The sequence below is a fragment of the Tenrec ecaudatus genome, chromosome 1 (assembly GCF_050624435.1).
Source record: "Tenrec ecaudatus isolate mTenEca1 chromosome 1, mTenEca1.hap1, whole genome shotgun sequence".
In the NCBI taxonomy this organism is placed as follows: Eukaryota; Metazoa; Chordata; class Mammalia; order Afrosoricida; family Tenrecidae; genus Tenrec; species Tenrec ecaudatus.
In genome coordinates, this window is record NC_134530.1 from 164,873,823 (window position 1) to 165,006,142 (window position 132,320).

The 132,320-nt window shown below is 59.1% G+C and overlaps 11 protein-coding genes across 19 annotated transcripts in view; 7 read left to right on the forward strand and 4 right to left on the reverse strand.

Annotated features, from left to right (window-relative positions):
• Positions 1-5,614: 5,614 nt before the first annotated feature.
• Positions 5,615-16,858, reverse strand: PBXIP1 (PBX homeobox interacting protein 1). 3 transcript variants are annotated; one of them, XM_075562583.1, is made up of 12 exons: positions 16,770-16,825; positions 16,020-16,087; positions 14,100-14,188; positions 12,552-12,669; positions 12,212-12,282; positions 11,972-12,137; positions 9,908-10,141; positions 9,762-9,785; positions 8,789-8,883; positions 8,576-8,707; positions 6,867-8,035; positions 5,615-6,642 (listed from the first exon to the last, which is right to left on the reverse strand). In XM_075562583.1, the coding sequence occupies exons 2-12, from the start codon at positions 16,081-16,083 to the stop codon at positions 6,561-6,563; spliced, it is 2,244 nt and encodes a 747-aa protein (XP_075418698.1). In that variant the 5' UTR covers positions 16,084-16,087; positions 16,770-16,825; the 3' UTR covers positions 5,615-6,560. The 3 variants fall into 3 exon arrangements, with proteins under 3 accessions (XP_075418698.1, XP_075418703.1, XP_075418699.1); XM_075562588.1 differs by lacking the exon at positions 16,020-16,087 and having other exon boundaries at positions 16,770-16,858; XM_075562584.1 differs by lacking the exon at positions 9,762-9,785 and having other exon boundaries at positions 16,770-16,826.
• A 765-nt stretch (positions 16,859-17,623) lies between these two features.
• Positions 17,624-21,733, reverse strand: PYGO2 (pygopus family PHD finger 2). Its single transcript, XM_075562594.1, has 3 exons — positions 21,453-21,733; positions 21,026-21,075; positions 17,624-20,289 (listed from the first exon to the last, which is right to left on the reverse strand). Exons 1-3 carry the CDS (start codon positions 21,553-21,555, stop codon positions 19,225-19,227), a joined length of 1,218 nt encoding a protein of 405 aa, XP_075418709.1. The 5' UTR covers positions 21,556-21,733; the 3' UTR covers positions 17,624-19,224.
• Positions 21,734-22,192: 459 nt separating this feature from the next.
• Positions 22,193-32,080, reverse strand: SHC1 (SHC adaptor protein 1). Of its 4 annotated transcripts, XM_075562615.1 has the most exons (13): positions 31,926-32,080; positions 28,553-28,720; positions 27,883-27,953; positions 27,365-27,428; positions 27,091-27,210; positions 26,863-26,916; positions 26,653-26,704; positions 26,320-26,446; positions 25,399-25,597; positions 25,242-25,311; positions 25,018-25,164; positions 24,615-24,853; positions 22,193-23,907 (listed from the first exon to the last, which is right to left on the reverse strand). In XM_075562615.1, exons 2-13 carry the CDS (start codon positions 28,715-28,717, stop codon positions 23,779-23,781), a joined length of 1,437 nt encoding a protein of 478 aa, XP_075418730.1. In that variant the 5' UTR covers positions 28,718-28,720; positions 31,926-32,080; the 3' UTR covers positions 22,193-23,778. The 4 variants fall into 4 exon arrangements, with proteins under 4 accessions (XP_075418730.1, XP_075418715.1, XP_075418717.1 ...); XM_075562600.1 differs by lacking the exon at positions 31,926-32,080 and having other exon boundaries at positions 28,553-29,616; XM_075562602.1 differs by lacking the exon at positions 31,926-32,080 and having other exon boundaries at positions 25,018-25,146; positions 28,553-29,613.
• A 208-nt stretch (positions 32,081-32,288) lies between these two features.
• Positions 32,289-36,065, forward strand: CKS1B (CDC28 protein kinase regulatory subunit 1B). The gene is made up of 3 exons (XM_075562619.1): positions 32,289-32,478; positions 34,829-34,956; positions 35,521-36,065. Exons 1-3 carry the CDS (start codon positions 32,420-32,422, stop codon positions 35,571-35,573), a joined length of 240 nt encoding a protein of 79 aa, XP_075418734.1. The 5' UTR covers positions 32,289-32,419; the 3' UTR covers positions 35,574-36,065.
• Positions 36,066-41,358: 5,293 nt separating this feature from the next.
• On the forward strand, positions 41,359-51,221 carry FLAD1 (flavin adenine dinucleotide synthetase 1). Its single transcript, XM_075562626.1, has 8 exons — positions 41,359-41,459; positions 41,924-42,148; positions 45,994-46,738; positions 47,274-47,421; positions 47,837-47,935; positions 48,021-48,210; positions 49,794-49,867; positions 49,974-51,221. The coding sequence occupies exons 2-8, from the start codon at positions 42,068-42,070 to the stop codon at positions 50,107-50,109; spliced, it is 1,473 nt and encodes a 490-aa protein (XP_075418741.1). The 5' UTR covers positions 41,359-41,459; positions 41,924-42,067; the 3' UTR covers positions 50,110-51,221.
• Positions 51,222-58,244: 7,023 nt separating this feature from the next.
• Positions 58,245-74,124, forward strand: ZBTB7B (zinc finger and BTB domain containing 7B). 3 transcript variants are annotated; one of them, XM_075562629.1, is made up of 4 exons: positions 58,245-58,287; positions 58,444-58,544; positions 70,291-71,447; positions 71,851-74,124. In XM_075562629.1, exons 3-4 carry the CDS (start codon positions 70,297-70,299, stop codon positions 72,335-72,337), a joined length of 1,638 nt encoding a protein of 545 aa, XP_075418744.1. In that variant the 5' UTR covers positions 58,245-58,287; positions 58,444-58,544; positions 70,291-70,296; the 3' UTR covers positions 72,338-74,124. The 3 variants fall into 3 exon arrangements, with proteins under 3 accessions (XP_075418744.1, XP_075418743.1, XP_075418747.1); XM_075562628.1 differs by lacking the exon at positions 58,245-58,287 and having other exon boundaries at positions 58,361-58,544; XM_075562632.1 differs by lacking the exons at positions 58,245-58,287; positions 58,444-58,544 and adding an exon at positions 58,563-58,845.
• A 98-nt stretch (positions 74,125-74,222) lies between these two features.
• DCST2 (DC-STAMP domain containing 2) lies at positions 74,223-84,262 on the reverse strand. Its single transcript, XM_075540754.1, has 15 exons — positions 84,007-84,262; positions 83,735-83,905; positions 83,320-83,421; positions 82,834-83,031; positions 82,250-82,315; positions 81,571-81,784; positions 81,220-81,377; positions 80,206-80,370; positions 78,566-78,733; positions 78,331-78,431; positions 77,551-77,681; positions 77,078-77,205; positions 76,664-76,757; positions 76,413-76,562; positions 74,223-74,328 (listed from the first exon to the last, which is right to left on the reverse strand). The coding sequence occupies exons 1-15, from the start codon at positions 84,260-84,262 to the stop codon at positions 74,223-74,225; spliced, it is 2,208 nt and encodes a 735-aa protein (XP_075396869.1).
• A 353-nt stretch (positions 84,263-84,615) lies between these two features.
• On the forward strand, positions 84,616-98,424 carry DCST1 (DC-STAMP domain containing 1). The gene is made up of 16 exons (XM_075540755.1): positions 84,616-84,676; positions 84,964-85,089; positions 85,167-85,241; positions 88,904-89,032; positions 89,361-89,500; positions 90,155-90,356; positions 90,454-90,597; positions 91,070-91,191; positions 91,533-91,690; positions 93,744-93,843; positions 93,953-94,048; positions 94,136-94,262; positions 94,649-94,765; positions 95,673-95,815; positions 95,923-96,036; positions 98,173-98,424. The coding sequence occupies exons 1-16, from the start codon at positions 84,616-84,618 to the stop codon at positions 98,422-98,424; spliced, it is 2,106 nt and encodes a 701-aa protein (XP_075396870.1).
• A 320-nt stretch (positions 98,425-98,744) lies between these two features.
• On the forward strand, positions 98,745-109,313 carry ADAM15 (ADAM metallopeptidase domain 15). Of its 2 annotated transcripts, XM_075562639.1 has the most exons (23): positions 98,745-98,947; positions 100,039-100,145; positions 100,744-100,820; positions 101,225-101,303; positions 101,454-101,530; positions 101,631-101,829; positions 103,476-103,541; positions 103,623-103,691; positions 103,770-103,939; positions 104,084-104,168; positions 104,563-104,711; positions 104,795-104,969; positions 105,128-105,220; positions 105,321-105,625; positions 105,715-105,910; positions 106,136-106,213; positions 106,586-106,658; positions 106,884-107,022; positions 107,372-107,441; positions 107,984-108,058; positions 108,428-108,499; positions 108,766-108,890; positions 108,990-109,313. In XM_075562639.1, the coding sequence occupies exons 1-23, from the start codon at positions 98,869-98,871 to the stop codon at positions 109,030-109,032; spliced, it is 2,601 nt and encodes an 866-aa protein (XP_075418754.1). In that variant the 5' UTR covers positions 98,745-98,868; the 3' UTR covers positions 109,033-109,313. The 2 variants fall into 2 exon arrangements, with proteins under 2 accessions (XP_075418754.1, XP_075418750.1); XM_075562635.1 differs by lacking the exons at positions 107,984-108,058; positions 108,428-108,499.
• A 995-nt stretch (positions 109,314-110,308) lies between these two features.
• EFNA4 (ephrin A4) lies at positions 110,309-114,395 on the forward strand. The gene is made up of 4 exons (XM_075562647.1): positions 110,309-110,514; positions 112,544-112,839; positions 113,246-113,314; positions 113,720-114,395. Exons 1-4 carry the CDS (start codon positions 110,402-110,404, stop codon positions 113,854-113,856), a joined length of 615 nt encoding a protein of 204 aa, XP_075418762.1. The 5' UTR covers positions 110,309-110,401; the 3' UTR covers positions 113,857-114,395.
• Positions 114,396-123,371: 8,976 nt separating this feature from the next.
• EFNA3 (ephrin A3) overlaps positions 123,372-132,320 on the forward strand; it is an 8,982-nt gene continuing 33 nt past the window's right edge. Inside the window, exons 1-8 of the mRNA XM_075540756.1 lie at positions 123,372-123,499; positions 125,005-125,032; positions 126,357-126,443; positions 126,597-126,775; positions 129,804-130,117; positions 130,714-130,776; positions 130,967-131,044; positions 131,258-132,320. The exon at positions 131,258-132,320 is cut by the window's right edge and continues 33 nt beyond it. Coding sequence (XP_075396871.1) covers positions 123,372-123,499; positions 125,005-125,032; positions 126,357-126,443; positions 126,597-126,775; positions 129,804-130,117; positions 130,714-130,776; positions 130,967-131,044; positions 131,258-131,388 — 1,008 coding nt within the window. The 3' untranslated portion in view covers positions 131,389-132,320. The remainder of the gene's footprint in view (positions 123,500-125,004; positions 125,033-126,356; positions 126,444-126,596; positions 126,776-129,803; positions 130,118-130,713; positions 130,777-130,966; positions 131,045-131,257) is intronic.

Sequence of the window (132,320 nt, forward strand, 5' to 3'; positions counted from 1 at the left end):
AGCCAAGAAACACCTATGGACTGGCTCTGCTCAGGCAGACTCTCGGTGGAGTCACCATGCATCACAGCGAATGCCGCCCCCCCCCTCCCCGCCCCCACGGTGAGCAGGAGGACTGGCTGGTGGTTGGTTTGGTTAGGTTTGGTTAGGCTGGAAGGGCCGCTTAACCCGGGGAGAGGCTGAGACCTCAAGCCCTCATAACCCTTGCTCTGTTTCTAGAGGGAAGCCCACAGGCCAAGCCTCCTGCTCCTCCTGCTGCTGCACCCTGGAGACCACCATGAGAAAGGGCCCAAGGGGAGCGGGACCAGGAGCCGGCAGCTGCAGCAGAACTCACCTCAGGAGGAGGGCAGCAGAGAGCAGCAGGGGTGCCTGGGCTCAGCAGCCCTCGGCTGTCCCCCCTCTGTCCCTGGCAGCTCTGTGGGCTAGGACATGTCACTTCCCTAGGGGCCTGGTTCCGGCCCCACACAGCTAAGGCAGGTGCTCAAGCATGGCCCGCCCAAGACGGTGGCATCTTTTCACAAGAGGGTGCCAGAGAGATGACAACTGGTGACCAGAGAGGCCAGGCTTCTTCAGGCTCAGCGTTCAGTTAGTGCAGGTCTGGCCACAAAGCCTGGGGGAGCCGGAGACCAGTGGGAGCTCAGATGTTACTAGGAACCTCCCAGCCAGCCTGGGAAAAAGAGAAAGGGGGTGTGAGTTGGGGGAATAAGGGGGTGGAAATGAGCAAGGCCCAACCTGTCAAATGCTCTCTGGTGTCCCATGGCTTCTGCTGTCACTGTCCAGCTACGCGGTGGCCTTAGGCGAACTACCTGATGCATCTGCTTCTTCTTCAGTCTCTGACTCAAGCAGGATTGAAGGTAAAATATGCCACGGGTCTCCTTCCAGGTCTGTGTCGCTACTTCATCAAAGGCCCGGGGGCTTGCGCTGAAAGCAGTCTGCAGCTAGCTGAAAGCTGGGGTTTGGAGCAGCCTGGAAGGTGTGGCGCCGTTTCTGGATGACCGCAATGAAACCCACTGCCACCTTTACGGAAGCACACAGCCTGGCCTTTCTCCTTTCGGGGCGGTGGGGGGGGGGGTGTGAACTGCCGACCTTGTGGTCAGTCGTCCAGTGTTTATGTGACAGACTTGGGCCTCCTAGAGTGAGTATGCGTTGGAATGAACCTTCCTAAATCCATCTGGGCTTCCTTTGGGCCGCTGAGTATGCACCGCTCCCTCCTGCAGAGGGGCTCTCAGGTGGGCCAGTGGCCACATGCCAGTTGAGCACACCTTTAAGGCAGGTCAGTGTGACCCACTGGCCGTCCAGGGCTGCCTTCCCCAGGAGGGCTGTCTTCCTGTCCCTTTGATGGGGTGAAGAGTCACTGCTCTCAAGCCTGGTAAAGGTTGGTGTCTGGTGCCCCTGTCCTGGAGAGGAACGAAGGAATGAGGGTCTGCGAGTGGGAAGGGGTGGCAGAGAGGGGGTCGGGGTAAGGGGAAGTCAGGCAATGGGATCCACTGGAAGGCCCAGAAAAACAAGACCAGCAACACCACCCCAGTCCCCACCCCGACCCAGCTACCCTCCCAACTGCCCCCCTCTTGCCCCCCAGCTCTGGCCTTTCCTTTGCTCTGATACAAGTGCAGGGGTGCAGTCACCACTAAGTGGGCGGGAAAGCCTCTCCCATTCTATGCTGGTTGGGGGCCAGGCCTCCTCATTTCCTGTAGGAAGTGCCCCCCCCCCAACAGTCAGGCCATGGGAGAACCTCCTCCTACCCACGAGAGTAACCACTCACCAAAGGCAGCCCCATTCCCCCCATAGGCCTCCCTTCTCACCTGGCCCAGCCCCTCTCTGTAATCCCACCACCTTTCAGAGTCCAACCCAAAGCCCACCCTGCTTTCTCTTCACTCTCCTAGCAGAATGCTCCAGACACCACTGAGAGAGCTGGCTTATCTCAGGATCCCTGATGCCTGGCATCATGGGGCAGGTCGCCAGTTCAAAACCACCAGCCACTCCTCCGGCAGGTCCACCCTGTCCCAATGAGTCTGCATTGACAGGGACTTTGATTTTTGAGCTTTGTTTCTCTCTGCTTGGTGTTAAACTAACCCAGCTGGCCTCAGGGGGGCCAGGGTTGGAGACCCACAGCAGCCAGCACCCAGCACCCAGCACAGTGGAGGGCTTGGGTGCTCCACCCCTGATGCTGCTTCTGGATCCGAGAGCCAACACTGCCAGCCCTGGGCCCCATGGAGACCCGAGCTGAGAAGTCAAAATCACCCCACTGCTGAGGGCCCTGCATGTTTGCAAACCCTTGTCCTTTACAGCTCCCCACACCCCCAGAGGGAGTTCCTGCAGTGACAGGGGGTAGGGGGGCGGGCCTGTGGAACCAGGAGGGCCCAGCTTGTCCGAGGCCTGAAAGGGGCAGTGGTGCAGACCGCAGACTCCAAGTCCAGGCAGGTATGCAATCAGAGTGGTTCTAGGCTGGTCCCCACGGATGCGTGGGGATGAAGGGGGCTCTGCTTTTGTTCTATGCCCTCCTTTGAGGACAAGGGGAGACCCGACCCGCCTTGGGAACCAGAGGTGGGCAGCTACCTTGAGGGAGGGAATATGCTTCCAGACACCAAGAGCTCCAACTGGTGTGTGTGGCGGGGGAGGGTTTCCTGTGGCCCAGGGCCTGAGGTCAGACAGGGAGGGCGCCTGTCTGGTGACACTCTGGACACCCCTCCCCCCACCACAACAGGGTCCCCTCTGTGAGCACTTGACGGGATCAGGAGTGTCAGTGGCCCCAGAGGGTGTGTCCTCGTCGCCAGGCTGGCCCTGAGCTGTTCCTGTCTCTGGGTGGCTCTGGAGGTTCCCATGGCAACAGCCAGCCAGCCTGGCCTTCCCTTGGGAGGGTGCTGGGAACAGCTTCAACAGGAATGTGCCTCTGGTCCTGGAGGGGGCAGGGTGGCCCATTGCCACATGCTGGCCACCCCCACCCTCCTGCAGGTCACCTCAGGAAGCTGGGAGGGTGGGCAGCAAGGCAAGGATGGGGCCTGGGAGGACCTGGGGACACGGGGAGGTGGGCTGTCCCAGAGGGAACATGGCAACAGAAAGATGAGCAGAGAAGGGTAGGAGATCCCAGGAAGTGGGGTAAAGGCTGAAGAATGAGGTGTAGGCATTAGAAAGAGAAAAGGCCAATTGGGGGACCAAGCTAGGAAATTACTTTTGGGGGCTGGCCAAAGGAAGTTGAAGTTTTCCATTTGAGAGGGGAAGGGCCACCCCAGTGACTCCCCCTGAGGTCCCCGAGACTCTTCCTAGCCCAGAGGAAACATGGTAACTGGAAGAGACCTGGCCAGATGGGAGGGCACCCAGAAACATCCCCTACCACCCCCATTGCCCTCAGGCCAGGGGCAGCCCCTGAGCCCCTGGAAAAGGGAGTGGCAGGGCCGCTCCCCCAGCTCCGGCCTCACTCAGCAACCAGGCTGGCCCAATGGCAAGAAGAACGTCCCACAATCTGGGTCCTCGGGTCCTCTTTCTTCTCCCAGTGCTCCCAAGGGTGTGGGGTATGATGGGGAAGGGGGTGTGAGGCCCACCACCCAAAAGCACCCAGAGAAGGAAACCTGGGGCCAGTGCCCCCCGTTGCCTTGACTTTCCCTACACCTCCTCAGGTTCATGGCTGGTTCTACCTGATCAGCAGTTTCAGAAACATCCAGCTCAGCGTATCCTCTTCCTGGGTGGCTAAAGAAGTGGAGGGGGGCCTAGGGGAACCTCTCAGCCTCCCCCAGACTTCGTTATGCAAACTAAGACAAGGGCCCTGGAAATGAAACTGAGAAACCCCAAGCCGCTGAAATGGGAGTCAGCACCATCTCAGAATTGATTTTGCTGGTGAATGAATGCTTCCACCCCTAGTCCTGACTCTGGACCTCACCCTGGAGTTATGAGTCAATCTATGCAAAGCCTTAAACCGCCCCTGGCACTCTGCTCTTACCTACATGTGTTCTAATCAGAAATCAGTCACAGCCCCTCCTAGGACCTGCAGCCCCTGGGGGATTTCCAAAGGCCCAGAGTGCGGCCCACAGCACACTCCCAGGTGGAAGCTCAGGAAGGACTTCCTGAAGGGGAGCCACAGGTATCGGAGGCTTCCCACGAGAGTTCGCGGGGTGCACAGACCCAGGGGCGAGTGGGGTGGGCTCCAAGATTTCTGGAAATTGAGCAATGGGCAGAGGGGGAGGGGAGGTCTGGGGATAAAGTGGGGCTAGGGCGCCATCTAGTGACAAGATCACCCCCCCCAAGCAGGGAGAAGCCAGACCCCCTCAGCTCCTGGCCCGCCCCACCCACCAGAGGTACCACTGGGAAGGGGGTGGCGGGGTGGGGTGCTGGGGGTGCAGATTGCACAGGGTGATGCTATCAGAGAGGGTGACATGGAAATTTTAGCCTCCCATCCACATATTAGCCAGGCCCAAGCCTACTTAGTTTCCAAGCTCTGATGAGCAAGTCCAGGTGGTAGACCAGGATACAGTTTCTGCATAGGGTCCTAAAGAGGACAGCGCTACTATGTGTCACTAGCCACCAAGGCTCCTGTCATTTAGGGAAATAGTCCTGTAATTAGTTACAACAAAAACACTCTTAAGACCAGCTTGCACGAATCAATGTAGCGACAGGCTAAAACTTGACACCAATTTCCCTTCTGAAGCTAATGGGCTCTGGTCAGAGCTGCCATTACCACCGAATTACAAGGATTCTTCAAGCCCTGGGATTTCATCAGCGCACATTTAATTTTGCTGGGTGTTTATATCACTACTAATGCCATTACAGGGAGCCCTGGTGGCACAGTGGTTACTTGTTGGGCTGTGAACCATGAGCTCAGTCGTTCAAAACCACCAGCCACTCCTCAGAACAAAAATGAGGCTTTCTAGTTAGTCTCAGAAACCCACAGGGACAGTTCTACTGTCTTGATAGGAAAACTGACAACTCACTTGACAGTGAGCTCAAGTTTATTGGCATTGATATATGGGAGTTATGATTTAGGAGTAGCATCGGTACAGAAAGGAACATGAACAAGGAGTCCGTGTAGTCAAGAGATGAAGTCGCATCGCATTAGGTAAATCTGCTGGGATGTTACTTTAAGGACTAAGGTGTGCCTGACCCAAGCCATGGCGTTTGCCATTGCCTCACAGGCACATGAAAGTTGGACATTGAACAAGGAAGACAAGACGACTCGATTCATGTGAAATGTGCTGGAGAAGAGTACTGAAAGCACCGTGGACTGCTGAAAGGACACCCCATCGGTCTGGGAAGAAGTAAGGCCAGAGTGCTCCTCACAGGCAAGGATGGGGAGGCCTCTGCGGACATACTGCGGACATACTGGCAGGAGAGGAGAGGCCCCCCCGGAGGCCATCGGCTTGGCAATGCAGAGGAGAAACCCCCTAAGAGGATGGATGGACTCGGGGGCTGTAACGACGTGTGGACGGCACAGGGCTGGGCAGTGGTTCACTCTGTTGTACAAAGGGTCCCTAAGAGTCGGAACCACCTCAGTAGGCCCGAACAACATGGTCTGGTGCAGGAGGAGGTCCACGGGGGGGAGGGGGGGGGAGGCTGGGACCAACCCTAGTGACACTGCCCCTACCACCCGCTCTACTGAAGCAGCGACGCAAAACCTTAGAGTCAGACATGGGACAGACACGACTGACATCAGTTTAATCTCCCGCCAGCTCTCAACGCCCATTTCTGAGCACAAGAAACGTGAGGCTTCCACAGATTACCTTGCCCAAGACCACCACGCCCAAGGCTCCATTCCAGAACCCTCCCACGTGTTCGTACCTCTCCCAGGGGTGCAGCCAGGGCAGCTGGGAGCAAACTGGAGAAGCTCCACCCAGGGGACCTGGGGTGTGGTGGTGAGTGTATAGGGAGGAGCAAACAGAAGGGCCCAGTAGCCGTGCCTAAGGTGGCAGTGACTGTGGGGACCCCGCGCTGAGAAACCTGTGCAAGTGACAGACACCCCCCACCCCCCAATGTCAATGGCTCCAGCACCCCAGCAGCATTTTCCTACAGGGACCTGTGTCTACTGATCACAGAGGAAGGAGGCAGGGCTGAAAGGGGGGCTTCAGCCTGGGACAGCAGCTTCCAAATTTAAGGAGACCCAAGGGCATGCCTCATGCTGGACCCCCAGCCAGCAGCACTAGCTAGAGTCCATTCCTAGTGGGCACTGGGTCAGTGTGTGTACTGTGGGGGCACTCTAGGGTGGGACACACACAGGAGGGGAGGCAAGCTCCAGCTTCACAATCCCAGTTTCCCCCCCTCTCCTCCCACTCCTCCAAAACCCAAGGCAAACACAAAAGTAGGAGGCCCTCCTGCCGCCCCTCTGCACACAGACACAGCACATCCGCTGAAGGTCACCACCCAAGGGCCTGGGCATTTGCATACATTTGCATAGGCACAAGGCAGGTCTAGCTAAGGCCTTTTTCTAGCACAAATGGCATCAGTGCAGGTGCGGGTGAGCTGGCTCTCTCTGCTGGTCTGGACCCTGGCCAAGGGTGCCAGCGAGCCAGGGAGGGGCGGGGCTCAGCAGTCGGAGCCCCGCCCCGGGGCTGGGTACAAGTGAGCGGAAACAGGGGGCCTTAGCCCCTGTGCTGGTGGCTGTGTTCTTCTCTGGGCCCGAAGACTCTGGGGCCCCGGATGTGCTTGTCCTTCTTCCCTGACCTGTGGGAGACAATGGGGGGGGGGGGGTAAGGACGGTGAGGGGTGGGAGGGAGAAGGCCCTTGGGTGGAGGCAGGTCTAGGGAAGGCAGGAAACCCCCCAACCCAGGAGGGGAACCCCAGGAGCACTCTATGGGGCGGCCAGGCAGCTTCGGGCCCTCAGGAGACTTCTCTAGACCGCCCAACTCGGGGGGCCCAGCCCCGGCACCCGCGCCCCCCCCCTCCACCTCTTTTTGCGGGCTCTGTCTCCAAAGAAGTGGCTGAAGACGAAGTCCTCAAAGTCATCCACCTCGTCGTCATCGCCCGTCTGCCGCAAGGCCACCTCCTCCAAGCTGTCCTCCAGCGCGTCCACAAAATCCCGGAAGCGGAGGCGGTCGTGGCGGAAGATGCCATCCTCACCGAAGTAAGCCGGTGACAGGGGCAGCTGCTCGGTGAGCGGCCCCGCCCAGGGCAGCCGCGCCAGGTAGGTCCTCAGCAAATGGGCCAGCTCCTGCTGCCGCACTGGGGCCAGCTCCACGCCGAAGGCAGCCAGGCCCTCCTGCCGCGCGCACTCGGTCACCCCGGAGCAGCCCTGGGGTGCCCGGTACTCCTGCCGCAGGAGCTCTGCCCAGGGCGGGAGGGGGTCCTGCCGGCCTCTGGCCCCCTCCTTCCACTGAGGATGCTTCTGCCTTTCCCTGGGGGGCTGAGGGCGCCCCTCTTTCCTCGGGAGCTCCTTGGGGCCTTGCTGCTTGGCCTCCTTCCCCTTGCCCCCGTCCCAGCTCTTCTTCCGCTCCCGCTCGCGGCCCGGTTCCTCCTGCTTAGGCTTCCAATACTCAGCCTTCCCGTCCCCCTGGCCCTCGCGCCACTTTTCCTTCCCACCTCGTTCTCTGGGACTCTGGGAGGGGAGTTCCGGACCCCGGGTCCCTGAGGCATTGGCGGGCACCCTGGGGTCCTGGCCCTGACCCTGCAGCTTCTGGGCCAGTCTGTGGCCCAGCTTGGCCAGGCTAGACTGGGCTGGGTGCCCCCCGCCGGCCTCCCGCAAGCTGCGCGCCAGCTCCTGCTGCACGGAGCTCAGAAGCCGCCGCTGCTGCTCCAGCTCCTGCCTCAGTGCCTGGGCCTCAGCCTCCAGCTGCTCCTTCTGCTTCAGGAAGCCGGGATCTGGCTCCTGCCCCCCGGGGCCTTCCCCTGCCGGGGCCTTGCCGGCCTGCAGGCCTCTGCCCCAGTGGAGGCACACCCCATCTGGGCCCCGGACACAGCCGGCCTCCAGCCCCTGGAGCCGGGCCCGCAGCTGCTGCAGCTCTGCCTCCAGGGCCCGCTGGGCAGCCTCACCCTGCTGCAGGGCCCCGCGCAGGCGGGCGTTCTCCTCCTGTAGCCCTTTGGGCTGGCTCGCCAGGCTCAGGAGCTCTTCCTTCTGGGCCTGGAGTGGGAACAGGCAGGGGGTCACGGGCCGGGCAAGGCATCCTTGTCAGGTCAGGTCCAGTGCGCTTGCCTCCAATTCCATGCAATCCCAGCATGAGGCCGAAGCCCCTTTCAAGGGCTGAAAGGTGCAGAGGGTTTGCCTCTCAGCCTGCTCACCATCCCCATCCTACCCCGTGGAGTCCCACATTTCCCCCAGGACCACAGTTTCACCATCTTCATCAAATAAGCGTGTTTTTCAAATTTACCTAAGGATAGCCAATAGATGGCTCCCGGGCCCTAGACCCACCTCCCCTCCCCAGAACAGACATCATCAATTGAGCACAGCACTTCTTTCCCATCACGTCTTCAAATCCTTCTCCACACCCATCAGTTGGAGGTGGCATGCCATGTAAAACAGGCAGGCCAGCCTTGGCCTGGGTCTTAGCATGAGCAATGTGGACAGAGGGCTAGAGGAGTCAAAGCAGGGGAGCAGGGGACATTCTTTTGTGGCGATCAGAAAGACACAGGCTGGCCCAGCCCACCCCTCACCGATGCCCACCTGCAACTGAGCCTGCAGGAGCCGGATGTCCTGGTTCTCTTTAGCCAGCTTGTCCAACAGGAGGGCCATGCTCTGCAGGCTGGGGACACTGCCAGGGGGCGCTGAGGCCTGCATCGGCTCCCTCGGTGCATCCTGAGGTCAGAAGCCAATTACCCCACTGTCCAGGCAGCCCGGCTCTTCTCCCAGGGCTCCACACAACACGGAGACACTTACATGTGCCTGTCCACCCACCGCCACCGTCTCCTGCGACTCCGTGTCCCACCCAGTCTCTGGGAGGACCTGCAACTCCCCGCCTTCCTCCAGGGGCTCTGTGGGAGAGGGAGAGGGGTGCCGGGCTCAATGTAGCAAAGTCTGCTGTGGGGAGAGGAGGGGCGGGGCGGGGAGGGGGCCGTGAGAGCCGCAGAACAGCTATACAAAGTTACGTGCTTGGACAGGGGCAGGGAAGCGGAGGCCCCTGGGATTGGGGTCTGGTAAGGCTGTGAACTAGAACAAGACCCAAATCCTCTGCGTGGCTCAGATCCTAAATGGATCCCTAGAGGAGGGAAACCGGCTAGGGCGAGCTACAGGAGGTTTGATGAAGTTGTTTAGCTGAATACAAAAATTATCTAAAATGTAAACTCCAATCTAATTCACAATTTAAAAACAACACCACCACCAAACTCACTGCTATCGAGTCAATGACGATGCACAGCCACGCTACAAGATGGAACAGAACTAGCCCTGTGGGCCTGAGCCTGTAATTGCTGCTTACAGGAGGAGAAAGCCCTGTCTTTCTCCCTCGGAGGGGCTGGTGGTTTCGAACAGCTGACCTTGCAGATCACAGTTCAATGCATAACCACACCACCACCAGGGCAGAGCTCCTTAATTCACAATAGAAAGTTTAAAAAAAGAAAAAGGAGGGGGGTGAAGGGTGAATCATAGAGTCCATTCTGTCCCTAGACACACAAGATACACTAGTTCTCTCTCTCTCTCTCCCTCCCTCCCTCCTGCTCTATGGCTCAGAAATTCAAAGAAGTCCAGAGCCAGAGCTGACCCTTAGCACTGAAGAGGCCAATAACCGAACAGTAAGTAACTGCAGCCCCCAGCAGCGCCCCTCCATTCCTGACTCAGACAAGCACCCCTCAAACCCCCCATCACTGCCTCCGTGGGGCAGAGGGCAATCAGGCCCAGGACCCTCCACACTCACCGGGCTCCGAGTCTGAGAGGCCACCTGAGGATGAAGATAGAGGGGTGCGATAAGGCGGAGAGAGGAGGTGGGGGGCAGGGGGAGGAGAGGCTGAGGCAGGAGGGGCTGGGGAAGAGACCCAGGTCCCTTGGAGAGGCAGCACTCACCAGAGAACAGGAGGATGCCCAGGCCCAGCATGACTAATGCTCCGAGAAGGCACATGTTGAGGGAGATGCCCAGCTCCCCTACCACGCCCTCGCTGCCCGCCTGGTCCCCTGCACCTGGGGGCGTGGAGGGCTGGGCAGGGCTGGGGTCCCGGCCCCGCCGTCTCCGCAGGCCCTCGATGTCCACGTCTGTGTCGTCGTCACTACTGGAGCAGTGCAGCTCCTCCATGAGCCGAACTGGAGGGAAGGATGGGGCTCTTAGAGCCGAAATTGAAGGGGGACGTGGAGGAAGGCCAGTGGCGGGCTGCAGAGAGGCCACGGGGAGACCCTGGCCACTCGTGCAGTGACGATGGCTTCCAGCCCCTCTCGAGGCTTTTCCATCTGCAAACTACAAAAGCCCACTGCATCCTAAAGCAGAGTCCTCCTCCCAGCATGTGCCCCCTCCCCCCGCAGCCTGCCCCGCCCCGTGAGCACCTCACATCCTCCTGGTCACTCTGCGGCCTCCTGGCCCAGTTCTCTCCGATCCCCAGAGTGGTGGGCTCCCCACTGCCCTTTCCAGTTCTCTGTTCTTACTAGACCAGTGGTTCTCAACCTTCCTAATGCCGCAACGCAACCCTTCCATATAGTTCCTCATGGTGTGCTGGTCCCCAACCATAAAATTACTTTGTTGCTACTTCCTAGCTGTAATTTGGCTACTGTTAGGAATCTGGCAACCCTGTGAAAGGGTCGTTCAACCCCCAAAGGGGTCGCAACCCACAGGTTAAGAACCGCTGTTCTATACTATATGCACAGTCCCCACCTCTCCACCGGACCCACACCCCTGCTCGCCCCTCCCCTCCAGCCAGCGTACCTGGCCTCCTCGAGGTCCACAACTAGACGGCTGCATGTGGGTGGTCCTCAGGGACCGGGACCGTTTAACACAATGCCCTCTTTTCTGATGTTCCCCAACTCAGCAAAAGTTACAAGTGACATCACCAGCCTAACCCCAAGCCCCCTTTCATCACCCCAAGTCCAATAGCAAGTCTCCACAGTTCAACCCTTGACCATGTCATCAGCAGTCTACTCTTCTTCCCAGCGACTGCGACCACCTTACTTCTGCTCTCATCACTGTGGCTTCAAGGTCCCTGGTCTCTCCCTTCACAATGGATTCATGCACTCCTCGGCCACAGTCAAGGCCGCACAAGCGGCCCAACTCCTTCCCTCTCCGCCTGCAGAGCCCCTCCCCTGAGAGAACCCCTTGGATGGTGCCCCCAGGTCTTCCCTGAAGCTGCAGCCCTGCCTTGGATGTGCCAGTTCTCGGGACCCAACCTTCCACTGAGGAGCCCAGGTGGCGCAGTAGTTACAGTTGGGCTAACTACAAGGTCAGCAGTTCAAAGCCACCAGCTGTTTCTCAGGAGAATGATGAGGCTTCCTACTTCCTACTCCGTCATGAGTCACCATCTCGGAAACCCACCCGGGCACTTCTACCCTGTCCTGTGGTGTCGCTGTGAGTCGGCATTCACTCGATGACAGGGAGTCTGGCTTTGAGGTTTTGCACAAGGCTCTGTTCAAATACCACTTCCATTCGGAACCCTTCCCCAACAGTCTGTGTCTCTCCGATCCCTTCACTGTCCCAACTGAACCCCCCTCCTTCCTTTGGGACCCCTCCTGCTTGGCACACCTCTCGTTCTGACTGGCACCTCGGCGCCCTCCGTCGTGCTCTTTTACACTGGCCGAGAGCCACCGGCCCACCTCCCCTGGGACCAGAGCCAGCACATGGAAGGGGCTTTGAAGGAAGGGTCTGTTATACAAATGAGGGGAGGAGGGGGGCACTGGCGGAGAAGGAATAGTCAGTCAGCATCAGCTGTGCGTCAGGTCAAGGTCAAGTCACTTAACTTCTCTGAGTCCTCAGAGAGCAGTGGACTCAGAGCGAGGGCAAGGAGGGATCACCCCTCTGATTGAAGGAGGGGGCCACGCTGTGATGCCCAGGCCCGGCCCAGTGCTCTCGGGATGGCATTCTCACTGCCCCCCCCCCACCCATCTCCTTCTGGAAGGAAGATACACATGGGAGACCAGGAGAACACTCACCTGATTTTGGGGACGAGGGCAGGCTCTGTGGGGGACTCTGGTCATCCACGCCCTGTGTGTCCATTTCCAAGTCGGCCAGCAAGGAGGTCTCCTGCAAGTCGCTCTGGGCCACTGTGTCTCCTGGGCTCGGGGGCTCGGCATCACCACCATCGCCCCCCAGGGCCCCCTGGGGACGCAGACCCAGCTGTGAGCAGCTGCTCTCCCTCCCACTCCCAGTCCCCCACCGGAGAACACCCTCACCTTGGCCTCCAGCTCCTCGGGAGGAAAAGGAATGGCCCCAGACTGGGAGCCCTCACTCTTGAAGTGGGTCTCTGGGGTGGCGGGGGTGGGAGGGGGTAGAAAAAGCTCAGGAAAAACAGCAGCACCCCTGCCCCCCTGCTGAACACCCCTTTTCAGTTCTCTGGTTCCCGAAGCCCCTGCCAGGTCAGAAGGGGTGGGAAAAGTCCAGCAAATGGGATGGAACCAGGGAAGGTGTGGTTACACTGAGATCCATGAGGGCCCAAAGCCCCTCTTTCGGAGGGTAACTGGGAACAGACAGGAAGGGGAGCCACGCCCTCACCCGCAGCAAGACGCCCCTCACCTTCTGGCTCCACGGTTCCAGCTAACTCTTCACCACCGGCCTCTGAGGTGCTCTCGGGGGCCATGTCACTCTCTGGATCCGCCCTGGACTCTGGGCCCAAGGTCTCCACAGGCAGGCTCTGGGGGGAGGGGTCGAGTGGAAGGGCTGCTACAGAGGACAGGCAGTGGGCCAAAACCAACGGCTTGGAGCTGTCAGAGGGGCCCGCTCAGGGTCCCAGCCCCATCTCTCAAAGGTGCACCATGAGGGGGGATGAGTCCTACCAGACTGGCAGGGCTTGGTGAGCTGGCACCAGCTTCTCAGCTCAAAGGGGAAGCCTCCACTGCCTGATGGCACCTGCACTGTGGGAAGCTTTCAGAGACTGGCTTTCTCATGAACAGAGCAGCAAGCCTGCCCAGTCCACCACTACCCCCTTCCCGACAGATGAACCACCTTGGCATCTATTGGGTGGGGCGAGGGAACAGAATCCCTTGGGCACTCACGGTTACAGCTTTGTCCCTCCAGGCTTGCCCACATAACAGGCCAAACACTTACATCATCCTGGCATTTCCCACTAGCCCCCCACACTGCCTGCCCTCCCCTGACAGGTGCTCACAGAAGCCCCGCTCACCTGGCCACCGAGAGGCTGACCCGGTCTCCATGAGGCCCTCAGCCTCCCTCTCCCTGCATACTGCCCTGGGCAGGCCCACCACCCACCTCATCTTTGACTTAGTATGTCTGTCATTTTCAAAACGCTCAGAACAGAATTGTTCCATTCTGTTCTCATGCCCCCTCTACAAGGCCAGCGTCCAAACCCATCATGGCAAGGGGGGGGCGGGGGGGCAGAGGTGAGATGGTACCCAGGGCCCCCACCAGTCAGCAAGGTGCCTCTACAGGCAGCCAGGACACTGAACACAAGTCACCTGGTCCCCTCCTTCTCCACCCTGCTTCCTCCTCCCCTGCCAGGGAGCCCCAATCCATGTGTCCTGCTCTGGGGCCATCCTTGAGGCCCCCCACGCTCACCCAGTATGTCTACACTGAGCGCTCCCTGCTTCCCCTCCTGGTTATTCTAACAGACCCAGTCCCAGAGGCAGGAACACAGACACTCCCGTGTGACAAACTGTCTCCAGCCCCAGAATCCAACACCTCAAACCTGGAGCGCTCCCCTTGGGGAGCCTCCAAACATCCTCCCTGTTCCTCCCCAGCCATGCGGTGGGCCCCTCTTTCCAGTGAGGGTCCTAACACTGTCCAACGCACAGGCCTTCACGGGGTCCCCTTCAGGATGAGGCCAGATGCCTCCACCGGGCCTCTCAGCTCTGCTCGCACCTCATTCCATCACTGGCTTGGACACACATCCTCCTTGGCCCAGGGGTGCTCCTTCCCACCACTGTCCAAAGACCTTGGCACAAGCTGGTCTTCCCACTTTTCTCAGCATCAAGGCAGGTCCAAGTCCCAACACCTTCTCCATGAGTTCCTCCCCCCCTTAACCTCTGGGGCTTGAGCTCCTCCCCCTGCCTCTAGAGACAGGCCCAGGAAGCACCCCAGCCCCATTAGACGCCCCCAGCTTCCTACCTCTGTACCAGCAAGTACCCAACTATTATCCGAGTCTGGGCAGGAGGCCATCGCTGCTGCCGAGGTCCCCGGGCTGCTGTGACTGTGATCTGTAAATAAACTTCTTTCAAGGACCCCCCCAACTCCACATTCACACCCCACACCCGCAGCAGCAGCCTCAGAACCCAGCCTGGTTCTAGCCCTTCAGACCTCTACACCTGAAGTCACCTGCAGTATTTGCATTGTAAATCAACCCCTGCCCACAGCCAGGGGCAGAGTGGCTCTTCCAGGGCCAGCGGGTCCTTGGGAAACTGGACTGACCTTGAAAGGTCAGAGAAGCCTAGGGGTGGAAAGGCTTTGGGGAATATCCAGGCCAACTGCCCAGGGCTCCCCAAAGCCTGCCACTGCGTGGGGTCTGGCTCTGAGCTGTCTGTGCTTCAGACAGGGAAACACAAACCCCAGATGGCTGACTAACTCACCGTGCTAAAGACGACCGTGACTCAGAGGAGCAAGGAAAGTTAGCCAGTGCCAGGCCCCTCCACTGCCACCAATGCCCTCGGGCCAAGGTCTCTCACCAGAAGTCCCCGGCATGGTCTTGTTTGGGGGTTCTCAACACTGGTCCCTACCTGAGATTCTCATTCAGCTGGCTGGGGGTAGAGCCTTTCTTAAAGCCTCTCCAGATGTGTCAGGTGCAGCCAGGGTTGAGATCCGCTGAGATCACCTAGCTCCACCTGGATGTGCCTTTAGACTATCTCCTTGTCCCCCTCACTCTCCATCCAAAATCTTCTTCCCCTTCTTAGCGCATCCCCAGGGTGTTTCATCTCAGGGACAGTGATGGGGACTGACTGGGGAAAGTACCATGTGGCAACAATCGTGTAGAAAACACTTTCCAGTGTGCGACCCTCCCTGCTGCTTATCCGATCTGATCTGGCAGGAAGGGAGTCCTCCCACTTCCAAAGCCCTGGCACAGGGAAAGCTAGGAAGAGAGGGACTTATTCCTTCAGCCAAGACCAAGACTGCCCCCTCAGGCTGGGGCAGTTGCTGGTGGGGCCTGGCTAAGGAGGTGGAGGGGTAGGTGGGAGTCCTGGATTGTAATTCTTCAAGGACGGGTAAGTGACTGCTTAGTGAGGGACTAGAAGGAGCAGAATGTCTATATGTTGGGCTGCTAACCGCCAGGTCAGCAGTTCGAAACCACCTGCAGTTCTTCAGGATAAAGACCAAGCTTTCAACTCCTGTGAAGAGTTATAGTCTCGGACACCCACAGGAGCACTTCTACTCTGTCCTATGGGGTCGCTATGAGTGGAGACTGACTCAGAGGACAATAAGTGGGTGAAACCCTCAGAAGGAAAATAAGGGTGTCGCCTTCCATCTGAGCAGTTGTAAGCCCCACATAGTACCCTAATGATCTCCGTGGCCTTTGCCAGGGGACACCTAAGCTTGGGGCAGGGGAGGGATGTCTCCCAGACCCGTCCTCAGTGACACACCTTCCATCTCCCAGGGAGAAAGGATGGCTGCAGTGCCAGCCACTTGCCAAGTCCAACAGGACATGTTGGCAGGCCTTTACAGGCACTGCCGTCTGCTCTCGGGCCCTGCCGCCGCTGGTCTGTCATCATCTCCCGTCCCCAGTTGCTGCGTATGACTGTTAACAGGTGGTGGCAGGAAGGAAGTGGCAGCAGCTCGGGCTGAAGTCCCTGTTTATCCCGGGCTGTGTACAGCCTGCTCAGGTCCTCCGGAACTCCGCGGACACCATGGCAACCAGGATGATGTCAGACCCACTGTCTCCATGGAAACCAGCCATGGTATTTGGGTCAACAAGACAAACACTTCTGAGACCCTAACAGGAGGCATTCTGGAACCCTGGTCCACAGTGCCCCAAACTCGGATCCCTCTCTGCTGGGATCACCTAGGATTCCAAAAGTACTCTTCTTCTCCCAAACCAACCTCTGACTTCCTTATTAGGAAGTTCCTTCTGTCCTCTCTCCAAGCTTCTCTGCTGGGTTTTCATCAGCCTGTAAGAAAATCCACCTGGACCCACTCACTCAAGACCCCTCCCTTTTCTTTCTTAGTCTGCCCCAGGCAGGAGGCGGCAACAGCAACAGCAACAACAACAACAACATCAACATCAACATCAACATCCTGTGTGGATTGTCAAGAAACCCTGGTGGTATGGTGGTGAAGCTCCTGACTGCTAATCAAAAGGTGGGCATTTCAAGCCCCCAGACTGCTCTGTGGGAGCAAAGTCTGCTCCCTGAAAGATTTCCAGTCTTGGACACTCCGTGGGGCAGTTCTACTCTGTTCTAGAAGGCTGCTGTGCCTCAGAATTACCTGTAACAGGTTTGGGTTCTGAAAAAACAGGATGGTCAAACGTTGGCTATTTCTAAATGATAGCTAAAGGGGGAGCTCTCCCACTCTGCACAAGCTGGGAAACCTTGCCAATTTCAACCCCTCCAACAGTTGTGGCCCCGAACTCCCCGAAGCAAAGGACCTGAGGACACAAAATTGGCCCAGGAGTCCCACAGCCAAGTTCCTGTTTTGGAAATGTCTGCGTAGGGCCCTCCTTCCCCGGCCCAGAAGAGACCAGCGGGTCTGTGACCCTGGGGAAAGCCCAGTCCCTCGTGAGTCCCGCCCTCCCTGCCCTTGACCCTTCCTCTCTCAGGGTATCTCTGGTCCCCTTCCCGGCTGGGGCATTACCTGACCCAGCTTCGGTCTTCCGCTGAACTTGTTGCTGCCTCCCCTGGTTTCCAGCCCAAGAAAAAAGGGGGGGTCATGTGGCCAGTGGCTGACCAATGGCAAGTCAGCTTCCTCCAAGGGGCGGAAACTTTTGGCCAATACGCGCTGGAGTTGGAACCGGAGGGTGGGGCTACACAAGCCTTAAACCTGCGCTTTACCCTCCTGTGGTGGGAAACCCGGGACCCCGAAAACTGAATTTTACGCAACCTTCCCTCCTTTCCCAGTAACTACCGAGTTTTTTCAGGGAAGACCTGAAACAGGAAGGCTAAGGGTGGTGTCTCCTGGGACAAGCACCCAGGGGCCAAGTTGGCCCCAAAATAGGCCGTGACAGCTGCAGGCCGGGGGGAGGGGCCGGCAGGGGAGAGGCGGCCGACGGCTGGGCACTTCAATCCATTACACGGTTTAAGGAAGGGGTTGCCACACTATTTTAAAGCACGAGAGGCCTCCAGAGTCCCCCCCACCCAAACCTAATGTTAGGCCCAGGGCAGCTCCTCCCCAGCCCCTGGTGCTACCCTGGAAGGAACAACTGGCAAAGGGGGTGGTAAACCCAGAAGGGCTCCTCTCCCAGAAGCCTCGGAGCCAAAGCACTTTCTGGCTTGGGGCCTGACCCAGGAATGTGCTCAGAAAAACCCGGGCCCTTTCTCACAGCAGGGACACCACCCTTGTGGGCCCCTGCCCACCCACTCCAGTCAGTTCTGGGGCCTGACTCTTCCTCCCTTCCCACTCTGGGGGAATGCATGCCCACCCTAAGCCACCCTTCCCAGGGACGACTGTGGGTCTTTCCGACTGCTTTTGCACATAAATGCAAGGAGCCCTTATCTGGATTTTCAAGTCATTTTATTAATCCAACCGTACAAAACACTCCCCCACATCTCTGTCATCCTACTTTCTTCCAGGAAGTAGTGGAGGGAGAGAGCAAAGACACCCTGCAGCCCCAGGGCCTCCGTTTTTTTTACAAAAAAAGGGGGGGGTAGACAACACAAAAGTATCAAAAGATAAAAGGGGCAAACAGAAACACAAAGTTGGGTGGCAGGAGGTCTGTTCTAATGTGCCCAGGTCTGTTCTCCCAGCCTCAGAGGCTGCTGGCCCCTTGGCAGACCACTGGGTTCCTAGCCTAGGAGGGAGGGGGACATGGGAGGGGGGCTCTGCCACCTCACCCTGTGCTTCTAGACCACACTCCTGCCTGCCCTTCCCCCACCCCAGTGAAGAATGGAATGGGCAGAGCTGCAGGGATGAACAGCTGAGGATGTCAGCTCAGCCCCGGGCTCCTCCCTGGCAGCCAGTCCTTAAAAAAGAAAAAGCAAATTAAGTCCACAACTGGGCATGGCCTGAGAGGAAGAACTGCTGGATGATGAAGCCCAAGACGTGAAAAGCACAGCAAGGGCACGAGCACAGCCGGGTTCTTGGACCTTTTAGTACCATGAGTGGGGCTCCCGCCGTATCCAGTCCCCCACCCTCCCCATGGCCGAGGCAGGGCCTCCCTTGGGCCCCAGGACAAGGCTGGGAAATGAGGTATAGGGGCTCTGCCCCTCTTCAAGCTTTCCTTCACTCAGGCCAGGGAAGTACGGGCTGAAGAAAGGCGCAGGGGATAATGTGCAACAGACGGGCATGGTGAGGGACTGGGGGTGCGACCCCAGGGTCCAGACTTCTGGGATAGTCGACTTCAGCTATCCTGGCTGGTCAGACCACACATCCCACTTTTTTGGCAAAATAAACCCCAAAAAACAACAACCCAAGAACAAAAAACAAAACCACATGGTCATTAGAACTGCATGAGGGAGGGGCTGCTGAGGAGGAGCAGTGACTTTGGTATGAGGCAGGTAAGTCCTGTCAGCATCTCTTACCTACTGTCTTGAAGCCCCAAGTCACCAAGAACTCTCCAGCTCCTTAGAGCTATTTGGTTCTCTGCAGGGAGGTCGGGGACAAAGGGAGCAAAGGGGGGAGGTGGAAAAGGGTGGGGGGTAAGTCCCATTTTTGCCCTAGTGCCATCTCACAGAGCCCCCAAGGAGGACTACTGTGGGGAGGAAGAGACACCAGCTCTCCAGGCCAGAAACTTTGATGCCAAAATCTCAGGCTGGCGCCACGGCGTTTGATAGAGGCACAGTGTCAGCGGGTATCCACACCCAGCCCTCCAGGATCTCCTCTGGCCCCCACAGCCCTAGGCCTCCGGAGACAGCCATCCAGAGATGGCTCTGAGCTGCGAGACTTTGATTTCTGGGACCTCGGTAGATCTCAGCTGCCAAATTGCCAGAAAAGTCAGCGATCCGGGCCCTCTTCGACCTGCCCATCTCAGATCCTTTTCTGCCCCCATGGGAATGGGATCCCCCTGGAAACAGGCCGAGAGCCAGAGCGGGAAACAAGCACCCCACAAGGACAGGGAGGGATGTGCATACTTCCTTAGGCCACCCCCACAGCGTCACCCGTCATTGGCAGCCACCAGCTGCCCCATGCCCTCTCGGATGTAGACGGACTGAATCTCCTTGGTCTTGAGGCAGAGGTCGCAGGCCCAGACGGCAGAGGCCTCTGTGGTGAGCAGCCCGTAGGCGCTCTCAGTCATGCCCGTGCACTCCCGGTGGAACCACTTCTGGCACGAGGCCTCACATAGGATGGCGTCCTGGTCGTCGTTCACCTCACTCCGACAGGCACCACAGGGATACACCAGGCCTGGGGGCGGCTGGGGCCCGGAGCCCCCGCCTGCTTTGCCGGGGGGTGCCAAGCTGTTGGCATCCGGTGTGCCCCCTCCCCGCCCGCTGCTGTTTTGGGGGAAACTGGGTTGATTCCCATTCACTGCAGCAGCCGGGGAGCCCGAGTGGGGCTCCTGGGGAAAAGCGGTGGGGGCAGGTGGGTTTAAGGGCTTCCCCCCATCCTCACCACCAGGGCCAGGGAAGCTGGGGTCTGGCCCAGGAAAGGGGCTTGTGTTAGGGGGCAGGCTGGGGAGCCCCTGACCAGGTCTCTGGAGAGGAGAGGGGCCAAAAGGTGCTCCTGGCTGGGCAAAGCGCTGGGGGAGTGGCGGGCCCAGCTCCCCTCTGGGAGGCTGCCCCATGGTGGGGGAGATCATGGGGCCAAATCCTCCCACAGGGCCTGCCATCATCTGCCCACTCGGAGGGCTGAAGTTCTGGCCCAGAGGTTGGTTGAAGGGTTGGCTGGGAAAGTTCATGTTGCCTGGGGGTGGGTAGCCAGGGCCCTGGGGGGGCATGTTGAAAGCAGGGCCCATAGGATTGGGAGGGAAAGGAGGCGGCTGCCTGCGGAGAGGCTGGGGACCCCCTCCGCCCCCAGCTCCATAGCCTGGGGGGACCTGGCCAGCCATGCCCCCCTGTACTCGAAAGCCTCCAAAGGGCACAGGGCTGCCCAGGAAAGGAGGCGCTGCAGCCCCCACTTTTGGGGCTCCGAAGTCATCCTCAAAAGGGTTGGACGCAACCAGATGATCCACCATAGGAGTCGGGGGCGGCGCAAACTCCGTCAGATGTGAGTATGCAGGGCCCTGGGGGGAGAAGCGGGAAAGAGGGCAGTTGAAGACAGTGCTGGGTGAGGCCCGCAGAGCACCGGAAGGAAACGCCAGTCCGGGAGACGATGGGAGCTGGCTCAGAGCTGGAAGCAGGACGGGTCTGAGAATGCAACAAGGCAGGGAGAGCAAAGCCAGCGAGGGCAGCTGGCAGCGCTGAGCCAGCTGTGAGCTGGATGACCTTAGAGCGGGCACTTATTTTGTTCACCTTCAGATTTCTCCTTGGTAACATAGGGCTAAGGCCTCTCTCCCCAAAGCCTTAAAAGTAGCAGCCCGACCAAGGGCCCCTAGGCCAGCCCCAAGTTCCAATCAATGGCAACTGTTATCGTTGGGCACAGGAAGAGAAGCGGAAGGGAGAGGGGCTCTCACCCACCCCCTGCCTGGTGAGCTCGTCCATCAAAGCATCTCTTGAACAAAAACACAGTCCCGGGGTCCTGTCATCTAGCTGAATCCCACCCATGGCCACCCCCACCAGAACGGCTCTGGTGGGTCTCCAGGACTGTGTTCCCTCTTGAAGTGGCGGTGGTTTCCAACTGCTGACCTCACAGCGAGCAGCTCAAAGTGTCACTACTGTGCCTCGGGGCTGCTCCAGCTTCTCCTGGAGAGGCTTTCTCCGGGAATTTACAATGAAGTTGGAAACAGATACGGATGTGGCATGGTGCAGCGAGGCTGCCTCCCCCTACCCTCCCCCACCCCAATTCATTCATTCATTCACCTGAGTATTTGACTTCCTTCGCTTCTTTTCGGGGCTCTTCATTTGCAGACCTGGAAGAGCAGCACAGGGCAGTGGTGGACAAGGTTTCTCCAAACTCCTCCCCCAGGCCCTCCCGAGGAACTCCTGGAACTTTGATGGGATGCTCGTCCACCCAGCTCGGCAAGGCATGGGCTTTGAAACGGCATTGTGAGCGGGGCCACACGCGCAGCGACTTCCTGACACTGACTCCACGAGACTCCCGAATTCTGTGTACCCCCAAACTCGGGGACGCCCGCCCAGGGGGCCTTCACCCACCCACTCTCCATCCGAGCCGCCCTCCTTCAGTCTGAGACCCCCTCGTGCTCCCCACCGACTCCCCGCTTCGGGGTCCGCGAGTCCTCGGCCTGTCCAGCCCCCCAGCCCCACCGCGGCCCCTCGCAGCTCTCACCGGCCTTGCCCTGCTTCCTCCCGGTGCTGGGCGGCGCAGGGGGCGGTGCGGGGCCGCCACCTCCCTCCAGCTTGTCCGGTGGGGGCGGCGCCGAGGCGGCCATGGAGTGGGGGGCCCGGGCTAGCGAAGGCGGGGGGTGGGAGCGCCCTCGGGCGGCATCCTCGCCCGGAAGGGAAGTCAGGAGCCGCGCGGGCCCCCGGGCGGCAGCGACCCAGCGGCGCGGCGAGGGAGAGGCGCGGCGCTAAGGCACCAACTGCGCGCTCGCCCGGACGCGGCGCCCGCAGCAGCAGCAGCGGCAGCAGCGGCGGCGGCAGCAGCCACAGGAAGCGGAACTCGGCTGGGCCGCCACCACTGAGCCCGGCGCGGAGGGGGAGCGGGGGCCGCGCGCGGCTCTGCCCACCCCCGTGCCCGACCGCTCGGCCAGGGGGCGGCCGCAGCGCTGGGCGACGCGGGGGGGAGACCGGCTTCGCCGCTGGGCGGGGCGCTGCCAGCATCTCGGGCCGGCGGCAGCCCGCGCGGCCGGACTGTACCATTGCGGGCCGGGGGCCGCCGCAGGCGGGGTGCACTAGGGCGCGCGCCCGGGAAGCGCAGGCATCCCGGGGACCCGGCGCCAGCGGGGCCGCCAGCCGACACAGGCCCCACCCTGCGGGCCTTCCCGTAACTCGAGCCGTCGGCGGCCGGGTGGGTCGGCGCCCGCCCCGAACAAAGGCCCCAGAGAGGGGCAGAAGACGAGGCCGAGGTAGAAGAAATACGGACTTTAATAAGGATTGTTTCCCTTTGGTATGAGGTGAGACCCGTGAAACATCCAAACGAAACACGGACCGAGGTGCCCCCTTGATCCGCAAGGCCCGCGCCGGGCCGAGCCAGGGCTGGGCCGCAATCAATAGCTACTCAGCCCAACTCCTGTCCGCTGCCAGCAGGCCTCGGCCGCCAGGGACCCCGCTTCCTCCAGTCCCAGCTCCAAAGCCACTTTTCTCCGCCTTGGGTCTCCCTCCCGATGCCTCACAGAGCGGGGTGAGGAAATGCCAAGCGTTGTAAAAAGAGCTTTGCAGAGTTGGAGAGGGATTACATAAACGGAATCGATTATAATAACGCTGTGCTCCAGAGTAAGCCACGTAAAACAAAATCGGGAAATGTCCATCTACAGCCCTAAAAACCGATGCACATAAAATACAAAGTAAAAGCAGATCCAAGTCTTGAGATGGTCTTTGGGGATTGTCTACTGCTTTAGTCTTCATACCCGATCCCTCCTACAAAAATCCACTTGGGGAAATCTGTGCCCACCCACTGCTAGTACCACACAAAGCCTTAATGGTACCCACCCAAGTCTACCACCGTGCATGGCCATCCTAGACAGCTCGCTGGGGTGCAAATGTCTTAAGAGAGCAGACAGCTTCATCTTGCTCCTGTGGAGAGTGGCTGGTGGGTTTGAACTGCCTACTTGGGGATTAATAGCAACCCAACGCTTGCTCGTCCCCCCTCTCCCACCCTTCTGGCAGATGGAGGCCAGGCAGAAGCTGCTGGAAGAAGGGCTGCCCTTTGGCTGTAGAGTATTATGATTACTTGCATGCAACATGGGAGGGGGTGGAGGGGTTATGAAATGTATATACAGACCCCGTCTGTGAGGGGGCTCCCAGGCCAGGAGGCACTGAGCAAGGGAGGGATCCATCTCCCCTCTAGCGGGGAGAGGGACTCTGGGACCCTGACTTTATAGGGGCATATCCCCTGATGGGGACAGCTGCTCTTCCTGCCTGTTCTCCCAACTCACTATGAAGGAAATGCCTGGTAAGGCAAGGACGGTCCTGAAGTCAAGGTGTCCAGGACCCAAGTCCAGACCTCAGGGACCCAAGGAGAACTCTTTGCATAAAATATCTTCAGACCTAGGAGGTGGTCAAAGGCACAATGTTTAAACACTGGGGCGGGTGGGGGGGAGGGGAGGGACCCTGAGCCCGGGGGTAGACCAAAGGTATGACTCATTCCCCCTTCCCTGGAAGGATGACAGCTCACCACTGGACATTTTCTAGCACAAAGAGGTGCTGCCTAGGTCTCAAGCACCCACCTTCCTGGGGAAAGGGGTTACAGATTGGCACAGGCAGGCCCAGGGAAGGAGGCCACTCTGTACAGTAATACTTTGGTGAGGTTGGGGGAAAGCAAGGCTCTGCCAGAGTCTCCTGACTTAAACCCGCTCAGCCAGCCGCTGAGCTCAAGTGTCCAGGCCACCACCAGCTCTAACCCAAGGCCACAGCCACAGAGCTAGAGGTCCCGAAAGTCCGAAACAGGGCAGGCGGGCTTGAGGGCATCCTCAGGGAGATGGCAGCCAGATGGATCAGAGTTTCCGCTCCACAGGCTGCTGGAGACAAAGTTCGCTGCCCGCGGAGATGATGGGCAAGTGATTGTCCATGTGGTAGCTGATGAGATGACTGACGCTGTCAAAACGGTGATCCTTTGTCCGAACCTGGGGAAGGAAGGAGGAGAGGGGAAGAGGTGGAGAAGACACCAGTGTCCAGGGATGAGGAAGCTAGAATACTGAAGAGGGCTAGCATGGGGCTGGGACTGGCTGGTCACTGAAGCTGCTCTAGAAAGACAGCGGGCATGAGCAGGGCAGTGACCTGGGGAAAGGCAAAGCAGACATCTGCTCCTGCCTTGCCCTAGAGGAGGCTGGCATGTTCTTGGAGGAGGTGGCACAGGGAGAAAAAGATGTGAAGGAAGCAAAGCCGGTTAATGAGATCAAAGTTGTAAGGGGCAGAGTGAGGCCAGCACAGAAAGAAGATGGGCGCTGGTCTGAGTCTCCAATCTGGAGAGTGGGAGAGGATCCCTCAAGTACCGCAAGAGGAGGCTTGAAGTCTAGCCTCCATCTGACCAAGTACCAACCACCTTTCCAGTGTAGTGTGTGATGTGCCCAAGAGGGGCTCGGGCGAGATGACCACCAAAACCCTTCAACCCCCCAAGGGCTGAATATTCAGGACTTTGAGGGCTGGCTAGGGCTAGAGGGAGCAAAGCTCTCAGGCTCAGGGGTTTGAGAAGAGGAGGAACCCTAAGCTGCTGGAGAGGGGTACCAGGCTCTCTGAAGAACCAGAGTGCCCCCAGGGAGCATCTAGGGGGCAACGACTGAAAGAACTGCATTGGGAGGTACCATTCCTTCCTACACCGCCCCATACTCACCACACCCTCAGGGTCCACCAGCAGCAGGTGCTTGGGCTGCCCACTCTGCAGGCCGGTGAGCACATACTGGCCCGGCGTGGTGGTGCTCTCCCGCACCAGGAAATCCCCATTGAGCTGCAGCAGCGCCTCGGCCTCCCGCCGGCTCAGTTTCCCGTGGAACCAGGGCTCCCCTCGGAGCTGCTCAGCCATGGAAACCAACTGGGGAGGTGGAGGCCCCCGGAGGGCATCTTCAAAGGGCTCTGGAGGTGGAGAGGAAGGACTAGTAGAGACAGCTGGCACAGCACACAACCCAGGACCTAGACAGGCAGCAAGGGGAGGCCGGGAAGGAAAGAGCAGATACCTGGGCAGAAGAGAGGAACCCCAGAAGGAAGATGGGCATGCACAGTGGGAAAGGGGCGCTCACTCATGTCGAAAAGATCCCGAGGCGCACTGCCATTGACAGTAGGGTTGGGGGGCCCGCCCCCGGCTTGCCGGGCCTTGTCTAGGTTCTGGACATTAACGTAAGAGGGATCATCAAAGAGTTCTCGACCTGCTGAGGAAAGGGGGGGCGCTTTACCAAGACTCGGACTCTGGCCCCTATACCTCTGGCACGGCCCACCTCCACTCCCTTCATACCTCCCTTCATACCTGGGCAAGGTGGCGGAGCTGGCATCTGCTTCCGGACTTCTGGGTCTCCCCCCACAGGCTGTCCCACAGGCTGCAACAACAAAAATCAAGTGAAATCAGAAGCTCTAATCAGATATTTGCAGCCCAAGGCCAGCCTACCGCTATCCAAGCAACTTACCAGCGTAGCCCCCAGGTGGCTGGGGGTCTGGGTACTGGGAGGAGGAGGTCGAGCAGCCCCCGGGGTGGCTCCCTCCCGAAGCCTCATGTCCACCACCCCTCCGAGAGGGGGCTCCTTGCCGGGGAAGTCATTATAGTACTGATGGTCAGGTGGCTCTTCCTCCTCCTCATCCCAAGCTGAGCCATCAAAGCCAGCCATCCTGAGGAGACAAGGTCGAGCAAGAAGTCAACATATGGCGGGCGGCAGCGGGGCACCATGGGGAACTGGACAGTGGCCATGAACTGTGCACTGGCGGTTTTACAGACACTATCAATTTATCCCCAGCAACCCTGCCAGGTAGCTAGAGTTCCTTTCCCACGGTGTACAAAGGAGGAAAATGAGGGTCCAGGTGAAAAGATTTCTCCAAGAACATCAAACTACATGGTGTGGTGGCAGAGAACCTGTGAGGTCTCGGTTCAGGTTTGACTTGAAGCTCATGCCCCATTACTGTCTCCCAAGGTGGAGGAGGGGGGAGGAATCATGCAGTCTTTTAACCTCAATACGTCTTGGCTCCATTGTTTGTCCCTCTGGGCCCAAGTTGGCACGAGGAGGGATCTCGGAAAAGCTAGTCTCCCTCACCTCCATCCTCCTCGGGGCAGGAAGGGGCTGAGGGAAGCCAGAGGAATGGCAAGGCAGAGGGGTGGGCCAACAATCAAGAGGCTGGGTCGCCAGGAATGCGGCTCCATGGAGGGTACAGGGCCTCCAAGCCTTTCCTGCCTCAGATGGGCCACAGGAAAAATAAGAATAGAAGGAAGTGGGAAGGAGGGGCACACAGGTTACTTCCTGCCCCTGGCCACTGAGTGCAAGTATGGGAAGAACCAACCCGCTTTCCCAACTAGGTGGGGCCCTAAGAGCTGCCCACCCCCCTCCTCGCCCACTCACCTGTCATGGGGGGTGACCAACTTGGGTGGGTTCCTGAGGTACTGTTTGAACCGCAACTCAAAGGCCTGGCCAATGGTGCTGATGACATCCTGGGCCAGCCCTTCAGGACACTCCAAGATGTGGCAGGCTGGGGGCACAGCAGAGACTGTCAGTGAGCTCTGGCAGGGGGGGTGCTAGGGGGGTGGTGCCAGAGGGAGCATGGGCAGGGGTTCACATCTTCCTCAGCAAGAGTCTCTGCTTTTCTCTACCCCAAGCAGGAAAATAAGACCCTAGTCCTGCTCACCTGCCTCCCAGCCAGCCAGCCCCACCCAGTGCTCCCCCCCTGCGCCTCACCTCTCTGATTCACTGGGTCTTTGGCAACATAGGCGACATATTCAGCTGTGTCCTGGTGAGGGTAGAGTCAGAAAAGACCAGTTAGCTAAATCTTGCACCCTCCACCCATCCTGGCCCCCAACCCCTGGTTCTTCTAACATGCCCCTGCAAGTCATGCTCTGTCTAGCTCTTTCCGCCTGTCCCACCACTGGCACGGGCTTCCCTACTCACCGGGTCCCCGCCGGATGCAAAGGAGATGGACTGCATGTGGTGGTTGGCGATGATCTGAGGGGAAGGGCAGGGGACAGGGCAGGAAGGAGTGACACACGCATCAGGCAGCCTCAGGATCCCCCAACCCTGGACCACCTCTCACCCCACCCCACCCAGGTCCTCATGATCTCCTGGGCACTAATGCCCTCTCCTAGCTTTTTGCCCTCATGCTCAGACACCCCCACCAACCTGTTTGCAGTCAGCCGCCATGAGGTTGAGGCTGCTGGTGGAGACTGTGAGCGTGATTGGCATCCCGGCAAATTTCAGGTTACTCCTCCCCAGGATGGAGCTGAGGGGGCGGCTACAGGGCTAGGAAAGGCCTGGGGTCAGAAGCTGAGGGTTCCCAGCAACAGGAAACTACACCTCTGCCTTTTGGCCTTGTCTCCAAGTACCCTCCTGTCTTCCTCCTGCCCCTCCCTCCATGTCGCCCAACAGTACCCCGAGCCCCATCAGCCCCAGATACCTTTCTCCTCCTCGTGGCCCCCTTGGCACCCGGCACAGCCTCACACACCAGACTGATGGCCTCCCTGGGGAAAGAGGGGAACTCAGCTCCAGGGCCTGCATCCCACTCAGCTGGGGCTACCACGGGTTAGGGAGGCGAGGCCAGACGCCCAGGGCATGGCGGGCTCTTTGTCGTGGCGGATTGAATTAAGAGCTTTAATATTTGATGACACTGAGAGGCCGCTTCCTGGCTGATTGGGTTAGGGCCTCAATGAATACAGCCCCACCCCCTTCCAGCCACTCCATATTCTGGTCCCTTCCCAAAGGCAGCAGCCACCTCAATCTGTCCCCATTTTCCACTCAAGCCCCAGCTGCCAGCTGCCGTGGCCACCTCCCTGACATCCCCCAAGGCTGGGGAGGTATAGAGGGTCCAGGTCAGAACCCCTTCTCAGGCTGCTTCCTTCTCTTAGTCCAAGCTACTGCCCCGAAATATGACACTTCCGGTACCCTAACCATATGGCCCACCCACTCACCACTGACCTGGTGACTTGAGTCCGGGTGTTGAAGTCCAGGGCACGCATGGACTGCAGGACCTCCACACAGCCCATATACTGAGGAAAGGATGGGGGGGGGCAGTCAGTACTTCCCCCCCAGCCCCTTCACAAAGGGCCCCAGGTCTGTTCCCTCCCTCCTCAGTGAGAGGCCCTGAGGGAAGGACGCTGTGCGAGCCCTGCCCACCGGCCTGGGCCACAACCCACACCAAGCAAGACAAATGGAGGAAAACTGAAGGGCAGAGCTGAGGCCCCTGCATCTGGGAAGCGAATTTGGAGGGGAGGGCCAGGCCTGGGGTGGGGTGGAGACAATCCAGTGACATCTCCGAAAGGGGGAGGAGACTGGAGGGGCGCCTCTAGAAGCCACTCGTCCCAACCCTATCCAGGGGCTTACCCATGCCGGGCATCTTGCTGAGCACCGCAGGGTGGGGGCAGGGAGGCAGCTGAAGGAAGCCCCTTCCCCACAGAGCAGGAGGGGAAGGGGCTACCGCACAGGAGGCAGGTATGAGAGAGGCGAGATGGACGGCAGCCACTGAGCCCACCAGGAGGGGCTTGTTGGGGAAGGGCAGGGCAAAGACAGCAGTGGGGTTGGGTGAGCTGAGGGGCTGAGAGCCGGGCAGGGAAGGAGCGGGCGGCGAGGAGGGCGGAAGTTCACTCACCCGAACCAAGTAGGAAACCCCTGGTCCCATGACTTTGTCGTTGGGATGCAGCCAGCCCCGCGTGGGCTTGTTGACAAAGCTCCCGTGGCGGGTCCACTCCTCGCCCCCCAGCTGGCCCCCTTCCACCCGAGTCCTGCGCCCGCCGCCGCCGCTCAGCTTGTTCATGTCCTGGAGGAGGGGCAGGGGGCCCGAGTCCGGCATGGCGGCCCCCGAGATCCCCTCCCCATCCTCGGCTGCCCTTCCTGGCTCCCCTCTCGGCCCCGGGCGCCCCCCAGCTGGGTTAGCCAGCTTCAGGTTGCTCATCCGGGGGAAGAAGGAGCACAGGGTGGTGGGACTGTCGTCCCCAGGCAGAGGTGGCAGCATGGGCCCCAGGGATGAGGCCGATGGGGAAGGCAGCTCCTCCGGGGGCGTGGACCCAGAAGCCCCCTCTTCCAGCGATGACAGCGACTCATTCCGCAGGGGGTTGTACTTGGGCTTGGGGGGTAGGAGATCCATGGCTGGCGGGAGCGGGGTACTGCGGCCCGGCCCGGCCCCCCTGCCAGTCAGGGCAAGGGGGCCAGGCAGGGGGCATCCCCAGGCCCTTAGTCTGGCCAACCTCTATAGCCCAGGGGTCTCAGGGGTCCCGGGAGGGCGAGAGACAGGTGGCTTCAGCTGGCCCAGCTCAGACCCAGGCAGTATAGGGACCCATCCCCGCCCAGCGTGGAGCTGCTTCTCTGCCGAGAGCAGAGCCGAGCAGGCTGGACCCCGAGCTGCTTAGCTCCTCCCAAGGGGCGGGGAGCCGAAGGGAGAAACCAATCCCAAGGACAGTGCTGACTCACAGGCACAGAGGGGCTGAGCCCCCACTGACCCGCCGCCCCAACCTAGAACCCTAGCTAAGGCGAGGAGAGCCACGCCCCCTCTTCTTCCACCTCCAAACAAACTACCAGTCATCTGGGGAGGAGTCCCAAGGGAGAGCAGAGGAGACCTGCCCCGCCGGAACCGGGCAGGCTAGAGGGAGCAGGAAGCCAGGGGAAGGGAGAGGTGTGGTGGGGGAACCAGGAGAGAGGAAACAGCGGCAGCTGGGGGTGGGAAGGGAGGGGACCTCTGAGCTCAGCACTTTCTTTCCTGTCCTCCAGCCCCGGCCACCCCCACCCCCCACCCTCACTAGCATGCTGTGGGGCAGTGGCCCCAGGGAGCCTGGGCCATTAGCATCCTGGGCTAGCACAGCTGAGGGCTGGAGAACAGACGTGGGAAGGGAAAGAAGCGGTCCCCAGTGAGTGGAGAGAGGGACCAAGAGAAAGGCAGGATGAAGTTCCGTCTTCTTCCCTGTGCATGGCACCTACCAAGCCAAAAGCAGCGGCCCAGAGCCAGCCACTGGCTCAGCCCCTTCCTCAGGACTAGTAAGCAAAAAGCAAGCTGTCAGCATGAGAACCGGAGAGCCCCGGGCTCAGCTCCAAAGTCAGCCAAATATATCCAGACCCCTCCTTCTTGCGGTAATGACTGGGAAGGGTCCCCAGGGTCCCTCAGACCAGGTGTGGAGTCTGGCGGGGGGAGAAGTGGGAAGTACAGGTTACGAGAGTTCAAGAGGGCAGAGGACAGATGGATGGTAATAAACACCAGAGAGAGGCTGCCAGAAGAGGGGCTCAGACTGTGCAGAGAACAATCCCAAACCCATCCTTCCACCCACAACTTCATGCCCCGGCTGTGCGTGAGGGGCCACAGAGGAAGTGAGAAAGTACCCCAAAACAAGAAGTAACGGAGACACACACACCCAGGCTCACATCAGAATTACCCTATCTTCCGATTTGCTTCAGAAAATAAAAAGCAAATCATCGTATGATTATAGTGACTGCGACTACTGGTACTTAAAATGAGTTCTATACTGGGCTAACCTCTCCCATCTCCCCTTACTCCTCATCCCAGAAGAGCTTGTCACTCCATCTACCAATCCTGAAAAGAAATTCTAGCACTCAATTCCCTAAGGACCGAGCTTTCAGGCACTGACAGGATGAGAAAGAATTGTCACAGCCTTACAAAACACACACACACACACACACACACACACACACACCCAGGATATCCTAAGTGACAACAGGTAGGGGCACTTGGGAAGAAAGGAAAGAGGAAGTTTAACTCCAAATTTGCATAGGGAGAATGGACACTGCCTACTGGGTGTCCCGGTGATTGGGTACCAGGGCTTAGCAGCCCAGCAGAGGAGGAGAGAGGAGCGGGAAGCGGCAGGAAATGGCTGAAAGCCTCAGGAATGTTTCCAGTAGGAAAAGCGGGCCAGGAGGAATGCCCAGACCAGAAAGCCTCTTAAGGGGGAGGGGAAGAGCCAGAGAAGTGGTAGGGACCTAAGGCATCCCTTAAAAAAAATAAAAATAAAATAAATCAAACCGCCCAAAAGGGCAGTGCTCCCCAGCCCCACTGCACATCGCCATTCTGTCGGGTGATAAGACGCGTTGGCTCCTGCCACACCCACATGGCAAACACTAACGAATCCACGGCCCTACCCTACTCCTGCGGTACAGGTACAGTTTACAGCTGTTTGGGGGTGGAGTTGGGCCTTCGAAGTGGCCTGGGATCGGAGGGTCATCTATGAGCAAGTCAACCACGCTCTGGGCAGCCCACCACAAGCCGGTCCAGTCTAGGAGGAGTAGAGGAACAGGACACCTCTAGTCCTTCACTCCTCAGGGTCAGGGTCAGGGATGGGAACTTTGTCTTCCCATCCTCAAGCGCAAGACAGCTCAGGAAAACAGCCTGAAGACCTGGGGATGTGGAACTTTTGAGACTGAAGACAAAGCTTCAGAGGTGGGGATAACCTGGGTCCCAAAGGATAAAAGCCCCAGAGGGGGCGTGGTCCCCAGGACGCGTGTACCGGAAGCTTCGCGGAGAAGAGATTTCTGGACCATTAGTCTGGGATTGAGAAGGGGCGGGGCTTCGGGGGCGGGGCTCCTACGGAGGCGTGGCCTCGACGAATTCGAATAATTCTTTGAGGCACGAGATTTAGCCTTTAGGGAGATAGGCTTTTTGACAGACTGGAGTTAGCGGAGATTGTCGCGAAAAAGGCGGGGCTTCGGCGACTTGGAGGAATGAAGCAAGTTTCCCGTAGTAGGGTTTGGAAGGCAGCAAGTCTGGGAATGGTGCTTCCAGGAGAGCTGAGAGACCAGGTAGAATCAGGGCCAATAAAAAGAAAAATAAACCTGGGATGGGGAGACCGACCCCTGGAGCTAGGAAACGTAAGAGAGCGCCCCTCGGAGATGGGAGGTGGGACTTCCGGGGAGGGGGTCTCAGAGGGCGGGACTTATCCATGAAGACCGGAAGTGGGGTCCCGGGAGAGGGGTTCCGGGGTGGAGGTATGGGTCACCTCAGGAGAAAAGGCGTCGAAACTCACCAGGGCTGCATGGAGTTTCCGCACCGCACCGCGGGCCTATCTGGTTCCGGATTACGCCACTGCCTGCTTAGGTCGCCGCTCCAACTTTCTCCCCAGACCCAGCCTCCCTGGAGAAACTTTATTGCACTCACTTCCGGCCTCACTAACCCCTGACCCTCTACCTCACAGTCCCTCTTTCACCCTGCCCACTTTCCAAAATCAACCAATGGCAGCGCGAGAACACGCCGGCACTTAGTGGTAGCCAATAAAAGGCCTATTTTTCACCCACGCTGGTTCTTGAGAAACGTAAGCCTTACCCTCCAATGAGAGCACTAGGAGGAAAAAGTCTAAGCCAATCGGAGGCTTGAAGGTGGAGCTGTCCCGCCTTGGGCTAAAGAGACCAATAAGAAGTGCGGGCGGTGTGTTTGAAAGCGAGGCCAAAGAGGGTGGGAGCGCGTGCTGCTGGGAGTTGTTTGGAGGTTGGCGGCGAGGATCCGAAGTCCCTCAGAACGAGCATGTCGCACAAGCAAATTTACTATTCGGACAAATACGACGACGAGGAATTCGAGTACAGGTTAGTGCCGGCGCGGGGCGACTAACGAGGCTATAGCCCGTGACAAACGAGGGCACGAGAAGTTAGGAGGAATTAGGCGACAGGATCCGCGCATGCGCGAGGTTAACGGGAAGCGTTTGAGATCCGGCGAGGCGCTAAGGGCATGCGCGAAGGGTGGGACGCGCCCGTGTGAGGCGCTAAATTGGTTGAAACTTTGGAATCCTCTGTGGGCGTGGTTAGAGCGCCGGGGGCTTTCACCCCTGGGGTTTCCGAATCTCGGAACTTGCCATCCGTACCACGCCTCCTACCACAAGCATGCCTTAGGGACCTAAGGCCTCCTCGGGAGGAGGTGGGCACCGGGCTCGCGCCCTCGGTCTGAGGGGAGGCCTAGGTGCCGCGGGGTGGCTGCCTGGTTTATTTTAGATTGGGTGCTGGCTGCTGGGAACACTTGGGAAGCGAATTAAGGTGGACCTCAGAGATGGCTTCAGAATTTGAAGAGCCCCTGGCTGTTCGTGGGTAAATTACCGAATGCTTATAGGTTTCAGGTGTTCTTCCCGGGCGCACGACTGACAGCCTCTCAACGAACTTAAACTCGGTAGGACATACGACGACTCTAGAATGGCGATAAATGCGATCACAGAGATCTCTCAGAAAGTAGTGGGAGCACTGGAGACCTGCAGAAGATCTGGGAAAGCTTCCTAGAGGAACTTTCCTGAGATGAGGCTCAAAGAAGTAAAAAGGAGAAAACACCTCTGCCTGAAGTTGTTGTAGAAGATACTGGCTAGCCCCTACCCACCAAGGATGGGGCAAAAGGAATCCCAGAACTGGATGCAACCTTAGCTGTTGATAAGGCCCGGGTCCTGGAATCCTGGATTGGAAAGTGAGGGGAGACAAAGAATTAACTATGAATCGGAATGGCAGCACTCCCTGGTTTGCATCTTGCCTCTGCAATTCGGAGGACAGAACCTGGAAGCCTGCTTTCCATGGTGTGTCTCTCCGTCCACCCCAGTGGGGGGGGGGGAGGCGAGGGGAAGGGTGCTGGACACTGGATGGAGACCTCATGTTGACAATAAAAAGACATCTTGATGCCAGGGCCTTGGGCATCTTGATGCCCAGGCCATTGGTGGGCTCCATTAACTTGTCTTCCTCAGCTGCTTACATCTGAAGCAGACTAAGACTATGCTCATAGTCACCTGCGTAGGCTGAGGGGAAAGCCACTAGCTTGGTCCCTGGTGGTGGTTGATTTCAGAGGAATGGGTGGTGGTGGTTTGTTGTTGGTTATGCATTGAGGCCAAACTTTGTGCCCTGGGTTTGTTAGAATGTGAGCCGTTTTCAGACCTTTAGACTAGAATGCACTGTTGAGAAAACCTCTATTGAGCCCAGAGAGAGCATTTGTTACCCTTCCTTGTTGCAAGTAGCATCTAGGTTAATCTGATTCCAAATCAGTCCTTTTTTTTTTTTTACTTTGAAAAGACTAATCCTTAGGTCCGGAAGCATGGAAATTTCCCAAAAGACTCCTGGCATAGCCCTTCAGAATTGGGAAAATGAGCTTTTGGGTGGATGTTAAGGAATTAAGAAAGACGTTTCCATAGATTTGCTGAGGTGCACCCAGGAATCCTTGTAGGACTCTTCTCCACACAGCTCCTTTAACCATCCTGCTCACAGCCCATCTGGATTAACCACCAGTGTGGTCCTCAACCTTCTCAGGCCTCCACCTTTTCATACAGTTCCTGTGGTGGTGAGCCCCAACCATAACATTGTTTTCGTTGCTACTTCATAACTAGTTTTGCTACTGTTATGAATCGGGCGACCCCTGTGAAAGGGTCATTCCACCTCCCAAAGGGGTCACGACCCACAGGCTGAGAACCAATGTCCTAGGGGGAAAAAGATGTTTAGCTCCAGGACAATGTAATCAGCAGTGTACAGAACTCAGGGTCTCATCCCTTTAAATTACTGGTTAATTTTTACTTTTTGCCTACTTCGTTTACATACTTCGGTCTGTGTTTATAGCTGCCACTATCCCACAGTACGATTGTATAAACTCCCTGGTGTCAAACTGCCTCCTTCACTCCTGCTCCCTCCCACCCCCACCCAGTGTTTGTTTGCTGTTGAGTCCAACAGGCTAACCAATATTGACCAGGATGGCAAACAGGTTCCTTCAGGTCTGACCTCCTGCTGGGAATGTCCATTTCCACCTCATACACTAAATTAGAGTCTTATAACAAGATTCCTGGGTGATTCTCACTGGGGCCTTGGGGATCTGGGTAGAATGTAGGCTCTGATTCAATATATCTGGGGTAGAAAGGCAGATGGTCAGTGGGAAGGCCCAGCACTGACTCCAAGACCCCGCCTCTCCATGTTTCTGTTCCAGGCACGTCATGTTGCCCAAGGATATAGCCAAGCTGGTCCCGAAAACCCATTTGATGTCTGAATCTGAATGGAGGAATCTTGGCGTCCAGCAGAGTCAGGGATGGGTCCATTATATGATCCATGAACCAGGTCAGTGGTGCTGCCGGAAGCTGCTACACGGAGGGGAGAAGGAGTGAGACTGCATAACTAATAGTGGAGGGTGTCCCGTTTACTGGCCCTTTTCCATCAGCCATCTAGAAAAACCAGTGTAACCAAAAGTAGAGTGAAGTATGGGGGGAGGGGTGTCAGAGCCTGCCTTCCATCTGTAATGCAGTGGGAAGGTGCTCTTTGTAAGGCCTACTAGATAGAGGCTACAGCCTCTGCCTCCATTAGAAAGCCAATTCCTGGATGCAGTCCAAATAAGCCAAGGAAAGTCTATTTCTTGGTAAGACACCAGGCACCCAGCTGCCAGGCAAAACTAATAAAGGACACCCCAGGGCTGTCCAAACTCAGCAGATGACCTGATACTAACAATTCTGTACTTGGCAGATCGGCCCGACTTCTGGGTCTGCCGCTCAGACCATATGCTTCCTAACTTCATTACAGAAATTTGAGTGGGTGATCACTGGGACTGGAGTGGGGTGGGATAGACTAGAGCCTGTGCACCTAGAAGGTTGTATGAGCCTTTCTCTCAGGTGTCACTCCCTCTTCCAGAACCTCACATCTTGCTGTTCCGGCGGCCGCTGCCCAAGAAGCCAAAGAAATGAAGCTAGCCAGCCGCTTTGCAGCCTCAAGCTGTTCCAGCCTTCCTTTCTTGCTAACATCTTTCTAATAATGTTGCCTTCTCTGACGTTTCTCACTCTGATATTTAAAGGATGTTCCCTGCACTGTTTGAATGTGCCGGTGCGTGCTTTGCCGCGTGTGCAGAGCCACACCGCCCTGCCAGCTGTGCTCTGTGGGCCCCGGTCTCAGCTGCCCTTGTCCCCAGCAGCCATGGTGGGCTGTGTCCAGCAGAGCACCCCTGGCAGGCAGAGAAAGCACCTGGGAAGAGAAGATCACAGGGCTCAGTTTACAGGCATTGTGTAAACTTGCCATTGTTGGTGTTTGTGTTTCTATTTTTCATTTTCCCTGTTGAGTACCGTGTGTATGGCGACTGCTGGTGTGTGTTTTGATGTATTGGAAACTTTCCATTTTATTCAAGAAATCTGTTCCGTGTTTTAAAAAAAGCCCTTGATTAAAGAAGACATTTTTATAATCCACTTCTCTGATCGTTGTTTCTCGCCCCTACTCAGATGAGCATCAAATTCAAGAACCTGCTTCTAATTATCTACCAGCCAGTCAGATATCGAGGCTCAGCTCTTCCCTGATAATAAGGTTTAGTTCAACATGCAGGTAGCTGGTTTTTAATCTACTTGAAGCAGGCTTGGTGTCGAACATCTACTGAAATCTATTTCACTTGTAATTGCTGCCCTAGGGTAGAGGTTACTTAGGGACAGGCACCTCATGAAACACTTAAACTCAGTCATGTCACCTTGCTGCCTTTACTTAGCCTGGCCCCAATGTTTGAAGGGTGCATAAAAGCAGAGGAGGAGGCTCCTGGTGATTGTGGGTTAAGCGGTTAGTTGCTAACCACAAGGTCAGGCGTTCAAGTCTCAGAACTCAGGTGGAGGAGAAAGGCTGACTATTACCATAGAGAGTTGCAACCTCAGAAGACCCGGGTGGGGCCAGTTGAGGTGGGCTGGGTGGCAGGGGGTCTGGTTTGGCATGAGCGCCAAGGGAGCCGCTGGGAACCAGACTGCCAGCCAGTGTCCTTCAATTCCTGTCTGGCCTAAGGATGCTGGCACATCTGGAGATGCAATGTGCACTTGTTTGGGGGGTATCTTTAGGCTTCTTTGGGCATTCGGATCATCTATCTGTGAACGGAACTCTGAAAGTGTAGTGATTACTCACTGGACTGCGATCTGCAAGGTCAGCAGTTCAAAACCACCACCTACTCCTTTTCAGATGGGACTTTCTATTCCTGTGAAGAGTTTGTCTCAAAAGCTCAGGCAGTTCTCTCCTGTCCTAGAGGGTCACTGAGTTTGCATAAGTTATGGCAGTGAGTTTTGGTTTTGGGGAGCCTAGAGATTGTTGGTCTGGGGTGTGGCTTGAATGTAGGTATTTGAAGCATTCATATGTAAGTGAAGCCCCTGAGTGGCCCAAACAAAAAAGGATAGTCACAGTTAACTCACAGGTGCCTGCTGATCTGTTTGCTGATTTTCTTCAGTAAGCTTGCAGGCATGGAACCCCTGTGGAGCTATTCTCCTTAGCAACTGGGCAAGCTGGGCTGTTTTACAGATGCAGAGCACTGAACTTTGAGAAAACACTTATGGGCTGTATCAGCTGAAGAAACCTTTTCACCAATTATTATTTTCCCTGCTGCCTTTAAAGGTGCTAGCAGCACTACGGATTGTTCTCCCTCCCCATCTCCCATGCACGTCTTCCTAGAGAAGCAGTTCTCCCCAAAGTGTGGATCTGGGCAATCAGCATCACCTGGAGACGTATTAGAAATGCAAGTTGCTTTTTTTTTAACAGTTTTATTGAAACTTCATCCACATGTCATACAATTCAATAATTCAATCATAACAAGAAGAGCTGTACAATCATCACCGCAATCGACTCCAGAACATTTTCTTCCATGTAGTCATTGTTATTCATGTGCTTTTTTCCTAATTGTGGCAAAAATATACACATCAGAACTATCTCCAGTTCCATAACTTCTACTTGCATGATTCAGTGCCAATGGTTATACTCTTGTACAACCAAATTATTCAACCACCACTGATGGAAACGCAATGCCCCTATGCAACAAGTCTTTCCCCTTCACCTCTGGGCAAGTCTGGTTTCTTTTTTTCCTCCCTGTGGTTTTCTTGATGTAGTAGTCACATATACACTTTCATGGTTAAATCACTTTTAAAAAGAGTTGTATATACATCATCACAATCAGTTTTAGTGCTCCCTCCTGCATTCATTGTTCCCCAATTCCCTTCACCCTCTCTACTGCCCCCACCACCCCACCGGACACATCCCCGATAATTCATTGCATCAGTTATTATCTCTGCATCTACTCCTGTGCTTTACAAACTGGGAAACTCAACAGAAACAATAAAAAACAAAATAAAATGCCAGGGTAAAGTAATAACATAAAGATAAAAGTAAGTAAGAAAGGACCACCATCAATAATTGAACAGCCAGGGAAGAAATTGTTATTGTGAAACAAATACTTGGGCCTAGAACAAATTCAGGTTGGGTCAAGAGCAGAGTCAACTCATGGAGAGCAAATGTTTTGAGAATAATGAGGGCAGCGAATGTACAAATGTGCTTTACACAATTGATGTATTATGGATTGTGATAAGAGTTGTATGAGCCCCCAATAATATGATTTTTCAAAAAGCAGAGTCAGCTGACCGATCAAGTTCGATTTAGCATAATCAAGTTTACAAATGATCTTTGATAAAAGAGTTGTACAATCTTTACCACAATCAATTTTAGAACATTTTCTTCCCCGTACTCAATTGTTACTCATGTAATTTTTTAATTCAATTTTGACAAAAATATACACAACAAAACTCCAACCTGGGAGACCTAACCCAAAACACCAAACAGAAAGAAGGAAACAGTAATGGGGAGGGGAAGTTCAAAGGGAGCTGATGTCAAGGAGTTCAAGAAGGAAGAGAATGTTTTGAAACTGACTGTGGTAGCAATTGTACAACACTGCTTGATGTGATTGACCTGTGGAATGTTATCTGTTAGAGCTCAACTGACCACCAACTATCACAGTATCCCATAATAAAGTTTACAATAGTCGCTTCTGCAATGCAGGTTCTGGGTCCCATCTGCTGAACCAGACTGAGGTTTGGCCCAGAAACTTGTTAGCCAGCACTTCAGGTGATTCTGGTTCAAGCTTAAAGCCTTCACTGGTCCAGACCAGAGAGGATGGTCTGGACACTTAGTGCTCCAGCATCTCTTCCCCTTTCCAAGCCTTTTCCCATCTGTAAGATGTGTCTGATCCTATCTGGAGGATTTTTTTTCCCTTTAAAAACTTAACTGTGAATTAGGTGACGATTTAGCCCAAATCAGTTTTTCAGGCCATGGATGGCAGTTATAATTACCATTATCTTCCCACTTCCTCCCTGAGCTTCCAGTTTCCATCCCACCACCTGCGAACCCTTCTGAACGGTCTCCTGGGGAAGTGCAGCCTGTTAGGTCTCAAGCGGTCCCTTATCCTAAGGGGTGTGTCATTCTTCCAGGTTAGGCCCAGCTAGCATTTGGCTGACCACTGAACCACTTCAGACCTGAATACTAACGAAGAGTCTCCGGAGTTCCACTGGTCTCTAGCCTACCAGTAAGCCTAGGCAGGCTTTTCGTGATTTCGGAGCTTTGTCCTACATTTGACCTTCTAACGTCATCCTTTACAGAGTGGTTGGCAGTGGGTGCTGGGCACCATCTACTGATTAGAACTACATTCAAGTTCTTCAGGTCTCAGAGCTTCAGAGACTGCTGCTCACTCGGTCCATTAATGTAGTGATCCCAGTGTTTCCACGTGTGTCTGACTGATGGCACTGCCCCCCCCCTTTGGACAGGAGAGACCAATAGGCACCAATAGTTTGATGGCTGCTTTTAAGACCTGGTCCTGACTCACCAGAATAGTACGTGGAACTTTTGTGGAGCATGTTGTGCCCATTGACCTTGGTGTCCCCCAGACTATATAGGATCCTGAGCTCCTGGGCCCTGTAATTCATTCCCTCAAGGTGTGTGCTTATGTCCAAGAAGTTTTCATAGCTTTGCCCTCTGTGTGCTTCCTCCCCCACATTGAGGGATATAGATCTCAGCATATCTTAGGACTTTTAAGAGAGTAAAATGAGACCAGGTGTGGCCAGGTGGCATGGCAAACACAGTGGATAATAGAGCCTTACTGTTCAAGGAATCCCTGGGTGCTCGTTGCTAGTCAGAAGGTTGCTAGTTTGAAACCACCCCTCCCCCCACACAGGCCCATTGAGGTTGCACCTAACAGCTGCTACTCGGTATCCACCAGCAACATCCAGAGCCTGTGAAGGGCACATCTGAGTCCAAACAATTTGAAAGAATCGGATCTCTGTGTTAACTATACTTCAGGTCTGAATAGTAAGTTCTAAGAAGCACTTTAAGACCAGTTGCAACCAACATAGGAGTTGATATGAGAACACAGAGTAGACACAAAAAGCCCTCACGTGTGCCTACAAGACCAGTGATGGGAAACGGTGAGGTAACTAAGCACTCCTGGAGTAAATGGGGGGGGGGGGAGCAAAAGATTTTAGGGTTTTTCCTGTCAAAGAGGTTTAAACATTTTTATCATTCATACTAGAGCCAAATGAAAACTCATCTCCAAGATGTCCCTACCCCATCAGCTTGACATCTATCAGCTTCCTTCTGACGCCAGTATCAGCCCTTGACTTCAAAGCCTCGGACTGCTCGTGGTCAATAAAAACAGCATCTAAACTCACAGTCATGGTCATGCTGACTCAACGACCCCCAGTGGGTTTCCAACACTCAGTGTTTAAGGGAGTAGGAAGCCCAGTCTCTGCGGGCCCTGCAGAATCACTGGTACTATCACCACTTTACCACCAGAACTCCAGCATATGCAAACAAGTACTGGACAGAGGTCAGAGAATCCTCCCTGTGACTCCAACGCTGGAAGGAAGGACGGGCCCATCTCCATCCCCTTATCCCAAATACTCCATTAAAAACTCCCTAAAACGGTTCCTTAGCCAAAGGGATGTAAAGAAGCAATTTCCCTTTCTTGATATTGTAAACAATTTTGGTTGTCCAGACCCAGAAAACCAACTACTAAATAATACCAAAGAATGCGCAAAACCTAAACTGCCACTAACACGGAATTACAAAAGCAGGATGTTATATATAATACACCGTCTATGTCTCAAATCCCAAACTCACTGCCATGGAGTTGATTCGGACCAGAGCCACGAGAGCAGAGAGGACTGCCCTTTGGGGGTTGGAGGCCGTACGTCATGTGGGATGCAGAAAGCCTCGTCTTTCTCCCACGGGTTGAACTGGTGACTCTGGCACCCACAGCGCCCCTCACACCAAGTACAAAGAATAATAAGATGTATGTAGAAAGTAGACCGGGAAAGGAGCTGGGGGACACCACTTTTCCTGCTCTAGTGCGTGACACTGAACACTAGCTCACCCTTTTTCATAAAGCAAGACCCCTGGTCAGATCTCTTATGGTCTGTGAAAACCGGCAGTAAGGTGGGTCTTCCATAAAAGCGAAGTGGTGAGAGGGCGTTCGGTTAACGGGGGTGCCTGTACCCACGGTCCTCAGGACGCTACGCACCACAGCCGCTTTCAGGGCCCGGAGCCTCTAGGCCCCGCCCCCACACTTCCGGGTGAGGAGGGGCCACGTGGTTCCAACCACTCGGATGGTTCCCGCCCACTGGCTGAAGTCCGCGAGCGGCAATCGGCTTCGCCAATGGGAATCTTGACAGCCGGCTGAGTAGCTGTCAAAGTAGCCAATTAGTATACAGCAGGTGTGAGCCCAAGGCGGGACTCTGCGTACGGCAGCTCCCCGGGGACACGAGGAAAGGAAAGCGCTGGTTAAGGAGCGAAAGAGGCAGGTGAGCCCCTGGAAGAGTTCTGGAGCCTGGAGCTTGATGGGAGGAGAAGCGATTCCGGGCTAGAAAGGGTGCAGCGCCCGGAGAAGGAGGCGACTGGGTCCGGTTAGGGCCGGCGGGGGAGGGGGGAGTGTATTTAAATACCTACGGAAGGTGGACATTTAAAGGGGCAGGTGCCCGAGAGAAGAGACATTTAAAGGTGCAGGCACCTAAGAGTGCAGACCCTTGAAAACGACTGGCTCGGCATAAAAAAAAGACATCTATTTAAAGGGGTAGCTGCTCGCGAAAGCAGGTCTTGCCATGGAGACTAGAAGCAGGTTTGGAGGGCGTGTTTAAAGGAGCCTGAGCTGAGCGCACGCTTACTAACGAGCCAGGGCTAAAAGAGCCACTTGTCAACGGTGCGGTACAAAGGAAGACCGAAAGGAACGTGCACTCCTGTTTCCCAACCTGTCCTTTTCTGGCCCCAGGTTTGCTCCACCCAGGATCCCCTGGTGCCAGTCTATGGCCCCCAGTGCCCTGTAGATCTGGCGGGATCCCTATGTTTACGACCCCTGTCTCGGGGTCTGGGTGCCCACTGGAGGGCCTGGCAGAGGGGAAGAGAAAGCAGGACCATGGCATCTAGGGCCCCCGAGCCTCCCCCCGGGCGCAGCGTGACAGCCGGCATCATCATCGTTGGAGATGAGATCCTCAAGGTGTGTCTCTGGGGGGCGGTGTTGGTGGCGCGGTGGTATTTTCATGCCATGAGCACCCTGCCTGACAGCTTGCGTGCAGAGGGCGGGGGTGGTCCAGGGTGGAAGCCCTTTGGCTGCAGTCTGATTTGGGGTGAGGCCCACATGTTGAAGAAAGCATGACCTTTGCCCTCAATGACTGTCAAAATCTTGTAGCAAGTCCCCGCGTTTGCCAAGCTATGGCTTTTTCACCTCTAAGGAGGTCTAGGGAAGGTACAGACGAATGTAGCGTGTACTGAAGAGTTCTATGCACCTGGTTTGGGAAACGAGGCAACGCACCAGCAGAGTGGCTACAGGAGACAAGTCCTGCAAGGGACAAACCCTACAGAGTGACCGCAGCAGTCTTACTGGCTAGAGGTCATCATGGCCTTAGGGTTAGGAGTTAGGGCCGTCAAGATGGCGGGTTCTTTTGTTGTTGCTTTTACCCCCAATACTTTGTTTTCCAGGTGAGTGTTTACATAGTGAACTGGTTCCCACTCAACAATTTCCATCCACATTGTTCCATGACATTGGTTACAGTTTTCGTAATGTGTCAGTATAGTCTCATTATTTCCATTGATCTAGCTTCCCTTCCTGGCCTTGCCTTCTCATCTTTGTTTGGGGGTGAATGTTGATCATTTGGTCTCAGGTGGTTCATTATTTAAGGGACACCTCACCAGGATACTGTTTATTTTAGAATCCCACCTATTGGTGAGAGGCAGCTTTACTTCTGGGGCAGTTTAAGGTGAAAGGGGGTCTTTTCGACCCATCGTCTGTCAGCCTAGTGAGTCTGGTCTTTTTAATGAGTTTGAGTTTTGTTCTACGTGGACCTCCCATCCTAACCACAACCTCCAAGTTGTGTCCTTGGCAGAACAGTCCTCAGTGGTAGCCAGGTACCCTCTAGTTCTTCAGGTCTCGGGCTCCAAGAGGCCATGACTTGTGTCACCTCGTGGTCCTGTAGACCCATTCCTTGCATCTGGTCTGTTGCATTCTCTTGTACTCCGGATGAAGAGAAACCCACAGGTTGAATGGCCGCTCGCAGGCATTTAAGACCCTGGCGCTTCTCACCAAACTAGGGTCTAGCACGTTACCTTTGTGAACACGTTATGCCACTTGACCGAGTTAACAGATAGCAAGTTCTTCACAAGGGGTCATTAAAATGAAAGACTGAGAACTTCCAGAGAGCAAACGTCTGTAGAGAACAAAGGACAAGTAACCCAGTTTTACTAGGCTTCCAATTCATAAGGATAGTAACCGGGACCAAAGCCATTACCATTGAGTCAATTCCGACTCATAGCAGCCCTGTGGGGCTGGACGGACTGCCCCTTGTACTTTCCTAGCAGGCTGCTCATCTTTCTGAAGCAGACTTTCAGGTCTTCCTCCCGAGAGCAGCGGGCTGGGTTTCAGCCCCAACCTTTTCACTTATCAGGCAAGTGTTTAGCCACTGTCTCACAGAAACAAGCAAACAAGCAATCCGAACTCACTGCCATCAAGTCCGGTCAGAGTCATGGCGACTCTGTGGACAAAGGAGCCCTGCCCTTGTGGGTTTCCAAGGCAGTGAATCGTTATGGGAGCTGTTGGTGGGGTCGAACTGCCGGTCCATGGCTAGCAGCCCAGTGCGGAACCCACAACCCAATCAGGGCGCCTTGCGTAGTCAGAGTGACCCTATTGATTGAGTGGGGAGCCCTGGTAGTACGGTGGCTAAAGTGCCCAGTTGCTAACCAAAAGATCAGGAGTCCTAACACCCACCCACCCTCACCTCCTACCTGACATTCCACAGAAGAAAAAGAGGAGGAGTCTGCTTGTCTAGGAAAACCCAGGGAGCAGTTCCATCCTGTCTCTCCGCATTCAGATCTATGGCAGTGGGTTCAATTTGATTTTTGTATCTTTCTTGAGACTTAACAGGGTTTGAGAAACCCTAGCGGTGCAGTGGATTGTGGATTGGGCTGTGAACCAAGGCTGGTGGTTCTAACCTGCCAGCTACTCCTTGGGAGAATGAAGCCACGGCTCACAGAGATTCGTAGCCTTGGCAACACGGGCAGCCCTGCCCCGGCCCACAGGGTTGCTGTGAGCCAGCATTCACGGATGGCTGGAGATTGGAGGCTTGGCATTAACAGGGCCTGGCAAAATGCTTACGACACCATTTGTATAATGTTATTGACAAGATTATAGTTTTATTACAAATCTGAATTGTAGCTTATAAAACTGAGGCCCAGAGCAGTTGAGAAACCTCCCTGTGGTTACACAGCTAGGAAGGGGTGAGACGGAATTCCGACTGGATTCTCCCAAACTCTAGAGCACACATTGTGCCCACTAACCCCGCTGTAGAAAAGTAGGCAAGCGTTCCGGAAGAGAAGACTGGGTGAGTGTGCGTGCCACCAGAGAGGCCGCCTGGATACTCCAAAGAGGAACATGAACTTGAAAACAGCACGTGGCTGTTGAGTCCAAGAGCAAGGGCGCCCGGTGACACACTGGGCAGGTTACTCAGGAGGCCCTGGGCAGAGCACTGAAGCTGGAGGCTGGGAGCCTGGCCAAGAGGCTGTCGCCACTGTCCAGGTAAAAGGTGCCCAGGGCCTGCGTGAGAGAGCAGATGGGAAGAACTTCTGAGGTAGAATGGCCCGGGTGAGCACCATGCGCTCGTCCTGTGAGGACGGTGGAGAGTGCCTGGGTCCCCAGGGATCCCATTAGCCAAAGGGACCAAGCCAGGGACGTGAGGAGGCGGAGGACTCATCACCCAGACTGCGGTGCCCAACACCAGCCATAGTTTCTGTCATTGAGTCCACTGGACTCCTAACTGCCTGTGGGCAGGGTGGAACCCCTTGCGGGTAGTCTCTAGGGGAGTGGAGAGTCACGTCTCATTCCAGCAGAGGGGCGGGTGGTCTCCAGCTGCGACCTTAGGCTTACTAGCCGAGCACCGCCAGGGCTCCTTTGTTGCTCACTGCTGATCACGAGTGTAGGGTAGAGTTTACACGCTGTGACCTTCTGGAAGCAGCTTGCTGGGCCTGTCTTCCCAGACAAGGAGCCCTGGTGGCCTCGCAGCTACGAGCTGGGCCACTCCCAGCGAGGTCAGCAGTTCGAAACCACCGGCTACTCTGTGGGAGATAGACGGGCCTTCCTACTCCCATAAAGAATCACCGTCTACCCTGCGGTTGAATCGACCCCGTGGCAGTGCGTGAGTAAGTGAATGACACCTGTCAGCCCTGAAACCCACCACTACGACGTTGATTCCAGCCCTTGGCGACGCTCTGGAAGGTTTCTGAGGCTGTGAGTCCTTAACGGGAGCAGACAGCCTCCTGTGTGTCCTGCGAAGCAGCTGGGTGGTTTGCACTGCCAACCTTACAGTCAGCAGTCCAGTCTGCGCCGCCGCGATGCCTGTAGGGGGTTCAAGGAGAGCCTCCCCTTCGGCCAGTCCAGCACTGGGCCGCTGACACCACCCGGGGACTGCACAACTGCACACTCAGCCTAGAGCAACAGTTCTCAGCCTAGGGGCGCGACCCCTGTGGAGGTCGAAAGACCTTTTCACAGGGGTCACCCGACTCATCACGCTTGGGGGGTCACCACCACATGAGGAGCTGTATGAAAGGATGGCGGCATCAGGAAGATTGAGACCCACTGGCCTAGAAGCAGAGCTGAGGCCAGAGACGGGACGGAGATGGATGCAGGTCCAAATGGGGTTGCCTGTGCTATACTCGGCCCAGGCTCCTGGCAGCTTGAGGCAGTGTCCCCCCAAAGAACAGAACACACCTCCTGGGCGCTGTCATCCCCTTCCCCCTCGCTCATCCTCACGGCAGTGACCCTCTTGTCCTCTCCTCCCCTCCCCTCCAACCCAGGGCCACACGCAGGACACCAACACCTACTTTCTGTGCCGGACACTGCGCTCACTGGGGGTCCAAGTGCGCCAGGTCTCGGTTGTACCCGACGAGGTGGCCGCCATCGCGGCCGAGGTCGCCTCTTTCTCCAGCCAGTTCACCCACGTCCTCACGGCGGGCGGCATCGGCCCCACCCATGATGACGTGACCTTCGAGGCCGTGGCGCTGGCCTTCAATGAAGAGCTGCGGCCCCATCCTGAGCTGGATGCAGCCATCAGGGCCTTCGGAAGGGAGGGCCTGGAGAAGCTGTCCATGGTGCCCGCCTCTGCCCGCCTGCACTACGGCACAGACCCTCACACCGGCCGCCCCTTCCGCTTCCCGCTGGTCTCGGTCCAAAACGTCTACCTCTTCCCCGGCATCCCGGAGCTGCTGCAGCGGGCGCTGGAGGGCCTGCAGGGACTCTTCCAAAACAGGGCCGTGCAGTTCCACTTGCGGGAGCTGTACGTGGCTTCCGATGAGGCCTCCATCGCTCCCATCCTGGCCGAAGCCCAGGCCCACTTTGGGCCCAAGATCGGCCTTGGCTCCTACCCTGACTGGAGTAACAACTACTATAAGGTGCGGCTGACCCTGGACTCGAAGGAGGAAGGCTCCTTGGAGGAAGCTCTGGCCTACCTGACAGCCCATCTGCCCCAGGGGGTCCTGGTTCCCTACATGCCCAACGCTGTGGAGCAGGCCAGCGAGGTGGTGTATGAACTTCAGAACTCAGGTAGGGGTACCCCCAGCCCCCTTGCAGGGTCTCAGGGGTTCCAGGGCCCTCAGGGTGTCCCATAGGCCCAGGAGGGTCAACAACAGCAGCTGCCCTGGCTTCACTCATTCTCCCTGTGGCTGTTGGCCAAGCTGGGCATTGGGAGCTGTTTGCCAGGACCGGTGTCGCCTGCCCAGCCGAGAGTTTAACAGGAAAGGCAGATGTCACAGACCATCGTGTGAATGCCGTGGGCATGTGCACAAGCTGAGGGACAGGGGGGAGTGGCTGGTCAAACTGAGAGGGAGCCTGCAGGGAGGTGGCATGTGGTCAGAGGAACGGGCGGGAACCAGGGCCTGGACAGGCCACGAGGGGAGGACACGAGTGAGGTGAGGAGAGACGGGGCTGAAGGCAGACAGGAGCCGACTCTGCGGGGCCTAGAGGATCTCAGGAAGGAGTCCGAACCGGATGCTATTTTGGGAACACTACACCGGGAAGGTGACATGCCCCCCTTTGACGACTGTGCACATCTGTATCCTCTTCCCTGCCCACCCGGCAGGGTCTCCTCTGGGACAAAAGGTGGCAGGTGCGCTGCAGGTGATCGAGAAGGCCCTCGCTCAGTACAGCCTCCCCCAGCTCTGCGTGGGCTTCAATGGGGGCAAGGACGGCACCGCCCTCCTGCACCTCTTCCATGCAGCTGTGCAGAGGTAAGCCTGCGTCCCGGGAGAGGAGGCCCCAGAGACGCCTGGTCAACCCACTTCTCGGTCCCCCAACCCTGGAAGCAGGGAGGAGGGGAATGTCTGGGACATCTTAGCCACAGTGACTTCTGAGTCCCCTTCTCCCACCTTATTTATGGAGCCTGTGACACGTGTCTGGCCCTGGGTATGTGTGTGGAGGGCCCCCATCCCGCCCCCACCCCAGCCTTCCCTACAGGAAATTCCAGCCCTGTTGGGGAGGTGTGCTCAAAGGTGAGGGGTCAGAGTGGGCTCCCCAGAGAAAGTGGCTTCCGGTGCATGGAGAGGCCACGGTTGGGGAGAAGAGGCTGCCAGTGTCCTGAGAACAGTGTAAGAGCCACTTCCTGACCACAGAGGCAAACCTGTGGATTCTCCTCCTCCCTGCCAGGAAATTCCCGGGTGCCCACGAGCCCCTCCAGATCCTGTACATCCGCAACATCTCCCCGTTCCCCGAGCTGGAGCGGTTCCTCCAGGACACCATCACCAGGTATTAGCGGCCCAGGCTGTGCCCTGACGGTCAGGGGCTCTGCAGGGCCCACTCCTGATGCCTCCTCGCCTGCCTCCCTGCCAAGGTATGGTCTGCAGGTGCTGGAGGCACAGGGTGACATGAAGAAAGCCCTGTGTGAGCTGCAGGCCCGGCACCCCAAGCTGGAGGCTGTCCTGATGGGCACCCGCCGCACAGACCCCTACTCACGCAGCCTGTGCGCCTTCAGCCCCACCGATGCAGGCTGGCCTTCGTTCATGCGCGTCAACCCACTGCTGGTAATTGGCGCGGGGGTGGGGTGGGGGGCGGAGAACCCAGGGACATCATGACGGTCATCTTTGCACCTTGACTCCCTGAAGGTGACAGGGCTGGAGACAAGGACGGGGTCTCGTCGTCCAAGAGAAGCAGGGTTCTCTGTCCGTTCTGTCTTTGACCCTGTTTATTGCGCTCTGGACACACAAGGGTGAAGCGCTCAGCTAGCTGCTAACTGAACGGGTTTTGGGTTCAAGCTCACCCCGCTGTGCGGCAGAAGCAGGGCCTGGTCATCTGCATCTGTTGGCTTTTGGGCCCAGGAAACCCTGCGGGGCCGCTTCAGGGCGGCAGCAGCTAACAACCCAGTGGCAGGTGCTGTGCCCTCCACAGTGGACAGAGCAGTGGCACAGACCCGTGGTGCCGTGGTGGTGGTGGGGGTGCTGTGCAGCCCACCCTGTGTACAACAGGACAGACACCACCCAGCCCTGCGCCATCCTCAAATCCTTGGGTTTGAGCCCCTTGTTGCCAGCCACGGTGTCAGCCCATGTCATTGAGGGCCTTCCTCTGGTTCCCTGCCCGTCTTACCACGCACGGTGTCCTTTCCCGGCACTGGTCTCCTGACAACATGTCGAGGGGCTATGAGACAGTCTCGCCCTCCTTTCCTCTCAAGAGCCCTCCGGCCGCCCCTCTCCCAAGTCCATGGGTGTGTTTGCTCAGGGAGCAGCCCACAGGACTCCGGGTCTTTCTTGCCAGCCGGCACCATGGTCAAATGCAGCTCTCTCCAGCCTTCCCCTGCTCAGTGTCCCACTTTCACATGGTGCATGAGGCGACTGAAAGCGCCATGGCGTGGGTCCCCTCAAAGGGACATCCTTGCTTCTCACAACAAAGAGGCTCCGTGCAGCAGCGTGACCCAGTGCAGTGTGTCTTTTGCTCTCTGCATGGCTGCCCCATGAGCACTCATGGGGGATCCATGCCAGACGAAACCACCAGCCACCTCCCTCTTTCCTCCACTTACTCTGACGTGACCTGTTGGTCCGGTGGTAAGGCTTTGGGTGGTTGCTACTAACTATATATTTGTTTATTGTGAGGCTTATGGTGGCTGCTGCTGGCTACATACTGAAATAGCTACACAGACTTATGTTTTCATTCATTAAACCTCAATACAAGTGTCTGAAGACCAGTGAACCGTACACTCTGAAGAGGTGAGCTGTAGAATTCCGTCGCCATGTTTAAAGATGAAATACAATTAAAAATCCAATCTTTCTGTTTCCAGGGTGGCTCAGTAGTCACCTGTGACGGTGGCCGCCGTGTTGGACAGCAGACAGGACAGCTCCCTCCTGGGAGACCGTTCTGGTAGGCAGCACTGCCTGCCTTCCACAGGGCCCCTCCGGCCTGGAGCTGTCACGCCATTGTGGAGGGAAGGTTGGAAAGAGGAGTGTGTGGAGACATTCTCTTCCTCATTGTTTTGCCCGCCCTGAGCAGGGGATAGCCAAGAGCCAGGCCAATAATCCCTCTCCAGAGGCCAGGGAACCTAAGCCAGGACTCAGGAGGGAAGAGGCAGGAGAGGGGAGGTGGCTCTAGTGACCTTTCTGTTCCTCTGACTTCCCAGGACTGGACCTTCAGAGACATCTGGGACTTTCTGCGCCAGCTGTTTGTCCCATACTGTATCCTGTACGACCGGGGGTAAGGGTGTGCAGGGGGAAAAGAAGGGGTGGGTGGATGGGGAGTGGTAGGAAGTGGGGGAAGCCACCACACACACAGACTTGGTCTCCCCTCCCTCCCGCCCCAGTTACACGTCGCTGGGAAGCCCGGAGAACACCATGCAGAACCCGGCCCTGAAGTGCCTGAGCCCTGGAGGACAGGCCACCTACCGCCCAGCCTACCAGCTGGAAAATGAGGAAGAAGAGCGGAACTCCCGCCTGTGACGTCCTGCCTACCGCTGTCTGCTTCCAGAGGGAGGGAAGATCCTGGGTGGGACCTGCCAATAAACTCTGCCTCACACTGTGCCGGCTCCAACTACATCTTCCTTCCAAGAAGCGGGAGAGACCCTGCTCACTGGGAGGTACTAAAGTGAGGACCAGTGCTCCCTGAGGGGTCTCCAGGGAGCCTCTGGGAGTGCACCAGAGGACTGGAGCTGAGAGCCAGGCCCAGCACGGAGGAAGGAAAGCCAGGCAGGCACCGGGTTATCAAGGCCTGGGCTGGGAATGGGGACACTGAGCTGGCCTGGCTGTCCAGGATAAAAGGCAGAGGGGCCAGGCCCTCCCTGTGAGTGACCCCACCCGCCCCTGCTAGAGGCTGACTCAGCCTATTCTCAGGCCAATGGGAACCTTCCTTTGCTAGACCCTGAGCTCAGTCTCTAGTCATGAAGCCTGGGGGGGTGGGGCACTGCTGATAAAGGCGCGCCCGCAGCACCCACCCCACCCCAAGCCACTGCCTACATGCTGCCCCTAGCCCAGGCCCGGCCGGCCCTGCCCCCTCGAAGGGTCCTGCGAGATGCTGGGCTCCCAGTGCCTGTCAGAAAGGTGGCCATAGGGTGGGAGGGCCTGAAGGACCCTGAAGGACGTGGCCTTTGTCCTCTGCTAGATCAGTAGTGGCAGCACGCTACCCCCTCCCGCCCCCTTCCTACTGGCTTCCCTCAGAGGGCACAGTGGCTGCAGGATCCGTGGCAGAGCCCCCTCGCAGCCTGCGGGTCTCATCAGCACCCCACCCAACCCGACCACACAGCAGGACAGTGAACTGTGGCTTCTGCTTTGAACTGAGTGGTCTGTCAGGTCTGCCTTCTCCTCCAGGGGCCACCTCTGTTCTGCTGGGCAGGGGCTGGGCCTGCTGGCGAGGACCCCAGTAAGATCGCAGCCAGACCTGGAGCCCCTCCCAACCTGGCACAGTCAGCCCACCAGCCCGGCTGTGGCCACTCTGTGCCAGCAGTGGGCGGCTTCGCTCTGCCCCAGGTCTGTCTGAGCATCACTGAATTATGTGTCTAATAAATAGGCTTTGAAGTCAAAAGTACCAGATGTTTGAATGGGGGTTGGGGCAGGAACCCAGCCCTGGAAGGGTCTTGGGAGCCAGGGTGCAGAGCAGGGAGAAGGAGCTTGTTCTAAAAGCCAGGTCTCATTCACAGGGGCGGGGGCACTGCAGAAAGGCCAGGTTCCTCACAGTCTGGGTGGGGCAGGTCCAGCTTGGCTGGGGTCCTCTGTGAGGCCCTGGGCCTTAGCATAGGAACCTGTAGGGGTCAGACCCTTGCCCCGGTTTGGGCAGCTTTTCCCCTAAGGATTTGGAGAAAGCGCTGAGCTGTTGGCAGCTCTGCACCCACAGGAGGCAGGCCCAGCTCACACAGCTGCCGGAGAAAGGCCTCCGAGTGGTCCCTCGGGCCACAGCTCAGCCTGTCAGAGCAAACAGCCACCCTCAAGGGACGAACCACAGACACGCAGGTGAAGGAAGACGGCAGACGGGGTAAAATAGGAAAATAAAAATAATTTATAAATTATCAAGGGGTCATCAGAGCGGGAGAGGGAGGGGCAAAAAGAGGAGCTGATACTAAGGGCTCAAGTAGAAAGAACACATTTTGAAAAGGATGATGGCAATATAAGTACAAATATGCTTGATTCAGTGAATTGTTACAAGACCTGCAAGAGCCCCCAATAAAATAATTTTGGAAAATTTTCCATACATTTCTTTGACTCCCCTAAGAACAGAGGGGGTTCAAATGGCACTTTTCAAGGTGAAAATAGAGCTCACGGCGCTGAACAAAAAGAAAATAAAGGTTATAAAAGGTCCGAGTATAAAAAAGAACAAACACCCAGAGCGCGCAGGATGAGGGCCCCACCCCCACCCACGGCAGCTCGCGTTCCCCTACGTGGTCTGTGGTGGTGCGCATCAGCTTTCCACTTGCCCTTGCTAGCCCTCCCGTGCTCTCTCTCTCTGGCCTTTCTTCTTCCCCCAGATGCAGCCCCCCTCACCCCCCCTTTCTCACCTGGGGCACTGGGCTGCCCTCCTCTTCCCAGAGACCAGCTCCTCCCTTAGTTTTCTGAGTTCATTCCTTCTCTGGGCTTACATATTTAAAGAGTTATCTTTAAATTTTCTAAAGAATGTATACTTAAAGAACTCTGATAATAAGCAGTAAGTATCCCTCTTATATCTACCCCCCTGCCAACGCCCCCTCCCCCTCCCCCCACTACCATCCTCCCCACCTTCCCTGATGCCCCTAGTAACCAAGGTTCCTAGGGTGTGAGAGTCTGCACTGGCGGCCTCTTCATTCAGTCGCCTGCAGTATGCCAGGCTGGGGCTTGGGCCCAACAAGGGGTGGGACAGATCCCTGCACACTGGAGCTCACATAGCTGGAGGCAGAAGCAAACTGCACGCGCGCGCGCGCGCACACACAGATATGGACACAGAAATGAGACAGGACAATGAGATGGCAGGGAGGCTGGCCACGGAGGCCTTCAGTGGCATGAGAGATAACTGCAGGCTTTTGAGAACAGTCTTCGGCTTAAAAGGTCCCTGTTAGGAGGTAATGGGGGGCCGATTCAGGCCAGAGAGGTCAGTGGCAGCAGCCAGGGTCACAGCCATAGCAGTGTGGAGACGATGCCATCCAGATCCATGTACTCTTCAGAGTTGGGAGCACGCTACACCTGCCTCATTCTGCCCCGTGATGGGCCTTGTGCTTTATGTCAGTACATTTAGGCTCCTTGTTCTTTTCATGGCTGCATAGTACTCCCAAAGACTCCAGGCACCTCAGGCACCCACAAAGTCAAAGTCAGCACCCTGGCCTGATCCTTTTCAGAGCTCTCAACCCAACCCCAGGCACAGGAGTAAGATGGGGATGGTCTGGAAGGCAGCCAGAGAGACTACATCCACCATCTGAATCTGGTGCTCCTTCTCCCAGAGCCTCCAGGCCCACCTGGACCAAGCTCAGGCATCCTGCCTCCCTTTCCTGTTTTAGGATCCACTCCCACCAAAGGGATAGGTCTGCAGTCAGAGGGGCCTTTGCCAAGGATCGGTGTGGGGAGGGGATGTCTGGCACAGACCACTGGGGAAGTGGTGGATGGAGGAAGGCAGAGCACAAGACTGTGGCCTGTGGTGAAGATGGTGACAGAAGCCTGGAAGGGGTTGGGGGAGCAGGCACGCAGTGGCCCAAGGAAAGTTCCGGAGCTGGACAAAAAGACTTGAAAGTGGAAAGATCCAGGAGGAGCAGGCAGGAGGAATGAAATCACCTCACACAGCACCCTGAGAGTCCTTTCACCACACAAAGGGCTTTGAGCCTCTCAGAAGTCGGCAGAACAAGGGACACTATCCCATGGTGATGCTGTAAAGGCCTTGACTCTGGCCCACAGCAGTCAGTAAGGGACTGTCTCATTTATCTAGTGCTGGTGTACAGAAATACCACGAACAGGGGGCCTTAACAAACATTTATTTTTCTCTCAGTTTTGGAGAGTAGAAGCCCAAATTCAGGGTGCCGCCTCTCAGAGGAAGGTTCACTCTGCTCCCTGTGGTGGCTCTGAAGGGCCTGGGCTTTTGCTTCTGCTTCCTAGTTCCTTGGAAAGTGTGTGTGTGTGTGTGTGTGTGTGTGTGTGTGTGTGTGTGTGTGTGTGTGTGTGTGTGTGTGTGTGTGTCCTTCCCTCTGCTTGATGGTTTAATCTTTTGATTGTTTGGACAACTTTGATTTGAAAATGATTAATTCAACTGCTCACTGCGTCAGAGGTGCCTGTTTGAATGACTTTTAAAGCCTTTTATTGTGTATTAGGTGGTGGTTTGCATTTAAGATCATCAACTTGGCATTTACCGGTTTCATCTTTTTTATCTCAGCAAAGATTGACTCAAAATGTAACCTGCACTAATCCTGCCTCATTTACATAATAAAATAACCCATTCCTAAATGGGATGACAACGGGAGAGCACAGAATTTAGAGTTTCAGATACCTCATTGGAGAGACACAAGTAAATGTGTAAAGATTGACTCCAGGCTGAGCTCCAAGACGGGGTTTTTCTCCTCTTCTGGATGGGCGCTCTTTCAGTCCCAGGCCCTCTGTCTTCTCCCGTCAACCCTCATCTCCCGCGTTCTAGACTCCCAGCTCATCTGGGAGCCTAGCTGTGTTCCTTTCATCTAATAATCCAGATGAGGCCTACAGCTGCCTTCTCTGATCCACAGCCTCCAGAAGGTGGAGAGGAGCAGGCAGTTCCTCCTGCCGGATTCTCTTCCCACCTAGAGCATGCTCAGGTTTTGTGTGTCCGGGAACGTAGGGGAGGAGGCGCACCAGGTGGAAAATGGGGTGCCAAGGGGTGGGTAAAACCTCACCTACCCCTCGCCGCCTGGGTGCTCTCTGGCGGCCACAAGGGGTGGGGTTGAGTAGGAATGGGGACCGCTGAGGAAATGGACCAGGTGGGAGTCAGTATGCCAGATTCCCCTGAGGATTAAGTGGTGTTTGGACCCCAAGCTGTGTGGAAGGGCAGGAAAAGGGTGGGGTCCCGGCGTACAATTAATTGATTATAGTAATAATCTTGGGAGGAACCTATGTTTTCCAGCAACGCCAAGAGGCAGGGGTGGCTGGGAGAGGGATGGCCAGAGCACAAGACCACCACCAGGCCTCTCCACGTTGGCGCGCAGGTTCCCCTTTGCACCCCTCCTGGCATGTGGCTTGTGTGAGCTATTTTCCCCTAGGTGGCCAGGAATCCACAGTGACTCCCAGCGGAGACTCCAGGCTCTGTCGGGGTCGCAGCCGTTTCTCCGTCCTTGCGCTCTTGGCAGGCTCGGTAGCCTGCCGCGTTTCGGTGGAGCCCCCCAACTCCCAGCCGGGTTTGGGGCGCGGGCAGACCCGCGCCGCCTAGCGGCTGGAGGCAGGCAGCTGAGCGGTTCTGCTTTGCCCTCCCTGGGACGTGGAGTTTTGGAAAATGTTCCCCTGAGCTTCCTGAGGCTAAATTTACCTCCCTCCGCCCTGGGGGGCGCAGAGATCCCGGCGGCGATTAGCGAGGCGCGGCAGCGGGCTCCAGCCCAGAGGCCCGGAATAGGCCCGAGTTATAAATAGTGCCGCCCGCAGGTGTGGGGGGAGTCGGCGGGAGGGGGGTACCCCTGGCAGCCACGGCCCCTTCAGGTGGGTTGGGCGGTCGCGGTGGGGCGCCGGGGGGCGGCGGGCGGGGGGGCTGCGGTCTGAGCGCCCCCAGCGGTTTCCTGGGCGGCGGGTTTTTTCGAGGGAAGCGGAGGCAGCGGGCGGGGGGAGGGGTGGAGAGCGGTGGGCGCAGGCTGGCGCTCGGCTCCCACATTCTGCAGCCCCCCCCCACTCAGGTCCCCGCCCCAGCAGCGCCCCGGTGCCCCGGGCTCTGCAGGCATCCAACTCCTCTGCAGCTGCCCCTGGGCGCACGTGACCCGGCCGGGCCACCTGGCCGCCACTCCCAGTCGCTGTCGCCAGCTCCAGGTGTTAAGGACCTTCCTAGGAGGGGTTAGCCCTCAGCGGCAGCTTTCAATCGCCCCTGTGCAAATTCCTTACTTTCAGCGACTTTCTGCTCCTTTACTCAAATGTGAAGGTGCAGCTGGTGACCCCGAGATTTAATCTGAAGCCACGGGTCTGGGACACTCAACCCGGCCCCGGAGGACCCGTCAGGCCCCACATTTGCCCTCGAACTCCTGGTTTCAGTTGGTGGCAGGGCGGGGGCGTCAAGAGGCCCCAAGGGCCCAGCCGGGATTTTGTGGGAGGGGGTGGCGGCCCCCAGCCGGCGTTTCTGGGCTGCCGCTGTCTCGCTGGTTTGGCGCGGTTAAGAGCTGAGAGTTAGGGGATAGGCGGGAGTTTCAAGCTGGGGTTCCCCCCTGCAACTTCTTAGCTGAACCCTTCCAACTTGTTAGTCGAAAGGGGAGTTTTGTGGACCAGAGGAAAAGGGGAACTGGGCTCTTGGGGGAACTGACTGGAGAGTCGGGACTGTCAGGACGAGGGTGGGAACTAACAGTTCGCCTTCGGAATGATCTGGGTTTGTGTCCGGCCAGCCGCAGACGCGACCCCCAGAGATGGAGGAGAGGGGTCCGGGGCACTATACCGCTGGCTTCGCCCGCCTCTCTGTACCCAAGGATCGGTGCCCGGGCGCGCGCCCTCTCGCCTCTGGAGGCCCTGGCACTGCCCTCCCGGGGCCACTTTTCCGCCCCCTTCCCCCTCTTGGCCTCCCGCTCGAAGCAGCTCCCTCTCCATTTCACTGGGGCATCTGCCGCTCCCTCGCCCTTGGCACTGCCCTTCCCCCGGCCACACGACCCCGCCGACTGGTGGTCGAAGGAAAAAACCCCGGACTGGACCCCACCCGCTCCGGACTCTCACGGACCAGACTTGGGCGGAGCGGAAGAGAAAACCCGGAGCAGTGACCAGCCTCAGGGCCCAAGGGGGCAGCGATGAAAACCCGGAGCGGATCCCCTGTTATGGAGCGCCCCAGGACTATTGCTCCCCCACCCCTACCCCCGCGCCTCCTTTCTACAGCCCCCCTAATTCTCCAGTGAGATAATGTCTGGGGTGGGGGGCTGTTTGGTTTGGCCTGGGCCCTCAGGGGCGCCTCACACTTTCCGCCCCTGGCTGGGGCGCAGGGCAGCGGCCCCGAGGCTGAGTCACGGCCCGGGAGGGAGGGGCCCGGGCCCCGCCCCTCCCCCTGCGCGGGGATCCCGGGTCAGCCCGGGTGAGGGCCAGGGCCCCCTGGCGCCGCCCATTGTGGTCCAACAGGTTGAGCTGGTGTCCCGCGGAGCCACCTGCTGGAAGGGAGGGGGCCCCCTACAGAGGGGGGTGGGGAAGGGAAAGCAAGTCCTACCCGGTTCGTCCCGGCCGGCCCGGGAGAGCGGAACCTGGCCCGATGTAGCCGGATTTGATTCCGTTTGACGCCAGTGGGAGGGGCCCTTTGGGTACGTAGCCGGCCCAGTTGGAAGCGTCCCTCAAGCAACCTTCCTCAGCCGGGGGACCGCACCAAGTACTTATCTCCGTCCCCCACACACACAGACACGGGCACACACCCTGATACATGCAGGTTCCCCTGGGCCGCCTACATCTCAAAAGGAATCCTCCACTCGAAGTTGCTACTTGGCGGACTCAGTTTCTCCCCTTCGGGAGCCTGCGGGATGAAGGCCGGGACCCGGAGCGGGAACGCGCCTCCCTCCCCCCACCCCACCACCATCCGCAGACCCGCCCCTCCGATCATGCCAAGGCCGCAGCGGGCACCGGCTGGAGCGCAGAGACTGCGTGCCCGGGGCGCTGTCACGCGTGGGGAGGGACCCAGTGTGTCCGTAGCCTGGACTCTTCCGCTCCCACCGGGGGGAGGGGAGGAGGGACGTAGGGACCGAGGCAGAAGGTCTGTGAGCTCCCCTCCCCCTCCTCCCGGGGCCTTGGCCTGATTAAAGCCCCTCACAGGACCCTCTCCCACAAGACCCAGAGTCCCCGCCTCACCCCACCCAGCTGATCCTTAAACTCTCACCCCCTGCCCTCCTGAGTGCGGACCCAACAAAAGCCCCCCTGGAAGAGTGGAAGCCCTGACGGCAGCGTTCAGTTCCGCGGCCACTGCGGCCACTGCCCCTCCCCCTTCCCCTCCTCCGGGTCTCAGGCCTGCCCCCTCGGCTCCGCCCCCTCCAGGGCGGATCGCAGGGCGGGCTCCACTGGGGATGAGCGTGTGTTCAAGCCAATGGGCGAACGGGGCGGTGGAGTGCAGGGGGCGGGGCCGAGCGGCGGCGGAGGGACGGATAGGGTCGGGGGCGGAGTTCGAGTTAAGGTGGACTGGGAAAGATAGGGGAAGGAGCGGAGCAGGGGAGAAAGAGAGGGGGAGAAGAACCGCGGCAGGTGAAGGGAGCTAGAGAGAGAGAAGGAGGGACGAGAGGAGGGTGGGAAAGTCTCGGTGCGCCTAGTCCGAGCTCGGAGACCGAGAGCAAAAGCAGGAAGAAGGCTCCCAGTCTGCGCCCAGCAGGGGCTGGCTGAACGAAGGGGTTGAAGTTTATGTCCTTATTGGGCGGAGGGAGGGGGGCCTGGGGGGGCGGGTGAAAAACCAGGAAGTGACAGAGGGTGTTGCTAAGGATTGGGGGGGGAGTTTGGGGGGTGGCAAGGGGCGGGGGGAGGGATGGGGGGAAAGCAAGCAGGAGGACAGGTGAGACAGCAGGACAGGTGAGGCGGGCCCGGAGGGGGGGGCGGGTGGGAGCCAGGTGGATGTGCAGCACTTGGCGGCCGAGGGGGGGCGGGCGGCAGGAGGAGGCAGAGGGCGGCGGAGGAGGAGCCCCCCAGCAGCGAGAGGCGAGCGACTGACCGCGGCCTTCTGACCAGGACCGGAGCAGGGCCGCGAGCCCCCGGGCCTGGCGGGGGACGCGCCTCTGCTCACACCGGGTGCTCCAGCAGCTCCAGCCCGCGGACCTGACGGCCGAGAGGTGAGTGAACCCCACTTTGGACTCACGGCACTGGATCTCCTAGACTCCAGACCACTGCAGTGTCCTTCGTCCGTCCTGAAAGCGGGACCCCACCACCACCACCACCTTACACGCATGCAGACCAGATTCCCACCGCCCCGTGCCTTCCCAGCAGCCCGGGCTGTTGGAATTGGTTTTCACTGGATGGCAGGGAAGAGAAGGAACTACGACCGCCCCCCAGCCTCGAGCAGAGGGTCCCCAGAAACTTTCTCTGCACTTCTGCTGGAATCAGACAGACGGGCGACTCTGGGATGGAGGGGAGGTGAGCCGCGCTCAGCGCTCCCCCAGCCTCCTTTTTGACTTTAGGGGGAGACCCCGGCCGGACCGAGTTGAGAGAATGGAAACGCTGACCGATTCTAACTAGGACAACTCGCCCCCCCCCCTCTCCCGCGCCCCCTGGCGCGGTGGGTTGGACCGGGGCCAGTTGTAGGGGTGGAGGGGGTGCATCGAGGAGCCGCGGCTTGGGGGAAAGTTACCGGCTGGACTATTGGGTTTCCTGCGCTTCCCAAGCTGCGCTCTCTCAGCCGTAGGTGGGCTCGGCGACCACCTCCTAGCGCCATAGAAGGACCTCCTCTCCCCGCCGCCCCTCTATCCCACTGCCTTCCTCCAGGCTTCAGACCCGCCGCCGCCTGTTCAGAGCCTGCCCCTGCCCCCAGAACCCGAGATCGAGAATGGGGGACCGGGAGGAATTCGCCGGCGCACCTGCCCCTACCCGGGGTGGGGGTCGTCGCTACCGTGTTGTTGTGGAACCTACAGTGAGCGCCGCTTGCCCGCGGGCTGCCATTCTGAGGCGTGGGGGGCGCTGCTTTGGATCCCCAGTTTTTTTTCTCCCACCCCACCCCAAGTAAGAAAGCGACGTGTCCCGGCCAGAGCGAGGGGGGGCTGGGAGTGGGGGGGCGGCGTGGGCAGCGGGTTGTGCCCGGACACGTGCCTGCCCAGGCGCCCCGGCCCTGCTAGTGTTTAGAGAGAGGGCGGGTCCCCTGCCCCCCGCCCCGCACAACCCCCACGTATCAAAGGGCAGCTGAAACGTGGTGAGACCTCGGGGCGCCCTGGGGGGCAGGGGGAGCAGAGGGGGAGGCGGGGAGCCTGGGTCTGGAGCAGGGGAGGGGCAGAGGCGCCGGTGCTAGCTGACCCACAGGAAACGAGCGCTGCTGACCTAGTTTGGGACACCGGAAGTGGGTGCTAGGGAGTGGGGGAGACCAGCAGGCTGTCCTGGCTTCCGGGCCAGGTGGAGGGCGTTCTTGGATTGACCCACGCCCTAATGCCTTGGAGACCCCTGGCTTCAATTGAGAGTGGGAATGAGTCAGCGCAGCGATTTCCCACTTCCCCCAGCTTATTCCTGGAGGAGAGCTAGGTGGTTTATCAGGGACAGGGGGTCTAGATTGGGCGGTGAGGGGTTAATCCAGAATGGGAACTGACTGTTCCCTGGGGGAATGTGGTGTGGAAGGGGGTGGGGGTGGGGGTAGGGGGTTGAGGTCTGGAAGATTATGGGGTTGCCTCCTACTCCCCTCACACACCAACTGGTTTGGCTACCCTGTACCTGCTTGGCACTACAGGGAGCCTGCATGGAGGTGGGCAGTGGGTTGGGAATACTATGTGGGCTCCGGGGTGCTGGAAGGGGATGCATTTGCTCCTAGGCTGAGAGTCCCTCCTTGGCAGTGACTGGGGAGGGCAGGGGGCTCCCCCTGGAGCAGCTGATGAAACAAGGCGAAATCTCTGCCAGTGCCTCCTGTCCCTGGCCCCCGGGACCCCAGCTCCCCCAGCGTGCCTCTGTTTCATGGTTGCTGTGGGCACGACGCAGCCTCCTGGCACCCCCAGACACTGTCCGCTCCCTTGGGTGCCACCACCCCCTTTACCAAGCCTTGGGGCAGGGGTCAGGAAGGGGTTAACACCACCAGTAAGGGGCTCTGGGGAAGAAACAGGCAGTGCCCACTAGGCTCAGGTGTGAGGAGAAAGAGGCCTTGCCCTACTGGGGCGCCCTCATCACTGTTCAGCCTGGCTTCTATGGACCCTAGGGTTTGGGGGACAGGTGCTGCCCTCTTGCCTCTTACCCATGGTGCCCCCTGGCACCCAGGGCCCCCAGCTCCTCCTTGGCCTACTGCCCGCCTGGGAAGGCGCGGCGGGCAGCGGGGGCTGGGCTAACAATGCACCATCGGGCCCTTTGTGTGCTTGCACTTGGCACCCTGGGGAAGGGTGGGGGAGGGCCCCCCAGCGGGCATGGGGGGTGGAGCGTGCCTCTGGGGTGGGGACAGTAGGGCCAGGGGGGAGAGAAGCAAAGAATGAAAGCAGGTGGGGAGGAAAGGGAAGTAGGTCAGATAGGGTGCCAGGCCCCCCATTTCGAGCCAAGGCAGAGAGGTAGCCCCTGAACCCATGGCTGTCTGGACGACTTCAGGCTCAGGCTCAGACCCGGGGCACAGCCTGGGCCTGAGCATTTAGGGTCAGAAGTCACTGCCCAGGGGACTGTTAAGATGGAGGAGGCCTGGCTAGGAACTGCCCCTTCTTGGTGGCTGAGAGGCCCAGTTCTTCTGGCCCAAGGCCGAGGCCCTGAGATGCATGGTGACTGGGCTTCAGGCAGGGAGGGCACTGCCCTCAGATAGAAGCCTCTGGGCCTGCTCCGGGGCTTCCTGCCTCCACCGGCTTGGCTCCCTGACCTTCCTGAGATTTAAGACTGCCCTGACAGCAGGCCTTGGGGCCTAGACCTGTTGTGGCCTACTGCTGAAGAGGAGGGTGGGGAGGAAGGTGGGGACAGGCATACGGATAGGACCCTGGCATGGGGTGTGCCCGCCCTGGCCTCTTCCCCCTCCTTCTGCTGAGTAAACTCGTGAGTAAACTTGACGTTTTGCCCGGACAGTTTGAAGTTGCCTCGCCGCCCCCCCAGTCCTGCCAACACACAGGCGGCCAGGCGCCAAAGCGGGCCTGGGGGACTGGGGGAAGGGGCTAGGAAAGGGACTGCCAGCCATCATCATGGGCTTTGAGGGGGCAAGAAAGACCCCATACCCCAGCAGGCCCAAGTCTTGGCAAGGGCTTTGGCTGGGGCCTGTGTCTGTCCCAGGGCCTTGGGGAGGGCAGGAAAAGTGGCTTCCACAGGTCTTTGCCTATCTCTGGCCTTCCTGCTCCTCCACTCTGAGCTGCCACCTTTAATGTTCAAGGAGATGGCACCAGCGTAAACTACCTTATGGCCCAGGAAGAACAGACAGGGCTGCCCTCTCTGTTCTGTCCACCTCCACCCACCCCACCCCACCCCCGGCAGGGTCGGAGGGACGGAGGGAGGCAGGATGGTGGTCTCAGCAAAGTCTTCGCTCTCTTCCCTGAGGACTCCCATCTGCCACGGCCTCTGCATTAGAAGATGGCGTTCTCCTTATTGGCCAGCTTGCTTCCTTGACCCCACACCTGGGCCTGTTCCCACCACACTCACCACCAGGCCTGGCCCCGACCTCCCCAGCCCTTGGCCTGCCTGCAGGCATCTCCAGAAGCAGGGCTGCCTGCAGAGTGCCCCAGCCAGCTACCAGCTGTGCCCAGTCTAAGGGTTAAGGAGTGGTGGCAGGGATGTGGATCCAGTAAACCCCACAAACAGACCAATTAGCTGCCATGTGATGTCACGAATTCCTCTTAAGCCTCCCCTGGCCACCAGAAGGGGGTAGGTGGGAGGGTGCCTTCCCAGACCCTGCTAGGCCTCAGAGTGGGGCTCCCCCAGGCCCTTGCTTTCGACCTCACGCCTCTGGCTTCAGTTTCCTTCCTGTTTCCACCCCCCCCCCCAACTCCTCCCCCCCCATATGCCCCTTTCAACAGACATCCTCTCCTTCTTCCTTCCTCCTTTCCTCCCCCTTTGCCTGGGAACAGGGGTCTTCTCCCTCTACCTCAGGTTATGTAGCCTTTTGCCTGTTCTTAAGCCGGGTTCCCTTAGAGATTCTTGCTCAAGTCTACAACCCCCTTTAACTAGGCTCTGGGAGAGAGGAGCATGGGACTTCTCAGGGGAACTACAACTCCCAAAGTAACACACAGCAGTTGTGGTGCACACTGGGAGTTGTAGTTCATCTTCAGCTCTCAATTTGGAAGAATCTGGACATGTTTCTGGATGGGGGTAAAGGCCAGGCCTGGGGTTTCTGGGCACATGGGAGTGTCCTCTGCATGCCCCCACCCCCACCTTGTTCCATCCCATTCCCACGTCACACCATGAACCATACCTGCGATAGCCGTCCACCTCTGTTGCTGAGACATCATGTTGCCCATTCTCACCTTAGGGCTCCACCCAGGAGATGCCCACACCCTGCCCTGCTGCCCCTGGCAGGGGTGCAGTGGAGGGCCTCATGAACTCCTTCCCTGCCCCCTACCCTCTAGGCTGGGTCCCTTCCTTTATGGGGATCAAAGGGCAGAGAGCAGCCCCACCCCACACCCTCGCAGACTGTGGGCACTAGGGCTCTCAGGAATTGCAGGGACTTTGGTGCCCAAACAAATGCTTGGGCAAGGAGAATGCCCAGAGGCTGGCGCCTGGTGGCTGGGAGAGACATCACATCAGCCCCCCACCCTGGGGAGGGAGCCTCCATTCCAGTCACTGTACCTCGGACCACCCAGGCCTCCCATAGGCCCTGACCAGTGTACTGCCTCTGGAGAAGGTGGCTTGAGAACCACTTCTTGGGCCTAATCTGTAAGGTCTGGGGGCCTGGGCCCACTTGGCTGGAACCAAGACACAGGGGTGACCCTCCCCCACCCTAGGCCCACAGTTGGCATAGGGCTCTGGGAGCAGGGGGGTAGGAGGGAGCGGAGGGCAGGACTGCCAGCATCCTGGTGGGTAGGTGCCAACCGGGCCGGGAGCTGGTGAGGGGCAGCAGGCCAGCGGCACTGAGCCAGCAGCTGTTGGGGGAAAAGGGGAGGGGGTGGTTTAGGGGGCACTCCTGAGGTCCCCCCTTGCCTAGCAGGATTTGAGATAGCTCAGTGTCTTGGGGACACTGGGCTCTCCTCATTCTGGGACTTGAGGACCCCAGGAGCTGTTGCAGTGGAGCATGCTGCCCCCCCCCCCCCGCCCTCCATGTCTGGGCTCAGAGCTTCCCCTGAGTTGCCCCTCAGGCCCAGGCGGGTCCCACCCTACCGACCAACCAGGCCAGGGTGTCAGCAGCTTGCGCAAGGGGTGGGGCTCAGCTCTTCCCAGCAGATGCCCCCTCCCAGCTCCTTCCTCTTTCGGTGCCCACAGCTCCCCCCAACTGTCCACCCCCCTCAAGCCAGCTTGGTCCCCTTGGTCCCCCTGGCCATTGGGGGCTGGCATGGATGCTGCCCCCTGGCCTGGTTGGCAGGGGCTGGTGCCCGGGCGAGGAACTGTGGTATGTGAGTGGGTTTGGGGTGAGGCTACAGGGAGGGCGGGGTGCCGCCTTGCCCAGCCCCTGAGGGCCCCAGCCCAGCACAGGGTGGGGAGAATCCGGCCAGCTCACAGGGGGTGAGGGCCCTGCTGGGGTCTGGAGACCTTGAGGTCCCTTATCCCATATGCCTGGAGGGGCTGGGGCCTGGGCACCTGTCACCCTGGCACTGGCTGCCCAGGGCTCCCCTCCTCCCTCTTCTGGCCACTGCCACCTCCTGTCCCCTCCCCTCCCTCCTTCCTTCTCCTGGTCCCACCCCGCCAGGCAGGCAGCCTCTCCCATTGCTCCTCACCTCTGTCCTGGACCGCCCAGGGCCTACCTTCCCTACCCTTCACCTTTTCCCCTCTGGGGACTGAGCAAGGCCAGGCGGGGGTGGGGGCAGCTGGGACCATGGGCATAGCAGGCCAGGCTAGGCTCCCCAGGCTCTGGGTGCTCTCCCATGCTGCCAGACTCCTGTAACCCCTCCCTCTCAGCTGGGGGGAGGGGGGCCAGCACCCAGCGGGTTAAGGTTGTAGGGGGGAGGGGCTGGGCCAGGTCGTAGGCGGCCCCTTTGAAGGAGGGAGCTGGAGCGGGGACCAGCCACCCTGCCTCCCCCCACTCTGAGACCTCCCCAACCCCTCCCAGCCTGCTCCCCCCCAAAGGGCCTGGAGGAGTCACCGGCAAGGCCCCTTGGTGTTCAGGTGAGTAGACCTTGCTCTGGCCTGGGAGATCAGGCTCGAGGGGAGGCTCGGAGGCCTCAAATTGGCCAAGGGTCAGACGGGGACTAAAAAGCAGGCTGGGAAGGAGGTGCCCAGACTTCCCTGGGGGAGCCAGGGGCTGTGGGCCTGAGGCGCTGGCGTGGAGGAGGCTCTAGGTAGTGTGCGGGGCTGAGACAAGACGACAGGAGAAGGGCCTCAGGACCCGGACTGGCCTGTAGGAGGTTGGACAGGCTGGCAGGGAGCCTCGCCCCGGGGATCGGGCTGGGGTGTCCTCTGGGGCTGGGGGGCTCAGGTTTCTGCTGGCGGCTTGGCGGGTGTGGGGTTACCAGCCAGCTCGGTTACCCAGCGGGAGACTCTGAGCTGGGGGGAGGGGGTGGGCACAAGGGCAGACCCTGGCACCTTGCGTGATCTCCTCAGGCCCCAAAAAGAGCTAGCACCTCCCGCAGACCATGCTGGGACTCCCAATGGGCAGCGGCCTGGCCCAAGGGGGCCTCCTCTGGGACAGGCCAGTAGCTCCAGGCTGGAAACTCTGACGGGCAGTCACAGGTTGTCCGCCTACCCCCACCTTACATCCGCTCCTGCTGTACCCCCTTCCGCCACCCATCCTCCCCAAGGGGCCCCCAAGGCTTGGTCCCCTGCTTCTTCTGGAAGGGGCACATGGCTGCCTCCAACATGGTCATCTTTTAGCAGGCCGCCTGTCTGGCCTACAGGCAGCACCAGGACAGGATCGGCATGACCTGGTCCCTAACTCCCTCCCAGGTGCTTCCCTACCCCGCCCCCCTTCCACATGCCTAGGGGGAAGAGAAGGGATGCCTGGGGCGAGGGGCCATGGAGGAAGTGGGAGAGGCTTGACGGGAGGACAGATGGGAAAAGGAAGCCGGAGGTAGCCTGGTCCCTAGGCTGAGGCGGGCGGACAGTGATGAGCTAGAGAGAAGGTGAGGAGCCTGGCCGGACCCAGAGGCCCGAAGAGGACCAGGTAGTGAGGGGACAGGCAGGCAGCCCGTAGGAGGGATGAGCAGCCAGGGTATCTAAAGGTGGCATGGAGAAGAAAGCCGGCCAACTGGGGAAAGGCGCTGTCTCTGTCTTGCCATCTTTTCTCTCTCAAACCTCCCTTGATGGCGTCTGGGTGTGTGTGTGTGTGAGTGGGGAATCTGCGCCAACGCTGGTATCTTGGAAAGAAATTGTGGGGGACCAGAGTTTACCCTTATTTCAGGATCCCTAGTGCTTTGGTAGGAATAAGGGACTTGAGGGTGGGGGGAGACTTAACCCCCACAACACCGGGAAGCAGCCAACTCCCCTGGCCTCCTTCCCCCTTCTGGCTTGCGGTCTCTCTTCCCCGCCTCCCCCCAGGAAGTGTGAGTGCTGGGGGTGGTGAGGTTAGGAGGGGGGGGGGAAGCGTCATATGGGGGATGGGGGAGGCAGACACAAGCTTGGGGGGGCAGGGTGCAGAGAGAAGGGGTCCCTAAGTGCCTAGGGCATCTCTAGGCACAGACCTCTTGCTCAGAACCCCTCCAGTCCTCCGGTGGGACATGACTCAGCCCGGCACCCTGCCTCCCCAACTAGGCGGTCCAGGTCCGGATGACTGTGGCCTTTGGGTTCCAGAGAGGCCCTGGGAAGGGGGAGGGGAGGTACCAGGGAGTCAGGATTCCTGGGTCCCTGAGGACTTTGGACTGGATCGCTTGTCCCCCCCACCCCACCCCAGTCCAGCCACAGGCCAAAGATTTGACTTCTTGCAAACTTAGCTCCAAAAAAACAGGAAGAGAACCTGAGGCTGGAGTTGGGGTGGGGGCTGAGGGGGGGGCAGTAGAAAGAAGAAAGAAGTGAGCGGAGGGCTGGCTGGCAGGGCGCCTGGGGTCTTGGGAAGTCTCCAGTCTCTCCATCACCCCTGGCAGGGGGATGTCACAGCCTGCTCCTCTCCACGCCGCCCACCCGGAAATCTGACCAGGCCCCTCAAGTGCTCCTTGGCAGAGCCCGGGTGGGGGCACTCACTTTAGCCTGGGGAGGGGGGTGCCGGGGGTGCCCCTGTCTCAGGCCCATATCTATTTTCTTCTCCACTAATCCTGGTTCCGCCTGCTGCCCCCCACACTAAGCCTCACTCCGCTAATCCCCAGGGCTGGGGGGAGGGGGCCAGCTCTGCTCAGCCACCCCACTCAGGGCCTCCCCGCCCTCTGTCAGCTGGCTCCACCAACCGTGTTGGCCGGAGTGCCCCCAGCACACACTGGGCCTGCCTGAGGTCAGCACCTGGAAAGCGGTCCAGCTGCCTCGCTCTTTCCAAGGCCCGGCCAGTGCCTGCTATCTTTTGGTGGTGGACACACCCCAGAGCAGGTGCCCTTGGGCACTGAGGGGTAGGTGATAAGGACAACCACCTTTAAACCACCCTCCACCCCACCCCCCTGCTGCCCAATCTCCCCTCCACCAAAGATGGGGCAAGCTTGACTCAGGGCCCAGTTTCAAGAGAGCTGCCCACCGGCCTGGCCGGTCGAGCAGGCCTGACAGTGAGGGGAGCCTGGGGGGGTGGCAGCAGGGGGGGTGATGGGCGGGGCACTCCATTTTCCCCCTACCAGGCAAACAGACTGAACAGACCTCACCTGGTTCCCTGGCACAGCTTGTCCCCCCCACCAACCACTATACACGCCCATGCCCACAAGGTCTTAGCAAGAGGGGGCATGCCAGGCTGGGTGGAGATGGGCGGCCCTCATGGGCGTCAGGGGGCTGGGCCCTCTGGGATGCAGAGGTGGGAAAGGTGCCCAAGGTGGGGTGGGCACCCTGGCATGGGAGCCCCACCCTCACAGAAAGAAGGGGAGGCCTTACCACACCCACCACTCCCAGATGATGGGGCTAGGAGTGCCCCCTTGGCCTGGTTGGCACCAGCACAGCTCCAGGTGGCATCTGAGTTGGCATGGGTGGCAGGGCCCTGGGTAAGGTCTGGGGGAGTTTCCAGGAGTCCAGCACTCTCTGAGCACCCTCTTCCTCCCACGTGTGCCCTCTGTCTTTCCCCAGCACCCACCCTTGTGGTGTACCCCTCCCCTCCTTCACTGCTTCTTCCTAATCCTCAGGCCTTGGAGTTGGGCCTAAGGGGTTAAACACCCACCCAAACCCTGTGTGAGTTTCATGAACCAGCCTGAGCCTGTGACCTGACAGCGGGGTCAGCCAATCAGCACCCCTGCCACACAGAGTTGCCACAGAGACTGGCCCTGGGGTGGGAGAAAGGAGGCGGGCTTAGTGGCGGGAATGGGTGAGGTGGGGAGCAAAGAAGGGAGAGGGTAAGGTAAGCCATGTGCCGGCGGGTGCCTAGTGCTCTGCCAATGGACTAGGTGGCTGGCCTCCCCCATTCCTCCCCACCCAGGAGAGAGGAGACGTGCTCTCTGCCTGGGGCCAAGAGGGATCTCACTGCCGCCTCAGTGGCCAGTGGTGCCGCTTCCCACCCAGCGTTGGTTTGTTTCCAAGGCCGTTGACTGCTGGGACCCTTTGCACAGGGCATGCAGGGGCCTGGTGAGCTTGGGGAGGCGGTGCTTGGCCACCCTGGCATGGGTGAGAGGAGTGGTTGGGGGCACTCAGGGTGGGAGAGAGTGGACTAAGGGAACCTAGGTGTGGCTGACAAGCACAGACAGACACGTGGGTGCTGCTCACCCAGCGTCCATGCAGGAGCCAGGCCGGGCGGTGCAAGGAAGGTGGCAGGAGGGGAGGCGGCTCAGAGACAATGCCGCTGCTGTGTGTGCTGGAAAGGAAATGTGTGGCCCTGAAAACCCTACTTTCTCCATCAGCGGCCCAGAGGGAGCAGCTGCTGGGAGTAGTCGGGGGACAGTGACAAAATACAGAGGACCACCTGGGTCCTCCCCGATTCAGATGACAAGCCCAGGGCAGAGCTGTTCACCTGGCGCCCTTCAGTGGTTTGATTTTGGGGAGGGAAGGAGGCTGGCTGACCTGTCTCCAAGGAGTTTAGTAAGCATAGACCACCTGTGGAGTGAATGTACATTGTACACCCCCCACCCTACACCACCACCACCCCTTCGCTGCCACTGGCAAGCCCGTCCTGTTGCCTGCCTGGATCTCAGGGTTGGAGGAAAGGGGTTGCCCTCACTAAGCACTTGCAGTGGGGCCCAGATGGTCTTATTTAACCTTTTAACCCTCCCAGTCAGGTGGGTGTCTCCCTTTTGTGGTGGGGCACCGGGTGGGAAGCACCGCCTGGTTAAGGTTGCTGAGCGCATGAAAGGCCAAGCGCGTTTTCACGGGAAGGCTGCCTGCCTCTAAGCACCCAGCACTGGCTTCAGGTGCACCAGACCTCCCCAGTGTGGTAGGCTGGAAGGCTGGGGCCTTCTGCCTTCCACTGCCAGCCCCTCCTTATACAGCTGAGGGAGCTGGAGCCCGAGAAGTGACTTGCCCAAGGTCATTCAGCAAGATAGCAGCAGAGCCAGGGCTGGGAGCAGATCTTCCCCCCACCCCAGCTTTGGCACCTCTGCCACCCCGCCCCTTATCCGGCATGGTCTTGGAGGGGAAAGCAGAGCGGGTGGGGTGGTGGGCTCTAAGGTGCTGGATGGAGAAGGGTCCTTGAGGAATGAGGAGGGAGGTGGTGGGTGGTGGAGGGGGGAACTCAGCCTGTTGGGGGGAGGGGGCCAGGGCGATGCTTATCAGTGTGGGGCAGGAAGCACCAGCGCCAGCACCCAGCAAAGGGTGGCTGCTCCTTAGCCCCCGTGTGGGGGAGGGGAGGATGTGTGTGTGGGGGGGGGTGCTGCTGGGAGCTGTGTTTCCCTTGTAGTTTTTGCTAGAAGAGCAGATGAACTTTTGGTGGCTGGGGGAGAGCCGTGAGGAGCCTGGAGCCGGCGCACTTGGTGTCTGCATAGTGTTTAACTACTGTACTGGACGGTTTGGAGAGAGAGGACCAGGGCCAACGTGCCTGTGTTGTGCCTGGCCTCAAGCCAACCTTGAGCCAGTGGGAACCCCAACATTCCCATTGGCCTTCCCCTGGGCTGCAAGGAGGTCCCCTGCACAGACTTGTCACCCAGCCTTTCAGATGACTGAGACCAGTGGCCAGAGCCGCCAGGAGCCCTTCACCCACTTCTTCATTAAGCTTGTACCCAGACCCCCAAGCACTTTCTTCTCGACCCCAGGTTCCCTCCAAAGGGCGTGAGAGTGGGTCGGGGGATGGGCATGGATCTCATTTCTCTGAGGAAGAAAAGGTCAGAAAGGACAGGCCCACGGAGGTAGGGTTGGGGTGCTGTTGGCAGTTAGCGCTGCTGCCTGGGCCTGTGCGTGCAGTTTGTGCCCCACTTCCTTTGGAAGGCCACCTCACCTGTCTGAACCTCGGTCCCCCTTGTGTGTGGAATGGCTGGCTCAACAGGAATCTTTCAGAGGAATTAAAGGGACGGAAAGCATTTGGCCCTGGGCTCCAGTGAGGCAGGATGGCTAGATGCCAGGCTGCTCATGGGAAGGTCAGTGGTTAGAATACACTGGTGGCTCAATAAGCGAAAAGGCTTGGTAAGTTCCTCTGGTAAGGGCCACAGCCTAGAAAACCCGAGGAGACAGCTCTGCTCTGTGCTCGCAGGCTTGTCACAAACCAGAACCATTGTGAGCGCCCCATAAAGGCTGCCGGTCACCAGACCTCCCCCAGGCTGCCTTGCAGGGGTGCAAGTTCTTACCCCGTTCCTCTGCTTGCCCCTGCAGGAGAAGATGGGGAGCCCGGAGGATGACCTCATTGGGATTCCGTTCCCTGACCACAGCAGTGAGCTCCTGAGCTGCCTCAATGAGCAGCGCCAGCTGGGTCACCTGTGTGACCTCACCATCCGGACGCAGGGTCTGGAGTACCGCACCCACAGGGCCGTCCTGGCAGCCTGCAGCCACTACTTCAAGAAGCTCTTCACTGAGGGCGGGGGTAGCTCGGGGGGTGGGGTGGGGGGTGGAGGGCTGTCCGCTGGGGGTGGTGCGGGGGCCGCCGGCGTGTGTGAACTGGACTTTGTGGGGCCGGAGGCACTGGGTGCCCTGCTGGAGTTTGCCTACACGGCTACGCTGACCACCAGCAGCGCCAACATGCCAGCCGTGCTGCAGGCTGCCCGGCTGCTGGAGATCCCCTGCGTCATTGCCGCCTGCATGGAGATCCTGCAGGGCAGTGGGCTGGAAGCGCCCAGCCCTGACGAGGATGACTGTGAGCGGGCCCGCCAGTACCTGGAAGCCTTTGCCACAGCGGCGGCCTCTGGAGTGCCCAACGGTGAGGACAGCCCCCCACAGGCTCCCCTCCCACCGCCGCAGCTGCCACCGCCTCGGCCAGTCGCCCGCCGCAGCCGCAAGCCCCGGAAAGCTTTCCTGCAGACCAAGGGGGCCCGGGCGAACCACCTTGTGCCCGAGGTGCCCGCCCATCCCTTGACCGTGGAGGAAGAGGAGGTGGCAGGCAGAGTAGGCAGCAGTGGCGGCAGTGGGCTAGGGGACAGCTACAGCCCTCCTGCAGGAACTGCCTCACCCCCGGGCGGGCCCCTAAGCTATGAGGGCTACGAGGGTGAGGAAGAAGAGGAAGAGCTGGTCTATCCCCAAGCCTACGGGCTGGCCCAGGGCAGTGGGCCTCCGCTGTCCCCGGAGGAGCTGGGCTCTGATGAAGATGCCATCGATCCTGACCTGATGGCCTACCTGAGCTCCCTGCACCAGGACGCCCTGACGCCCGGCCTGGATGGCCCAGACAAACTGGTGCGCAAACGCCGCTCCCAGATGCCCCAGGAGTGCCCAGTCTGCCACAAGATTATCCACGGGGCCGGCAAGCTGCCTCGCCACATGCGGACCCACACGGGCGAGAAGCCCTTCGCCTGTGAGGTCTGCGGCGTCCGCTTCACCCGGTGAGCACCCCAGTGGAAGGCGGCAGGGGGGGGTGGGTTGCGTGCTGAAGCAGGGCAGGGGGAAAGAGGTAGGACCCCGGAGGCGTGGAAGTCAGCAGGTGAGGAGAGATGCCAACAAAGGAGGCCTGGAGGGCACAGGAGGGGGAGAAAGGAAGGAGAGGAGGTGGGTAGGCGCATGAAGGGTTTGGTGCCCAAGAAGGCAGGGCTGGAGGCAGAGGAGTGGGTGATGGCAAGTCTCAGCAAAGGCAGGGGCACATCAGCAAAGGGATTCTGGGTCAGATGGGCCACAGACGTCCAGGGACAGGCATGGGGCACGGCCTGGGCACCAGGTCTGGAAAGGCCAGGGTCCCATTCTGACCCCCTTCCTCGCTTGCCTCCCGACCCCCACCCTTGCCTGCGCTAGGAATGACAAGTTGAAGATCCACATGCGGAAGCACACAGGAGAGCGCCCCTACTCGTGCCCGCACTGCCCAGCCCGCTTCCTGCACAGCTACGACCTCAAGAACCACATGCACCTGCACACAGGGGACCGGCCCTACGAGTGCCACCTGTGCCACAAGGCGTTTGCCAAGGAGGACCACCTGCAACGCCACCTCAAGGGCCAGAACTGCCTGGAAGTGCGCACCCGGCGTCGTCGCAAGGATGATGCGCCCCCCCACTACCCACCACCCTCCACCGCCACCCCTTCACCTGCTGGGCTCGATCTCTCCCCTGCGGGGCTGGATCTCTCCAATGGCCACCTGGACACCTTCCGCCTCTCCCTGGCTCGATTTTGGGAGCAGTCAGCCCCCACTGGGCCTCCAGCCTCCACCCCCGGGCCCCCCGATGATGATGACGACGAGGGGACACCCACCACACCCCAGGCAGAAGGTGCCATGGAGTCCTCTTAAAGAGGGACAGGTGGCCGGGATGGAGCAGCACGAGGCCGTGGATACCCATGCCAAGCCGTGGGAGCAAGCAGGACAGCAAGCTGGGGCCAGGGGTGCGGAGCCCCATTCTCCCCAAGCCCTCATTCCAGTTCCAAGCTGAGAAGGTTTTGGGGCCGAGGCTCCCCAGATTGGGGTGATCCCCAAGGAGCGACACATAAGATATATATATTCATATATATATATATTTACAGCTCTATTGTAGAGGTGGGGTCCTGTCCCCAGCTGCTCCTGGGGAGTAGAAGCAATAATGTATTTCTGATTTGTGGGGTTCCTCTTCGGCTATGCGGGTTTCTAAGGGGTGGGGGCTTGGGACCAAATCCTTGCCCCGCCCCATACCCCCTTGGGGTTTTGGCTGTGTTAAGGGGGTGAAGGACTGCCCCTCCCTTCCGAGACCCCTCCTTCCTGGTTTCTGTTCCCTTTTCCAGGCCGTGAATTATGCAAAGAGGGGGCAGCGGAGGAAGGGTAGCAGTGGGGGAAGCAAGGTAGAAGCTTGAAAGACAGACGGGGGCCTGGGCCTGTAGGGAAGGAGCCATCCCAGTGCCCTCCGCCCTGCTCCCAGCGCTGAGTCATGGGGTCCTGGAGAAGGGGGCGGGGTGGCCTGATTGGCTCGCCCGCCCCTGGGGGCAGCGGGAGGGGCCCCGCCCGGTCAGGGGAGCCACTCTGCTCGCTCCGCACCGCTCCCCTCCCCTCCCGCGTCCCCGGGCAGGGAATGTCTTGTTCCCGCCGCTCCCTCCCCGGGGCCAGAGGGCAGGGCGGGCCGGGCTCCGTCCTCCCCACCCCCACCCCCAGCCTCCTACCCGCCCAGGTGCGAGCCGGAGCCGCCACCACTGCTGCCGCCCCTGACTCACGCCGCCCCCGGGCTGGCGGGGCGCAGGGGGTGGGGCCGCGGGAGAGGTTGGGGAGCCCCGCAGGGGGGCGAGCCGGCGCCATCTGGTGGCCGAGCCCTCCGCTGCCGGTAGCCGCCCCCCGCCCCCCGCCCCCCAAGGCAAGGCCACCCCAGCTGGTCAGAGCCAAGCAAAGACCTGCTCACCGGGCCTCTGGGCCCGAGGGTGCAGCGGTGGGAAGAGCGCCCTTGGGACAGACGGACCCTTGCTAGTCTGGCTTTTTGCTGTTGGGGGGAAGGGAGCAGTCTCCCCTCCCACTAGGAATGAATCCACCCCCACTCTGTACATAGCCTCTCCTGTTGGTCTTGTTGAAATCTAGTTTCAGATTTTTAACTCTCCACTCTTGCTGGGGGTGTGGGCTGTCTTCGCCCCTCGCTCGCTGGGTGCTGGACCCCCGTGTGGCCTGGGCTCTGCCTTGCACTATTTCCCCTCCCTGGCCTGGCGGCCCCTCCCCCTCCTTAAAAGGGGCAGGTTCAGGGGCCGGGTGCTCTCCCTCCTTCCCATGCACCCCATCCCATTTGCACAGCTGCCCAGGTACCCCCAACAGTGGGGGGGTCCTTGGGAGGGGGTAGCAGGACCAGTCCCTGTATCTATTTAAAAAGTGATGTAATATATTGGGGAGTGGGGAGGTGGGGTTGCCCTGGGCCTCATCTTAGCATTTCAGGTGATGTGGGGAGCCCTGGGGCTGGGGGGAGAACTGGGGCCTAGCTCCAGGGAGTGAGGACACTGGCCTCCCCTCCCCCTCCTTGTGGCTTTTCCAGTCAGTGCCTTAGGGGGGGGAGACCATCTCCCCTCTTCTGTTCCCTCCCCCTCCCCCACCTAGGGTGTAAGCGACAGGAAGAAATAATAATAATTTAAGATTCACACTTGTGTCCACCTTTGGTTCTTTTACTGGGGGGGGGGGCGGTGGAAGGGACGAGGGTTTCTGAGGCTGGCTGCTGGGGTGGGGAAGGGTCTCCAGGTCAGTAGGTCTGAGGGGTCCCAGGAATGCTGGCTGGCTGATGGGCTTCAGGCATGGGCTGCTGCTGCTGCTCCTCCTCCCTCTGTGGAGACTCCTCCTCTAGGTCACTAGTGAGGAGGAGGAGGCAGTGGCCAGGTCACCACCCCTCTGTTTTCTCTGCTGCATCCCTGCCCCTCCGTGCAGATTCAGCTCCTGTTCTTGACCAGCACTCCAGCTTGAGCTAGCCCACAGGGCACAGCAGCTCGGGGGTTGCAGCCAGCCCCTCAGGTGGAGGCCCCGGGCACACGTCGGTGGGCAGGAAGAGCAAAGCCAGCAGTGACCTCAGCGTCATGCCTGGTCTAGGCATAAACGGTGCCCTCTGCTAACCCAAATTTCCTGTCTGAGTCCGCTGGACAGAGATCATTGCTTCCCTGCGACCCCCAGAGGTTCCGTATTACCTCCTCCCGACACCAGGGCCCTGCTCAGTGCCATGCTCACACCACTACTTTCTGCAGCCTTCCTGGAGGCAGGTGGCTTGTTCTCAAACCCAGCGCCCGCCCGTCATGGGAGCCATGTCCCCAGTGCTCTAGCCGGCTGCCCTTCTCGCTGCTCAAGTCCAGTCCTTCGTCAGCCACTGGTTTCATCCAGGCCTCTCCCCCGAGTTTAAATCCCAAATCCAAACTCACTGCCATGGAATAGTTGATTCTGATTCCTGGCCACCCTACAGGACAGGGGAGAGTGGCCCCTGTGGGTTTCTTCACAGGACTAGAAAGCTCCCTCTGTCCCCTCAGGGAGACTGGTGTTTTTAAACTGCGGACCTGTGGGTATCCTGCCTCCTGGCCTGCTAGCTCTTCGTCCTCCCAGCCACCACCCCTACTCTGACACTTCATCAGGATACAGATCCTGGACCACTGGGTCTCCCCCCTCCCCCCCCCCGCACCTGTGGGAGGTGTCAGCCCCTTCCCTTCCCCAAGGCCAGTCATCTCACACAGGTCCTAAGGACACCTTCGGTCTCTCCCAGTCTCATCCTTCCCCTGACCTGACCAGAAAGCGCCCGAAACCCTTAAATCCCATTCACAGGGAACATCAGCCACGGAAAACCACTCAGTGGTGTGCCCACTGTAGCCGATGGTGCGGCTTTCCATGTTAGCTGACCCTTTACACGCCCTGCAAATCCCTTCAGCTCCAGTCAGCTTCTTTCACACTCCCCATGGCAGGTAGTTCTGCCCTTACCACCCACTCCTTCAACCTTCATTCCACTCCCAGCCACCCCGCACCCCAGCAGGTGTCCTGGCCTAATCCCCAGAGAAAAGAGAGGCCACCCAGCTGGAGCAGGCTCCACTGTTGGAGGGATGGATGTGCACCCTTCCCCCTGCCTCCAGTGAGCCTACTTCTTTCCAAGGTCAGCCTAGCCTGGAGCCCGGACCCTTGCCTCCCTCCATGGCCTTTCTTTCTCAGCTCTTAAATGCTCAAGTCTCCTTGTTACTATTTGCATCCTGTTGAAATCTCATTGTTATTTGCATCCCGTGGGAACCACTCCACGGGAACCTTTGAGATTGTGGCCTTTCTTCCAAAGAACTCTCTCTAGTCCACAGCCCTGCCCCTTTCCAACTACACACCCCTGGGTGTCCTACGCACCCCTCAGAGGTCTCAAGTGGAATGAGTTCTCTCTCTCCAGAGGCCTAGTCCCAGGCATGGATGTGCCCTCAGTCCAACGGAGGCCACCACGGCCTCTGGCCGCCCTGCTTCCCACCCTGCCCCCACTGTGCCTGAGCTTCCTTATCCTGAAAGATAAAAGTACGGACGTGTCACTCTCCAGCCGAAGATCTTCTGATGGCAAGTTGAGCCTGAGCCTTTCTGTCTCCATCTTGATTTCCAGCCTTATCTCCCAACATTCTCCAAGGTCCCCACCCAGACAGACACACGCAGACACACATTCTCTCTGTTTCCCCCTTAGGCTCTGCTCTCCCAAATGTCTCACATTCTTCACACTCACATGACTCTCCCCCTGGAATGCCTTTCTCAACTCCTTGGCCTGAGCAACCACCAGCTTGCCCCTAAAGCCCAGTGGCTCCTTTGCCCCCTTTTCTATGGAGCCTTCGAGAATATACCCCTATCCCAACTGGCTCTTCTCCCCACCCCCCTGCTCCGCAGCCGCCAGACCTTGCCCCATGCCCTTACTGGGGCACTCTCCCTTCCCGCCCCCACTCACCTGGAGGGAGAGCTGGACCTGGAGGAGGTGCTGGTTCTCTCTGTTTCCCATGGTTCTGGGATCGTGGGCTGCAGTAACCATGCCTTCTCAGGCTCCTGTTTTGGAGCTGCAGGCAGCCATAGCGGGGGGCTCTCCTCCTCACTGGAGTCCCTGCAGAAGTCTCCTACTTCAGTGGCCCCATGATCCCTGGGGGGAGGGGCATTCCCACTATCCCCCTGGCTCCATACACCTCCTGTCACCAGAAGACTCACAGCTCCAGGTCCAGGTGTCCCTGGTCAGAGAGGGGCGACGCACACACGGAGCAGGTGTTGCCCAGAAGGCCGAAGCAGGTGGTACAGAAGAGGCCTGGGGGAGACCCAGAGGGAAGGATATGAAGGCGTTAGCACCCACTGTGCCCTCCCCCTCTCCCCCAAACCTGGGGACCTTCCTGGTCCACACCGGGGAACCACTTGCCTATGAGTCCTATTTCTAGGGGAGAATTTTAAGGTAAGTGTGATGGAGATGAGTTACCTGGGGGCTCTATGTAAATGAACGTGCACAGTGTGAAAGGGAGGATGTCAGAGGTAAGAAACGATATACCCAGGAAGGACCACCTTCGGGGGAGGGCTCTATGCCAAGGTGGTGAATCTGGCAGGCAGAAGCATGCTTGTCTGGGGGGCTTTCACCTCGGCAGCCTGGGGTGGGGCAGGACACGAAGTTCTCCATGTGCCTCTCGTCCTGGGGCTGCTCACAGGCCAAGCAGTAGAGCTGGTGTGACCGAAAGGGGCTGAGAAGTGGAGCCAGGAAGGGACACCTGTGGAGAAGCGCCCCAGACACTAAGCCAGCCAGTCCAGCCAGCCTTAGAAACTGGGAGCCTCTCTCCACTTCTGGGAACTACCTCCAACACTCCGGAGTCTAACCCCATCCGTTTGAATTTAGCAGCAACCTCTCTGTCTCCCAGTCCTCCCCCTGTCCTCGGTTCACCCCCACCCCTAATAATGCCGGCCCTTAGTTCTCCCTCTCAGACCATGAGTACCGTGGGATGCACACCTTGATGAACCAAACCAAATCTTTTGACACCCCGGCCTCTAGCTCTTTCTCGGTGGTCCTCTCTCAGCCCACCCTACTAAAGACCTCCGGGGCAGGAGAGGGGCTTCACCGGTGACCCAGCAGCTCCACGACGCTCCCTGGGTCCTGGTCAGTTGCACGCCGCCTCGCTGCTCGGCTCAGGGTGGACAGCAGGTTGGCCCGACGGCTCAGAAGCATGCTGTACAAGTAGGAGATCCTCTCCTGGGAGAGGACAGGCCAGGAGTGGGTCCTACTTGGCTCTCCGGCCCTAAGCTCGGTGGGCTTGGAATGTCTTCCCCGCTAGCTCCCCTTGGTCTTCTGTCCAGCACCTATGGACCCCTCTAGGCTATGCTCCAAGGACCTTCCCTCTGAGAAGGCTCTGGACTCCCTCAGGTGGAGGTCGCCCATCCCTCCCTCTGTGTTCCAAAGCCCCCTTCCTCTTCACGCTTTAATAAAGGTCACTTTTATTGGAATGTCTTATGGGAAGCCTCCCATGGCAGCCCGGGCTCCGACCCGTTCTGGTTCATCCTGTCAGCCTTGGAGCACAGCACAGCGAGTGGCAGGTGGCCGGCATAGGGGACGCAGGAGCAAATGGCAAGTTGCCATCCACACCTGAACATGCCACCACCTCCGCCCACTTCCGCGGCTTTACTCAGACTCTGCAAGCAGGCTGTCTCCGGGAGCCCTGCCCGGAGAGGGAGAGAGAGAGGGAGAGGAACCAGCCCCTCTGGGGTCCAGCCAGCAGCTGCTTCAATCAGAATGAGAAAGGGCCAGCTCAGTAGCTGAAGGACTTCAAGTTCCCCCAAGTCAAGGTAGAAGACCACTCATTTGGCAACCTGGGGAGCGGGGCAGGGCCTGGCTGGCCTCTCACCTGCTCCCGGGAGGGGTAGTAGGAGGCACAGATGAGCCGCCGCAGCCGACTGATGTAGGCACCAAACAGAGTGACGAAGAAGCACAGGCCGTACATGCTACCTGGAGCAAAGCGGGCACAGCCAGTGTTGCCAAGGGCACAAGGACCACGCCAATCCCCGGCACACGGTCCCAGGAGCCCATGTCCCTCATGCCCGTTCCCCCAGAGCCCTCAGGGATAGGGTGGGTGTTGATACCAATGACTAGGTAACCAGTGGGGTCTGGCTCCGAGGGACGCAGGAGGCAGCGCCGGGACAAGATAGTGATGTTGCCTTGTTGCAGGACATCGAAAGCAGACGCGAGATCACGGTAAATCTTCCCGGTGTAGCCTTCCCCTTCCACACTCACGGAAACCAGCACAGGGCCTGGGACAAAGATTCAGGCCGCGTGAGGACACTCGTGGTAGTGGCCCCCTCTGGCCTGCAAGTCAGGGGAGCAGGACTTGGGGTGCCCTAAGTGATTACCCTTCCTCTAAGAAGCCTCTGGACTGCCCCCAGGTGGGGTCACCCCCTCCTCGCTCTGTGTTTCCAAAGCCCCCCTTTTTTTCATTCTTTAATAAAGATCATTTTTGCTTGGAATGTCCCATGGCGAGCCTCCCACAGGACCGTGGGTGAAAGCGTTAGCCTGCTGTAAATCAAAGAGACTAGCAATATCACACAATGTGAGATTTAGCTGTTTAGAAAGCCAGAGTGGAGTTTTCGGTCAGCTGCGGGCACCAGCCCCCCTCCCTTGCAGTAAAAATTCCTTTTAAGCTTAATCAGTAGGGATGGTCCTCTACCTTTGGGATGTGGTAAGCAAGGCCATTAAGCCAGCCAGCCAGGCATGAAGCATCCCCCATTTAGATAAGCAACGGAGCATGGTGCTTTGGGGATGGTGGTCCGGTAAATAACGCATGCCAACGTAGCCCTTGGGAAAGTCTATGTATGGATGGCCATTTCCTGAGATTGCTGAAAAACCTGCTCTTGGTCACATAGTTTGGGGCGTAGCGCTTGCTTGACTCTCACTGGGTTTCAGAAGCAGTTTGGAGGCAGCAAACCCCACTGTTTCCTTCTGTCCCGTGCTTGCAGAATAAATGTTGGGAGTCTTTCGAAGGATCCTGGTCTGTCGTTGGATGAAACAGTGACAGGCGACCCACCCCCTGCCCTTGTTCCCAGAAACACAGGCAACCTCAGCCCCTGGCGCCCAAGACTGGCCCCCTGCTCTGGCTGGATGGCACTGGTGCCTGTCTGCCCAAGCCCCCGGATCTGAAATGACTTTAACACATGCCTGCCTCCACGACCCACCCAGGAGCACTTCTTTTAAGACATTTGCTGAGCACCCGGCTGGCTGGGCGGCAGGACTGGACTAGACGTCTTGTTTTGTTCTCCTCTGTTGACCCTCTGGTACAGAGAATTGGATTATCATCCCTGGTTCACGGCACACTCTCAATTAGCTACCAGACCCTTAACGTCCACAATCTGATCTCTTTGATTCCTTACTGCACTCATGGCTGCTCCCATTGTCGACTTAGTTTTTTTACCCGAGAAAATGGGAGCTCTGACAGGTTAGGCAACTCGCCGCAAGGTCCTTACCTGGGACCGGACAGAGGTAACATTTGCACCTAAGTCCCTCTGACGCTAGAACCTGTATTTATTTTTTAGACTGTTATACCCTCAAAGTGGTTGTAGGTGTTACTTATTATTTACTAGTTGGAAGAGGGGCAAAACCGGAGGGTGGTGAGTGACAGGGACATGGGAACCGGTGGTCCCTCCACGGTTAGGGGTGGGAAAGGGAAGATGTGGGAGAGGCTAGGGAGAAGGCAGACCAGGGCGAGGGGCCTTCCTGGGGCGCCACTCACTGCGGGCCACAATCTCCCCCTGCAAGTGGTGCCGGGCCAGGTCGAGGACCCAGAAGACCGCATAGTCCAGGAAGACCAGGAGCAGCACGAGCAGGAGGTGCTGTGTCAGTTTGAAGATGGCCAAGATGTAGAGAATCCGCTCCCAGCGGGACAAGAAGATGGAGCCTGCGTACAAGTCAGACAGTCAGGAGGCGGTCTTCCCACTCTCCTGCCCTCCAGACCTCTGCTCATGGACAGGGCTCCTGACCCTGGCTCAGTCGAGGTTTCCAGACTCCCTTCTGGAAAAAGGAATGCAAAAGAAGTCAGGGGACCCACAGGCAAGAGAAGCAAGCCCTCTGCAGCGACCGAGGGTCCCATGCTAGAGGTGCAGGCCTGGCTTCTCCCTCTGGACCTTAGAGGCCCATTCCCAAACTTGGGAGTCGTCTCCCCAGGAGCAGAGTCGCCTTCGCTGGGCTCCCTGCTTACCAGACTCCTCCCACCCAGGTTCCGGCTTCTCTTCACTGCCTGCACTTTCTGCCCTGCTGTCTCCCCAACTCTCAAATGCACCCATCGAGTGGATTTGACTCATGGAGGCCCTGCAGGACAGGGTAGACTGCCCCTGTGGGTTTCTGAGACTACAACTCCTTACCGGAGTAGAGAGCCTCATCCAGACACTCCGGTAGGGGGCTAGTGGCTCGAACTGTTGACCTTGCAGTCCAACGTGTCATCTAGGACGCCACCAAGGTGCCTCTCCTCACCCACAGCCCACCCATTCTCCTTTCCTGCTCCACATCTACTCCCGATCTGGACATCTAGACATCTAGAATGCCTCAAGAGTTAGCACCTGTCCCTTCTCGCTCTCCTTTCCCCATCTGACAGGGGTCCCCCAGGGACAGGGGCTATGTCTCCCTCTCAGTCTGACATTTCCTGGACATCTGGGCTGTCTGCCTTCCCTCCAGCTCTGCAGGTGTGAAAGGATGGCCGGGGAGGACCAAGGGGCAGGAGAGCCCTCTCCCTGCTGGCCTGGGCCCTCACCTGGCTGGATGTAGTGACTGGCCTCGTGGACACTGAGGGGCAGCACCGTGGGCAGCCCCGCCTGGGAGCGGACAGCCTCCATGCGCAAGAATTGTCTGGTGATATAGATGTTGTCGAAATTGTCCCAGTTCAGGTAGCAGTACCGGTAAAACAGGGCTCTGGTGGGATTGGGATAGAGTGCACGTGAAGCCCCTGTTCCGCCCTGGGGCCAAACCCCACAGGGCACTCCCTCCCTTCCTCCTTGCAATGTCCCCCTCCCAGGAGAGTCGATGGGATGGGCTAACCCTCCACCACCACCCCACCAGGAGGGCAGTCCTGGATCTCCGGGCCAGAACCCAGGTGGCTCCTCACTGAAGGTAGAGAAACAGGAGCAGCAGGGACGTGGTGTAGCCCATTAGAGCCAGGGTCTCTCGGACACGGTACAGCTTCAGGCTGATGGCCTCCTTGAGGTCCAGAGCGACCTGAGACAGGCTCTGAGAGGCATTGAGATTCACCGAGAAGTGGTGGGTGGCTGTTATATTGAACTCAAATTCCTGACGCACCCGGTTAATCAGCTTCATCACCGCTGGGGTCAGCAGGTCCGGAGGGAATGTGAGCAAGGAGCGTTAGAAGGGGGCAGGGCTGCCCTTGGAGAGGGGTGAGGGGCAGCCAGGAACCCCAGCATGGGGGCCTGTGGACTGACTGCTCCCTATCTGTGCCACCAACCACATCCCCAACCCCTGCCCATCTGTGCAGTGCACACTAAATGCTCCATCGAGAGATTGGTAAATGAATCCATGAACCGATCTCAATGGCCTGCCCTAGGCGCAGGGGCCCTGGGTCTGGTCCCAACTCCTGCCCTTAAGCCAAGCTGCTGGCAGGCTCCCCACTCCTCACTGGCTTCTGACTCCCAATCTATCCATGTGGGATGAGGCCCGCCTCGGTCACCCCCCCCCCGCCCCCAGGCTGTTTCCCCTCCTGCCTGGTCACACACTCCCACTCTGGGAAGAGGCAGTGGGGGGAGGATGGAGCTAGAAGGGGGTGGACTCACGGACTCCAATGTTCTGGCGCAAAAAGGGCTGGATGTAGCTGGGGATGATACAGAACACCTGGACCACTGAGAACAGGTGACAAAGGGGTGACAGGCGCTCGGAGAGGCAGAGGGTCAACCAGACCTCCCAACTCCAGAGACACACCCCCTTTCAAAGGGCCCCTTTTATGTTTTGGCCCTCCCAATGTCTGATGTCCCTTCCAGCCCGCCCCCCCCTGCCCCCGGCGGTGGTGGCCTTATGTGGACCCCCAACTCATAAAGACCCCATGTAGCAGACAGAACGGAACTGGTCCAGAATAGGAAACCCTTTGAAACACAATCGCAAACTCACTGCGGAAAAGACTGGAGTCTTTTCCGACTCACAGCGACCCTATCAGACAGGGTAGAACTGCCCTGTAGGTTTCTGAGACAGTAGCTCTTTACTCCAGAGGGCTCTGCAGCCTGTGGCTTATCTTCAGAGGCGCCTGAATTTCCAGGACTAAGAGCCTGTTCAGTGCTTCCAGCCTCTCCAAGACGCCCACTCTCTCGATCGGCCCCGCCCACCAAGCCGCGCCCCGCCCACCCCTACCCCCGGGTTTGCTCACCGCTGGCCAGGCCGCACAAGGCCAGTTTGAAGGGCATGAGCGCGTAGCACAGGTGGTAGGCATGCGGGATGACCTTCATGCAGTTGTCCTTGGCCTCCTCGAAGACCCCGGAGCACTTGGAGTAGGGGCTGCCCAGCTCGGAGTTGCACACGTCGCCGATGTGCAGGAGCCAGTGCCACACGTTGCGCAGGGCCCTGGCTGGGGACAGGGTCAGGGCTGGCGCCAAGGCAGCATCTTCTCAAGGGACTGGGGAACACGGGGAGACCCCGCCCCCACTCCCACCTCACCCCACAAGGGAGACTGCAGTCCAGGTCTCAGCAGTGCTGTATTCTGGGAGGTGCTAGTCAGCTCCCAGGGGGGACCAAAGAAGGTCCTGCCCAGACAGTGTTGGGGTGGGGGAGGTCAGGGTCGGGAGTATCAGGAGAGACTGGGTGCATTTTACACCCCGTTCCCGCAAAACTAAACAACAAAAGCAAATATGCTGACCCACGTGTTTCACACCATCCATGATGGACCGGAAGAACTTTCTAACTCGGTCACCCACTGCTTTGGCCTTCTGGGCAATGGCTTTAATCTTGCTCAGGGCACCTGAAAGGCATTGGGCAGGGGGGCAACTATAGGTCCCACGGCCTCTAGGGGCTGGCTTCTCACCATAGCCCCTGGGCCAGGGAGGAGAGAAGGGGCCGGCCGCCACCCTAGAACTGGAAGTTTGCATGCTGGGGCCTGGGAGAGTGGAGGAGGCCAGATCAAGGCTTGGGGTGCAGGGTGCTAGGACCAGACACTCCAGGCCAGGCTTCTGAAACTTTGAGGTTAGGACCCAGGAGTGCAGAGAGGGTCGGAACCCTAAGACTTTAGGGCATGTAGGATGGAAGAGGGGGGATATGGGACTTAGGAGGCTTACTGACAAGGGGTTGCTTGGCCTGCTCCAGCACCTTAGCAGACTGGTTCAGGGCCAGCTCAGCCCCACAGGCCACAGCCTCACTGGCCCGGGTGAAGTTATGCAGGGTGTTGGCACAAGGTCCTTGCAGGACCAACCCAAAGGAGGCCACCAAGAGCAGTATCTGGCCTTGTCCTGAGGGAGATAGCGTCATGGACCAGAACCCCTCTCCTGCCCAAGCCCAAGGACCTGTCCCGGGTACCACCACCACCGGCCCCCCCAGGTGCCAGGCTCACTGGAGAAGGCCTGGGGCAGCAGTAGCAGGACAGTCACTCGGACCTGGCGAGAGAAGCCCATGCCCAGGCTAAGGAAGGCGGCCAGAGTGAGGGTGCCCACCAGGCAGCCCCAGGGGCTACGCCCTTCCACCAGCAGTTCCAGGAGTCCATAGGCCGTGGCCAAGGTCAAGCCCAGGAGGAAAGCCGCCACACTCCGCACCACGGCCCGAGTCATGCTAGGCTCCTGGGCCCTCCAACGGGGCACAGCATTCCTCATGACTTGGGGCGTGGCTGCTGAGACGAATGTTTGCCTGTCTCCAGGAGATGCCCATGAGGTTCTGTGGCTCTTAAAGGGTCCTGGAATGTCTCACCCACCGTATTCTAAGATTCCAGAGGGCCTTTGCTGTGTCTCTCCAGGATTCCCTTAGCCAGTTCCTAAGGACTGAGGAGGGGAGAGGTGGGTCTCGGCTCCCCTTCTTTACCTGAGCCTTTAGTGCAGAGAAATGAAGACACAGCCTATGGGTGAGGCAAGGGAGAAGGCAGCCCATCCTTTCACTCACCAGAACCCTGCCTCCAAGGAGATCCCTCCGGAGACTTCCGGGAAGAGAGGGCAGATCCCAGAGCACAAGGATGGTCAGCCGGCTTGATAAGTGTGGAGCTGAGGGTCCAAGAAGGAAAACACCGCACACCAGTGAGTCCCAGTCACCGCAGGCCTCAATCTTTTCATCCAACCCCTCTTCCAGGGGTCCTTCTCATTGACCCCAGCATCCCCTCTCAGCAGCCCTGTCCTCTCCTCTCCCTCCCTCACACCTGCCCCTCTTCCTCAAAGTCCTTTGTCTCTTCCAAAATTCTCCGACTTTCTTGTCCCCTCCCTTACCAAGCCCCTCCAAGCTAGAAAGCCCCTAACCCTAAGGATCCTTGGCCCAGGCAGAAGAGTGGGCTGTGGGTCCTGCTAGGCTAACCCTTTGGCCCCCTCAGCGGTGCAGAGGCTCCTGAGTTGGGTGCTGCCGGCCCCCTGTAACCGATTCCTGCAGCGCCAGCCAGGCGAATTTCCTGTTACCGCCGTCCTGCTTGGGGCAGGCACTGGGGGGCTCCTTGCCATAGGTGAGTGTGGAAGCTGAAGGTTGGGGTGGGCGGGGGGTGGGTGGCGCTATCTTCTGATCTTTGGCCTGTGTCCCTAGGGCTCTTTCAGCTCCTGGTGAACCCCATGAACATCTACGAAGAGCAGAAGCTGGTGGTGTTGTACGGCTTGGTGGGTGAGTGCCAGCCGGGCTAGGAGCGGGCTAGGAGCCTGGGGAGCACAGCCCGGCCTGGCTGCCCCGGTTGGCATCTGAGCGCGTGTCTCCACTGAACCGGGACATCCCTGTGGCCTTGGCCTTGTCCTGGGCTTTGTGGGGAGAGGCCCTCCATCTGAGGAGGAAGACACATCCTGGTCTTTCAGGAGACTCCTCCATGGGAGGACCTTCCCGCTGCCCACATGATAGAGTCATTCAGAACCCCCCTCTACCCCAGCCTTGGGGGCCCCGTTGCCCGCTGCTTCTCTGAAGAACTTACTTGTTGATATTTATTGAGGCACATGCTGCTGATTCCGAGATGCCAGGGCCGGCAAGCCCCCTGCCCACTTGGAGTCTACATTCATTCCATCAGAGAAAGCTAAAGGATAAGTAAACAAGCCACCCGATCTTTCCAGAAGGCCCACAGGGAGCTCTGATAGAAGGCCACCCTAGCTTGAGTGGTTGGTCTGAGAAAGAGGTGATGTGTGAGACTTTGGACCAAGAGGGTTTAGGTGAATAGAAAAAGTCCGCCTGTCGGTGGTCTTCCAACAACGCAAGTTTATTTCTTCACGGAGCGGGAAGTCGCCAGGTCAGGGGATGCTGAGGTTCACATCAGTTCAGTGAGCCCACCGAGAAGCCAGGTTTGTGCTCTCTGCCGCCAGCAGCCGGTTGGAGCCTCTTGTTCAGGCTCCACACCAGCTGCAGGAGAGCCGGGCATCACATCTGCACACAATTACATCAAACCTGTAGGAAGTAGAAGAGGGCTTCTTTCCCTTGTCTCATTTCTCGCTCCCCCTCTTTTAGACACACACATAGATGGCAACAGCGTTTGCATTTCAACACTCTTGAGGTTGCTCACTTAATGATGCTCATGCGTTGTGCTAACCATCCCGTCATGTCTCTTGTTAAGAGGAAGGAAGCTTCCCATAAAAAGACGGAACCTGTATGACCTCACTCGCAAATATAGAGAAACTGAAATGATTAGTGGTTCCTGGGGGGAGGAGGGGTTTTTAATTTTTTGGCCTAGGAGTACTGAGTTTCAGTTAATCGTGGTGGGAATCTGGAAAAGAGTAACGAGGACAGTTGCCCAACATGGAAACTGTAGCCAGGGTCACTGTGTGACCCATGCAGAAATGGCTGGGCTGGTACATGCGCTGCTGGGGGCATGGTCCCCACAGAAGAAGAAAAAGAGCACGTAGCTTTCCCAGGATCCCCCCCCCCCCACGCCTTCCCACTTTAGGCAGAATCGTATCACATGCCCTTAGCTAAGCCTATCCTGGAATGAGCATCGTTGCCAGTTTATGGAATGGACTCATTTCTGTGGGAGACCAACAGGAAACGACTTTATTTGTCCCTGGTCACTGCAGTCCAGCGTACTCCCTGTAGATGACCTTTCAGCCAGACCCTGAGCTTTCCGGCTATTTTTCACGTAGAGTTGCTTCAGAAAGGAGGACACGACTTACTCTCAGGAAGTAGAAGGTCCAATCCAGTCTTTCTCAAGATTTAAATGCACCTCCACCCCCAGCATTTCCCCCCTCTCCCCTTGCAGCCCCGCCCCAGCCCCAGGCTTGATCCTGGAGTAGAGAAGGGGGCCTGGCTGGTGTTTTCACTTTCCCCCCAACTTCCTGCCCCTTCGGGCTATTGAGGGGCTGGAAGAATTAGAGGAAAAGGGACAGTCTTAAGTCACGGGGCCCTGGTGACTGCACTGCTGGTGCCCTCATGGCAGGCACCTCAGCCTTGGGGGGCTCTCTGGGTGGGTGCACACACCTCGAAGTGCCTGCATCCTGCTGAGGGCAGTGCGCTTTGGCTGAGGTTAGATGAAGCCCCCTTAGCCACCCACAGCCTCACTTCTGAGTCTCTTCCCTGAGTGGCCTGCCCTCCTGGATGGAGAACCCCCCCCCCCAAGAGGGGGTCCACCACTTGCCCCAGAGGAAGTGCACACTCCTTGTCTCACCAAACTGGGACAGTAGCCCCCGCCCTCCCCCCCCCCCGCTGCCCCCTCTTCTGCCCTCAAAGGCTGACTGTAGAGCTCCCCAGGCAACAGGGAGGAGCCCCTCACCGGGAGGGACCCTGCCAGGTTCTGTGGCTGGTCAGGAGTCAGGATGGTCGCCCCTCACCTGAAGTGAAACGCTTCCTGTTGGGGTCGAGGGTTGGGAGAACTCTGCTCACTCTAGAATCAGGGCGCCTAGGCATCGCATCTTGTGCTCAAGTTGAGCCCTTGGCTAGACAGCCAAGACCACGAACACGCCCCTTTCAATGTCCTGTTCTACCATGATGGGGTTTGGCAGCTCCAATCTACCCCCCGGGGCCAGGGCAGGACCCGACCATTACCCTTGAACAAAAGCCAAGCTGTGTTTGCAATGAGGACGGCTGGAAGCACTGCTGGGTGGCACCAGACAAGGTTTGCGACAAACCTGCATGACTGGGTAGCACCAGCCACGTGCTGAGCAGGGGAGGGGTGCTCCTGGCAGGGGGACCATCCAGGGCAAAGACCTACAAGGAGGAATCAGCAGGCAGGTTTGAGAAACAGCAGGAAGGCCCATGTGGGTGGCGTGGTGGACCAAGAGCTGAGGGGGCATTTCTTCAGCAGGTGGGCAGGGGCCGGAGGCCCAAGGGGGGCTAATAAAGAGGGAGGCAGGAAGGCACTGGATCTAATGTCTGTTTTGACAAGCTCACCCAGGCTGCTGCTGTGAACCTGGAAGCACTAAGGTGGTCAGAGAGGAGGAGGCAGGGACGCTCATTAGGTGACAGGGCTTGGTGACAAGGACAGTGGGGCCGACAGGCGGCCGAGGCAGGTCTGGGCTTTGCTTTGGCCGGCGTTGGGCAAACACAACATGGACATCGCGATCTTCTGGGTCCCCTGAGCTCAAACTGTTCCTTCTGCTTGGAATGCCGCCGCCGCTCCTCCTAACACCACTCACCCTTCCCCCAGGCCCGGCTGACACATCATCTCCTTTGTCCAGCCTTCCTGGCCCCACCCCACCCGCAGCGCGGAGATGCCCACTCCCTCCTTGGCGCTTCATAAGCACCTCCCTTGTGCACTTAGCACATCGTGCGGCGCTCTAGTCATTTGTTTACCCATCTGTCTCTCTCCCTGGATTACGAGCTTGTAGGAGCTCCCTGTCTCCTTGCAGTGACCACAGACAGAGACACACACACGTGAAACTACTAACACACACACACCAGGCAGCCTGTCATTAAACCAACATGGGGCACAGGTGGTCGGTGCTCAAGGTCTCAGAGCACGGGAGAGCAGGGGGCGGCTCTGAGCACCAGGTCTGTTCCCAGGAGCTTCCTCTTGCTCCCTCTGCACCCACAGAACCTCGGGTAAATGTGAAGCCAGCACAGAACACAACATGTTGGTCCCCTTCCCCAACACAAATGTGCGCGCACACACACCAACACCTTCTCCCCTGCTGGCTAGCAGACGCCAGCGTCCAGGGGTGCCCTGCACATGACTATTGAAGGAATCAGTGAGGAATGAGTGGCTGATGGGCCTACGCGGCCTGTCAGGGTCAGTAGACACACACACCAGGACCAGGGTGACTGCTGATGGTTGCAGAGCAAGAGTGTTAGGTGGGTGCTCTGATCACCTGGAGGGTGGGCAGTTTCTTCCTCACTCCAGCCTGCCCTCTCCTGAACAGGCTTGGGGGCCGTGGGCTGGGGGACCTCCCCTCACATCCGCTGTGCCAGCCTCCTGATAATACCCAAGATGCTGGGCAAAGAGGGCCGGCTCTTTGTGCTGGGATACGCCTTGGCAGCCATCTACGAGGGTGAGTATGTGTCCCTGCGAGGAACCAGCCAATGGGAAGCAGGCCCGGGGAAGGGGAGACGATGGGGTGCAGGTGGGGGCAGGGAGGGCAGGGCCTGGGTTCGAATCCTAGCTGCTCTAACTTGCTATATGCGCCTGAGTGGGTTCCTGCCTAGATCTCTGGGCGTCCTTCGTTGGCACAGTCGGTGCAGGGGTTTAAAGGGCCTGGCCTCTCACAGGGCTGCACGGCCCCCACCATTCTAGAAGGCAGTCACTACCCAGTGAGCGGGAGCTAGTTTGAGACAGTAATGGCTCCAGGGGAGGCAATCTACCAAGGTCTCTTCCCCCAGGGCCAGTGGCCAACCTGCGTTACAACCTCGATGAGGTGATAGCATCGCTAGGCTGTACCGTGGAGCTGCAGATCAACAATACCAAAGCGGCCTGGCGCACCTCCACCGCTCCCCTGCGGGCAGTGTTCAAGGACCTGCTGGTCAGGACCCCCATGGGCAGGGGCTGGGACCCCCTCCCCGGGGGCTGGTATGACTTGAGTGGGGAACTGTGCCCAGCTGTCCCCAAATGTGGAAGACCCTGTTCCTGGACGCTGACCATCAGGAACGCTAGCTCCAGTCCCTGGGGCAGCCTGACATGTTCCAGATGCAGTTCCTACCAGCTGGCCAGGCAGCCTCCTGGACAGCGGCCCTAGAATGTCTGGAGATGGAGGTCCTTGGCCTTGTGGAACTTGAAGGCCAGGGGAGTGAGAGATTGAGTGTGGACACTGGAGATGGGGAGCTGGAGAAATGGGGTGGATGGCCTTGGAGATCAGAAGCACTGAGAGGGCAAGGGACTCGGAGAGGTTAAGTGACAAGGGGTGAAGTCCAAGGATCAGTAGAACCAGGGGCCAGCAAGGAGCTGAGACAGGAGAATCCGGGAGCCTCGGGGTGGGCAGAGCAAAGGCATATGGGGCATTGGGATGAGGCACCCAGGGAGAGAAGACCGTCAACCGTGGAGAATCTGCGGTGAGCAGCTGAGTCTTAGGCCGGGGTAAGAGCCCCCAGTTTGACTGATGGAGGGTCGGACAGGTTAGTGGAGTGGAGCTTCAAGAATGGACTGTAGACCTTATTCCTGCCTGCCTCATCGAAACCAGGGCAGCAAAGCCTCTCTGAAAGCGGAGACTGCCAACATCTCCAACTCCTTTGAGGACCTCGACACCCAGGTCCTGAGTGAGGCCGGCTTCAATCCAGAGGATGCCAAGGGCTCAGAGGAGACAGCCCAGCCCAGACAGACTCGCCGGGGCCCCCTCTCCTCCCAGAAGATGTTTGAGCTGAAGACCAAGCTGCGCTGCTCTTGTGTGAGGTGTCCCTGGGCAGGGAGGGGGAGGGGGGAGAGGGCAGGCCTCTGGATCACCGTGCGGGGATCTCAGACACCCCTGGTCCCTCCCTGAAGATGTGGTGAACAAGGCCATGTTCAGCTGCCAGCGCTGGTTTGACCAGAAGCACCAACAGTGCCTGCAACGTGTCTGGGCCCCGCTCTTCAACCATCTGCTCTGCCTGCCCATGAAGTTCAAGTTCCTCTGTGGCATCACCAAGGGTGGGGACACCAAGACGGGGCTGGAAGTGGGGGGAGTTGGGTCTGGGGATATGTGTGTGGCAAGAGAGCAATGAAACAGAGTGTGGGCTGCCAACCCTCACCCTCAGCGCCAGCAACCCCCCTGGGTGGCACAGCCTGGACAGAGTGCTAGCTTTGTCTCCTAGGGGCACCTCTCCCACTGGGAGCTTCTGAGACTTTAAGAGGATAATGTATGGGAAGCAGGGAGTGGGGCGGCACACGGAGGGAGGAACTGCCCGCAGGTGCCAGCTGTCCTCAGTCTTTGCCCGATTGGAGACAGGTGGAAACTCGGAGACTCCGAGGCCGGTGGAGATGGTGCTGTAAAGTCAAGGCAGAGAAATAGGAGCATGCAAGCAAAGAACGTAGGGGATCACGGGAGGGGAGGCAGGCCCGCTGGGCCCAGACCCGGCAGCAAAGTGGGAGAGCCCCCTGACACAGCCCCAATGCCCACCAGTGATGGAACTCTGGTGCCGAAATCGCATCCCCGTGGAAGGCAACTTTGGGCAGACCTATGACTCGCTCAACCAGTCTGTTCATAGCCTGACAACGGAATTTTCAGCCAGCATTCACCTGAAAGTAAGAGTTGGGGGGCACTCGAGGGTGGGAGAAGGTGAGAGGGGACATGCAAACACGCCAGGTGACAGGAAACAGGTGGCTGGGTGCCAGGGACAGGGACATGGAGGATGGGGCTCTGAGGTAAGTGCTGGGGATGGCAAGGAGTGGGCTGGGGGTGAATTGGGAATGTGGGGGCCTGGCTTTGGCATGGAAGGGTCAGGCAGGCATAAGGCAGCGTCAGTAGATGCAGGGGTGGGGGCGGCGAACAGAAAGAGGACTCCTGAAAGGCTGTCAGGGAGAGGCGGGGGTGGGGGGCCCGGGTTCCATGTGCAGCGCAGGGTGTCTGTCTGCGGCCCCACCAGGAGCAGCGGCGCCCTGGCGTGCTGGGCCTGAACACCAGCTGGAAGCACGTGAGCGCGGAGGCCCGGGACTACGTGCGCGCACAGGAGGCCCAGCTGGAGTGGACCCTGGGGCTGCTGCAGGTGCTGCTGTCCTGCACCTTCTTGCTGGTTCTACACGCGTGAGTCAGCAGCCCCGCGCCGCCGCCCCTGCCCCAGTCCCCGCGGGAGAGCCCACCCCCACCCCCCTGAAGCTAAATGTTTGCTTTGAAACTTTGCCAGTTTATAAAGTGAAGTTTAATTGTTTACCAAAAAAAAAGGGAACCGTGGACCTTTTGCAAGAAGATCTGCATATGTTTCCGCCACCTTGAAAGGGCGGCCGCCCCCGTGCACGCACCCCCTGGCTCGCACCGTCTTTCATCCCCGTTCGCTTTACATTCAGCTCAGACCTTTGATTCCTTCCCCTTGCCCTTCATGTTCCCCTCGGCGCTGACTTTGTGCCATTTTTATCTTCCAATTCTGCTTTCATTTTCTCGCGCCAGCTGCGTTGGCAGCGACTTTCCTTCCCTTTGGACCAAAGTCCTGCACCCCACCCGATTCGGCGTCCAGCGGGGCTGCCCTAGGCCTTGCTGTCCAGCCCCGGCTGACCTCTGCACCCTCTGCTTCCTGTCTCCACCCGGCATGCCTGAGCTGGGTGGGCAGGGGCTGGGCACCGATGGTCCCAGGGGCCCTTACTCTGCTCCTGTTTGTGGGGCAAGAGCCGGGGGCCTGTGAGAGGACAGCAGAGGAACGAGCCACCGCCCTGCCCTCAAGGAACTTCTGATCCAGCTGGGGAAGCAAGAGCAGACAGACAAAACGCCCGCTGCCCTGACAGTTGTCACTCAGAGGGCTCTCCCCAGGGTTTCCAAGGACAGCCTCTGGGTGGGTTCAAGCCCCCCAGCTTCTACTAGAAGCCAAGTGCTTAGCTGTTTGTGAACCAGGTCCTGGAGTCAAGGTCCAGGTGTGAGAGCTGCCCAGGGCAGAGCTCCGCCGGCAGATGGGAGGCCTGGTCCACAGGAAGCGGATGTCCTTGGGCGAGCATCCTAACAGAGCCTGGGGTGGGGGACTACACTGAAGGTGGCCATGGCTGGAACCATCGAGAGCATGAACTGGGGCACTTGCAGATGGAACTGGGACAGGGTGGAGGCCAGCGGCCAGGTTGGGTCAGAGGTTAGGGAGCCTGGGTGTGGTGGGGCGTGGCAAGAAGTTGGCCTGAGCAGGGAGGGAGGACAGGAACACTGAGGCAAAAGGCAGCCTGGAGGCCACTTCCGCCCGGTGGAGCTGGCCGGTGGGTGTGGCCAGTGGGCAGGCGGCCCTGGCCACGCAGCGCCAGTCTCTCCACACGGGGGCGCGCACAGTCTGCATTTGCATTTATGGTGGCTGCCAGTTTAAAGGCAAAGGTAGACTGTGCCTGGGTTCCAGAAGCAACAGTGCTTCCACAGCTTGTATAGCCGAGCCCATGTCCTTTCACCCTTCCACAGCCACCTCCGACAGCTTGCACCGCTGCTTCAGCAAACAAGCCTTACGTAGGACGTTGGGAGACACTGGGAGGATGGCTACACACAGACACCTGCACTCACCCACAAATACCCCTATGCCTCCACACACACTCCTACCCAGCCACGCTCAGCCACCTCCACCCCTACACCCTCTACACCCCCACCTACGCTCACCCCCCTTACATCCACACCCATCCACCTCCACAAACACCCACCCCCCTAGACCCACGCTCACTCTCCTACACACTACACATGCACACGCATGTGCGTGCACTCTGTAGTGCTCAGGGGGAGCCAGGAGGGCAGGGGTCTGTCAGAGGAGCTGGTGGTTGGGGAGACGGTGGCTTCAGGGGGCGACCTTGCAGGAGCGATTCTGCAGGCTGAAGTGCGCCCACATGGGAGCCCCTTGAAAGGCTGTCGCTCCCACGGTTTCCTGTCCGACATGCACCCTGGAAGGTCCATGCCTGTGAGGCTTTCCCCTACCTCACAGGAGGACTCCTGACCCCAGCAGGCTGGCACCCGGACCCCCTGGCCCTTGTTTGTCTCCTTGGTTGTGTGGGAGGGTGACTTCACTTCGCGGTGCCCGGCACGGGGAGCAGTCTCCTTGCTGCCCCTCCCAGCACAGTGCCTAGGCCCTGGTGGGGCTGGTGTTGGGCGGTGGGCAGAAGTGGAGACCCACCCGTCCATCCATCTGAAGGTCCTTCTCCTACACGGACAACTATAACAAAGACATCCGCTTCGACAACGTCTACATCAGCACGTACTTCTGTCAGATCGATGAACGCAGGCAGAAGCTGGTGAGTGGGCACTCGCTGCCCTGGGTGCACTGCTGCGTCCTGGCTCCAGGGGGGGTGGGGAGCACAGGGCCACTGGGCCCCCTTCCTGCCTGTTTGCTTCCTTGCTCAGGGCAAACGGACGCTGCTGCCGCTTCGCAATGCTGAGAAGGCAGCTGTCATCTTGCCCTGCAAGCCCACCATCCAGGCCTCCGAAATGAAGAATGTGGTGAGGGGGCAGGTCGGGGGCCGGGGCGCCCAGGCAGGGCGGTGGGCAGCAGTGGTGCCCAGTGCAAGCCACCTGCTCCTGGAGCAGGTCAGGGAGCTCCTGGAGTCGGTGCCGGTTCTGCTGCTGCTGCTGCTGCTGTGTGGGTTGGACTGGGCGCTCTACTCCATCTTTGACACCATCCGCCACCACTCCTTCCTGCAGTACTCCTTCAGCAGTGAGTGTGCCCGCCCCTGCCTCAGAGCTCCAGATCCCCTTGTCCAACTCAGGACCCCAAGATACTCCACTACACACACACACACACACACACACACACACACACACACACACACACCAACACCAACACCTGTGCTGCCACCTCACCCCACATCTCCCAATTTCATCTCCTCCTGGGCTCCCCTCCACCAACCTGCTCAGGGTCAAGTCTCACCCTGGTGGCTGGCCCTGGGGGCCTCCAGTGCCACCCTTTGTACCTACAATGGGGAGAGTGGGGCTCAATGAGTGGACAGAAAGTCCTGGGCAGCCAAGGAGTAGCTCTCTGCCAGGACCCCTCCCCAACATTGGGCCCCGGTCCCACGCCACCCATGCCCTGGCCCCCGACAGGCAGCCATAAACTACAGGTGAGAGTGGAAGGGAACTCCATGCTTGCCCGGCTCCTCCGGAAAACCATCGGGGCCCTGAACACCTCCTCAGAGACAGCCGTGGAAACCAACAATATGCGTGAGCCAGGCCACCCTGAGGTGGGAGGGGGAAGGCATGGGTCAAGAGAGTCCAAGGTAAAATGTTGAGCGGGAGGCGGGGCAGTGCTGGGCCTGATGTCACCGGTGTGGATCTGGCTGTAAACTTGGTGCTGTCGAGTCCAAGTCCATGCGGACTCACAGTGACACCCCTTGGGGGTTTCCGAGACTGTAACTGTTGACAAGAATAGAAAGCCCAGCCTTTCTAGAACCCGAGGAGCTGCTGGTGGTTTCAAACTGCTGACCATGAGGACTGTAGTGCAGTGCTTAACCCCTACACCACCAGGGCTCCACTAGGGAGCAGTGCTGTGCCACAGAGCTTCCTGCCTGGTGCTCAGGCTCAATCTGTACCTGGTGGCGACCATGCTGACAGGGTGCTGGGCAGGCAGAGGGCGTAGTAAGCACAGGGTCCTCGGTGCTTATTTACTAATCAGCGGTAAGCAATTCCACACTGCTCCACCCCATCTTGGTGCAAAGATGTGAAATCAAACCCATGTTTATCGTTCACCACAGATTGGTAAGCACCGGGAAGCCTGTGCTTGCCTTGCCCACTGGGCACTCTACCCCTGTCAGGGACTGTCAGTGTTGAAGAGGCTTAGGCTCTGCAGGAAGGGGCTCCTGGGGGGCTGGGAGAGAGGCTGTAGCCAACAAAGACGAGTATCCGACATGCTGGGGAAACGTGAAGTTGTTCACTGTAGAGTCCCAAATAGACACAAGGAAGCCTGTGCTTACCTTGTTTGTTGGCTGCTCCCATACCAGGCAGGCAGGGGGAAAGCAGGATATCAGAGGAGAAGCCTGCACATCCCACTGGGGCAGGGATCCCACCCTGAGCTGTCCTGTCCTCCAGCTGGGCCTGGTCAGACCGCTGACAGGCCTGCTCCCACCCCCAGCCTGCCTGCCCCAGCCAGAGAGCCTGGATGCCAAGGGCTACCTCAGGGCCACACTCCCCACGGGCCTGCTGGTGTGTCTCTGCCTACTCCAGGCCTTTGGCTACCGGCTCCGCAGGGTCATCGCGGCCTTCTACTTTCCCAAGGTATGCCCTCCCCATGTCCTGGTACCCCGGCACACCTCCACACCTCAACCCCATCTTTTGAGGGGCGTCCCTTCTCCCCTGCTCCGTTGCTGTGTCCCTGCCCTCAGCGAGAGAAGAAGCGGATCTTGTTCTTCTACAATGACCTGCTGAGGAAGAGAGCGGCCTTCACCAAGCTGAGGAGGGCCGCCATTGTGCGGCGAGCCCGACAGCAGAGGACTCCAGTAAGCCTAGGCTTGTCCTGCCAGCCCCCGGCCCCCAGAGGACTGCAGGCCAGGGGTGTCTCACATGAGTCCACCTAGCTCCCAGCAAGACCCCAGGCCTCTTCGGGGTCCATGAGTCCTGGTGCGGTGCATGCTAAGGGCTCCAGGCACCCAGGACCGGGAGGTCTCAGCCATGCCTTGTTCTTGTACCTCATGAGCCGGCTTCAGTGGCCAGATGCACCGGGTCGGTGAGCAATATGGATGCACGAGGAGTTAGGCTTGATCCAGTCAGAGGACAGCAAGAGGGGCTCACCAGAAACAGGGTGGGGGGCACCGGTGCAGGCCAGAAGCTCAGCACAGTGCCGAGGCCGGGTGAAGGGCAGGTGCACAGGGGCCGGCAGAGCTTCATGAAGTAGGGCACGTGGTATACGGAAGGAGCACCGAGTTGGAAGAACCAGTTTCCCCCAGTCCACCCTCCATCATTAGCCTACATGACCTGGGCCACGGTCCTCACTGGGTCTGTTTCCTGCTCTGCAGAGCGAGCGAGTAGACCGGCCAGTCTGGTCTCTGGAGAGCAGTACGTGCGGTGGGGTGGTCCAGTGTGGGCCTGAGAGCCTGGGTTTGAATATCCTGGCTCCTCCCTTTAAGACGACAGCTGTGACCGTGACCCATGTTCCTTACCTCCATGGCTTGTCTTCCCCTCTGCAAGTTGGGGTTCCCTTCTCCACCGAGCTGTTGCAAGGATCAAGTGGCACTGTCATCCCACAGTGTCTGTCGGTGTGCACCAAGCAGTACAGGCGTGCCAGTTGTTCCCATGCCACCCTGGCTTAGGGGCCTGCCGCCACAAGCAGCACTGTTCTCAACTGACAGAGATGATGATGATGATGATGATGAAACAGTACCTGCCTGAGGTGGTCATCGTTTGAATTGCTCTACTTACAGTTTTTAGCACAGGCTCAAGATTGTACAGAGGGACACAGTGAACGACAGCCATTTTTATTTAACCCATCCCTTCAGGAAGCGCCAAAGGGGGAGAGGCTGTATTTTGCTCACGTTTTGCTGCAGTGCCTAGATCCTAAGGGCCCCCATAGAACACAACGGGGACAGAACAGATGTCTCATGTGCCAACACACATGCTGTGAGTCTATGACCCAGTTCTGAAATAAGCTGGTCTTCCCGGGACAGGTGGAAATGTGAAGATCACTTGATTCAGGCAGAAAGTAGAGAATGCACAGGGACCAATGCCAAGGGCAGGGAGCGTCCTTGGAGAAAAGCCCACAGAGGGGGAGGCAGCATTCAGGGAGGGGCATGGTGGGGCAGAAGGAGCCCTTGGCCCTACAAATGATCCAGTGCTCAGCTACTAACTGAGAGGACATTGGGTCAAACCCAGCCAAGGGTACCTCAAGAGAAGGGCCTGGTGGTCTGCTTCTGAGGGCCACCCGCAGGAAACCCATTAGCACGTGGGTCTGCCCTTTGGTTGGAGTAACTGGAGGTGGTTTATTTAAGGTAGAGGCTAGGAAGGAATTCGACTCTGGAAACCTCTAAATGCCAAAGCCAGTTTTGCCTTTGTCTGCAAGGCAGTGGTGGCCCCTGGAGTTTCTGGAGGGAGAGAATGAATGGCCGGATAAGGCTGGAAAGAATGCCTGGCCATTGTGTGCAGGAGGGAGGGCCCACTGGTGGCGTGTACTGACCCATGCTAGTGATCTCAACTCCAAGGACCTGGGTCCAATCCACCTGATTGTTCTCTAGCTAAATGCCTTTGGTAAAGTCATTTAATCTCTCTGAGATTTGCCGTGCTCACCTGGAAAGCGGGGATTGCGAGAGTGATCATCTCATCTGTCCTTGTTCACCTGTCAGCCCCACAGTGAGAACCAAGCAAAATTGATTTCTGGGCACGTGTGTAGCTGCTGCTGTTGGCTGGGGGAGTCCAGGGCTTGCTTCCCCCACTCTCCATCACACGGACCGAGTTAGGGGAGATCACGCTCTGCGATCCATGCCTACCTGCCAGCCCTGCCCCTTCCGGGGGTTTCTCCTCTCACCCGCTTTCAGCAACGCGTGGGCCTTGTCCGGCCTTGACATTTGGGAAGGCACTAGTCCAGGCCTCCCAGCAAGTGTCCCCTGCTGGCCCTAACCTTCGCCTTCCTCGTCTTCCACCAGCGCCACCACCTGGTGGACACCTTGCGCCGCCGCTGCCCCCTCCTGCAGCGCTGGCTGCGCCGCCGCTGCGTGGTGTGCACCGCACCTGAGATGGCCCAGTCCTACGTGTGCCCGACGCCGGGCTGCGCGGCCGTGTACTGCCGGTCGTGCTGGGTGGACATGCGGCAGCTGTGCCCGGTCTGCACGCCCCGGGAGGAGCTCTCCTCCTCCGACTTCGGCGACAGTAACGACGACGCCGCCTACGCGGAGTGACGGGGCTCACCCACCCTCCGAGCTCGCTCCTCCTCGATGAATAAAACGCCTCGCACACTCCTCCTGGTGCCCGCGGTTCCGCGCCTGGGGATCTAGCAGCCTCCTCGCGTGGCAGCCGGGAGGCGGGGGTACCCGCGAAGCGGCTAGGGAGGAGCTGGGCACGGCTGTCGCCCGGGGCTCGGCCCGGCTCGCCGGCCGCCCTGCACCGCGGCGGAAGGATAAGAAGCGGGATTGCACGGAGTGGGCGGAGTCGGCCTGGTGGGTGGAGTCTCCGCGGAGGGCCGGGCGCGCAGCGGGGGCGGGGCCTGGTGCCCGGTCGGGTCGGGGGTGAGGCGGGGCCTGGTGGCAGCGCGGCGCGGGGTGCGCGGAGCAGACTCGGCCGCCGGGGCTCTGGAGCGCGGGCCCGCACCTGCTGCCCCAGCCGGGCCCCGGGCGGCCGCTGTCATGCGGCTGGCGCTGCTCTGGGCGCTGGGGCTCCTGGGCGCTGGCAGCCCTCTGCCCTCCCGGCTGCTCCCAAACATAGGTGAGTCCTAGCCTGGAGTGGGCAAGGCACAGCCTGGAGGAGGGGCGGGGGGCACTGGGAACCGGGTCGCGTGGAGACTCTGATGGGAGAGCCCGACTAGAAGGCGGCCTGCCCTGGTCCGCTGGGTCTGAAGGACCCGAGACTTAGCGATGGAGGGGAGAAGGGAGGATGACGGTGTACCCCCAACGGTCAGTACTTGATGCCCTGGCATCAGAGGGCCTGGCCCAGTGCCCCTAGCAATCAGTCCTGGGAGATGGTAACTGGTCCCCAGAACTGACGTCTGTGCCCCTCTGGGGCCTCGCTGACCGCTCCACCCGGTGCCAGGGTGCCGAGAGGGTACGTACGGATCGTTTTGTTTGGCGAAGAGGGTTCTTTCCGGACCTTCCTTCATCCCAGGCCTGGGCGGCCAGACACCCATCTCCCTCAGCCTGATGCCACCAGAAGCCTGGCAAAGCGGGAGCCCGGGAGGCGCGGGGAGAATTGGCCAGGAAAGAGGCTGTGACAGCAGCGCCTCCTGGAACTTTCACTTCCCACTTGTGTCTTGGGCGGGGGGCCGAGGGCGAGGGCAGGCGGGGTGGAGTGTCCGGAGGAGAGAGGGCCATTGTGGGGCGGGAAGCGGAGGCTGCGGGGAGCGGGTGTGTCAGACTGGGCATGAGGGGTGTTTAGGGAGGTGGGAGTGTTTGCACTGCTCACCCAGAGAAGGGCGTTCCCGGCATCTCCAACGTGAAGGGAGGGGAGGGGTGGATGGGCACCCAACCAGCCCAGTTCAGAGAGAAGGCGTTCCTTTAGGGAGGGGGGGGGATCAGGCCGGAGTGGGAACAGGGGGAGGGTCCCTGTGAGAACCAGGGATTGGCCCGAGGGGGACGGGGAGGGGTGGTCGGCTGAGTGCCTTTCTCTGAGAACTGTGGATGAATTGGTAGGTTGAAAGGAGTACTTTAGAGGGAAGCCCCCTCCCCCTCCGGGGTCTCAAAGTTGCAGCGACCCTGCAGATTGATGGAATGTGTTGGGGGCTGGGTGGGCCGCAGGGGACTGGCCACCCCCAGCTCTGCTCCTGATGCGCTTTTCTTGGGTGTGTTCTGGGGACCTTGCAGGTGGAACTGAGAAGCAGGCGAAGCCAGAGAGATCCCTGAGCGGCGGGCCCTTAGAGCCCCAGCCCCTACAGGACCACCTTCCGCTCAGCCTGGTGGAAGTGCTTCAGGTAAGTCCTTCCTCCCTAACCAGGTGCCTGATGGTCAACTTTGGCTGAGGAATGGGGTGAGCAGACCCCAAGGCAGCGGGGGTCCATTCCAGCCCCAGCCCCCCCCCTACTGCATCCCGCACCTGACTTCACTTAGTCCACACATAATTGGCTGGCCCCACCCAACCCACCCATCTCCACAGGGAAAACTCTGAAGCCAAACTTGCTTTCTTGGTCTCTTGTTGGGTCTCTCTATGGGACATTTCTTGGAGAGGGTAAGGGCCTGGTGCACGGGCCCTCTCACCTTCCCCCAGTCTAAAGCTGAGTCAGAGGAAGGGCTGGGGCCTGCCCTGCCTTCTCCAAGAGGCTTCCTCTCTGGACAGGAAGCCGAGAGCTGTTCAGACACCTTCCTTGACCTCCCCACACAACCCCCCAAGAACAATGCCCCAGCCCAGGCAGGGTTTCCTGGTCCTTCCCTCAGCACCCCCCAGCCGGTGAGCTAATCCCTCGCACTCACCGCTCTTAGCTCTTCAGAGAGATAAGGTTTTCTGTCAGAGGGTAGGAGCCAGCTGTGGGCAGAACCCAGAAGTGACATGCCCCCCCTCCCCCGTACCCACAGACCAGTCTGCCTGAGGCCCTGCGGGTCAAGTTGGAGCTGGAGGGGGAGAACCACATCCTGGAGCTGCTGAAGAACAGGTAAGAGTGGCAGCTGGTCAGAGTCAGACCCCAAGCGGTTGAAATCATCTATCTCATCCTGACAAAGGCACGGGCACGGCGGCACACGGACTCTGGGCTGCTATCGCTCTTCTGGCATCATTCTCTCGTGGCGCTCTCTGTACCAAGAAGCCAAAGCACAGAGCAGTGGCCCAGTGTGCCCGGGGTCACACAGCGTGGTGAAAACCAGACGGGAGTCCAGATGGCCTGGCATAGTCTGCAGCCCAGTCCCTACATTCCGCTGCCCCTCGGGGAAACAGGAAGGCTGGGGGTGGGGTGGGGTGGGGTATATTTGCTACCTGCAGGCTTCCAAGCCTATGTCCCTCCACTGCCCTGAGTCCTGAGAGGTGGCCCTGACACTGTCCCGCTTTTTCTTCATTCTGCAGGGATCTGGTCCCAGGCCGCCCAACCCTGGTGTGGTATCAGCCCAATGGCACCAGGGTGGTCAGTGAGGGACATATGCTGGTGAGTCAGATCCCCGGTGCCCTGGTCCTGGGGGTGCCCTCCCGGGAGGGTGTGGGAAAACACAACACGGTTAACTAGTCGGCTAGACTCCTGGATCCAAGCCATGGTTCGGCCCTTCCAGTTGGTCTTCATGTTGTTTCTTTGCTGTAGGAAAGCTGCTGCTACCAGGGACATGTGCGCGGCCACACAGATTCCTGGGCTTCCCTCTGCACCTGCTCGGGGCTCAGGTATGATGGGTGGGCCCATTGAAGCAGAGTGCATACCGGAGGCACCTGGTGTGGGACTTAATGACTCTCTAACTTCCTTCGTCTGCCAATCTTTCCCTAGGGGCTTGGTGGTCCTGTCCCCAGAGAGAAGCTATGCCCTGGAGTTGGGGCCTGGGGACCCTCAGGGTCCTCCCGAGATCTTCAGGATCCAAGATCTCCTCCTGCCAGGCCACACCTGTGCAGGGCGCCAGACTGCACCCATGCCCCTCTATGCCCCACCTGAGCAGACCTGGAGGCAGCGCCACACTCGCCGGGAGAGGGTGAGCGGCAAGCAGGCTGGCTTCCGGGAGGGAGGGCTGACCCAGGCCCAGGGAGCTATGTCAGCGGTCTCAGCAGCTCCTAAGGTTTCCACATCCAGGCACTTGGCGAAGATGATTTCATTCGCTCTCCCCAGAAACTCCACGAGCCAGGAAGCATCACAAACGATTTTTAAATGAGGAAACCAACTAAGGGAGGTGAAGTGACTTGGCCCAGGCCACACAGCTAATAGGCCACACAGCATCCAGAACTCAGATATAGGTTTTTGACTCAAAGTCCTCCTCTGTTTGACGATGCCATTGGCAAAGAGCTCTGACATGAGTAGAGAAATAGAGTTACTGATCAAAAGCTATAAATACCCAGTTTCCTCATTTGTAGGATGGAAATTTAGGGGGGCGAGGGGGATAGAAACCTGATCGACTTCACGGGCTTCTGTGAAGACTAACTCAGTGGCAGTGAGTGTGAGTTCATTTTTTTTTTTTGGTGGGGGGAGTTAGTATGAGCCCTAGTGGTGAAGTGCTTACATGTTGGATGCTAACTTCAAGGTCGGCAGTTTGAAACCACCAGCTGCTCCACAGGACAAAGACGAGGCTTTCTACTCCCATAAAGAGTCTCAGAAACTCACAGGGGCAGTTCTACCCTGTCCTATGGGGTCACCGTGAGTCGGCATCGACTCAATGGCAGTGAGTTTCAGTGTTTTTTATTGTTTTAGTTTGGTCTAGCTAAGAGCCTTAGAATTGTGCCTGGGATATAGAAAAAAATACTCTAAAATCTCACTGCCATCAAGTCGATGCCAACTCATAGTGACCCACGAGGGCAGGGTAGAACTGGTCCTGAATTTCCGAGACTGGAACTCTTTTGGGGAGTAGAAAGCCCCATCTTTCCCCCAAGGAGCAGCTGGTGGTTTCAAACTACCCACCACGCAGTTAGCAGCCCAACCCGTAACCACAGCGCCACCAAGTGCTGGCTAAACTAGTTGCTGTCAAGACAACTCCCACTCAGTAGACCTTCCCCACCCCCCATGAGTCAGAGTAGACCCCCACTCCAGAGGGCATGCAATGGCTGGCTCTAAGGAGATCCCCAGCTCTTTCTTCTAAGTGCCCTCACGTTATCAGCTGACAGTCTTGACCACGTGCACTGTAAAGGCCTCAGTATTGTGGCTACATCACTATATTTAATTTGGTAGAGTACTATGTTTGGAGTTAAAAAAAAAATAGGGCTTTACTCCCAGCTTTAGATCCAATTTCTTGGCCCGGCTTTGGACAAGCCCCTGGCCTCTCTGGCTTCAGTGGTCCATCTGTAAAATGGGATCTTCACTCCTCTGTCTGACCACCCAGGGTAAGAGTGGACAGAGTTTGGCCAATCCTATGCAGCCGTGAAAGCGCCCTGGTGTCACAGAGGGTAATACATTGGCCTCTAACCTCAAGATCGGTGGTTCAAATCCACAAGCTGCTCTGCAGGAGAAAGATGAGCTTTTCTGCTCTCATAAAGATCTCTGGCGTCAGCACTGCACGGGGGCTGTTCTACACTGTCCTATAGGGTCGCTGTGAGTCATGTCGGCCTTGACTTGGTGGCAGTGAGTTTGGGGGTGTGCAGCTGTTGGCAGTGAGCATGGACCCTGCCTGATGGTCCTTCTCTTTGTCCACAGTGGAGGCGGGATGTGGTGACAGAGGCCAAAATTGTCGAGTTGGTGATTGTAGCCGACTATTCAGAGGTGAGTCTAGTGGCCTCCCACATGCATCCCCACCCCCTACCGGCCCTGTGGCCTTTCATGGTCACCTCTCTTGGCCCACAGGTCCAGCGGTACCCGGACTTCCAGCGCCTGCTGAACCGCACACTGGAAGTGGCCCTCCTCCTGGACGCAGTGAGTGTGGGCTGGGCAGCTTCTCTGTGGCCTCCGACCAGCTGTCAGAACCCATCCTGAGCCCTGACTCTCTTTCAGTTCTTCCGGCTCCTGAATGTACGAGTAGCACTAGTAGGCCTGGAGGCCTGGACCCAGAAGGACCTGGTGGAGATAAGCCCGAACCCAAGTGTCACATTAAACAACTTCCTCCAATGGCGCCGGGCAGAGTTGCTGCCCCGATTACCTCATGACAGTGCCCAGCTGGTGACGTAAGCTACCCCATCCCGCCCCCCACAGCCTTAGGCTCAGGCACCAGGGCCAACACTTCTTTCCCTGTTTGGGCCCAATCGCTACACGCCTTCAGCCCTGCACCCTGGCCTTTGACCCTCACCTGTGACCTCTTGGTCTTACAGGGCAACTTCATTCTCTGGGCCCATGGTGGGCATGGCCATTCAGAGCTCCATCTGCTCTCCGGACTTCTCGGGAGGCGTGAACATGGTAAGCTATTTCCAGGGTTTCTTCCACCCCAGCTGGGGTGCCATGGATCTCCCAGGTCCCATGACAAAGCTACCCAGCCCCCCCCCCCCACTACTGTGAGTGCCCAGTCATGGAACCTCTCACAGGTCCATGCCCTTAGCCTTCACCCCTGTGGGCTGCCCTCTGCTTGGGGGGTGGCAGAGGCCCCAGGCAGGGCCAGCACTCAAGACGCAGAGAGCCAGCGCAGGTTTCCTGCCCCCCAGGCCTGGGCTCTCCCCCTGCTTCAGGAGCAAGTCAGGGGATAGGCTGAGAGCCTCAGAAGTCAGGTGAGGGGAGAGCAGGCAGTCAAGATGAGCCAGACACGATGGTGGCAGCAGGCTGGACCTGGACCTGGGTGTCCCCTTCCCAATGACAGGACCACTCCATAAGCATTCTGGGGGTTGCCTCCTCGATAGCCCATGAGCTGGGCCACAGTCTGGGCCTGGACCACCACCCGCCTGGAAGCAGCTGCCCTTGTCCAGGTCCAGTCCCGGCCAAGAGCTGCATCATGGAGGCCTCCACCGAGTGAGTGACAGGGGCGTGGGAGGGTGGAAGGAGAGACGGGCAGGGAGAGGGCCCCATCCCAACTCCCCTGCCGCCCTCCCCAGCTTCCTGCCAGGCCTGAACTTCAGTAACTGCAGCCGCCTGGCCCTGGAGAAGGCGCTCGTGGGGGGCCTGGGAAGCTGCCTCTTTGACCGGCCGTCCAGCCTGGTCCCTGCAGAGCCTTTCTGCGGAAATCTCTTCCTGGAGCCAGGAGAGCAGTGTGATTGTGGCTTTCCAGATGTAAGCTCCTCAGTCAAGCCCCTGGCCCCTCACTCCTATGCCCATATCTGGTTGCACCCCTCTCTGCTCCCCTGGCCCCCGCTCACTCCACTCATGGCAGTCAGTCCTCTCTGGGAGGCCAACCCACTCCACTGCCTCCTCATGGTCCTTGTCCACAGGACTGCATGGACCCCTGCTGCGACCCCTTCATCTGCCAGCTGAGGCCACAGGCACAGTGTGCGTCTGATGGACCCTGCTGTCAGAACTGCCAGGTAAGCCACCCAGGGCCCCCCTGCTGGGCCGAGGGTGCGAAGGGTCATTCTAGTGGGTTTTGCCCAGCACCCTCAGTGACGCTTGCCCAACTTCCCCCAGCTGCGTCCGGCTGGATGGCAGTGCCGCCCCGCCAGAGGTGACTGTGACTTGCCAGAGTTCTGCCCAGGAGACAGCTCCCAGTGTCCCCCTGACGTCAGCCTGGGGGACGGTGAGCCCTGCGATGATGGACAGGCCGTGTGCATGCAGGGACGCTGTGCCTCTTATGCCCAGCAGTGCCAGGCACTCTGGGGTACAGGGGCCCAGCCAGCTGCACCCCTTTGCCTCCTTACCGCCAACACTCGGGGGGATGCCTTTGGGAGCTGTGGCCGCAACCCCAAGGGCAGCTACATGTCCTGCAGCCCTAGGTGAGTGAGGATAGCCGACCCCTCCCGAGTTTGTGGGCGCAGGGCCCCGCCCCCACTGGCCACCTACCCACCCCCATCCCTCTTCCCAGAGATGCAATCTGTGGGCAGCTCCAATGCCAGGGAGGTGGGACCCAGCCTTTGCTGGGCTCCACCCGGGACCTGAACTGGGAGATGCTGAATGCCAACGGGACCCAGCTGAATTGCAGCCGGGTACACCTGGACCTAGGCAACGATGTGGCCCAGCCCCTCCTGACTCTGCCTGGCACAGCCTGTGGCCCTGGCCTGGTGAGCACCCTGGGTGGGGTGGGGATCAGCACTGCCAGGCCGCCAGGCCTCACTGACCACCAGTTAAAGGGACCAGATCTGAGGAGACCTGCTTCCTCCACTCCCTCTACCCTCAGAGCACTTGTCTACCCATCTGTCAGGGGGATGGGACAGGGGGGTGGCCTCCACCTCAGAGGCTTCCAGTCCCAGTAAGGTTCCCTTGGTTCTTCTCTCCCCGCTGGACAGGTATGCATTGACCATCAATGCCAGTCCGTGGATCTCCTGGGGGCACAGCAATGTCGAAGCAAATGCCATGGGCATGGGGTGAGCTGACATGGTGTGGAAGGGGGCAGGCACCCTCTCCGGAGCAAAGGAAGATGGTCTTTGGAGAGTGGCATTCCCAGGCTCCAAGCCCTTGCTTTACTACTTCCCGGCTGGTTGACCTAGGGACAGGCGATTGATTATCCTCTCTGAGCTCCGTTTCCTCCCCTGCCACAGGGGCACAACACAGCACCACTCCCCGAATGGACAGGGTGCTCTGTGAATGTTGGCCGGTCTCTGCTTCTCTGCTGCGGCTCAGGGTTCCTTCCACCAGACTCTGTGCGGGGCTTCCCCACACACTCTCCCTACGCAAGGCAGACGGGAAGCCGAGACCCAAGGAGCAGCACCCTTGACCGCTCTCCTCCTCCCTGCTAGGTGTGCAACAGCCATCAGCACTGTCACTGTGAGAAGGGATGGGCACCCCCTGACTGCGCCACCCAGATCAGAGGTAGCAGGGGAAGGCAGGCACTGCCGGGAGGGTTTGGTTCACCTTTCCTCTTTCACCTTCCCCCTTGGTCCTCCTCTCTGACTCTCTGTCTTTGGCTCCATGTGACTCCCTGACTCCATGTGACCCGACTCCTTGCCCCTCTCCCTCCCTGCCCCTTGCTCCTGGGTGGGGGTGGGACAGCTTTCCTAAGCCTTCCCACCTGCAAGCCTGCCTTCACCCCCACAGAAACCAGCTCCCTGAACATAGGCCTGCTCCTGAGCCTCCTGTTGCTACTGGTTCTGGTGTTGCTTGGTGCCAGCTACTGGCACCGTGCCCGCCTACGCCAACAGCTCTGCCAGCTGAAGGGGCCCAGCTGCCACTACAGGTACCAGCATCGATCACCTCCCTGTTACCAACCCCCTCCACCAGGGACCCAGCACTAGAGCCATGCTGTGACCTCTCCACAGCCCCAGATACTTGGTGTCTGTGGACCATAAACTTGCCGATCGATGGCCAACCCCCCCACACCTTCCTCTCCTCTGTGTACCTCTTCACCTTACCTGCTAAAGCCTCCCCTCCTGCCCCCCACGTTTGCCACAGTACTCTGCTCTCCTCACTGGTGACCTACCTAAACCTCACATGCGCCTCTCCAAGGGGTTGCAGACAGCTGACATAAGGGTGGGACACAGGCTCTGGGTCTGGGCCTTACCCTTCCTGCCTTTCTTCACGCTCAGGGCAGCCCAGGCTGCTCCCCTGGAGCGCCCAGGACCCCCACAGAGGACCCTGCTCATGCCGAGCACCCAGGTGAGTCCTGGGTGCCAGAAGAGAAGGGGCCCAGCATCCAACTCAGGCCCTTGGGTGGGGGAGGCACCGAAGCTTCCAGCGTCCTCAGAGGAGCTAGGGCAGCCAGTCTGCCTCTCCCCTGGCCATCGTGGGGGAAGGGCGGTCACCCAGAGGAGACTCAGCTGAGCTCTTGGAGGTGGGTCTGTGTGTGTCCCAGCAGTGGCCCCTGGTGGGCACTAGGGGGTAGTGCTCAGAATGGCCTTCAGTGTGCCAGGACCTGCCCCTCAAGGCCCAGGTTGCCATGTATAGAAGGGCTGGTGAGTTCCCCCGTCCCAAGCCCTCTGGGTGCACTTCCCATGCCAAGAGCCTTACCCCAAATGTGCCCGCATGCCCACTGCACCGCTTGTCACGGCCGCTCTCTAACTGCACGCACAGCCCGGCGTCCTGGGGTGCCAGCTGCCCCACCCTGAGCACTAACCCCTCTCTGCCCACTGTGTCTCTCTGATCCTCCCCCCACCCCATTCTCACCCACTCTGTGCCCCTCCACTCTCCTGCTCTCTCAGCAGACTAGTGCTCTGGGCTTCCCGGCCCCCCCTTCCAGGCCGCTGCCACCTGACCCTGTACCCAAGAGACTGCAGGTAAATCTGGGCCAGGCCTGTCGTGGCCGGAGCAGGCTCCAAGGCCATGCACACCGGACTCCCTGCCACTGAGCACTTCCTTAGGTGACCAGGGTGCCCCTCAGCCTTAGCCTCAGCCAAGGGGGAGCTTCCTGCCTTAGTTTCTACTTCCATCTGGTGGTCACTGGCGGGACTGCAGCCAGCCAGACTATGGTGACCCACCCCTTTCCTCCCCAGAGGCATCTTCAGCATGGGCTGAGCCCTTTTGTGCATGCCCCCCATTTTCTCCCGGCCCTTGCCCCGCTGGCTTTGCACGTTGGCCTGAACCTCTCAGGTACTTCAGCATGCCCACTGTGCGCTCACACAGCCACTGCCCCTCTCTCTGTTCAGGCCAAGCTGGCTGACCGACCCAACCCCCCCACCCGCCCTCTGCCCGCTGACCCGGTGGTGAGGCACCCAAAGGTAATAGTGGGGAGAGACAAGGGCATGGCCCCTCCCCCCACCTAGGGCTGTGGTGCTGGTAGCCTTGGCGGTGGTGACCGTGGCAAGATGCCCCCTCTGTGCCCAGGGGCACATATCCCGGTGGCGACGTTAATGGTGACAGGTTTGTTTGGAGACAAGGGTGACCTCTGGGTGCTACTTACAAGCTGGTGCTCCCCAGTGCCAGTGCATTGGGGGCGGGCAGCTAGACACCTTCTCCCAAGCCAGCTTCCTGCCTTCTCTCTCAGTCTCAGGGGCCTACCAAGCCCCCGCCCCCAAGGAAGCCATTGCCTTCAGACCCCCAGGATCGGGGCCCACCGGATAGCCTGGCTGGCCCAGGAACTGGGGTCCTACCCCAGACGATGCCTTCCAGGTAAGCAAGGTGGGTGCTGAAGATGGGCAGGCTGCCAAGTGGTGGTGGTGGTGATGGAGGGGCTCCCATGGCCTTGTTTCTTGGCTCTCTCTACCCCAGGCCGGCGCCACCGCCCCCCGCAGGGTCCTCGCTCTACCGCTGACCGCTCTGAGGGGTCTGCGGCTTCCAACCTGGATTTAGGAGCACTTCAAGAGGCAGATCCGCCCACTAGACTCTCCGAGATGACTGAAGGGCCAGGAGCCTGGACACTGTCTTTGTACCCTGTCATCTGAGCAGGTGTCTCCCCACGAGCAATCAAAGGGCACCCAGTGGGCCCGCCACGCGGAGGTGGAAGGGCGGGGCTGGGAGCCAGACAGGGCAGGGGGAGGTGAGCCGAGCCTGTCTGCCAGCCCGCCCGCTCAGTGGCTGTAATAAACGTGAGATCTCGGAAGCACGCCTCAGAGCCTTTATTCAGAGCAGGCCTGGTCACCTCTGCTCTGACCAGTTCCAGGTCTGGCCGCCAGGAGACGCTGCTGCCCCAGATGAGGGCGGGCAGGGGTGGGGAGGAGGGAACCTCCCAGGCTGGGTCACCCGTGCTTCCCGGGATGTTCACAGCTAGTTTCTGCCCATTCTGGGTGACTCTCAGCGCTACTCACAGTCGCTGAGTCCCCTGAGTGCCAGGCCTCCCGGGGGCGGCTACTGACAAAAGTCGCCAAGCCGCCGGACCTGTGGTCCCCACCCTCCGGCCAGTGACTGGGAGAAGTGGATTTGGCTAGCGTTCCTCCGAGCGCCGAGCCCGGGCGGAACGGGGCGTCGGCTCCCACGGTCCCAAGGCCGCGCACCTGCCTCCTCCCCGTCCCCCGCCCGCACCTGAGGGCTCGAGAACAAAGGTGCTTTGAAAAGGCCGCAACCACCTCATCACTTTGTCTTTGGGGCTGCCCAGAACCAAGGTGGGGGTGGGGGGAGGGGAACATGAGCTAACTCTAAGATGGCATTGGGTGCTGCGCCCCAGGACGCGCTCTGTCCCTTCCAGTCGCAAACCCGGGCTGATGTGCAAAACAAACACGGGTAATGTGCTCAGGTGACAGGGCAGACTTCTTGGATCAGTGTCTGTGCCTCACTGTCCCCCGGGGGCGGGAAGCATCCCTATTTAACACCTGCCCGGTTTATAATAAAGTGTTCTACCCTGTAGTAGTACCGACCTTTATCTCTCTCAAACAACAAGAAGAACTATATAGTGTAATACGGCCGGCCCCCTGGGGTCCTCCCACCAAGGTCAGGCCACTGTACCAGCTCGGCTTTAAGTGGCGCGCGCTACGGCGCACCAAGAGTTAACCCGGAGTTGGCTCGGAGTGGAGGGGCGGACACGCGCCTCCATTGGTAGAAAGTTACCAGTGGGCGTGGCCTGTGAGTCTCCGCACCCCACCCCCTCCCAGCAACCCCCCCCTTCCCCTCCACTTTGTACCTTTCTGGCCCCGACTGCGAAACGGGCCGGGCCGGGCCGGACCAGAGCAGACCGGACCCTGGGGGCGATGCGGCTGCTGCCCCTGCTGTGGACTGTCCTCTGGGCCGCGCTCCTCGGCTCCCCGCTCCGGGGGGGCTCTGGCGTCCGCCACGCCGTCTACTGGAACTCCAGTAACCCCAGGTAGCCGGGCCGAACCGGACGGACGCCCCGCCGGGCTGGCGCGCTCCCGGCTGGAGCACGCACCCTGCACCCGCGCTGTGCCGGGCGCCGCTAGAGCCGGGCCGCGCGCCGGGGCTCCTTTGTTTGAGCCGGCGGGGGAGGGGGGAGGGGCGCGACGCGCCCCGAGGCTCCCCCGCCCGCATATTTTGGGGGGCGAGCGGAAGACCCCAGCCGGAGGGTGGGCGGTGGGGGTCTCCAAGCCCGGAGCTGAGGGGCCTCAGCTGCACTCTGGGCCCCGCCCCCTCGCCTCTCTGGTGGGTGCCCCAGCCTCCCGCCGGCGTAGGGGAGGCGAACCACTGGCGGAGGAGAAAGGGGGTTTACGCTGGTGAAAGAGTGTGGGCTGTTCTTCTTCTCCCGTGCCCTCCCCTGCGGCGCTCTCGCTGCCTCCAGAACGCATTCAGTATCTCTGCTTGCATCTCGGACTTGCTCAGAGCTGCTCCTTCCATCTGTCCAGTCTGGGCCCTTGCCGCCTGCCGTGAATCACCTTTGGGCAAGTCATTTGACCTCCCTCACCTCAGTTGTCTCATCTGCCAAATGGGCTAATAATACCTGCTACCCTGGGAAGTCAGGCAGGCTAGCCGAGGTCATGTGCGTGGAAAAGGTAGGTGTAGGACCGCCTGGATAGAAACTCATTGGTTTCTTTCTCCTGAGCTGCCTGTCTTTGAACCTCCGTATTTGTTACCATTTCCATCCCCCTCCCCAAGTCTCCCTGCCTCCCTGCGTTCCCATCTGTTTTCCGCTCCGATTTTCGCCTTGAGACAATCTGTGACTCTGTTCGTTTGTTCACACACTCACATTTATTTGAGCACATGCTTTGTGCTCCTGTAGCACGAGGGACACCAAGACTTTGCACCCACAGGTGCCGCCCTCCAAGAGAGGGCATGCATGCAAACAGGTCATTACAGTACCTTGTGATGGGCTATTGTTGGCTTCCACTCAGAATTCTTCTAGCTGTGTTCCAGACTAGTCTCTGAATCACTTGGAGGATTTGCTAAGAAATCAGGTTTCTAGCTCCCAGCCCTGACATTTCTGGTTCATTCATTCAATGCACAAATACTTACTGAATGCTGCTCCTGGGTAAGGCACTGTTCCTACATGCAAAGGGACAGTACATACAAAGGCGCTGTCCTGGTCCAGCATGTGTCCTGGACAGTCTAGGCCAGGCCCAGGAGTTTGCTCTCCTCATGAGAGCTCCCTGATGCCGGGTCAGGTGGTCCTCAGACCACCCATCATCCAGGGGCAGTTTGGAGCCCTTGGAAAGTCTCCCTGTGCTGTGTAATGGCTGGGCAGCGGGAACTGGTGCTGGGTGGACAACCGGCCCCTGTCCCTACCCTGTGCATCCGCTCGCTCTGCCAAGAGACACCAAGGGGAATCATGAGAAGACTAAAGACTGGGTGCTGGGTGCCTGGCTCCCTCCATGCCTGGAACTTCCGTGTCCTGCCCAAAGAAGAAACTGAGGGCCCCCAAACACACTCCCTCCCTCATTGCCCCCCCAGCCCCTCCCACCACCTGGTATTCTTCTCCCTATTGGATGGCGATCTAAAGGGCGCTCTCGCTCTCAGCCTCCATCTCCATCTCGGGGTCTGTCTCCCCATCCTGTGGGCTCCTGCCTGCCTCTCTGCCCAGGCCCCTTCACAGCATCTGTCCACCTAAGGCTGATGGAGCCCGGGCCCCGGGCCAGGTCCTGTGTCAGCCACCGAGGTGGCTGTCAGCTGTAGCACAGAAAGGGATGGTTGGCAACTGGCCTCCCACCCCCGGCTTCCACCTCCCCCCTTGGTGCTGTGAGCACTGCGGTCCCAGCCGAGCTCCTCAAGAACCTCCCTCTGCTCAGCTCTGAATCGGCCCCTTCATCCAGTCCTTGTGTTCTCTTTGTTTCTCAAGAGCTGTCTTCTGGGGAACTCAGGCCTCCCTGAACTACGGCTTCTCTAGTGGGCGAGAGAGAGGCTGGTGGGAGGGGGTATCTCAGCCCCCACCTCCCTTGTGCCTGCAGGCTGCTTCAAGGCGACACTGTGGTGGAGCTGGACCTCAACGATTACTTGGACATCTTCTGCCCACACTATGAAGGCCCAGGGCCTCCTGAAGGTCCAGAGACATTTGCCCTCTACATGGTGGACTGGCCTGGCTACGAGGCCTGCCAGGCAGAGGGGGCAGGTGCCTTCAAACGTTGGGAATGCTCACGCCCCTTCGCACCCTTTGGCCCTGTGCGATTCTCAGAGAAGATTCAGCGCTTCACACCCTTCTCCCTGGGCTTTGAGTTTCTGCCTGGAGAGACTTACTACTACATCTGTAAGTAAGGAAGGGCATACTGGGTGCCTGCCTATTTTGGTGGGGGGTGGTGGGTAAGGAAGATGGCTCCCTCATAGTGCCAAGCAAGGCAGAGAGCCTGGGAATAGGGGACCTGGGGTCCCCACCACTCAAGAGGGGGGCTGAGCCCAAAGTAAACCCAGGAGCCACAAAGAACTGATGTAGAGTGGATGGAGGGGAAGAGTGGGGTAGCCAGAGGGGCCTGGGGAAGTTAGCAGGGTGGTGGTTGTGGCCTGGCACCTGGGTATGGCCCCTGAGTAAGAAAAGGCATTCCAGGCAACTGGAGTGAGCAGAAGCCGCAAGGGTCTCACGCAGAGTCTGAGGCATGTAGGGCACAGACTCCTGGTGCGAACTGCTAACTGCTTCCTCCCGATTTCCCACCACTCAGCTGTGCCAACTCCGGAGAGTTCTGGCCATTGCTTGAGGCTCCAGGTGTCTGTCTGCTGCAAAGAGAACAGTAAGTGGGGCAGGCTGTGCTAAGGGGACCACTTCCTGTCTAGTGTGTGGCCCTTGGGAAGGAGAGAAGAGATGGGGAGACTGTGAGTGTATCAGGCTTTGGAGGATCCAGGTGGGGGCTTGAACCCTGTAGGAGCGTCCCCTGTGGGGCTGAGGTAACTGGGCTCTAGATTTCAAGGGGCAAAGCCTTTCTAGGCCTTAGCTCACCCTGATTGTCTCTAGTGGCAGGTTGGGGGAGACTTGGAAGGTCAAGTTAGAAAGGATGAAGTGGTATATTATGGGAAGGGGTGGCTGGTTTTGGATACCCTGGACAATCTAATAGGAGGGGACAGTTGGGGGTGGGGGTGAGGCAGGAGGGAAGCTACAGAAGTGAGAGGACCCGTCAGCGTTTCCCCTCTTCCCTCAGAACCTGAGTCAGCCCACCCTGTTGGGAGTCCTGGAGAGAGTGGTACCTCAGGGTGGCAAGGGGGTAGTGCGCCCAGCCCCCTCTGCCTGTTGCTGCTGCTGATGCTACCGATTCTGCGCTTCCTGCGAGTTCTCTGAGCCGAGCAGACCCTCCTGGCCACTCCCAGAAGCCAGTGCCCTGTCAGGACACCCTGGAGGAGGAAGAGCCCCTGTCACCTGAGCTGTGAATGCCAAGCCAGACCAACAAGCTGGAGCAGTGGCAGCAGAAATCAGAGGGTCGGAAGTGACCCGTGTAGAGCATGCTGAAGATGAGCCAGGGGCGCTGCAGACAGCCCTGAGCACCCTGGAAGGTCCTTGTCAGTGGCTTTGCTGGTCTCTCCCCATCCCCCTGGAAGCCCCAGGATTTGGCAGGATCCAATCCTTGAGCCAGCCGGAGGCCGAGGAGGACCTGGGGACAGGTGGATTGCTGGACCAGGACCATGAAGAAGCCCAAGCCTGGTGTCTATGCCCCGTATCCAGTGGGCTTTGCTCTGGGGTAGCACCTTGCCCTCCCCAGGGGGGGTGTCACTCTCTTGTCTTCTATGAAGACGGACTTGCTATTAGGTTGAATTTCATGCCAGTTTGTATTTTTATAAGAGCCTGGACCAAACCCTGAATAAACCACCCCTCTTGTTGCCTTCCCGACCCTCCTGCCCTCTGGCCCCTTCCCCGACACCAGGACTCTTGGGCCCCTGCTCCCAGCTTGACTTGGCCTGACCTTTTTGGCAGCTGTGCCCTGGCCACCCATTCCAGGCCTTGTTGGACACCCCTCTGTGTGGGCGGGGTGCCAGCAGCAGCTGTGGAGCTTGGCACCTTCTGCCTCCCCAGCGTTTCCTATGCTGAAGAGGGGCAGATGCCTCTTAGGGCCTGGATGCTTAGGGTACTGCCCAAGCCCAGGCAGGGGGGCTATGGGGCAAAAGCAAGAGGTCTACAGACTGTCTGGGTTTCAGAATGTCTGGGTCCCTCAGAGCTGGGCATACCCCCTTCCTTCCCGAGGGCATACTGGGCCGGGCCTGGCCTAGAACTGGGAAGGTGGGGTCAGATCAAAGCCGCCTTCCCCAGCGGCCTCTTTGTTCTCCGCTTTTATAAGGAGGAGGGGGTGGGGCCGAGGAGGGAGGGGGCCCCCTTTGCTCACAACCCTACACTGTCTCTCCCATCTCTGGCAGCAGATACGGTATTTCTCCCCCAAACCCAAGGGATCCCTAATAAATGGTGCCCTGGGTGGAGCCAGGGTGAGGGGTGTTCCTTTCCCTCTGTCGCTGTGCTCTGCCCGCCCTGGTACCCCCGCAGGCTCTCCTGGCACTGAGCCAGCCCGTCTGGCACTGAGCCAGGGATCGATAGGTGGATGTTGTGCTGATTAGTTCGCCCGGCTGCGGCAGCAAGAGTCGGCGTGTGAACATGGGGTGGGGGTGGGGGGCAGGGGTGTCTGGAGCCAGAGCCGGCACCATAATGCCGGAGAGCAGGAGACCCCCTTCTACCCCATTGTATCCCCAGGTCAAACCTGACCTCTTGATCAGCGGTGGGAACACTCCGCCCATCCACCACTACCACCAAGCACCCCACTAAGGTCCTGTAGTGGCTCCCCCTAATTCCATTGCTCCAAGGGTGGGGGTCCGGAAAGCCCGCAGGCAAGGCAGGCTGGAGCTGTGGACCCCTCCCTGCTATTTGGGGCCACTTTGAGAAAATGCCCTATCTGCCGTACATGTGCCTGCATAGTCCCATGTCAGACCCCTCCCTGCAGACATCTGTAGCAGGGCGAGGGGCTGGGCCGCCGACAAGAGCCTGCAGCCAGGAGCTGAAGGTGCCAAGCTGTAAACTCCGACTTCCAGTCCTGGATTCGAATTCAATTTCTACCCGCTTCCAGGATGTAATCTAGATGTTGCCATGGAAACCGGCTGTGCGGCTACCTCCGCCCCTCCCAATGGAACCTGGGACCGGGTCGACAGTTCCCAGTCCCTGGCCTTGATGGAGAATTTTGAGGGTCGCACACTGCTCCCAGCGGCCCCGACCCCCCCTCTTTGCTAACCGAGGCGGGGGTGGGGGGTGGCGCTCGTTCCCGAGTCTGGGGCTGGCGCGCGATCTGATAACTGATAACGCATGTGCGAAAGAGACATGGGGCCCAGTCGGCTCTCGGCGCTCTTAGACACACGCCCTCGGCCAGACGCGCACACTGGACACGGACGGACGCACGCCCTCGCCCGCAGCCCAGCTCCCTGCGGGCGGGCGCAAGGGCGGACCTACGCGAGGAGCTGGGCTTGGGGAACGAATGAGGGCGTCATAAACTCAGCCCACCCTACGCCCCCAGGTCGCAGATGCTCAGACCGAGCCTGCCTTCTCCCTGCGTACACTTTCTCCACAGCCTGGGCCAGGCACAGGCGCCTCCCGCCGTCCCGGGCGGGGCGCGTCCCCACGGAGAGCCCAGGCGGCTGCTAGGGCTGGACGAGCTGAAGGCACTGGGCGGTCTCCTGGGCACCGGGCCCTGGCCACGAGAAGTCCTCGAGGCGCATTCTGGGGCGCGGTTCCAGGAGGCTAGGCAGGCCTGCAAGTTTTGGGGCGTCACCGATTTCCCCTAAACTCAGCAGCGGTAGGCAGCCGAGGGTGGGGCCCTCAATTTGCTGGATCTGCCCCAGTCTCTCCAGAACAGATGACAAAGTGTCCCTCATCTTTGCCTCACCCCATCTCCCTGTTCCGAAGGAGCGCCCGAGTCTGCGCCTCTGCCACCAGCCAGCTCCTCACTTTCAGGGACTGCAAATCTTTCTTTTTCCCTCACGGCTAAGCCCTTACATTTTGGTCTTTTTTTTATTTCCCTCTGTGACCTCCTTTCTTTTGTTCTTCCCTTTCAATACTTCCCTCTTTCTCTCCCTTATTCATTCATTCAGCAATTGGTGAGCTCCTGGTGCGCCTTTCTTTGAGGGGGCCAGACCAGCTGGGGTCGTCGTCGGGGGATCCCCAGTGGTGACGCAGTTGAGGAGGGTGCACGCTGGCTCCCAAATAGCCAATAGAACCCTGGGGCCTGGGGCATGAGGTCATCAGCTGTGATGCCCATTGGTTCAGGCCTGGTGGGGGAGGGGAGTCCCCATAGCAACCGACGGTGCGTCCGAGCGTAACCCAGAGAGTGGTCTTTGCTGGAGCTGCTGTGGCAGCTTGAGTGGGTACTTGGAGTGGGGGGCGGGGCAGGCTGGTGGCACTGAGTTTACCAGGTCCTGCCACCCTCTTGAAGTCCTTTCTAAGTGGTCAGTGCCACTGGCAGCAGGGTGTTGGCGACAGCACTGGGGTATTGGGCTAGGAGCTGCTGCCACCCGGAATGTCAATACTGAATTCCTGGTGTTCATCTGCATATCGTCTGCATCTTATTTGCATTCTCTTCATTTAAGGTCTAATTGGGCAGACATCACATCCCCAGCCTTGCCACCCCCTGTATCCCTAATGCATCCCTTGTTGCCTGGCTCAGCCCACAACCCACCTCTCTCTCCTGCCTCCAGTGTCTCCTGGGCCAGTGGAGGTGAAACATGGTGAGAGGAGGCAGGGTGAGGAGTTGGCCTCTCCCTCAGGATGCTTGCTGACAGATGGGAAGGGCTGGCCTGTACTGCTCAGAGACTAAATTGGCAAAGCAAATGGCAGGGGCAGGTGCCCCAGCTGGGTTGAGGGTCTCCAGGGCCAAATCACCCACACACTCCTGCAGGGTGCTGGAAATAGGGATGCCTGGTTTCAGCAAGGGGCAGACCTGCCCACCTGTCTGGTGCCAGGGCAGCTTCCTTCCTCCAATTAAACACTAATGAGGTGTCATTAACCCTTACCTTGCCTGCCAAGTCTCAGGTGGAACTCAGGCTCTTGGTCCCAGACTGAGGGAGGAGGGGGAAAGAGGGCCTTTTGAGGAAATGGAGAAGCAGTAAGGTCGGAGGAGCAGGAGGCAAGAAGGCCAGGCAGCATGGACAGCATGCACTGATTACCTTGTGTGCTTCTGAGGGATTCTGGGAATGGGTGTCCACGGTCAGATGCATTTCTTCTTTTGCTCACTATATTTACTCCCGAAATGTTAGGCTGCACGCGCAGTGCTGGGGATACGTGCGCATTTACAGAAAACAAGAACCCTGACCTCGGGAAATCTTTGGAATGCCAGAGGAGAAGACTTGGCCAATATTTATAACACCAAACCCAAGTGCGATCATAGAGCTATGTACAAAGCGCTATGGGGAAAGTGTGCAAATGAGCTGCCAGAGAAGCCTTGGGTTCTGAAGGGCAACATTTAAGGCAGGGCAGGAATGGATAGACCGGCAACCTTGCCTACGGGCCGCAGCAAAGGTCCAGGTCTAGCTGTGTTTGGGGGACTGTCAGTGTCTGCCCTTTCAAGTTGTGTGTGTGTGTTGTCTGGATCTCTCTGCGTCTGGAATTGCTCCTCCTGGACACACATTGTGGCGTTATTACAGATCAATGTTTGCTGTGAAGTTCTTGAGCAGATTGGCCTGAACCTGCCCAGCCCAGGGGAGGGGAAAGAGAGAACTGATGTTGACTCCTTAGGAAGAAAGAGGTGGGCAGGCACCATCTTCACACCTGGGCACTCAGACCCCTCACTCTCCAATAGCAGTGGACTGTCCAAGGCAGGCAAGTGGCTGAGCCCTAGGCTATGATGGGGTGTGCCCAGGCATTAGCCCCTCTGGTCCTGGCTTCCCTGAAGAGACATGGGGGTTCCAAGCACCACTCCCCAACAATATTTTGGGGCCCCTCTCCCAGCTTGTTTCTCTTCTGTCTGCGGAGGGGCAGACCAGCTCAGACCTGTCTGCTGGCTCTCTACCTTGGGGAGCGGACCTTTTCCAGGGGACACCAAGGACTGGGGAATGCTGGAGCTTTCTGGGAAGCAGCCAGACTCTCCACCCTGGCCCTCTGCCTCTCTCTCCAGCCAGATTCTCCCCACTCACTCTGGGCTGCCACTCTCTGCTTTCTGCCCAGACACAGCCATCTCTGCCAGGGAAGCCCTCAAGGACCAGAGCTTGGGCAGCGAGGACTGCTCCCAGAGACCCCCAGTTCTCTCTGTTCCTTATATCCACTTGCTACATTTTGGTGGAGAGAGAAGAGAATCTGAATGTGGGGCAAGTTTGAGGAATGAAGGAGAAGAACAAAGGCCGCCGCACCCTCCACACCATCAAGGTTGGGGACCTCTTTCTTAACCATCCCTTCTTCTCATTCCAGCTAGTACAAGAGGAGGGGGTATCCGAATGTTCACGGACCAATGTCATTCTCTTTCCATTTCATGTCTCCACACATGGTGGAAACCCCCTGTCATTCTCTTACCGCGTCCACCTTCACACCAAGCTCCGAGTGACCTCTGTCAGCAGGCTGCTCGGAGATGGGGGAGAACAAATGGAAATGGGAGCCTGGGGCTGGTCCAGGTGGGGAGTCCTCCCTCAGCAGATAACCCTGAAGAGTAAGGATAGCGAAGGTCCCATTAATCAAGCACTCTTTGAGTCTCCAGCACTGTGTTCAGTGCTCCCCAGACGTGGGTTTCAATCCTCCTAACAACCAACTCCTTGAGGTAGGGTATCATTAGCTCCATTTCACAGATGTGGAAGCCGTGTCCCAGAAGGTGAGTCCTAGAGCTGGCACTGGAACGAAGCCCATGCTTTTCCATGCTCAGTCAGACCGTCTCCCTCTCCCTTGTTCTCAAATGGCACCCAGGGGCTCCCACACAGCTGCAGGGAGTCACTTCTGAGATGCCTCCGGCCCCTGGCTTCCGAACTCACCGGACCCATTCTAGAGATCCAGGCACGATGAGAGTCAGAGGTGATGACACCCCAGGCCACGCGCTCAGTCTGTGCCCTGGTTTCCTGGGTCCTGCTCTGTGCACCGGCTCCTTGCTGACAGGCATGTGTATAACTGCTTGCCAGCGGCTGGATGCATACTGGGTGGTCAGGAGGCACATGCATCGCTCCCCGGTCAGCACCCAGGTTTCAGTGTTAGGGCCACACCAACAGCTGGCCTGGGCTGGGCCACAGAGGGCCCTGTGCGAGGTGCAGACCTGTGAATATTTCATGTCTGGAGCTGGCGGCTGCCTCTCTGCTCACACGTATGCCCGATCCTCCCTCTCACAGGCTCCTTGTTTATTTGTTTAATGAATTATTTATCCGCCCCCCCCCCTCCTTCCTTCCTGCCCTCCCCCTCCCCCAGGCCCTAGCCTCCATGATTTATTGAATGCAGCTCAGCTCTGTGGTTGCCACCCACTGTCCTGGGAGCCACCTTGGGCCACACAGCCCAAGTGCTCCCCAGGTCCCAGACCTGCTCAGCTCCCTGCTTCCTTGGCCTCAGAGGGGAAAGGAGAGTGGGGACAAGGATCCTGTGCCAGGGCGTTCCCAGGAGCCTCTGCACAGGGCCTCTGGGGTGACTACACAGCCATGCGGTGGTCTGGCAAGCATGGGGGTCGGAGGAATGGCAGGCGGAGCCTGCTGGTGAGGAGGCCAAAGACCAGAAGCCAGAGGGAGAACCAGGTCCCTGGAAGGAACCCCAGCTCTGAAAAGCTCAGGCCCCAGCCTTAGACACTGGTGTTGCAGCTGAAAGGCGGTGACTCATTCCCAGAGCCAGCAGCCTTCAAGTGGATTCTGACTCAGAGCGACCCTCCTGTGTCAGAGCAGCACTGGGCTCCACCCGGTTCTCAGGGGCTGGTTTTTCAGAAGTGGATCGCCAGGCCTTTCTTCTGGGGCTCCCTTAGGTACCTGGTAAAATCCAGAAATCTAAACTTGATTAGATTGGGTGCCAGACAGTTTTAAAAAGAAGAAAAAAATCTGTATTTTAATTTCTAAGGGAAGCACCCAACCTCAGAGGGAATCTTGAATAGTAAGGTGAGTATTGTTTCATGACACTTCTGTTTCAGTTATGTGTAAGAGCGTGTGTCTGTGTGAGTGTGTGCATTGTGTGCGCGCGAGTTGGTGCTGGATTGCGATGAAAAACATCTTACTATGAATCATGGTCACAGTTTGAGTGGGTTTGAGTCACAGTTACAGAGACCTAGATCTCATTGACAAAGGTCTGACTCCTCCCAGGACCCAGATGCCACAGTGAGAGGCCTAGGCCTTCAGATCCAGTCCCAGGCATGTGGCCTGGGATGCAGAGTTTATCCACAGAGACTCTGTCCCTTGAGAAACCTAGACCCCATGAGTAGAGGCTTATAAACAGGCCTGGGCATCACAGCTAGAAGCACATATCCTAGAGAGGAGAGCATAGAGTTACTCCATTTGTGCCTGGCACAAAGGAGCCACCCTGGGGGCCAGTAGATGCTGACATCAGCCCAGGCTTCCTCACCAGGATAAGGAAACATATAGGGCCACCTCCCACTGAAGGAAGAGCACCTTGGTTGTTAAACAGATACCACTTGCCAAGAAGTGCACCCTAGGCATTGGGTCTTCATAAAGGGATGCTTTTTTCTATTTCCCTCCAAGGCCTAGCCCAGTGAGCATCCCTGTGGACAGAGGGCCAGCTAGGCAGAGCATCTGCTTCCATGGACAGAGACCTGGGCCCTATAGAGAGAGCGCCTTCAACCCTGTAGTGAAGGCACCAGATTGTAGAGAGAACTCAATTATTATATAGGGGCTGAGGGGTGGATGCGCTCAGTGCTAAAGAGACAAGGACCCAGACCCTTAAACGGAACCCATATTCTATTGTACACAGGGGGTTTTAGGCTTCTAAAGGGGAATGCAAAGTTCGAGACCGAAAAGGAAGTGTCCGCTCACTATGGATGTGAGCAACCTCTCTGCCAACTATGGGCACTACAGAGAAAGGCCGATCCGCTTGGAGCAGGGAGCACATGATCTGTGGCACCTGGACAGGCAGGTTAGTATCATGGGGTGAAATAAATCTCCCTACGGCTGAGGAGTCTGGGGGAAAGGAGAACTGTTTGCAAAGTCCCCCATTCCCACCCCTAGGGGCCTAATTTATTTTCTGACTCTTGAGAAGGGAGCGGTGATCTCCAGAGGCAGAGGGGGGCCCAGGGAGGACAGAGCCTGCTTTTGCCTGGCAGCAGCTAAGCAGGAAACCTACTGTGATGGCATTGCCCTTCCCCCTCCTCAGCCCCTGTGGCAGACTTGTGACCAGCTTGGCAGGGATAACCAGATATAGGGTGCATATGTGTCCTCTCTTTTCCTAGAGTCACAAAACACAGGCTCTAGGTGTGTGAGCTCTAAGAACCCAGTCTGAAGCCTGGTTCTGCCTGGTCTCTCAGGCAGGGCCTCACCCAAGGAGAAGGGGTCTGGGTCCATTCCTTTACCCTCTACTTTCTAGAAACAGACAAGAGAAGGCAAAGGAGGAGAGGAGGAATGTTTGGAGGAGAGATGTCAGTGGGTCAAGAGGTGCTTGTGGGTTGATTTGTGGGAGTCCATCATGCGTTACGTGTGTCTGGGAGTACCCGCCTTTGGCTCCATGAATGTACGTGCTGATTGTGTCTCTAAGTCTCTCTTTGTCTAGTTGTCTGTGCGCGCGTGTGTGTGTGTGTGTGTGTTTTCCCTCGGTGTCTGTAGTGCCTGTGTGTCCAGTGCCTGTTTTGTGCTTTGCCTCTGGGTATCTGTGGCTTCCTGTGTCTGATGCCTTTGCCCGGTTTCACAGTGGGACAATGACTGTGGAGAGAGCTGGAATGCCAGGTGCTCTGCCCTGGGTGTCAGTGTCTGCGAAGTGGGAGGGAGGATGCCTGGGGACACCTTTGGCTGGCCTGGGAGGGGCCCAGCCCGGCATGTGAGCGAAGAAGTCTGTACTCCCCACTCTTTCCTCAGCCCCTTTCTCCACCTTAGGTTCTGGACTTAAAAAGTGCCTACCAGGCCCCCCACCCCCTTCATCGTATTGATGTGCTTTGAGGCTGAACTCCTCCACCCCACCTGCAAAAAAAAACACAAAAAACTAGTCTCATGGCCAGCTGGGGACTTCAGGCCACCAGCTGTCGGGTCCTTGGTACCAGCTGTGGGTTTCTCTGCCGCCCTTCTGTGCACACCTGACTCCTAATACACACGAGAAGAGGGGGCATGGAAGGCCAGACTGTTCAGAAAGGAGGGGGTTCTTGTCCTACTTCTTCGTAAGAAATGCTAAGACCCCCAGCTTCTTTTGATGTCAGCTTTGCTCCCTGCCAGAGATGCACTCACAAGAAACTGCTATCATGGGTTCCCTAACCTTTCTCCTGGGCGAAAGAAAAAGAGACAGAGAGAGACACCAGGGAGGGAGAGAGAGAGAGAGAGAGAAACCAGGGAGAGAGAGAGAGACCAAGGAGAGAGAGAGAGAGAGAGAGAGAGAGAGAGAGAGAGAGAGAGAGAGAGAGAGAGAGAGAGAGAGAGAGAGAGAGAGAGACCAGCGAGGGAGAGAGAGAGAGAGAGATAGAGAGAGAGAGAGAGATCAGGAGTGCGCTGGCTTGTCCCTGAGTGATCAGCTCTGTTCCCTCCTCCCACGGGCCGCGCGCTCCCGCTCCGGGCGAGGCGGGGCCTGGCGGGAGCGCGCTAGAGGCGGGGCGCGCCCCGGAGGGCGGAGGGGCGGGTTGGGGGCGTGGCCTAGGGCTGGGGGCCGGCGGCGGCGGCGGCAGGGAGCTGGGAAGCCTAGAAGCCGGGAGCGCGGGGCTCAGTCGGGGGGCGGCGGCGGCGGCGGCTCCGGGGATGGCGGCGGCTCCGCTGCTGCTGCTGCTGCTGCTCGTGCCCGTGCCGCTGCTGCCGCTGCTGGCCCAGGGGCCTGGGGGGGCTCTGGGAAACCGGCATGCGGTGTACTGGAACAGCTCCAACCAGCAGTGAGTCGGGGGCCCGGGCAGCGCGAGCGTCCCGAGGCGCTGAGAGGGGGAGCTGGTGGGCTGCAGAAGTCCTGGGGGAACCCGGGGTGGAGGTCTAGGGAAACCACAGCTGGGGGCTGGGAGGCGAGGGGAAGGGGAACGCTCACGGTGGGCGTCTGGGAAACTCGAGGGGTGTCTGAGCAAGGCTGTTGGTGTATAGTGATAAAGGCTCGGCCGTGCGGGGGAGGCTGCTTGGGGATCCCCCACCCCACCGTGGCTTCTCCTCACTCCCGCCTCTGGAATTGCTACAACGGTCCGACAGCCCTCCCACCTCCTCAGCCCTTTCAGCGGGGGGTGGGGGGTTGGGGGTGCCCGTGCACTGGGGGTAGGCCGCCGCAGTTGGGGGGCTCACGGCTGACCTGTTTTCGGCCTAGAGGGTATCAAGAGGTTTTGTCTAGGTCTCCTGCCCTTAAAAGTAGGGTCCACAGCTGAGACCGGGAGTACGGCTAAGAGGACCTCCCCAAGAGCGAAGGCAAATGGGTGTCCTGGGTGTAGGGAGGGATGCGCCAGGTTGGGGTGAGCTAGGGCCGGGCGGCCGAGTTGGGGGTCCCTGGGAGTGCCTCTTGGTTAGGATAGAAATGTGGAATACCTTCGCGAGGAAAGGAGGCAGGAGCTGTCGGCGTGTCACACACACACACACACGCCCGGGCTGGGGACGGCGTGTGGCTCCAAGTGTGAGCGGGCGTGCGCGGCTGTCAGTGTGCGTGTGTGTCTGAGTGTGTGATTTGTGTGTCTGCGTCGGCGATCGCCTGTGGGTGGGAGCGGGCGGCAGGTCGGGGAGGGGGCTGCGGTCAGTGTCCGCGTGGCCGGCCGCGTCTGGGCTGGGTGGTTGTCGGCGCCACCGCGGTCTGGGCGGGTGTCAGGGCGGCCGTGTGGTTACCCGGGGTGTGTGGCGCGGCGGCCGGGTGCCGGCGGCGGGGCCGGGTCCTCAGTCGGCTGGATCCTCGCTGCCCTTGTCTTCTCCTCCCCGCCGAGCCGCTGTGTGTATCACCCCGGCCGCCTCCGTATGTGTCTATGTGGGCTGGGGGGGGGGTTCCCCGGGGACACGGGGGTCACTGTCACACCTGCCCGGGCGGCGGCGGTCGCACTGCCTCTGGCTCCCCACCCTGGGGACGACTCTGGAGCAAATGGGGAGGCCCCAGGGGAGGGGGCTGAGAGGGCCGGCGGCCGCGACCCCCAACCTCCCGGGGGAGGGGCTGCTGCTCGTCGCTTCGCTCTTTGTTGTTTGGGGCTCCGCGCCTCCCCCTCTCTTTCCTCGCGCCCGGAGTGTCAGACTGGGGGTGGGGATGAGCCAACGACGCCCCCCTCTCGCTTCCCATGGAAACCCCGGGAGTGGGGATTTGGTCCCTCCCCCCCACCTCCAGCGGAACTCGGAGCACTCCGGGGGGCGCGATGGCTGACTCCTCTGCTCTTTCTGGCTCCTACCTCTCCCCCAGACTCACACGTCTGCCCCTCCACCCTACTAGAATCTGGCGGGCAGTCGAGAGCGTCAAGGTGAGGGTCTCTAGATTCTCCGCCACTATCGGGGCACCCCCAAGCTTCTTTAGGGAAGCCGGAGCCAGGGGGATGTGAGAATGGCAGGGGGGGTGAGTCGATCAGGTTCCCCTCCCCCGCATACACCTGGGCGCAGGTGAAAGCCCAGGAGGGGGTGGGGGAGCCCGGGTGCCTGGAGTATCCTCGGCCCTCCCACTCCCTCGCCCGCTAGGACCAGCGCAGGTAGGAGGGGGCGCGCACTGGACTGGGAGGCCGTCGCCGCCCCCGCCTCGCTTCCCCGGCCTTTGTTGCCGCTGCGCCGGGCTCCCCGGCTCCCTCACTGCGGCAGCCGCGGCCCCATAAATCGTGAGAGCGACGTGCTCCGGAGCCGGGAGTGGAGAAGGCCGGGGAGCTGGGGGCGGGGCCGGGCCCAGCCACAGGCTCCCGCACCCCTCCCCCCGGTCACGTGAGCAGGGCTCCCGGCTCCCACCCACCCCCCATCACGTGCGGAGGGTCTGTGCCCCTTGGGGTCACGTGGGGAGGGTCTTGCGACCCCGCCTCCAGAGGTCACGTGGGAGGGTGCTAGTGGGACACGTGCGGCGGCCCTTTTTGACAGACCTGGGGGTAGTGCCCTGCACAGCGGCCACGACCTCGCCCCCTAGTCCCAACTCAGCCCTCCCATTTGGTCCCCCGAAATGGGCGAGACCTGCTTCCAGTCTGGTCCAGGGCCTAGGGATGAGGAGACTAATAAGATGAGGGGGACCCTGAGAGTGTGAGGTTAAGGGGTCCCACTACCCGGCATTGAACTTGGGGGGCGCTGGCCAGTGGCCAAATGTATGCCCCATCAGCTGTGTTTGATTTCTTTGCAGAAGTGAGTGTTGGGATTCGCCTCTGTCTCACAAAGCTTATAGAAGGTCTCTCTCTGGGTGTCTCCTTCCCTGTCTCGCTATCTCTGAACTGCTTCTGTTGCCGATGTCTCTTTCATTCATATATTCATTCAACACATATTTATTGAAGCTGCACCGTGTTCCCAGTGGTCTCTCCCTCTATTTTCTTCCCTGTCACCCAATTCTCTGCCCTGCACCTCTTCTCTGTCACCCGTCTCTGCTGTCTGTGGGCCTCTCTGGACCTGCCTCGCTGTCTCTCCCTTTCCCAAGGTCTCTCTCCGGGCTCAATCTCTGCCCTGTCTCTGGGATTATGGTTTCCCCCCGCTGGCTGTGACCCACGCCCCATCTCCTCTCTGGATCTCGTCTCTGTGGATCTCCCCGCTCCGTCTGTGTGTCTCTCCCTTCGTCTCTGTGTGTCTCGCTTTCGGCGGGTCTCTCGCTCCTCTCCGCCGCTGCAGATCAATAAACCTTCGCCGCCGCCGCCGCTGTCGCAGGGAGGAGGGGCGGGGGTGTCGGGAGCGCTGATTCTCCCCTACACGACGCGGGTCGGGGAAGCCCCAAGCCTGGGCCTAGGATGGCGGGGCCTGGCCCGCAGGGGCACCGCGACCGAGGGCGGCCGAGGGGCGCGGGGGTGTCAGTCGCGTGCACGCGCTTCGCGGTAGCGCTCCCCCCCCCCCCCCGCCTCCGCCCGCCCGCAGCCCCAGCGCGAGGACTCCACGCCGCGCACACGTGGTCTGGCCTCGCCTGGCGGAACAGCGGCGCGCAGCCTCGGGGGCGCGCGCGCTGGAGGGGAGGAGGGCAAGGGTCCCGTCTCTCTACAACCTGCTCCAGTTCCCTTCGCCCCTGCGCGCAGGGAGGCAGAGCGAGATTTAACCAGGCAGGCCCCTCGGGTCCTTTCCCCACTCCCTGGTCTTGTTAGACACCCTGTTTACCTGCCCTAATTGCCCCGGGGGGAGAGGCTTGCTTTGCCCCGCCCCCCCAGGCCCTGGAGGGCTGCGTGGGACCTGCCCTGTGCAGGCCCAGAAATCGATCTAACGGAGTGAGAGGTGCACCCCCGCCAGGTGGGGTATGTCGACACTCGCCTTTCAGCGAGAGGTGGGAGGCTAGTCGAGGAGGGAGGAGAGAAGAATAGAGAATTGTTTCCAGGGACAAGGCACATCCCAGGCCCCAATCCCAACCCCTCCCGGAGGTGGGGGGTGCGGCTCGAGGTGGGGGGTGCGGCTCTGGAGGCGGAGTTATCTGCGGAGCTTCGATCCAACTAGCGGCACCTCCCTTGTCACTGCCTGGGCGAGGGTGGCTGACAGATTCAATTAAAGAGCCTCAGCCAGCCCTGTCTCCCAGGAGTTTCAGCACCAGCCCCTCTGCCACTTGTGGGTCACATGCGGACTGGGCCCAGCATTCTAAGAGCCACGCGCCCGCGTTTCTTCAATCTTTTCTTTCTTTCTTTCTTGTGTGTGTGTGTGTGTGTGTGTGTTATTTCAAGGGCTATTGCTGCCACACTACACAGGGATGGGTAAGAAGTGACCTTCCTTCATTTGTGTTCATCCAGCAACCTTTCTCAAAGGTTCCCGCCCCACCTCATTGAGGAAACTGAGGCACCCATAGAATAGCTCTTGTTTAGGCATATGCCCAGCCTGCTAGAGTGGGGTGTGTGTGTGATAGGGGGACTTAGGGGTGGAGCTGCAAGGGGCTACTTTGGAGTGGGAAATCTGGGTGAAGCTGAAGAACAGAGATCCCAGGGTGACTATGCAGCTGCTTCAGGCCTGACCTCTCCTGTCAGTGGCCCCCTCCTCAAAGCCTGAGGGGACTCTGGGGGTCGGGATGGAAAGGCAGGCAGGGTGGTGGCTGGGAGCCCGGCCTTGTCTAACCTGTTTGCCTGCTCCCAGCGCCCTAGGCTGAGACTCCTGCCCACCAGAGTACCAGGGCCAGGGAGGGGCCTGAGTGACCTATCACTCCCATGGGAACCGAGTGGGGCTGGTGGCATTCCTGATGACTCAGGAGGCTGTGCCCATTCTTAATGGAGTGCCCAATACTAGCTCTCACCTGTCTCATCACCAGGCCTGGAGCAGGGTGTCTGGGGAGGGGGCAGCAGGCCAGGTCAGAGAAGAAGGGTGAGGTGAGGAGGGAGCTTCAAGGCCCCACCTCAAGCACAGGCCCTCCCAGTTCCTCTTGCTCGGGAATCTAATTACTGCTGTGGAGCTGGGCAGTGTCTGGGGCTAGAGAAAGCCAGCTCCTCCCCTCAGGGAGTTCCCAGGGACTAGGGACCCCTGTGGTGTGATGACTGCCAAGTACCCCCATACCTTCCTTTGTCCACCTGACTCCCTCACTGCCACTGCCAAGATGTGTGCATTCCTATGCCCAAGGAAGCTAGGGGACCCACCCCCCTGCCCACTTCTCTGAATTATTTTCTCAGAGATTTCCCCTATCCTCACCCCACTCAGGACCCACCCCCAGCCCTGGGGACTCAGCACCTGCCACTCTGCCCCATGTAGGATCAGGAAGTAAGGCACAGCCATCTTGTCTGGGCACTATGCCCATCTCTGCCATCATCACAGAGGCAGCCAGCGGTGCCCAGGTTGAAGAAGGTGTGCAATGAGGCGGAAGTGTGGATTGGTCGGCATGATGGATGGCCATGGGGCCTCAGTGCTGAGTGCCATCACTGTCACACCCTTATCAGCTGTGTCAGTGTATTGGGGACTTCACTGTTTGTGGTAGAGGGTCTTCAAAAGAGGCAGCCCCTCAAGGAGTGGCGGCAGCAATGGTGGTGAGGATGGCCCAGGACTGGGCAGAGTTGTATTCTGGGTCCATGTGGGTCAGAACGGACTGGACCGGTGGAACCTCACAGTACAATTTGCCCATGGCCTTAGGGGGGAGGTCAGTGGATGTTTGTGGTACTAAAAGTGCAGAGGTCAGAGAGAGAGAGAGAGAGAGAGAGAGAGAGAGAGAGAGAGAGAGAGACCGACCCCAGGGCATGTTGTGGAGACTGGAGTCTCATAGTTTCAGCTCAGACAGGGTTGTGAGGCAGAGAGAAGGGTTTTGGGGGACAGTCCGAGTTTGGGTTATAATATCCGTGTTTCTGTGAGGAACATTCCAGGGGGGCTTCTAGGACGTTGTAAAGGGGCTGCTAGGAAGCCGGGGAGCTGCTGAAGGGGACTGCCCTAGAGGGGCCTGTTGGAGGGCAGGTGGGGGTCGACCAACATCAGCATGCCAGCCCAGCACACATCCTGTCTAGCTTTTCTGTGGATGCCGCCTACGAGTGGGCGGTGGACATATTTGTGTGTGTGCCATAGAACTTGTGCATGTATATGCATGAAGCTGCCATGCCTGTGTATGTAAGAGGGCAGGTCCTGTTGGACTGGCCTTGGGGGTGGGCTGGCAGCAGCAAGGAAGCATGCTGGGAGAGGAGATGGAGGGGTGCTGGCCCTCAGAAGGGACCCCTCCCACTCTCACCCTTCCTTTCCAATCCTCCTATTCCTCCTCCCCGCCGGTGAATTATGGGGGATGGACGGAGGAAATCCGGGCCTGGGTCTGGGAGTCGCTGGGGCCTGCGCCGTTTCTGTGGTAACCAAAGCATAGGTTCCTTTTCCCCTCTCCTCCCGCCTCTTCCTTCGGTGACAGGGCCGGCCTTCCCTGCGCCTTTGCTACCCTCTGGTGGCCGCCAGGGGAAGGACAGAACCCGAGGGCGAGGGCACGGAAGGGTAGCGAGGGTGGTAGTGGTGCTGCGCCACTAGGGTCCTGGCGACCAGACTCGGGTTTGAGAAGAGAGGTTATCCGAGGAAAACGGGGGGGGGGGCGGTGTCCCTACGGGGACTTTGGGTAAGGTCTGCGGAGCGGCCAAGTGGAAAGCGCGTCGGCTTTGGGGTTTCTTCGTTCTGACTCGCTTCCTCCTCCCCCCTCCCCCCCAGTCTGCGGCGAGAGGGCTACACCGTGCAAGTGAACGTGAACGATTACCTGGATATTTACTGCCCGCACTACAACAGCTCGGGGGTGGGCCCGGGGGCGGGGCCGGGCCCCGGGGGCGGGGCGGAGCAGTATGTGCTCTACATGGTGAGCCAGGCGGGCTACCACACCTGCAACGCCAGCCAAGGCTTCAAGCGCTGGGAGTGCAACCGGCCGCACGCCCCCCACAGTCCCATCAAGTTCTCGGAGAAGTTCCAGCGCTACAGCGCCTTCTCGCTGGGCTACGAGTTCCACGCCGGCCACGAGTACTATTACATCTGTGAGTGCCTGCCTGCCTGCCGGCGGGGCGGGGCGGGGCGGGGCGGGGCGCGCGGCCGGGGCGGGACAGCGCCAGTTAGGGGGCGGAGCCTCAGGGCGGCGGGGCGGGACAGCGCCAGATAGGGGGCGGAGCCTCAGGGCGGCGGGGCGGGACAGCGCCAGATAGGGGGCGGAGCCTCAGGGCGGCGGGGCGGGGCAGCGCCAGATAGGGGGCGGAGCCTCAGGGCGGCGGGGCGGGGCAGCGCCAGATAGGGGGCGGAGCCTCAGGGCGGCGGGGCGCCAGCTCCCTGGGCCTCGGCGTGAGGCCCCAGGATGAGCGGCGGGGGTGGAGGCCCTCGGGCTCAGCCGCTGGACCAGAGGCTGATGGAGGGGTTTGGGGGGACAGCCCATGTCTGGGCCGCAGTGTCAGTGCATCCGTGCGGGACACTTCCAAGAGGCTTCTAGCCCTAGCGATGGAGGTCCAAAGGGCAGGAGTTACCGAAGGAGGTTGCCCTGGAGGCGCTCTGTGGGGGTGGGGGGCGCGGGGAGTGTCCGAGCTGAGGGCACGGGGCGGGTGGGAATCCGGGGAGCGAGACTCAGGCCCAGTCTCCTCCCCAGCCACGCCCACCCACCTGCACTGGAAGTGTCTGAGGATGAAGGTGTTCGTCTGCTGCGCCTCCAGTGAGTATAACCGGCTCCCAGCCGCGCCCGCATCCTCAGCTCCCCGCTTTGGGGCTCCCATTCCGACTTCCTGGGGGTGGGGGCGGAGGGCACAGGCGAGGGGAGGGGCTCGCTCCCCAGCTGTAGCGGAGGGAGGGATCCTGGCCCTGACTCTCCCCTCCTCTCTCCCCACCCGCACCCCACCCCGCAGCATCGCACTCCGGGGAGAAGCCGGTCCCCACTCTCCCCCAGTTCACCATGGGCCCTAATGTGAAGATCAACGTGCTGGGTGAGTCTGCGCAGCGCCCTCTGGTGGCCACTGCTAAAACCGCAGCCCCCTCCCCGGTGCCTGCTCACCTCGCATGCCTTCACTGACCGGGCCAGCGACCCTGCCTGCCCCTGGGTGGTCACGTCCCCAGGCCCACTGCTGCTGCCGCTGCCGCGTGCCCCGCCCCGGCTCGCCGCCCAAGCCTCACCAGTCCGTCTCTTCTTTCGTCCACAGAGGACTTTGAGGGCGAGAACCGCCAGGTGCCCAAGCTTGAGAAGAGCATCAGCGGGACCAGCCCCAAGCGGGAACACCTGCCTCTGGCCATGGGCATCGCCTTCTTCCTCATGACGCTCTGGGCCTCCTAGCTCTGTACTTCCCTGGGCAGGGAGAGATGGGGCGGGACTGGGAAGGAGCAGGGCGCTTTGGGCCTCTTAAAGCCAAACTGTGGGGCCTGGACCCCGTCCCCCATGGCTGGAAGTGGGGTATGCACCATACACCTGTGCCTGCCCCCTTTTTCCTCTCTCTCCAGGCAAGCACTGTAGTGGACCAGGTGCAGGGACGTCCACAGGTCCTGGGTGGCCTGGTGATGTTTGGTACCAAATTGGGGCCACAATGGGCAGTGCTCAGGACTCCCTGCCCACCGGTACTTTCCCTGCCCCCCCTGGTATCCTCCCCTTCTGACCTCCCAGAGAGGCGAATGTGCCCTAGAGAGAGCATATCCAAGTCTGGGGGTACCCCCACTCTCCCCTCCAGGGCAGAACATGGGGAGGGGACTAGATGGGCGAGGGGGTGGCACCACCCGCTGCCCCCTTCCCCTGTTTACAGCAATAAGCACGTCCTCCTCCCCCCACTCCCACCTCCAGGATTGTGGTTTGGATTGAATCCAAGTTTACAATTGACACCCTGGGGGGCAGGCCGTGGACTAGGGTGGCAAGGGGTGGGCATTGGGGTGCCGGGCAGGCATGTACAGACTCTATATCTCTATATATAATGTACAGACAGACAGACTCCCTCCCCCTCCTCAACCTCCTGACCTCCCTTGACTTCCCCTTGGAGAGCTTCAGACCCCTTCCCCTCCAGGCTAGGCCCCCCCCCCCGGGGGGGATCCCCTGGCCCCTCTTTTGTCTTCCGTGAAGACAGGACCTATGCAACGCACAGACACTTTCAGAGACGTGAGACAACACCCCCCCCAACCCCACCCCCTTCGAGCCACCTGACTCCCAGGACCTGTCCTGCCCACCCGATGTGGCCCCACCCATCCTCTGGGCCTTTTTCAAGTGCTTTGGCTGTGACTTTC

What these genes read in the sequence shown, in the direction of transcription:
- PBXIP1 (XM_075562583.1), bottom strand. Translation starts at nt 16,083, where the DNA reads ATGAAAACCCAGCAGAGAAGCTTGGAGAGAGGACAGAAGGAACTTCCT. An exon ending in TGGAACCGTGGAGCCAGAAG is followed by an intron (nt 12,283 to 12,551) that starts GTGAGGGGCGTC and finishes CCGCCACCCCAG; the next exon opens with AGACCCACTTCAAGAGTGAG. An exon ending in GACAGAGCCCGCAAAAAGAG is followed by an intron (nt 6,643 to 6,866) that starts GTGGAGGGGGGG and finishes TGTCTCCCACAG; the next exon opens with GTCAGGGAAGAAGGACAAGC.
- PYGO2 (XM_075562594.1), bottom strand. Translation starts at nt 21,555, where the DNA reads ATGGCCGCCTCGGCGCCGCCCCCACCGGACAAGCTGGAGGGAGGTGGC. An exon ending in GAGGAAGCAGGGCAAGGCCG is followed by an intron (nt 21,076 to 21,452) that starts GTGAGAGCTGCG and finishes CTGCTCTTCCAG; the next exon opens with GTCTGCAAATGAAGAGCCCC. An exon ending in GAAGGAAGTCAAATACTCAG is followed by an intron (nt 20,290 to 21,025) that starts GTGAATGAATGA and finishes TTCTCCCCCCAG; the next exon opens with GGCCCTGCATACTCACATCT.
- SHC1 (XM_075562600.1), bottom strand. Translation starts at nt 29,047, where the DNA reads ATGGATCTCCTACCCCCCAAGCCCAAGTACAACCCCCTGCGGAATGAG. An exon ending in TGGCGGCTGACTGCAAACAG is followed by an intron (nt 26,917 to 27,090) that starts GTTGGTGGGGGT and finishes CCTTCCCCTCAG; the next exon opens with ATCATCGCCAACCACCACAT. An exon ending in AGCTCCGCCACCTTGCCCAG is followed by an intron (nt 25,165 to 25,241) that starts GTATGAAGGGAG and finishes GTCTTGGTAAAG; the next exon opens with CGCCCCCCCTTTCCTCAGCA.
- CKS1B (XM_075562619.1), top strand. Translation starts at nt 32,420, where the DNA reads ATGTCGCACAAGCAAATTTACTATTCGGACAAATACGACGACGAGGAA. An exon ending in GACGAGGAATTCGAGTACAG is followed by an intron (nt 32,479 to 34,828) that starts GTTAGTGCCGGC and finishes TTTCTGTTCCAG; the next exon opens with GCACGTCATGTTGCCCAAGG. An exon ending in TTATATGATCCATGAACCAG is followed by an intron (nt 34,957 to 35,520) that starts GTCAGTGGTGCT and finishes TCCCTCTTCCAG; the next exon opens with AACCTCACATCTTGCTGTTC.
- FLAD1 (XM_075562626.1), top strand. Translation starts at nt 42,068, where the DNA reads ATGGCATCTAGGGCCCCCGAGCCTCCCCCCGGGCGCAGCGTGACAGCC. An exon ending in TTGGAGATGAGATCCTCAAG is followed by an intron (nt 42,149 to 45,993) that starts GTGTGTCTCTGG and finishes CCTCCAACCCAG; the next exon opens with GGCCACACGCAGGACACCAA. An exon ending in TGTATCCTGTACGACCGGGG is followed by an intron (nt 49,868 to 49,973) that starts GTAAGGGTGTGC and finishes CTCCCGCCCCAG; the next exon opens with TTACACGTCGCTGGGAAGCC.
- ZBTB7B (XM_075562629.1), top strand. Translation starts at nt 70,297, where the DNA reads ATGGGGAGCCCGGAGGATGACCTCATTGGGATTCCGTTCCCTGACCAC. An exon ending in TGCGGCGTCCGCTTCACCCG is followed by an intron (nt 71,448 to 71,850) that starts GTGAGCACCCCA and finishes TGCCTGCGCTAG; the next exon opens with GAATGACAAGTTGAAGATCC.
- DCST2 (XM_075540754.1), bottom strand. Translation starts at nt 84,262, where the DNA reads ATGAGGAATGCTGTGCCCCGTTGGAGGGCCCAGGAGCCTAGCATGACT. An exon ending in GGATGGTGTGAAACACGTGG is followed by an intron (nt 83,032 to 83,319) that starts GTCAGCATATTT and finishes CCCTGTCCCCAG; the next exon opens with CCAGGGCCCTGCGCAACGTG. An exon ending in GGACACCTGGACCTGGAGCT is followed by an intron (nt 76,563 to 76,663) that starts GTGAGTCTTCTG and finishes AGACTTCTGCAG; the next exon opens with GGACTCCAGTGAGGAGGAGA.
- DCST1 (XM_075540755.1), top strand. Translation starts at nt 84,616, where the DNA reads ATGGTCAGCCGGCTTGATAAGTGTGGAGCTGAGGGTCCAAGAAGGAAA. An exon ending in TGGGGGGCTCCTTGCCATAG is followed by an intron (nt 85,090 to 85,166) that starts GTGAGTGTGGAA and finishes CTGTGTCCCTAG; the next exon opens with GGCTCTTTCAGCTCCTGGTG. An exon ending in CCTCTGTGGCATCACCAAGG is followed by an intron (nt 90,598 to 91,069) that starts GTGGGGACACCA and finishes AATGCCCACCAG; the next exon opens with TGATGGAACTCTGGTGCCGA.
- ADAM15 (XM_075562639.1), top strand. Translation starts at nt 98,869, where the DNA reads ATGCGGCTGGCGCTGCTCTGGGCGCTGGGGCTCCTGGGCGCTGGCAGC. An exon ending in GCCACACTCGCCGGGAGAGG is followed by an intron (nt 101,830 to 103,475) that starts GTGAGCGGCAAG and finishes CTTTGTCCACAG; the next exon opens with TGGAGGCGGGATGTGGTGAC. An exon ending in GCAAATGCCATGGGCATGGG is followed by an intron (nt 106,214 to 106,585) that starts GTGAGCTGACAT and finishes CCTCCCTGCTAG; the next exon opens with GTGTGCAACAGCCATCAGCA.
- EFNA4 (XM_075562647.1), top strand. Translation starts at nt 110,402, where the DNA reads ATGCGGCTGCTGCCCCTGCTGTGGACTGTCCTCTGGGCCGCGCTCCTC. An exon ending in AGAGACTTACTACTACATCT is followed by an intron (nt 112,840 to 113,245) that starts GTAAGTAAGGAA and finishes CCCACCACTCAG; the next exon opens with CTGTGCCAACTCCGGAGAGT. An exon ending in TGTCTGCTGCAAAGAGAACA is followed by an intron (nt 113,315 to 113,719) that starts GTAAGTGGGGCA and finishes CTCTTCCCTCAG; the next exon opens with AACCTGAGTCAGCCCACCCT.